A 144,179-nucleotide genomic window follows, 5' to 3' on the forward strand; every position below is an offset into this window, starting at 1 on the left:
TTCATGTGATTTTGAAAGCTTGCTGTAATAGCAACATTTTATTTTACTTCAGAAAGTGTATTGTTTCTGAAATAGTACTGTATTTCCTAATTGTTGGTTGTTCTATAGTGCTGCTGAATCAAAAGAACAACATTTATTGGCTCAAATCAGTTCAAAAAGCATAGTCAATGCAATCTAAGTATTTATTTGTGAGATACACGCTTGTGTTTGTCCTGTATGTATACCTGGAATATGATTATGTGCATTGATAACATTGAAGTGATTTTTCAGGTCAATCACGACCAAAACATCCCACCACCTGAACAGCTTCTTCCCCCATGCCGTGTCCCTTACCAACCGGTCACAATGATCTCCTCATTCATGGACTAGGCACTGTTTACTATTCATCCAAGGACGATGCACCCTGCACTTTCATAGAACTGCACATTACTCCCAGTGTGGTCATCTGCTGCAATAGCCCATGCGTGACAAGGATCGATGAGTTGTGACTTCCGAGATGCCATTCTGCACACCACTGTTGTACTGCACCATTATTTGTCTGTTTGTGGCCCGCCTGTTAGTTTGCACAATTCTTGCCAGTCTCCTTCGTCCTCACTCATCAACGAGCTGTTATCGTGCGCATGTTGATTTTGTCCCCCCACACCATACGCGATCAGGACACACTCTGAACCAACTATATTCATTTGGGGACAGGTCGAAAAGCATTAAACATTTATGGCAATTTAGCTAGCTAGCATGCTGTTGCTAGCTAATTTGTCCTGGGATATAAACATTGGGTTGTTATTTTACCTGAAATGCACAAGGTCCTCTACTCCGACAATTAATCCACAGATAAAAGGGTAAAAGTTTGTTTTCTAGTAATCTCTCCTTCAGACTTCTTCTTTGGACTTTATACTGTATGGCGGTTGGCAACCAACTTTAAGGTGCATTACCACAACCAACTGGACTGGAGTGTGGACCTCAGTTCACCTGTCAATCACCCACATGGGTGTATGCTCTTAAAAACCAACGAGGAGATGGCATGTGGGTATATGCTCCTAAAAAACAATGAGGAGATGGGAGAGGCAGGACTTGCAGCACATCAAGCGTCACAAATAGAACCAAGTTTTATTTTAACGCTTGGCTACACAGACGCTCGTTGACACCCGTGAGCAGTGTGGGTGCAATGATTGAATGACATTTATTTTGCAACGCTCGCGCACACAACGCATACGGTCTGATCAGCATGTAAGTCGCTTAGGTCACTTGTTTTGCCCATTGTAACGTTCAATCGAACAGTAACTGAATGCCTCGATGCCTGTCTGCTTGCTTTATATACTAGCAAGCCACAGCCATGTGACTCACTCTGTAGGAGCGATCCATTTTTGTGAACAGGCCGGTGAGTGTATATTTCCCCTATAGCATATCATCCTATAAATTGCTTTATTTATACATCTATACATGTACAATTCATAATGTAGCTTATAGTGTAGTCTGTAGTTTTTAGCGTGGTGTTCATTGTCTACATACTGTATGTGGATTGTGTAAATTCTGTGTCTATGTAGCTTGTCCGTATATTCTGTTTGTCTGTATATTCTGTTTATTGTGGCAGCACCATTTCACAGAGTCAAATTCCTGTACATGCTAATGTATTTGGCTAATAAAGGTGATTCTGATTTATCACTGAATAACCTGTAGATTTCTATATACATATTGCATTTTTAGGGATTCTGTGTAGTGTCATGTTAGTGTCTTTCATCACTTTATACTTACACCAGCTACTGCCTCTACCCGTCATAAGAAGCAATTCACTTGTCAACCTCATGGAGGAGACATTTACTAAATGTTAATTCATTGATTGTGCCCTTCTCATGGGATGCAGTTGCAACTTTTATCCAACAGAGGTCACCTGTTTGTTTACGCGCAACAAAACTACTATGTAGTTAGATACTTAGACAAATGTCACACAATGGTACAATAATCGACAATAAACCACATTGCAGACCACTAGAGTTGAGACATAAAACGTTCCTAGTCAAACATGGTACATATCAGTTATTATACATTATGTAATCTAAACAACGCAGGCATTTACAATTTTGTTACCTGATAAAATATATTGTCTTTCACAATTTTCATCTAGACCGTTAAAATTATAATTTTGGCTGGACAGTTGACGGAAAAAGATTATCCCTAATGTCATTGTATAACCCACAGTAAAGTATGTATGCACTGTAGATTAAGGGGCATAAAATACTGGAACACTTTCATCTTCCACATTTACTCTGCATCTTTATTTCCAATAGCATTATGCAGTCAAGATACTCGGATGACTGCTTTAATGAGATCCTTCCCCTTTTCACCAATTCCATTTCACCAATACTTTCCCCCCATTTCATTGACTCTAATCCCCGTTTTCTTCCCTTTCCCCTTCTTCCTCCATTATCTCCCATCTCTTGCTGTCCCTGAGGGACTCGGGTGGTGCTAGAGGATAGAGTGGCTCCTGTGTGAGTGTGTGCTGTTCAGGGCGAACAGGCCCTGTAATCCTGCAGGTTTATCAGCACAGCTGCCTCAGGTTCAGCCAGGAACCAGGACAGAGGGGGAGGAACAGGACGGGAAGCCCCCAAGTAAGGCAGACAAAACACAAGAGACTAGGGCCTCACTAACAGCTCCACCTTTTCGACAGGCCTACTCAACACCTAAACGCTTTGAAGAAACAGCTTAATCAACAGCCCCTATTTCCAGCAGGGGTGTCAAACATGCAGCCCCCAATCTGATTTATTGCGACCCCCATTTGTGCGCCTAACATATATGAATCAAAACAAATAAAAATCCAATCAGATGTTATTCGTCACATGCTTCGTAAACATGCTTCGACTAACAGTGAAATGATTACTTACGGATCCTTTTCCAACAATGCAGAGTTAAAGATAAAAAACTGAAAAAGTGACACGAGGAATAAATACACAGTGAATAACAAGTAAAAATAACATTGCTATAGACAGGGAGTACCAGTGCAGAGTTGATGTGCAGGAGTACAAGGTAAATTAAGGTACCTACAGTTGAAGTCGGAAGTTAACATTTAAACTCCGTTTTTCACAACTCCTGACATTTAATCCTAGTAAAAAGTCCCTGTCTTAGGTCAGTTAGGATCACCACTTCACTTTAAGAATGTGACATTTCAGAATAATAGTAGAGAGAATGATTTATTTCAGCTTTTCTTTCATCACATTCCCAGTGGGTCAGAAGTTTACATACACTCAATTAGTATTTGGTAGCATTGCCTTTAAATTGTTTAACATGGGTCAAACGTTTTGGGTAGCCTTCCCCAAGCTTCCACAATAAGTTGGGTGAATTTTGGCCCATTCCTCCTGACATAGCTGTTGTAACTGAGTCAGGATTGTAGACCTCCTTGCTCGCACACGCTTTTTAAGTTCTGCCCACACATTTTCTATAGGATTGAGTTCAGGGCTTTGCGATGGTCACTCCAATACCTTGACTTTTGTCCTTATGCCACTTTGCCACAACTTTGGAAGTATGCTTGGGGTCATTGTCCATTTTGGAAGACCCAATTTTGACCAAGCTTTAACTTCCTGACTTATGTCTTGAGATGTTGCTTCCATATATCCACATAATTTTCCTACCTCATTGATGCCATCTATTTTGTGAAGTGCAGCAGTCCCTCCTGCAGCAAAGCACCCCCACGCTTCACGGTTGGGATGGTGTTCTTCGGCTTGCAATCCTCCCCCTTTTTCCTCCAAACATAATGATGGTCATTATGGCCAAACAGTTCTATTTTTTGTTTCATCAGACCAGAGGACATTTCTCCAAAAAGTATGATCTTTGTCCCCATGTGCAGTTGCAAACCGTAGTCTGGCATTTTTATAGCAGTGGCTCCTTCCTTGCTGAGCGGCCTTTCAGGTTATGTCGATATAGGACTCGTTTTACTGTGGAGATAGATACTTTTGTACCTGTTTCCTCCAGCATCTTCACAAGGTCCTTGCTGTCGTTCTTGGATTGATATACACATTTCGCACCAAAGTACGTTCATCTCTAGGAGACAGAACGCGTCTCCTTCCTGAGCGGTATGACGGCTGCGTGGTCCCATGATGTTTATACTTGTGTACTATTGTTTATACAGATGAACGTGGTACCTTCAGGCATTTGGAAATTGCTCCCAAGGATGAACCAGATTGTGGAGGTCTACAATTTTTTTTGCTGAGGTCTTGGCTGATTTATTTTTATTTTCCCATGATGTCAAGCAAAGAGGCACTGAGTTTGAAGGTAGGCCGTGAAATCCATCCACAGGTACACCTCCAATTGACTCAAATGATGTAAATTAGCCTATCAGAAGCTTCTAAAGCCATGACATCATTTTATGGAATTTTCCAAGCTGTTTAAAAGCACAGTCAACTTAGTGTATGTAAACTTCTCACCCACTGGAATTGTGATACAGTGAATTATAAGTGAAATAATCTGTCTGTAAACAATTGTTGGAAAAATGACGTGTCATGCACAAAGTAGATGTCCTAACCGACTTGCCAAAACTATTGTTTGTTAACAAGAAATTTGTGGAGTTGTTGAAAAACTAGTTTGAATGACTAAGTGTATGTATACTTCCGACTTCAACTGTATGTACATATAGGTAGGGTTAAAGTGACTAGGCAATAGGATAGACAGTAGCAGCAGCGTATGTGGTGAGTGTGAAATTGTTTGTGTGTGTGAGTGTGAATGTGTGTGAGGCATCAGTATGCATGTGTGTGTGTGCTATGTGTGTGTATTGGTGTCAGTGTAACTATGTGTGAGCATAGTCACCAACCTCTAATGACTTGCGGTTGGGTGCCTTGCAGTTGCCGTGCCAAGCGGTGATGCAGCCAGTCAAGATGTGTTCAATGATGCAGCAGTATAACATTTTAAGGATCTGAAGGTCCACGCCAAATCTTTTCAGGCTCCTGAGAGGGAAGAGGCGTGGACCACGTTAATTCCTTAGTGATGTGGACACCGAGGAACTTGAAGCTCACGACCCACTCTCCTACAACCCCATCGATGTGGATGTGAGCTTTTTACGTATGTAAGCAGAGGTGTTTTTTACATTTTATTTCCTTAAACACTTGTCTGACTCTTCTGTTCGCGTTAATAAAAATGGCCTTTCAGCAAAACTGACTGACATGCCTGATTTACAGTAGCATCACATCTTTTGTGAGCTGACATTTTGGAAATTATAGGCCAGTTTAGACGACAGGGCATGGAAATGATGCAGAACCAGGACTGAAGGCACAGAACCACCAGGCTAAATATTCAACCAAGTTGGTTAACCTATTTCTGAATAATGGGATGATAAATATTATAAAAAGTAATATATTATTTCGCACTGATCCTGAGGAGAGCGTGCATTTTTCACACACAAATGCAACACCGCAGGGAGAGGAGTGAGGGAAGGCCTATGGATTCCCACATACAGTTGAAGTGGGAAGTTTACATACACTTAGGTTGAAGTCATTAAAACTCGTTTCTCAACCACTCCACAAATTTCTTGATAACAAACTATAGTTTTGGCAAGTCGGTTAGGACATCTACTTTGTGCATGACACGTCATTTTTCCAACAATTGTTTACAGACAGATTATTTCACTTATAATTCACTGTATCACAATTCCAGTGGGTGAGAAGTTTACATACACTAAGTTGACTGTGCGTTTAAACAGCTTGGAAAAATCCATAAAATGATGTCATGGCTTTAGAAGCTTCTGATAGGCTAATTGACATCATTTGAGTCAATTGGAGGTGTACCTGTGGATGTATTTCATGGCCTACCTTCAAACTCAGTGCCTCTTTGCTTGACATCATGGAAAAATTTAAATAAATCAGCCAAGACCTCAGCAAAAAAAGTTGTAGACCTCCACAAGTCTGGTTCATCCCTGGGAGCAATTTCCAAATGCCTGAAGGTACCACGTTCATCTGTACAAACAATAGTAAGCAAGTATAAACACCATGGGACCACGCAGCCGTCATACCGCTCAGGAAGGAGATGCGTTCTGTCTCCTAGAGATGAACGTACTTCGGTGCGAAAAGTGCAAATCAATCCCAGAACAACAGCAAAGGACCTTGTGAAGATGCTGGAGGAAACAGGTACAAAAGTATCTATATCCACAGTAAAACGAGTCCTATATCGACATAACCTGAAAGGCCACTCAGCAAGGAAGAAGCCACTGCTCCAAAACCGCCATAAAAACAGCCAGACTACGGTTTGCAACTGCACATGGGAACAAAGATCATACTTTTTGGAGAAATGTCCTCTGGTCTGATGAAACAAAAATAGAACTGTTTGGCCATAATTACCATAGTTATGTTTGGAGGAAAAAGGGGGAGGATTGCAAGCTGAAGAACACCATCCCAACCGTGAAGCATGGGGGTGCTTTGCTGCAGTGGGGACTGGTGCACTTCAGAAAATAGATGACATCAATGAGGTACGACAATTATGTGGATATATGGAAGCAACATCTCAAGACATAAGTCAGGAAGTTAAAGCTTGGTCAAATTTGGGTCTTCCAAAATGGACAATGACCCCAAGCATACTTCCAAAGTTGTGGCAAAGTGGCATAAGGACAAAAGTCAAGGTATTGGAGTGGCCATCGCAAAGCCCTGAGCTCAATCCTATAGAAAATGTGTGGGCAGAACTGAAAAAGCGTGTGCGAGCAAGGAGGTCTACAAACCTGACTCAATTACAACAGCTATGTCAGGAGGAATGGGCCAAAATTCACCCAACTTATTGTGGAATGCTTGTGGAAGGCTACCCAAAACGTTTGCCCCAAGTTAAACAATTTAAAGGCAATGCTACCAAATACTAATTGAGTGTATGTAAACTTCTGACCCACTGGGAATGTGATGAAAGAAAAGCTGAAATAAATCATTTTCTCTACTATTATTCTGAAATGTCACATTCTTAAAATAAAGTGGTGATCCTAACTGACCTAAAACAGGGAATTTTTACAAGGATTAAAAGTCAGGAATTGTGAAAAACTGAGTTTAAATGTATTTGGCTAAGGTGTATGTAAACTTCAGACTTCAACTGTATACACACACACACACCTCTTTCAAGGATGCACTAGCTCCAAGCTACCCCACGCCGTTGGAGCCATTCTGTAATAAAAGCTACTAATGAGAATAGAATCCCCCTTTACAATAATAACAAAAAAAGCATCCAGTTTCACCAGCCAACAGTAAATCCTTGGGCAGCGATGCTATAATCATGTAATAGACATGCCGTTTCAATGATTAAATAAAAAAGTATATCTATCTATCTCACACACACAGTGCCAGTCAAGAGTTAGGACACCTACTCATTCAAGGGTTAGTGTTCATTTGTACTATTTTCTACATTGTAGAACAATAGTGAAGACCACAAAACTATGAAATTACACATATGGAGTCATGTAGTAACCAGAAAAGTGCTAAACAAATCTAAATATATTTAATATTAGAGATTCTTCAAAAGTAGCCACCCTTTGCCTTGATGACAGTTTTGTACACTCTTGGTATTCTCTCAACCAGCTTCACGAGGTAGTCACCTGGAATTACTTTCAATTAACAGGTGTGCCTTGTTAAAAGCTAATTTGTGGAATTTCTTTCCTTCTTAATGCGTTTGAGACAATCAGTTGTGTTGTGAAAAGGTAGGGGTAGTATACAGAAGATAGCCCTATTCGGTAAAAGACCAAGTCCATATTACGGAAAGAACAGCTCAAATAAGAGAAATGACAGTCCATCATTACTTTAAGACATGGTCAGTCAATCTGGAGAATTAAGAACTTTGAAAGTTTCTTCCAAGTGTAGTCGCAAACTCTATGATGAAACTGGCTCTCATGAGCACTGCCACAGGAAAGGAAGACCCAGAGTTACCTCTGCAGCAGAGGACAAGTTCATTAGAGTTACCAGCCTCAGAAATGGGCAATTAACTGCACCTCAGACCGCAGCCCAAATAAATGCGTCACAGAGTTCAAGTAACAGACATATCTCAACATCAACTGTTCAGAGGAGACTGGGTGAAATCAGGCCTTCATGATCAAATTGCTGCAAAGAAACCACTATTAAAAAGGACACCAATAAAAGAAGAAGAGACTTGTTTGGTGCAAGAAACATAAAAAATGTCCTTTGAGTCGAAATTTGAGATTTTTGGTTCCAACCGCCGTGTCTTTGTGAGACGCAGAGTAGGTGAACGGATGCTCTCTGCATGTGTGGTTCCCAACGTTAAGCATGGAGGAGGGGGTGTGATGGTGCTTTGCTGGTGACACCGTCTGATTTATTTAGAATTCAAGGCACACTTAACCAGCATGGCTACCACAGCATTCTGCAGCGATACGCCATTTTTACATTTTACATTTTAGTCATTTAGCAGACGCTCTTATCCAGAGCGACTTACAAATTGGTGCATTCAACTTATAATATCCAGTGGAACAACCACTTTACAATAGTGCATCTAAATCTTTTAAGGGGGGGGTTAGAAGGATTACTTTATCCTATCCCAGGTATTCCTTGAAGAGGTGGGGTTTCAGGTGTCTCCGGAAGGTGGTGATTGACTCCGCTGTCCTGGCGTCGTGAGGGAGCTTGTTCCACCATTGGGGTGCCAGAGCAGCGAACAGTTTTGACTGGGCTGAGCGGGAACTGTGCTTCCTCAGAGGTAGGGAGGCGAGCAGGCCAGAGGTGGATGAACGGAGTGCCCTCGTTTGGGTGTAGGGCCTGATCAGAGCCTGAAGGTACGGAGGTGCCGTTCCCCTCACAGCTCCGTAGGCAAGCACCATGGTCTTGTAGCGGATGCGAGCTTCGACTGGAAGCCAGTGGAGAGAGCGGAGGAGCGGGGTGACGTGAGAGAACTTGGGAAGGTTGAACACCAGACGGGCTGCGGCGTTCTGGATGAGTTGTAGGGGTTTAATGGCACAGGCAGGGAGCCCAGCCAACAGCGAGTTGCAATAATCCAGACGGGAGATGACAAGTGCCTGGATTAGGACCTGCGCCGCTTCCTGTGTGAGGCAGGGTCGTACTCTGCGAATGTTGTAGAGCATGAACCTACAGGATCGGGTCACCGCCTTGATGTTGGTGGAGAACGACAGGGTGTTGTCCAGGGTCACGCCAAGGCTCTTAGCACTCTGGGAGGAGGACACAATGGAGTTGTCAACCGTGATGGCGAGATCATGGAACGGGCAGTCCTTCCCCGGGAGGAAGAGCAGCTCCGTCTTGCCGAGGTTCAGCTTGAGGTGGTGATCCGTCATCCACACTGATATGTCTGCCAGACATGCAGAGATGCGATTCGCCACCTGGTTGTCAGAAGGGGGAAAGGAGAAGATTAATTGTGTGTCATCTGCATAGCAATGATATGAGAGACCATGTGAGGATATGACAGAGCCAAGTGACTTGGTGTATAGCGAGAATAGGAGTGGGCCAAGAACAGAGCCCTGGGGGACACCAGTGGTGAGAGCACGTGGTGCGGAGACAGATTCACGCCACGCCACCTGGTAGGAGAGACCTGTCAGGTAGGACGCAATCCAAGCGTGCGCGGTGCCGGAGATGCCCAGCTCGGAGAGGGTGGAGAGGAGGATCTGATGGTTCACTGTATCAAAGGCAGCAGATTGGTCTAGAAGGATGAGAGCAGAGGAGAGAGAGTTAGCTTTAGCAGTGCGGAGAGCCTCCGTGACACAGAGAAGAGCAGTCTCAGTTGAATGCCCAGTCTTGAAACCTGACTGATTAGGATCAAGAAGGTCATTCTGAGAGAGATAGCAAGAGAGCTGGCCAAGGACGGCGCGTTCAAGAGTTTTGGAGAGAAAGGAAAGAAGGGATACTGGTCTGTAGTTGTTGACATCGGAGGGATCGAGTGTAGGTTTTTTCAGAAGGGGTGCAACTCTCGCTCTCTTGAAGACAGAAGGGACGTAGCCAGCGGTCAAGGATGAGTTGATGAGCGAGGTGAGGTAGGGGAGAAGGTCTCCGGAAATGGTCTGGAGAAGAGAGGAGGGGATAGGGTCAAGTGGGCAGGTTGTTGGGCGGCCGGCCGTCACAAGACGCGAGATTTCATCTGGAGAGAGAGGGGAGAAAGAGGTCAAAGCACAGGGTAGGGCAGTGTGAGCAGGACCAGCAGTGTCGTTTGACTTAGCAAACGAGGATCGGATGTCGTCAACCTTCTTTTCAAAATGGTTGACGAAGTCATCCGCAGAGAGGGAGGAGGGGAGGGGAGGGGGAGGAGGATTCAGGAGGGAGGAGAAGGTAGCAAAGAGCTTCCTAGGGTTAGAGGCAGATGCTTGGAGTTTAGAGTGGTAGAAAGTGGCTTTAGCAGCAGAGACAGAAGAGGAAAATGTAGAGAGGAGGGAGTGAAAGGATGCCAGGTCCGCAGGGAGGCGAGTTTTCCTCCATTTCCGCTCGGCTGCCCGGAGCCCTGTTCTGTGAGCTCGCAGTGAGTCGTCGAGCCACGGAGCAGGAGGGGAGGACCGAGCCGGCCTGGAGGATAGGGGACAGAGGAAATCAAAGGATGCAGAGAGGGAGGAGAGGAGGGTTGAGGAGGCAGAATCAGGACATAGGTTGGAGAAGGTTTGAGCAGAGGGAAGAGATGATAGGATGGAAGAGGAGAGAGTAGCGGGAGAGAGAGAGCGAAGGTTGGGACGGCGCAATACCATCCGAGTAGGGGGAGAGTGAGAAGTGTTGGATGAGAGCGAGAGGGAAAAGGATACAAGGTAGTGGTCGGAGACTTGGAGGGGAGTTGCAATGAGATTAGTGGAAGAACAGCATCTAGTAAAGATGAGGTCAAGCGTATTGCCTGCCTTGTGAGTAGGGGGGGAAGGTGAGAGGGTGAGGTCGAAAGAGGAGAGGAGTGGAAAGAAGGAGGCAGAGAGGAATGAGTCGAAGGTAGACGTGGGGAGGTTAAAGTCACCCAGAACTGTGAGAGGTGAGCCATCCTCAGGAAAGGAACTTATCAAGGCGTCAAGCTCATTGATGAACTCTCCATTGAACCTGGAGGGCGATAAATGATAAGGATGTTAAGCTTGAAAGGGCTGGTAACTGTGACAGCATGGAATTCAAATGAGGAGATAGACAGATGGGTCAGGGGAGAAAGAGAGAATGTCCACTTGGGAGAGATGAGGATTCCAGTGCCACCACCCCGCTGGCTCGATGCTCTAGGGGTATGCGAGAACACGTAGTCAGACGAGGAGAGAGCAGTAGGAGTAGCAGTGTTATCTGTGGTAATCCATGTTTCCGTCAGCGCCAGGAAGTCTAGGGACTGGAGGGTAGCATAGGCTGAGATGAACTCAGCCTTGTTGGCCGCAGACCGGCAGTTCCAGAGGCTGCCGGAGACCTGGAACTCCACGTGGGTCGTGCGCGCTGGGACCACCAGGTTAGAGTGGCAGCGGCCACGCGGTGTGGAGCGTTTGTATGGCCTGTGCAGAGGAGAGAGAACAGGGATAGACAGACACATAGTAGACAAGCTACAGAAGAGGCTACGCTAATGCAAATGAGATTGGAATGACAAGTGGACTACACGTCTCGAATGTTCAGGAAGTTAAGCTTACGTTGCAAAAATGTTATTGACTAAAATGATACAGTACTGCTGGCTGGTGGAGTAGGCTAGCTAGCAGTGGCTGCGTTGTTGACTTTGAACGTGTAGCTGGCTAGGTAACCTCGGTAGTTTCAGTACTACACCTTGTCATGATACAAAGCAACTTTGTAGCTAGCTAGCTAACATAACACTAATCAAGACGTTCCTTGTAGTGTATTTAGTTTCAACAATGCTGCTCGTCGGTAATAGTTGGCTGGGTTAGGAAAAATGGCGTCGCGGGGGACGGAAATAGCTGGCTAGCTAACCTCGATGGCTGGCTAGCTAACAATTATCAAGCTATGACAAAGACAACTAAGTAGCTAGCTAGGTAACACTGCACTAGTCAAATCGTTCCGTTGTAAAGTATTAGTATCTACAGCGCTGCTAGTCGGTAACGGTTGACTAGCTGGCAGTGGGTTAATGATGACTAGGTGTGTTGAGTAAGTCTGGCGCCGCGTCGCGGCTGGCTAGCTCACCTCGATAATACTCAAACTCAAACTACACAATTATCTTAGATACAGAGACAGCAAAGACAACTATGTAGCTGGCTAACTAACACTAACACCACACTAATCAAGTCGTTACGTTGTAATGTAATAGTTTCTGCGGTGCTGCTAGTCGGTAGAAGTTGGCTAGCTAACAGTGATGACTAGCTAGCTAGCAGCTAGCAGTGTTGACTACGTTAGGAGGACGAAGATAGCTAGCCTCGATAATTACTCAGTTACTATAAACTACACAATTATCTTTGATACAAAGACGGCTATGTAGCTAGCTAAGAAGAATTGCTCAGATCAAACAAATCAAGCCGTTGTAATGTAGCGAAGTGTAATATTACCTGTGGAGCGAAGCGTGGTGCGACTGCTCGCTCCAAACCGGAAGTACATCCCATCTGGTTTGCGCTTAGTGGGACTATCATTTGTTTTTCAAGAGGACAATGACCCAACACACTTCCAGGCTGTGTAAGGGCTATTTGACCAAGAAGGAGAGTGATGGAGTGCTGCATCAGATGACCTGGCCTCCACAATCACCCAACCTCAACCCAATTCAGATGGCTTGGGATGAGTTGGTTCGCAGAGTGAAGGAAAAGCAGCCAACAAGTGCTCAGCATATGTTGTAACTCCTTCAAGACTGTTAGAAAAGCATTCCAGGTGAAGCTGGTTGAGAGAATGCCAAGAGTGTGCAACGCTGTCATCAAGGCAAAGGGTGGCTACTTTCAAGAATCTCAAATATAAAATATTTTGATTTGCTACACTTCTTTGGTTACTACATGATTCCATATGTGTTATTTCATAGTTTATGTCTTCACTATTATTCTACGATGTAGAAAATAGTAAAAATAAAGAAAAACCCTTGAATGAGGAGGTGGGTCAAAACTTTTGACTGGTACAGTAAGGTAGTAAGTAAGGCAGTAAGTAAGGTAGTAGTCATAGTAGCATCTGTCAGTGATGGAACCTTAGTGGCCAGCTTCAGTCCAACAACCTCTTTCTATATGCAGTGGAAGCATAGTGCTGCCTAGCGATCTTCTTTCCTACTCTCGTCCATTCTGGATTACAGATGAAAGTGTTAAGGGTGTTGTGTGGATAAAGACATGTACAGAACATTGAGATCTAGTACGTGTTCAGAGATGTGAGCTGTTGTTAGCAGATAGGTCACAAAGCTGATTAGCCTCTGACCCTTGGGTCACTGTACTAAGCCTAGAGTATATTTAGAGGACCCAAAGAGGCTCAGAGAAACAGAATGTTTGTGTTGGATCTTTCTACAATCTCTCCCCCATGTTCTTTCTCTCGTAATAGATATGAAACGCACCCTAGCATAATTAAATAAACAGATTCAACTTCGGACCACTTGGAATTAACATTTTTGCTTCTTTGTATTTTCTGAATGCAGTTGAGTCTTACTGCTTTTTTTACCTGTAGTGTTTCAACTTGTGCACCTACAAACAAAAATAAAGTGCTGGGATTAGAAGAAAAAAAAATATTTATTTGACAATCTTAATTAAGAATAGGAGACTGGGTATGGGAGTCTAGGGCTATGCATGTACTCATGTAAATGTAGTCATTTCAACATGTTTGTAGAGTTAAATACCTGTTAAATATTGTAATTGCACTTCATAATCATTGAGTCAGTTATGTACATTGTCAACCAACAGAATCCTGACTGACTGGTTGAAAAGAAAAGTCATATTTGACAGTGCTGACATAAAGAGCTTCTTTATATAGCCATACTTCTCAGGCATCAGATAGACCACTACAAAGAAACATCTTATTTTCAGAAAGAAAACATTGACAGAAAAGCAGTGAATTATACTGTAAGAAAAGCCTGTTCTCCAGTGATCAGTAAGGGACACCTCTCCAGTGAACTCGACTCATTTGTAAACCAATGATCTACCATGGAATACTTCAATTTGATAGTCATGCCTTCAGTTTGAAAACACATTTCTCCTGTCTCCGGAAAACTATTGGAGGGACTCCTGTTGATTAAGGTAGTATTTTTGTGATTGATGACCTAAATGATGAATGTCAACCAAAGCCAAGAGCAAAATGTGAACAAATCAGAGAATCAAATGACACATCCCGTCCCCAATGTCCCAGTACTGTTTTGGGTAAAACATGGTAAGTCTGTCATCCCATCAAACATTAACGTGATGGCTAGCAGATCTCTTGCCTGTGACATGAGGCCTAGCAACAGCGTGGTAACAGACAGTCATAATTGTAGAGAAGACAACAAAAACAGAGGTCAATCATTATATAAAAGACATTATCCTCCATTAGCAGCCAACATAGGCACAACCAAACAAAAATACAAAAATATTCAAGATTAAGTTTCTTTTGAAAATAAAAACGGTTCCCTGACATTTCCCCATGTCTCAATCGACCCATTTTTGCCATTCTTACAGCAGTGCATTATAGTCAGTGACCTTTATTGGTCAGTTAAGTGTAAGGGTTCAATAAAAACAAGCTGACAGTCTGGAGGCCTGGAGTTGGGCCCTTGTATACCCTAAGTATATACCATTTTCCAGTTGTATTTTTTTTGCACTTTGTAAAGGTCATTAGGAGGAGTGCCTGCGCATCACCTTTTCACCTTACCTCAAATGACAACATTCTTAAATGGTTTAAAAATTAAACAGTGGACAGATGGAGAAAAAAAAACAAGCTTCAAAACACATTCTGAGGAACAAATGTGGCAGATGTGAACTGATTCTCTGATTGATCAACAAATCCTCCGTAATGAAAACATTAAGACGTCAAATAAGATGACCCTGCAGGTCAGTCATGATTATCATTACCCTTTTAAGGTTTACAACACTTGGTCAATTCCAAAGCACATAGCCCTGTACCAATACAACACACACGCTAAATGAAAAGGTACAGTACGTTTCTCATTCTGAGGTGGTCTCTTCAAAATTACACACCTGCATCCATGGAGTTCCTGTTTTACACAATATTTCAGTCTGAGTGCCCTGTGTGGACACATCCTGTCTTATCTGAACACAGGCAGCTGGACGTGGGTGTGCTGTAGGGTCTGGTCTAGTAGCCTTGGCATCCCCACCGCCTCGTAGCCCCGTCCCAGCATGCTCTCCTTGATGCAGGGCGGGTGGAGCTCACTGATCAGGCACTCCAGAGACTGCAGGCTGCTGCTCAGCACAGAAGCGTGGCACAGGCTGGTGCTGGGCAGCCCACAACAGAGGCCCAAGCTTTGGTCTGTGGCGTAGACCTGGGGGTGAGGATGGTGGTGAGGGTGGAGCTGGTGGTTGGGGTGATGGTTTGGGTGAGGGTGAGGGTGGGGTTGGGGTTGGGAGAGCCCCATGTCTCTGGCCCGGCCCATAGAGGAACCAGGCACCAGCTCCTGAGGGTTGTAACAGTCACTGTCCGGGGTGACCAGAACACTGTTCCAGGGAGGGGCGAAGTACTGGCCCACAGAGAACTCCCCATGCATAGCAGCACAGTTCAGAGGGGAGGAGCTAACCCGGTCCTGCCCAATCCCTGCTCCTGCCCCGTTAGTGCCTGCACTGAGGGGATGGCACCTATAGGAGAGCTGCGCTGAGCAGGCCAAAGGGAGACAGGTCTCTGGAGAGCGGCTGACTACGGCCCCTCCCCCGCTGCCCATCCGAGCATTGTTGTACATCCCTAGTGCCCCCTGTTGGTAGTGCTGCTGTTGTTGTTGGTGCTGCCACATGCTATAGTCCACTCTCTCCAGGTAGCCAGCCTGGGCCATGTCTGCGCTCTGGGTGGGCAGCACAGCCCCGGAGTATGCTAGGCTGCTCTGGGGCACCACTCCCCAGGTAAAGCCAGAGTCTGAGCAGGCCACAGCAGCCACAGCCTGGCGTGAGGGGCTTGGCTGGGCTTCTCCCCCGTGCTGCAGGGCCTGGCTGTGGGAGTGTCTGTTCATCTGCCTCAGCAGGCTCTGGACATCCAGGTCCGACTGAGAGGCCAGTGTCTGTCCTACTGGGGTGGGGATGACAGAGGCAGCAACAATGATATTAGAGGGAACAGCCATTTTGGGCCCGTCAGGAGGCTTGCAGGAGCCCATGTGGTAGCTCTTCTGTTGCCCGTGTCTGTTGTTACTGAGAGGGTTGTATGGTGCAGCTGCAGTTTGGGCGGGGGAATGTTTAGTCCTCTTGCCCTCAGAGTTTTTCAGCACGCCTTTGACGACGGAAACGGTGGCCTTTACAACACCCAGTAGGCCCTGGTAGCCTCCTGAGTAGGGACTGTAGTGCTGGGTGCATGTGGTGTCCAGGCCGTTGACAGTCCTGTTCAGCTGTTTGTGCTGCGGCACTCTGATGTTGGATGGGAAGATCTTGATGGACAGGGGGCTGCTGGCCGTCTTCTGGGCAAAGGCATCCAGCTCTGCAGGGGATGGATATCGAGGGCCATTCATGGAGGACAGCTCACCTGCAACACAAACAAAGAAAAAAATGGTTAGCCTATCCTTCCTTAAGATCTAGTTTACACAAAGTGCCTGGTTATAAAGTACAAGAGCAGGCTTGATGATACCTGCCAGCTGAGACTAAAATAAAGAAAATCAGTATATTAATTGACCTATCCATATAGGCCAAAACACTCCTTGTGATAAATATTCCAACAGATAAAGCGTGTCAGAACAGAGAACAATGTCCAAGGACCAAAGACAAGAGGAATAGCCCAATAAAAACACACTTATTGTAACTTCTCCTCCATTTCCCTTTCACACTCTCCAGTTTCACCTCCCTCCCTTTAGGAAGATGAACCGTTGACATCTGCATCTCTTTTAAACACATTATTGGGAGAGAGACACCTCCGGCACTGTTTGATCAGCGCTTTATGAAATAAATTCTGACTTATTTCAACCCAGAATTGGATTACCCTGGGAAATCAGGGAGAAGAGCAGGAGGGAGCCGGGTACAGAAGGAAAGCCAATTTTGTCGCACCGGCTCAAGTGGGATTCATTTGGTGACATTTGGCCATGAAACTAGCGTCTGATGTGCCGAGTTGAAAGCTGGAGTGGATGAGGCTGGATGTTAACCTGTTAGGGCTAGGGGGCAGTATTGACACGGCTGGATAAAAAACATACCCGATTTAATCTGGTTACCACTCCTACCCAGTAACTAGAATATGCATATACTTATTACATATGGATAGAAAACACCCTAAAGTTTCTAAAACTGTTTGAATGGTGTCTGTGAGTATAACAGAACTCAAATGGCAGGTCAAAACCTGAGAGATTCCTTTACAGGAAGTGGCCTGTCTGACCATTTCTTGAACTTCTTTTCCATCTCTATCTTTTACTAAGGATCTCTGCTCTAACGTGACACTTCCCACGTCGTCCATAGGCGCTCAGAGCCCGGGAAAAAACAGAATGTCGTCATTCCAGCCCCAGGCTGAAACACATTATCGCCTTTCTCAAGTGGCCGATCAAGGGACTCTGGGCTTATGCGCGTGACCCGACTGCCCCCGCCTTTGTGATTTTTTCCTCTGTTTGCCGAAAAGGAGATTCCCTGTCGGAATATTATCGCTTTTCTACGAGAAAAATGGCGTAAAAATTGATTTTAAACAGCGGTTGACATGCTTCGAAGTACGGTAATGGAATATTTAGAATTTTATTGTCACGAATTGCGCCATGCGCGCGACACTTCTTTACCATTTCGGATAGTGTCTGGAACGCACGAACAAAACGCCGCTATTCGGATATAACGATGGATTATTTTGGACCAAACCAACATTTGTTATTGAAGTAGCAGTCCTGGGTGTGCATTCTGACGAAGACAACAAAAGGTAATCAAACTTTTATAATAGTAAATATGATTATGGTGAGTGCTAAACTTGCCGGGTGTCTAAATAGCGAGCCCGTGATGCCTGGGCTATGTACTTAGAATATTGCAAAATGTGCTTTCACCAAAAAGCTATTTTAAAATCGGACATATCGAGTGCATAGAGGAGGTCTGTATCTATAATTCTTAAAATAATTGTTATGCTTTTTGTGAACGTTTATCGTGAGTAATTTAGTAAAATGTTAGCGAATTCCCCGGAAGTTTGCGGGGGGTATGCTAGTTCTGAACGTCACATGCTAATGTAAAAAGCTGGTTTTTGATATAAATATGAACTTGATTGAACAAAACATGCATGTATTGTATAACATAATGTCCTAGGGTTGTCATCTGATGAAGATCATCAAAGGTGAGTGCTGCATTTAGCTGTCTTCTGGGTTTTGGTGACATTATATGCTGGCTTGAAAAATGGGTGTCTGATTATTTCTGGCTTGGTACTCTGCTGACATAATCTAATGTTTTGCTTTCGTTGTAAAGCCTTTTTGAAATCGGACAGTGTGGTTAGATTAACGAGAGTCTTGTCTTTAAATAGCTGTAAAATAGTCATATGTTTGAGAAATTGAAGTAATAGGATTTTTAAGGTTTTGAAAATCGCGCCACAGGCATCAAGTGGCTGTTACGTTAGAGGTTAAGGAATGACCGCTGTACTGCGTGTTCCCCGTTTCTACTGTAGGCACGATCTAAACCCAATCCTAATGTTGTGGTTTCTCAAAGCCTGAAAGACAATATAAAATATGATGAGAAAAAATATATTTTTATTCCTTTTCATCTCACGATTACATCTTTAAAAATGTCATTGGTGAACAAGTTTTACCATGTAGCTCACATCCAACCATGTCTAATGAGACTTGAATATGAAGATAGTCATTGTGGCCAAAAATATTGGAACCCTTGCACTTTTTTCAAGTAACTCACAATTTTCCCTAACAATAAATTGAAATTGACCAAAGTATTTGGTCTCTACAATTCTTTATTTCACTGTTAATACTGATTCAGAACTTAATGTATCCATTTAAAATCAGAAAAGAAACAGAAATGGCAAACAAAATTGACACCCTAGACTTAATATTTGGTAGCACAGCCTTCGGTCAAAATAACTGCAATCAAGCACTTCCTATAGCCATCGATGAGCTTCCTGCACCTCTGTACTGCAGTTTGGCCCACTCCTCTTGTGTAAACTGCTCCAGTTCTCCCAGATTTGAAGGGTACCTACTACCAACTGCTGTTTACAGATCTCTCCACAAGTTTTTAATGCAATTCAGATATGGACTCATTGCTGGCCACTTCAGAACAGTCCAGCATTTTGTCTTGAACCATTCCTGGGTGCTTTTTGAAGTGTGTTTGGGGTCATTGTCCTGCTGATCAAACCTTCGACAGAGACCCAGTGCCAGAGGAAGCAAAGTAAACCCAAAACATCACTGAACCTCCGTGTTTGACTGTAGGGAAGGTGTTCTTTTCATTGAAGGCTTCATTTTGTTGTTTTCTGTAAACAGAGATTGTGCGCTTTACAAAACAATTTGGTCTCATCTGTCTACAGGACATTCATCCAGAAGGATTTTGCCATGTTCATGTGTGCTGTGGCAAATTTCAGTTAGGCCTTATTTCTCTCTGTCAGCAGTGGGGTCGTCTTGGGTCTCCTACCCTTTCATTGAGTTGGCGACGGATGGTGCGAGTTGAAACAGTCGCACCTTGTGTCTGAAAGTCAGCTTGAATCTGTGTGGCAGTTGATCGAGGTGCTTTCTCCACCATTCCAACAATCCTTCGCTGCAATCTTCCATCAAGTGCTCTCTTGCGGCCACGTCCAGGGAAGTTGGCTACACTGGCATGGGCCTTAACTTCTTGATAACATTACGTATGGTGGAAAAAGGAACATCTAGGTCTCTGGAGATAGACTTGTGTCCTTGAGATTGTAGCCATGCATGGGCAATCTTGTGTCTGATCTCATTTTCTCCATGCTCATTGCAGTACACACAGCGACACAAAAACAGGTGAATGAGTCCTTTTCTCTACTCAAACTGGTTGAATGCGATTTTTACATACATTCAATTCAAATCAAACTGTCACATGCGCCGAATACAACAAGTGTAGACCTTACTATGAAATGTTTACTTCCAAGCCCTTAACCAACAGTTTACCTCAAAAAGATTTAAGAAAATATTTACAAAATAAACTAAAGTAAATGACTTGGGTGACTGGAGTCTGACAATTTTATGGGCTTTCCTCTGACTGGATTGCAGGAAGCTTGGAAGTTTGTTGGTGATGTGGACACCAAGGAACTTGAAACTCTCGACCCGCTGTACTACAGCCCCGTCGATGTTAATGGGGACCTGTTCGGTCCGCTTTTTTCTGTATTCCACGATCAGCTCCTTTGTCTTGCTCACATTGAGGGATAGGTTGCCAGGTCTCTGACCTCCTCCTTATAGGCTGTCCCATCGTTGTCGGTGATCAGGCCTACCACTGTTGTGTCGTTAGCAAACTTAATGGTGTTGGAGTCGTGTTTGGCCACGCATTCATGGGTGAACAGGGAGTACATGAGGGGACTAAGTACACACCCCTGAGGGGCCCCAGTGTTGAGGATCAGCGTGGCAGACGTGTTGTTGCCTACCCTTACCAACAGGGGCAGCCGGTCAGGAAGTCCAGGATCTTGTTGCAGAGGGAGGTGTTTAGTCCCAGTGTCCTTAGCTTAGTGAAGAGCTTCGTGGGCACTATGGTGTTGAATGCTGAGCTGTAGTCAATGAACAGCATTCTCACATAGGTGTTCCTTTTGTCCAGGTGGGAAAGGGCAGTGTGGAGTGAGATTGAGATTGCGTCATCTGTGGATCTGTTGGGGCGGTATGCGAATTGGAGTGGGTCTAGGGTATCCGGGAGGATGCTGTTGATGTGAGCAATGACCAGCCTTTCAAAGCACTTCATGGCTACCGACGTGAGTGCTACGACGCGGTAATCATGGAGGCAAGTTACCTTCGCTTCCTTGGACACAGGGACTATGGTGGACTGCTTGAAACATGTAGGTATTACAGACTCAGTCAGTCAGTGAAGACACTTGCCAGTTGGTCGACGCATGCTTTGAGTACACGTCCTGTAATCCACCTGGCCCTACGGCTTTGTGAATGTTGACCTGTTTAAAAGGTCTTGCTCACATCGGCTACCGACAGCGTGATCACACAGTCATCCAGAAAAGCAGTTTTTCCCGTGCATGTGTCAGTGCTGCTTGCCTCGAAGCGAGCATAAAAGGCATTTAGCTCGTCTGGTAGGATCGCGTCACTGGGCAGCTCGCATCTGGGTTTCCCTTTGTAGTCCATAATAGTTTTCAAGCCCTGCCACATTCGACGAGCGTCAGAGCCGGTGTAATAGGATTCAATCTTAATTCTGTATTGACCCTATGCTTGTTTGATGGTTCGTCTGAGGGCATAGCAAGATTTCTTATAGGCGTCCAGATTAGTGTCCCGCTCCTTGAAAGCAGCAGCTCTAGCTTTTAGCTCGATGCGGATGTTGCCTGGAATCCATGGCTTCTGGTTGGGACATGTATGTACGGTCACTGTGGGGACGACATCGTCGTTGATGCACTTATTGATGAAGCCAATGACTGAGGCGGTATACGCCTCAATGCCATTGGATGAATCCCGGAACATATTCCAGTCTGTGCATCCACGTCATCTGACCACTTCCACATTGATCGAGTCACTGGTACTTCCTGCTTCAGTTTTTGATTTTAAGCAGGAATCAGGAGGATATAATTATGGTCAGATTTGCCAAATAGAGGGCGGGGGAGAGCTTTGAATGCATCTCTGTGTGGAGAACAGGTGGTCTAGAGTTTTTTTCTCTGGTTGCACGTGTCATGCAGGTAAGAATTTGGTAAAACTGATTTATGTTTGCCTGCATTAAAGTCCCCGGCCACTAGGAGCGCCGCTTCTGGGTGAGCATTTTCCTGTTTGCTTATGGCCTTATAGAGTTGGTTGAATGCGGTCTTAGTGCCAGCGTCGGTCTGTGGTGGTAAATAGACGGCTATGAATAATGTAGATGAGAACGCTTGGTAGAGCAATACCTCGAGACTTTAAAATTAGACATCGCGCACCAGCTGTTATTGACAAAAAAGACACATACCCCCACCCCTTGTCTTAGCAGACGTAGCTTCTCTGTTCTGCCGGTGCATTGAAAATCCCTTCAGCTCTATATTGTCTGTGTTGTCGTTCAGCCACAACTCGGTGAAACATAAGATATTACAGTTCTTAATGTCCCGTTGGTAGGATAATCGTAGGGCATACATTCTATTTTCCAATGATTGCATGTTAGCAAGTAGAATTGATGGCAGTGGGAGTTTACTCGCTCACCTATGGATTCTCAGAAGGCAGTCTGATCTGTGTCCTCTTTTCCTCCGTCTTTTCATCACGCAAATGACGGGGATGTGGGCCTGTTCCCGGGAGAACAGGATATCTTTCTCGTCGGACTTGTTAAAGGAAAAAGCTTCTTCCAGTTCGTGGTGAGTAATCCAGTTCTGATGTCCAGAAGTTATTTTCAGTCATAAGAGACATCAGTAAAGGAGAATCAGCAGCTTGAAATCATATTAATTATATATTAAATAATATTGTCCGGGCCATTTTAGGATTTCTTGTGGAATAAACATTTAGTAAATCATTCCGATTTTTTTTTTTTTTGGTCAACTGCAAACCAAAGACATGCATATGTGGACACCAAAATATACTGCTCAAAAAAATAAAGGGAACACTTAAACAACACATCCTAGATCTGAATGAAAGAAATAATCTTATTAAATACTTTTTTCTTTACATAGTTGAATGTGCTGACAACAAAATCACACAAAAATAATCAATGGAAATCCAATTTATCAACCCATGGAGGTCTGGATTTGGAGTCATACTCAAAATTAAAGTGGAAAACCACACTACAGGCTGATCCAACTTTGATGTAATGTCCTTAAAACAAGTCAAAATGAGGCTCAGTAGTGTGTGTGGCCTCCACGTGCCTGTATGACCTCCCTACAATGCCTGGGCATGCTCCTGATGAGGTGGCGGATGGTCTCCTGAGGGATCTCCTCCCAGACCTGGACTAAAGCATCCGCCAACTCCTGGACAGTCTGTGGTGCAACGTGGCGTTGGTGGATGGAGCGAGACATGATGTCCCAGATGTGCTCAATTGGATTCAGGTCTGGGGAACGGGCGGGCCAGTCCATAGCATCAATGCCTTCCTCTTGCAGGAACTGCTGACACACTCCAGCCACATGAGGTCTAGCATTGTCTTGCATTAGGAGGAACCCAGGGCCAACCGCACCAGCATATGGTCTCACAAGGGGTCTGAGGATCTCATCTCGGTACCTAATGGCAGTCAGGCTACCTCTGGCGAGCACATGGAGGGCTGTGCGGCCCCTCAAAGAAATGCCACCCCACACCATGACTGGTCCCCACCTGCAGAACCACTCCTTTATTGGGCTTGTCTTGCTAATTGCCTATAATTTCCACCTGTTGTCTATTCCATTTGCACAACAGCATGTGAAATTTATTGTCAATCAGTGTTGCTTCCTAACTGGACAGTTTGATTTCACAGAAGTGTGATTGACTTGGAGTTACATTGTGTTGTTTAAGTGTTCCCTTTATTTTTTGGAGCAGTGTACTTTAATTTCAACAGTTTTCTGAAAGAAATGGTGCATTATTTGAAAAAAGTAGAAGGGTGCCAATATTTTTGGCCACGAGTGTAGCTTTGAAATCATCCAAGGCTACCTACCTGTAAAGTAAGAAATTCAGCTGGTCTAAATCCTCTTACGGACCTGTATTGACTGGAGGTTAAACTGTGAGGAGAAGTCAGGGCACACTCCACAGGGTGCGCTATTGAATGGTGTACGGGAAAGCTGAGGGGACAAACCAAGATTGGATTTAAACACGATTATTCAGGCAATTTCATGGCTGCTTAACTCACAGCAACAAAGGACAGGCGGAAAAGGCACTCCATTTAAAAGCAATAAATCACCTGGCAGAAATTACCACCACCCCTCTGAACGACACTTTTATGGAATTCCTGACATGAAAAGCAAAAGTGCTGAAATTAACCTAGATTACTCTGTAGTCAGTGAAAATCACTGCCACAGCACACATAAGGAAGCGAGTGGCGACAAAGGGAGCAGAAAAAAAAATATATATACAAAAATCGAAACCAAAAAAACACTTCAAAACCCATTTGAAGAGACACTTCAGCCGTACAAGCAACACACCATCACAGTTTATATTGTGAAATATGGGGAGCGCTCAATTGTTGTTCCCGTTTGGAATTGATTTGGTAGTTCATTTCATTTCAGGCCCACAATGAGCCTCCAACTGTCAAAATGATTCAATCTACAAAATCTCATAAAGAAAATAAGTTGGGTGTTTAAAATGGAGGGAGGAGGAGAGGTGGAGTGTTTTATCCATCCAAGCATCTTCCAGTGGAGCCAAGGGAACAGCACCGCAGCAGTGCCAGCAGCAGCCAGGGTGAATTCCACAGAGAACTACAATACAGCAAAACACTAGTTATTTATGTATCACTATACACCAGTGGTATAGAAAACAAGGACATCTGGGAGTGTTAAAACGATGTCTACGCAACCTCTAGACAACCCTGTGATCCTGCATGACTATCAAGTATCTCAGTATGGAGAAAACAATTTGAAATGAGAAGTTACTGACTGAACTTGTCCAACATTAAATACAGATTTTGCAGAACAGGACCCTGCCTGGAATGAGTCAAGATTGAGCTGCCTTTAACTACCTTATGCTCAAAACAAGGCAAAAGAATGACCATTCGACAGCTATAAACTCTGTTTCAACTGAAAACACTAAACTGCTCTACATTAAAGACGCATTCAAGGTTTTGTATCATTTCAGCCAGTAGTTTTGAAAGTAGCGCTCATGAGCCAAAACTGGTCCCCCAATATTCTGTACAATTGTGTACAACTTCATACATTTTTTATGATGCGTTACATCCTGCAACAAATCAAATCCTGCAATTTGTATGATACGTTACGAATTCCAATACGTACCACGTTATGAATTTGTAAGTGCTTAAGATCTCGTTCAATTTCTAACTATAAACTGGGTGGTTATCTATTATAAACTGGGTGGTTTGAACCCTGAATGCTGATTGGTTGACAGCCGTGGTATATCAGTATTCCACGGGTATGACAAAACATTTATTTTTACTGCTCTAATTACATTGGTAACCAGTTTATAATAGCAATAAGGCACCTCGTGTGTTTGTGGTATATGGCCAATATACCATGGCTAAGGGCTGTGTCCAGGCACTCTGCTTTGCGCCTAACAGCAGCCCTTAGCCGTGGTATATATTGGCCATATAGCACACTCCCTCGGGCCTTCTTGCTTAATTATAGAAATCTCTTCAAGGCATCATCAGCATTTTTCATCAACGCACCAGCATCAAATCAACTAGCCTACCTGGTTAACTTCTTGGTGACAGGGGGCAGTATTTGGAAAATTCAGATGAATAACGTGTCCAAATTAAACTGCCTGCTACTCGGGCCCAGAAGGTAGGATATGCATATTATTAGTAGATTTGGATAGAAAACACTCTGAAGTTTCTAAAACTGTTTGAATGATGTCTGTGAGTATAACAGAACTCATATGGCAGGCAAAAACCTGAGAAAAAAATCCAACCAGGAAGTGGTTTGTAGTTTTTCAATTGATTGCCTTTCCAAACTACAGTGTCTGTGGGGTCATTTTGCACTTCCTAAGGCTTCCACTAGATGTCAACAGTCTTTAGAACCTTGTTTCATGCTTCTACTGTTACTGGGGAGAGAATAAGAGCTGTCTCAAGCCTGGGACCAACGAGTTGTTTACTGCGCAGTCACACAGGCGTGCCGTTCCTTCTTTTTCCTCTGTAATGAATACGCTATTGTCCGGTTGGAATATTATCGAAGATTTATGTTAAAAAGACCCTAAGGATTGATTGTAAACATCGTTTGACATGTTTCTACGAACGGTAATGGAACTATTTGACTTTTCGTCTCGGGTTTTGCGCTCGCGCATTATGCCTTTGGATTAGTGATCTGAACACGCGAACAAAACAGAGGTATTTCGACATAAATATGGAGTTTATCGAACAAAACAAACATTTCTTTTGGAAGTGGGAGTCCTGGGAGTGCATTCCGACAAAGATCAGCAAAGGTAAGTGAAGATTTATAATACTAATTCTGAGTTTTGTTGACTCCAGAACTTGGCGGGTAACTGTATAGCTTGCCTTGATGGCTGAGCTCTGTACTCAGAATATTGAACAATGTGCTTTCGCCGTAAAGCTATTTTGAAATCTGACACAGCGGTTGCATTAAGGAGAAGTGTATCTATAATTATTTCAATAACTGTTGTAAATTTGATCAACGTTTATGATGAGTATTTTTGTAAATTGATGTGCTCATTCACCGGTAGTTTTGGAGGCAATACATTTTCTGAACATCACGCGCCAATGTAAAATGGGGTTTTTGGATATAAATATGAACTTTATCGAGCAAAACATACATGTATTGTGTAACATTGAGTCCTGGGAGTGTCATCTGATGCAGATCATCAAAGGTTAGTGATTCATTTTAGCTGTATTTCTGGTTTTTGTGACGCCTCTCCTTGCTTGGAAAATGGCTGTGTGGTTTTTCTTGTTTAGGCGCCGTCCTAACATAATCTAATGTTATGCTTTCGCCGTAAAGCCTTTTTGAAATCGGACAATGTGGTTGGATTAACGAGAAGTGTATCTTTAAAATGGGATATAATAGTTGTATATGTTTGAGAAATATGAATTATGAGATTTTTATTGTTTTGAATTTGCCGCCCTGCTATTTCACTGGCTGTTGAATAGTGTGTCCCGCGGGTGGGACGCTAGCGTCCCACATGTCCCAGAGAGCTTAACCACTTCAGTCCAAGTTTGACCTAGCAGCCCTCCGCTCATTGGTTCATTTGAACCACCGTAACTATGCCTTTTGTGCCACTGCCAATGGTATTGAAATGATAGATGAGGGAATTATGAGCGTGGTGGGTTTGAAACCAGCAGAGGCCTGTGTGTTGACACATGAGCCCGTCACTGTGGGTGGCATGTCTTTGTGCCGCTGACAGGGCTGTAATCTGTGGACTTAAGGAGTGAGACATTCTTTGAAGATGAGTTAGCATTCGGTGTTTGTAGTGTTTATGGAACACCTAGCCAATCTTGAGGGCTCAGGGCAAAACATTGATGTTGTACCAAACAAGGGATGGGACCAATGGCACTCCGTGATTGCTTTTACAATATTTATCTCTCTGGTAATTGGATGAGAGATGATTCGGGGCAGAATAAATTACTCTGTGTGGTACTGTACTTCAGATTGTTTTATTTCACCTTTATTTAACTATGCAGCAGAATTGCCTCAGTATCCACTCAGTGTTTAGAGAGGACAGCCCTAAGTCAGTCTATCCCTCTCCATCCAAAAGGTGGGCACTAACCTGCAACTATAACCAAGGCAACAGTAAAGTAAAAAAAAACGAACTTAAAGCACAAGGACAATTTAGACAAAACAAATGCCTATGTCTCTATAAATGACTCGCTCTTTGAGAGAGCCTGGTTTACAAAGTGAGTGCACAGCAGTCTGACCTTTCCTTACAGCATTAACATTTATGGAAATCTGGGGGAATGAAAGCTGTGAATAACAAAATATTGGGCCTCTTAAGTCTGCAAAGAAAATGCCAGCTCACACCCCCCAGAATAGAAAAGCGACACACACCTTTGTGCCGTTCGGTATGGAGTGACAGAATGAGGTATTTAGCAGTCTGACCTTAAGCACTTAATCACCCAGAACACGCAAACTGCACAGTCTCCCAGCCCACTCTTTCTCAGCCGAGAGAGAGCGAATATGAGAGAGAGAGAGAAAGAGAATGAGAGAGGAGCAGAGGCAGAAAAAGCCCTCTCCACACGCAAAGCCCACACTAAATAGAACATCACTTCCTTAGCAGGTGACTCCATTAAGCTCATTTTCCCCCCTCTCACCTTTACCGGGGTGATTGAGGTGAGGCACTAGGGATTCAAATGTCCGTGAGGCCCCCCCATGGTCAGCCTTGAATGCACTAGCTGTGTGGTGGGTGTTGGGGCTTAGGGCTAGGAACAGAAACACTGCCTGTCGCATGCTTCCCAGTCGAAACAGTTAACGGGGCGGGATTCATCAAGTGTTTTCTGTCATTCAACGAGAGAGACGAGAGGGCCAGCAGTAGCTAGGCCCTACTGTCTGCAGTGCACTACTAGTTTTCATGGACATTTTGTTCACTTGAGAAGTACTGCACCAAACATCATAGCTTGATGTAAAATTTCATGACTAGACCGCCTCGCTAAAAAAGTACATTTATTTCAGATTTATTGATTGATCTATTTTGAGGAAGTGTTCAATAGGGACAAACAGTAACATTGGCGCTTTTTTCTTGTTTTTCAAGCGAAGGTCTTTAGGGAATATGAGAGAACAGACGTCCTCGTCGCCTAGCCGAGTTCTGCTTGGAGCCAACCGAACCCATGTATGCGGACGGCAACATGCTGGGTAACACTGGCACGCTTTCACAGGAAGTGCCTAATCCTGACTTCCTTTCTTCCACATGGGTGGGTGGAGGGTGAGGGGCAATCCTAAAATCTCAATTAACAATGTGGCTAATTAACCACAGGCACATTCTTGAAATCTAATGAACTATTTTCAGCAGCCTGATAACGAGTATCTGACACACACGGGGAGAAAGAGCGAGTGTGTGTGTAGGCCTAATATTTTTGAAGTTTAAAATATGTCTCAACCATAAAAACTGTCAAATGAGAAACAGATAGGTGAGGTGATGTACAGCGTTGAGTATTCTTCACCATGCCACAGTCTTTCGGGAACCCTTCACAGAATCCACCCCCATACAATCCCACAAGATGCTTTCAGTCGCGGTAAACTAGCTAATCCCCCCCATGGTCACGCTTAAAGCAATTCCCCGCAGATCAGAGTGGAGACCTCATTGTTTCAGAACTGTTTGAGTTAATCACTGATTAACTGGCAAAACAAGCCCCTGAGCCAGAGCTAAAAACAGAGTCCCTCTGCTTTTCTGGTCTCACACAAAACACCCAACAGAAGGAACCAAACAGAATTCCCGTTACCCCTCCCACTATTACAATAACCACTAATATAGGCCTGTGCTTGGTGGTGGTTAATCCTTGTGCAACGATCACAAAAATATCCTTAAATTAACCATCGACAAAATGAGAAAAACAGGGCAAGAAGCCCAAAGTCTAGGTTGAAAGAAAAGTCTTTGGTGTTAAATCCTTTTCTGATGAAAATGTTTGGTGCGATAAACATGCTGACTAATAGCTTCTCCTCACTGGGGACACGCCACACCAAGGCATTCAGTCATGGACATTCATTAGTGCTGTTCTCAGGATCACAAGCAAACACAAACATGCACTGCTAAACATCACATTACACACCCATGTTTCACTATGGCGATCCAAACATTTATATCAACACCACTATACAGTAACCGTATCAACCTGCCCCCTACACAACCAGACTGTCCTTGACAACTAGGCTAATTAACAACATTAAAAACCTAGGCCCCGGCATCGCCATGACAACCTCTTGTATGAGCACAGTTGGCCCTAATAGACCCACTTGTTAGGACCGATGTAATTAATTGACCACGCCTCCATTCAGCTGCTAGTGGCAAGTCGCTGTAATTGACTGCCCCTGTTGCTCAGGCAGAGCAAGACACCTGGCCTTGTATCGACTATCTGGACCTGCCTCACGTCCACCACAACACAGCTCCACATGGAGCCTTTACTTCCCCTTGGATGTGACCAAAGCATACAGTAACCGCTGTGAATGAAAATTAAGTCAGAACCCTCCTGCATGTATTCAACATCCATGAGTGGAGATCTAGGGCTCAGTTTGAATATTGTGGTAAAGCATTTGCATGGTGTCTCTAGCTGTGCACAGGTCGGTGCCCTTATAAAGCAGAGCCATTGAGATGCAGAGCCTGCAGCCCTCTTCATCTCTGTATCCATATGAACATGCATTAATATTAGTGGAGTCTGAGGAGGTCAGCTGGGTCTCTGGACTGAGGCCTCCTCACACAGATCTGGAGTGAAGAAAGCGAGAGAGCCACACACACAGGGGGGAGAGAGAAGTTAGAGAGAGTGGACAGAGCCGGTGTTCCAGCCCCTTCTGTGTTCAACACCACTGAGGATTCTATTCCTGAGCTCAGAATGAGAGAAATACACAGAATGAGAGATAAAGACCAAGCTGAATCACTGATGTGCGCCACACACACACACACACACACACACACACACAACACATAAACACATTGTACCCATTTACGTCCTCTCTTGCTTCCTCTCTCTCTAATCTCTTCACGAGGGGTGTTCGTTTGTGGAACAGAAGAACCTTGGGGGTGAATACTTAGTTATTTGTGCTTGAAGAGACTCAGGCGGATACCTCTTTACGAGAGAGTGTCACTCCCCATTTGTCTCTGCTCTGCTCGGCAGCACCGGAGAAAGCAGCGCAGCGCTCTAAAAGAACCCTCCGGAAGCACAGGCCGGCAGCGTGGGATAAAGCATTCCCGGCTCCGGTCTGCTGTTCAGGCCAAGTGCAGAGTACTCATTAGCTCATCACATAAACCCTCGCACTTAGTTCCACACACACACACTTTCTCATATTTAAAAGATGGGTTGGCATTGTCAGGGATTCCTCTGTGAAGCCGAACCACAGACATCCATTGGAACAGTCTATCTGTAAACTCTGAATCCTCTGAAAGCTATTCAACAAACATCTGTATGAGAACCACAAATCTTTCAACTGAAAATCCCAATGGGAAAAAACACAAAAACATTCTAGAGAAATCTTCTGGGTCTTGTCTAACCAGCATGCGCCAATCAGTAGAGCAGTTTGTTTCATATGGTTGTGTTTGAAATGTCAGGCTAGTGCTGGAGGGAAGGGGGGGATGGATGCTGCGCTACACACACATGAAGCTCCGGGAGGGTGTAATGGGTCCTGCAGGTAAACAGGATGAGGAAGGCGCTCGTGGTTCTGCCTGAGGCGAACCAGACTCTTCTGTTCCAGCATTTAGCAGACAAGTGCTCTACTGATTAGCAATTAATAATGGAGAGACAAAGGGGTGTTTCACCCCAGGAGAGAGATGGTGAGATGAGGGACATGAGGGTAGGGAACAGAGGATCCTAGTCTCCCAGAAAGCATTAGTGAAAGGTTTCAATGTGAAGGAAAGCTGGGGATAGACAGGATTTGTTTTCATGGCTAGTGAAGCTAGAGAAATACATTACAAATCCATCAGCTTGCATTTAGTCAGAATGTCTCCACACAATTACTCATCGGCCTTGGGGTTAATCACTCAGGCAATTTATGCATGTTCTATACCTGACTTACTGTATATCACAACAAAAAGCTAAACTCATGTTATTATGCCATCTACATGAGGATAGGCTTGGCTGATATGCGGTTTCCCATAAATTCATGTCATAAACTTCCACAGAAATCTGACAGCGCAATAAACATAAAACAGAGATGAAACATTCTCTGGATTTAATCATGGAAATATGATAACTAAACTCAGAATGCCCCATGCTGGTTTTATCAGCCGACAACTGCCACAACATAACCTCTCATTAAATGTGATAATAATGTGCACTGGCAAATAGGATAATAAATACATATTTTTAAATCTCTGTTTATGACATGGATAACATGGCTTGTAATCACTTATCTTCTGATTAACACAGCACATGCTTGAGCGAGCCTTTTCTGTGATCCAAGTTCAAAAGGATGGTCCTCTCTAGCGTATGAAGTTACATAGAGTTCTCCGACAGTGGCCATGACAACACGGTTTTATTTGACCATGTACGCATTGTCCAACACATATCAAAGTAGCAAAAAGCGACAGAAATAGAGAAAACCTGAATAATAAATTGCAAGCACTGCGTGTTTCGGGTATTTATGTGGTCAAATGGCTGCGCGAGCAACAATGTGTGAAAGGAGACGGCACATAATAAAAGGTACAGATTGTAAAATAGTTCATTAGAGAAAGGTTCTGGGCTCACTAGGAGAAGTTGTGGGGGGGGGGGGGGGGGTTGCATGGTAGTATGCCCTTTGCAGGACAATCATCATCATTATCAGCACAGAGCGGCCCAGACCACGTAACAGCATTCCATCGCTGATCAATGCCCTCATGAATTAAATTAGAGTGCAAGATGACTACCTGTGATAAGACCCACAGGATCCACACAGATCTGAGGGGGAGATATCAACCCTGTATGGTTCTCTTCAGCAGGCCAGTCAGCCACCCAGTCATCGGTAGATAAATAGGCCAAGGTGAACTCCCCCTCCCTCACCACAGCTCTTGTCTCTCCTACTCCATAACCCTGCAGGCAGAGGTCCACACCTCTACTGAGGCAGCACATAGATGAGGGGCATAAATAAAGCTAATCAACTTCATCAGATGAAGGCTGGGTGGAACTAACGGTTGCTGCAGGAGCCTGGTTTAACATTGTACTTCTCAGAACTTTGTAACAAGGGCATTCTATACCCTAACTACAGTTGTGTGTGTATAAGTGAAAAGCTCTTTCCCCCTAAAAATTGAATATATTTCTTTCTCTTTCGAATTCCACCAGTAACCCACCACACCGAGATACAAACACAGCACCACAAGTGAAACAAAGTTGGGGCTCTGTAGTGAAATGTAGAGTTAGTGGCTGTTGTCCTGTGCTGCTGAGAGCAGAGACATGGGGACTCACTTTTTCGCGTGCTGGGCTGCGGCTGCTGTGGGGGAGCATCCAGGATCTTGGGGGTGCAGACCAGGTGCTGAGATGAGAGGTTCTGCTGCCGTCTCTGTAGGCAGGCTAACATGGCTGCAGCTTTCTGGGGGTTCTACAGCCGCTTGGACCTCGGGGGAACCTGAGAGGGACAGGGAGAGAAAAACACCTCTGTTAGCTTTTGATCATGTATTAAATTACAAGCTGCTGGCGGTTGAACTGAATGCAAAACCCAAAACTGAAGTCAAAGCCCTGTAAGCAAACTCTTACCACGCTGATGGAGGTCTCCCCCTCAGGAGTTTCCCTGTGCTCTCCCTCCAGTATGCATGCTCTCTACTTTCCTTTTTAAAGCCTAAATTAAAATGTTTTAAACTGTTCCCACCTCAGGCCCATATTATCATAGTCAAACTCAGCAACCCCTTTGAACTGCGGACACTACATATCTAAGAATGTAAAATCACTTAACATCAAACCAACTTCCCCACTCCGCTTTAGACGCTAGGATGGCTCTTCGCTGTTCTCCATATTGCCCTGTCTGTTGCAATAACACAGTCCATTTACACGGTCTGCTGTTGCTGCCAGCTGCATCCTGTACCCGGTCAATAGCCCGGTCCTCAGAGACTCTAGAATTGCTCTATGAATTGATGGTGGTATTGATCATGAGCGAAAATCCAAAAGTAGCTTGTTCTCCCAAATGGCTTTGGCACACACACATAAAGGTGTGTTTGTGTATGAAGTGTTTCCCCCAGTATCTTTGATCGTAGTTATCATTCTGAACACCAGGCCTAAGTGGGGTACTATATTCTAGCCCCTATAGATACTATAGGTGCATAGGCCTACCTGCAACAACATCTGATTGTTCCGTACTATCATCTTTGTGTCAGCAAATCAAAATACTACTTTATATTCCCGGCCAAAATAAACTGCACCGCTGAAATTTCAATTGAAGTGAATGCCTTGCACACAGCTGTCTCAGAGAGGCTTCATTTCTTTATCCTCCCTCTCTTCCGCTTTTCTTCTACAGTTCTTTGGCTTATTGTTTTCATTTCTGCCTCAAGGGCCACAGGCCAGCTTAAGTGAGTCAGATGCAGGAGACAGAGCGCAGTGACTGGCTGCAGAAACAGAATTACCTCCACCTCAAAAGGGAGGAACAACGTGGCTTTCATTCTAGTCAGGTGCTTGAAGAGATCCACCCCACTCCTCTCCTCCTCCCCACTCCTCTCCTCCTCCCCACTCCTCTCCTCCTCCCCGGTCTGCCTCTCCTCTCATACTTTGACAGCCCCACTTCAAAACCACCCAGCACAGCCTCTCTCATGTGATCACACACAGCCGAAAAAATCTAAAAGCCTCTCTCGATGGTCGGACTTCATTTTGAAAAGAATACCAATTTCACAACAACCCTTCATTACCACGCATTTGTCAAAAGGAGGGCAGAGGAGAAAAGGCACAGAGCGAACGAAAAGGAATCTCGGGGGAAATGCCGTCACTGCTTTACCGGCGGAAACTAAGAGACGAGTATCAGAATACCTTCCATTAGGCTACTCCCCACATTTTCTCCTGGATAAAAATGCATCAAGAAAGGCATTATCATTCAGAGGCCACCACTTTATTTAAGCAGAAAACGAACATTCTTAGAGGGGAAAAAGGAAGCGAGAAAAGGAAATGGTCATGCATAACTGACAACATTTCTTTCATCCCATCAATATCTAAAAGTAAAATAAAGTGGTTGTGAGCCCTTCGACTAAAAGTGCTTTTGCATTCTCCATTAGACTGCCTCTAAAAGGACAGAGTGCACAGATCAAAGTGAGTTCAGGGAGCACCAGTTCTGTTGACAGCATCTGAGCTAAAGGGCTCATTCTATTGCCTGTCAGACATTTCCTCTGTCTCTTACTCGCTCAGTGATAAAGGTTCTCCTAACTTTAGCTGACAAAGTTAATGCATGACAAAGTAAATGTTTCATTGCAAACACATGCAGCACATTTTACAATTCAAGGCATCGTTTAAACCCAAGATATCTTGTGTTCATCATCCAGTCAACCACCTGTCAGCAAGATAACAACATCTCTACTCCAGCCTTATTACAGCTGTGACCCAATAGGGATTTGAAGCAGAAACATCATGGTCATGTATCCAATTCCCCACCTGCTAAGCCATACAGCTTACTTACTATAAACGGAGTGGCTTGAGCCCTGAATGCTGATTGGCTGACAGCCGTGGTATATTAGACCGCATACCACGGGTATGACAAAACTTTTATTTTTACTGCTCTAATTACATTGGTAACCAGTTTATAATAGTAATAAGGCACCTCGGGGGTTTATGGCATATGGCCAATATACCACAGCTAAAAAGGTCTGTATCCAGGCACTGCGTTGCGCATAAGAACAGCCCTTAGCCGTAGCATATTGGCCATATACCACACCTCCTCAGGCCCTAATGCTTAATTCAAAAGGTCTCAAACAAACTGCTGAACAGTTTTCCCTCAAATTAACACCAGCTAATATGTTCCCCAGCTCCTGACTCGACCTAAACCTCACTTAGATCTACTCAGCTCCTCCTCTTCTTCTTCTCCCAACCAATTGCCTGGGAGCTTTGTGCTCTAGTCTACAAGGTCTCCACGGCGATGGTTAATGAGAAAAGGAGAGTGGCAAGGACGGTAAATCCTTGCCACTTTGGGGTGACATCAGTGGCTCCGATAAGAGGCGTTATCAGGCGTGATGCGGTCCGCTGAGGGTCTGCCACAGAGATAAGGACCTCTGGCTCTGCACTCCATCTTTTGTCTCCCAAGGTTTCCCTGATAAGGATGTTTTGGCAGACAAAATGTCCGCTCCAACAATGATGGACTGAGAGCAAAATTTGTAGGGGGCCTGAGGGAATGGCATTGGAAAATAAAATGTCTAATTGTACAAACTATTGTCTTTTCCCTGGGCTCTTGAGGAACGGGATTGTGTGTGGGAAGATAACGAGGTCATTTGGAAGGAAGAAGGGCAGTGATGGGGGAGCTAGATGATGATGGCTGTTATAGTTTAAATGGACAGAGGTATGACATGATCCTCTTAAATTCTTACTGGATCCAGATGGCATCCCCCAGGGACATGCGGTCTATCCTTCAAAAAGAGTAGGATACCCTTGAGAGAGCAATTGATACGGCACATCAACCTGATATCTCATCTAGAAAGTGTGCTTCCATTTACTGAATCGTTTTGTTCAGGCTGAAAGTGAGAAAGGCCATCCTTCTGGCAGACAGTAGCTTTACAGCACATAGATGAGGCTGTGCTCTGCCTGACCTTCCAGTCTCTCCACTCCGCTCTGAGCAGCCTCAAGGGACTTGACTGGAGCAGAGTAACATTGCTCTGAGACCCTTCCTTTCAATAAACACAAAAACACACAGACAAAAAGACACTCGCTTCGCATACACCCCCCCCCCCAACCCCAATCCTCTCAGCTTGTCTTTGCAGTTCTCAGAATCCTCAGTTAATAATTAGATGATAATGAAAAAAGGTTTAGGCTGAGCAGTGTGAGCGCCCATTTCAGTCTAGTTGGATTAGTATGCTAATGTCCTTCCCTACCCACTGTCAAATCCCTGGCAGGCCAAAAAGCTAACACAGGAGGAACAGAACAAACTTCATACAGTAAGGTTGATTTACAGAAAAACAATTAGGCTAAGGGTACTTGAACTTTGCTTGACATTTTTTAAGTCTATAGACTGTGTGTAACCTCCTTACAGAGTCATCACTCTGAATAACAGAGCTATAACCTTTCAAAGAGCGGCCAGCCACCCCCAGGCTCTTCACAGCCTGAAAGCACCCGGTGTCTACAGGTTTACAGAACAGTAACGTTGGATAAGACTCAACATTAGTGATGCGGTCACAAGGACCTGCAAAACCACAGGTTCTGTATGGGGAGGAGAGTAAAATGGGGATGAAATGACTATTTTGGTCTCGGCTTTTAAAGCAATTTCCATCAATGACCTTCAATGCCTGACTGACAGCTTGCAGTCAAACCTAGACTATCCACTGCTCAAACAGTAGAATGTAGGCATTCACCATATAACAGGGCTATGGGTATTGGGGCATGGCTGACCGGTCGCCATAACACACACACAGAATCTCAAAGGGCTCCTCTAAATGAACGCTGGGTCCTGTCTGAGTGATGGAGCCAAGGAGACAGAGAAAGCAGAGTGTAGTCAGTCTGAAACAGACGGACAGCTACGGAAGCTGCCGGTTCATCTATGCACCTCACACATTTATGGGATTTATTACTCCCGGACCAGCCAATAAGAGCCATCCTGTTTCAAGTTAGCATAATGGGAATCAGAGCACAATATGAGAGACCCAGATTGTCTTTTTTCCCCTTTTCTTCCCTTTTCCACAAAAAAAGACAAGAGTTTGAACTGCAGGACATTCAAACAACCCAGGCCCACTGTGTAGAGCAGAGCAGGACATTCAAACAACCCAGGCCCACTGTGTAGAGCAGAGCAGGACATTCAAACAACCCAGGCTCCCTGTGTAGAGCAGAGCAGGACATTCAAACAACCCAGGCTCACTGTGTAGAGCAGAGCAGGACATTCAAACAACCCAGGCCCACTGTGTAGAGCAGAGCAGGACATTCAAACAACCCAGGCCCACTGTGTAGAGCAGAGCAGGACATTCAAACAACCCAGGCTCACTGTGTAGAGCAGAGCAGGACATTCAAACAACCCAGGCTCACTGTGTAGAGCAGAGCAGGACATTCAAACAACCCAGGCTCCCTGTGTAGAGCAGAGCAGGACATTCAAACAACCCAGGGCAGCTCTGCTCTACACAGTGAGCCTGCACAAGGCCTGAGGCCGACAACAAGGAGCCTCCTTTCCATTGAGATTAGCTCCTGTACAAAAGGTATTACAACAGTGTTAACAATCTGCCAAACCTTGCTTATTTCTATACAATGGATGCACTTGCTCAGAAATGTATGGAAAATAAATACAATGGGTGGATATAGGAATATCTTTGGAGAGACTGCTGGCAGATGCTTTTTGAGAGAACCATAAAACATTTGTGAGCAGGAGAGAATGAGTAGCTTGGACTCAGTGAAGTATTTATATTCTTTTAAACATTTCTTTAGACCTAGGCCTATACGCGAAACCAAAAATACAAATCTCCAACCAAAAATACAATTCTCTACTAGAATGGGGGAAAGAAATTAGACTACAGACACATTGACAGCTTGGGGGAAGTAGGTAACCTGAACACACAGTCCATGAAGGCCAATGGTAAAGCCCATGAACACATCCAGTGCTGTCAGTGCATCATTAATAGTTACCTGGTACAGAGCCTTGGGTTCACTCAACCCTGTCCTTGCACAGCTCACAGGTGCTAAGGTAAAAATCACCGCTCTTGCTTTGGGCATGGAGCCTGGCAATAGCAGAGGGAGCATAACCAGTAAACAGCACCTTCTCGATCCTCATCCCACACTGGCAGTGGATAACCCATGGGCATGCTGGATTACCTTTGGAAAACATAGGCCTAATGCAGTTAGTGAGGCACAGTGCACAGACAAATCTCTGCGTTGTCATACAGATGTTCCCCATTAAAATGCCTCATCCTGGGCTTTCTGCCCCACATCACTGAAGCTTTGTATTGGCTGCCTCAGAGAAGATCATTTAGCCAACAATACTCTTTATGACAATACGCCCGCTGTGTGCTCTGCTCTTATGTCATCATAATTTTTTTTTAAAATAATAAGAATTATTCATTGTGGACTACCGCCTATGCAGGGTTTGAATTGGATGGACTACCGCCTATGCAGGGTTTGAATTGGATGGACTACCGCCTATGCAGGGTTTGAATTGGATGGACTACCGCCTATGCAGGGTTTGAATTGGATGGACTACCGCCTATGCAGGGTTTGAATTGGATGGACTACCGCCTATGCAGGGTTTGAATTGGATTGTTTTAAGTTTCTGGGTTTCTCTTTCCTCCAACCATATCCTTCGTGTTGACATTGTTGGGAAACAAAACGGATTTCCAGTTCCATCTACTTATTTTATATTTTCCTCTTACCATTAATATCTTAGATGTGTTGCTGTTAATTTACCTCTAGAGACAAAATACAGTCCCTCTGTATTAAAGCTGAGGATTTGTGCTTCCCATAAAGTCTGCCCTTTCACCCTGGACAATTTCTGATAGGTTTTAATGGGTGTGGATGGGCTGAAGAATGGGAAGACAGAGGACTGCAAACTTAGATGCCTGGATCTAATAAAACAAATATTTTTTAAAAACCCTTAGGCTATCAGACCATAGCCCAACAACTAGAGCCGCAACAGATGGGTTTACAATATGAATCAACTTGAGAAATGGTCCATGCCTTACAAAGACATTCATATTATGCTGCGGGTGCTCAAGCTTTCTGACAGAAGAGGCTTTGACAAACAAAGTAAATCCCGAGTCACTGTAGCCTAAAAAAAAAAAGAATCTAGCTAGTGTGAACACACACACACTAAGAGCAATAACTATCTGATTTGATTAACAGATGCTTTGCGTCTATGATCCACCCACTGACTGCCAGTCTCACCTGCTGGGAGTGGAAACCCAGACAGATCAACGCAGGCAATAATCAAAAGGCCCATCAGTTTCTTCTCAAAACACAGTGACAGATGTTCTTCTGTCTCACTTTATAGATTAGCATGGTGGGTGAAGAATCTACAGAACCAGACTATACAACAGAAAGGGCAGACTTGTCAAAAGTAAAGAGTTAGACCCATCTCAACCAATCATTTGTTACGGTGCTCTACAAGTACGTTGGAGTTTATGCTCTCAATCTGGTCAAAAACAAATCCTTTAAACAAGCCTTTGTATCTCCTTAGGGTTTAATAATCCCTTTTCAATCATAATTGTAGCTGTTTGATTTGCTTGCTTATCCTCCAGAGACAAAGTGGCTGTTATGCCTGCCTGGTAAGATTTTGTCCACAAAGGAAAAATGGTCCTACAGTATAGCTTTGGCTACAGTGTCTTTCACTGCCAAACTCCTCCATACCCACCCACCAAGCCCTCCCCTCTTTTCCCGTCAGAGTAGGCAAGGCTGTTCATTATGCGGTTAAGGGTCACCGATTCCTTCAAGTCATTAAAATATGTTAATAAAACAGAAGTCATGAGAAAAGATTGGCAAAATGATCCCCGCAGGGTACTCATACGGGAGAGAACTCCTTTTCCATGCTTAATGATAAGCTCCAGTCCTCACAGAGCGGCATGGAAAAACCAAACTGTTCTGGGAGAAACAGGACTTTGGTCCCTGGACTAATCCAAAATGACCTATGCCTGCTGCCTTCCCGGTAAAGGGCAGATAACATTACTCCGAGTGCATTCAGGCAGCATGTGTATTCTGCACCATATTGTACAAAAAATAACAGGCTGTTTGAAATTGCAAACAGAGCAACAACCCCCATAATTCCCCCTCCCCAATGGCCAGATCCTCTAAGCTAGGGCCGGGACAATACCAGTATCACGATACTCGTTAGTATCGTGGCAATGAAACAAAAATGGAAGCGGATTTAACTTCTTTAAGAAAACAGCACTAATGTTGGGAACAAAAATGTGTAATCCCGATTCACATTTATTTTCCAAGCAATAGCACACAATATTTTACAACCAGACGGTTATTAAAGGACCAAAGAGTTAGATCTGCTTTGGGTTATTATTTTTGCCATTGATAAAACATTGCGATACTGCTATTGTCCCGGCCCTAATCTAAACACACAGTCTCTCTGCCCCTTCACAATATAAAAAGAAAAAAGACCAATTAAGCAGATTTAAAAAGATGGCAGCTAGCCCATATTTAAACACCACCTCCTTAGGAGATAAAAGGTGATTAATATGGATGCACGGGAGAAATTGCTTAGCAACCAAGCCATTTACAAGATCCCTGAAAGCGGAGCAGTGTGATTGGCCGTCCAGGCACTCTCCGAGGTCACTTTACCACCTCCATTGACTCTGTCTCACAAAAAGAGGAAGCAGGGCTGAAATCCAGTACAGATTGTTCAGTAAAAATAAAATTCCCAGTAAGCTAAAACAAACTATCTTGGTAATAATAGTTATACTTTTGTTTAGCACCATGACTAGTCCTAATAGTCTAGCTGTGTATTGAATAGGAAGCAAAAATGACTGCATAAAAGGGAAAGACTGGTTGAACATATCATTTGTATCTTACATTTCACCGGCACATGAGAGTGAGTGGGCCTGCGGAACACGGTAGGCAATATAGCCTCCTGCAGAGTAACAACGGGATATATATAGATATATACAGTGCCTTCAGAAAGTATTTAGACCCCTTGACTTTTTCCACAATTTCTTTAGTTACAGGCTTATTCTAAAATTGATTAAATTGCCCCCCCCCACCATCTATCTACACACCATGACAATGCAAAATGGTTTTCAAAATCGCTAATTTGTAAAAAATAAACAGAAATATCACATTTACAAAAGTATTCAGATCCTTTACTAAGTACTTTGTTGAAGCACCTATGGCAGTGATTACAGCCTGGAGTCATCTTGGGTATGACGCTATAAGCTTGGCACACCTGTATTTGGGGAGTATCTCCCATTCCTCTCTGCATATCTTCTCAAGCTCTGTTAGGTTGAATGGGGAGCGTTGCTGCACAACTATTTTCAGGTCTCTCCAGAGATGTTCGATCAGGTTCAAGTCCGGGCTCTGGCTGGGCCTCTCAAGGACATTCAGAGACCTGTCCCGAAGCCACTCCTGCGTTGTCTTGGCTGTGTGCTTAGGGTCGTTGTCGTGTTGGAAGGTGAACCTTCACCCCAGTCTGAGGTCCTGAGGGCTCTGGAGCAGGTTTTCATCAAGGATCTCTCTGTACTTTGCTCCATTCATCTTTCCCTTGATCCCGACTAGTCTCACAGTCCCTTCCGCTGAAAAACACACCCACAGCATGATGCTGCCACCACTATGCTTCACCATAGGGATGGTGCCAGGTTTCCTCCCAGACATGATGCTTGGCATTCAGACCAAAGAGTTGAATCTACAATCACCTATCCGGACCCGTTTTACTGCCGATGCAGAGCCCCACCGGGCCTTCACGACTGGAATTCCGACGTTATCTGCCCGAGGAAGTTATTCAACTGGCCCCTCCATCGCAACGTAACCTGAACGCCCATCTGCTAACTGCGGCCCGCTAATCGTTAGCTGTCTTGAGCATATCGGCTGCTATCTTCTTGGGCCACTATAACTATTTTGACAACTGGATTGGTCCCCTCTACCACACGGAACCCACTAATCTACCGACGGAAACACACAGGGTGGATTAAAACAGACCTCCATCTTCTGCTAGCTTGCTACCCATGGCTCGGCTAGCTGTCTGAATCGCCGTGACCCCAACCAACCTAACTACTCACTGGACCCTTATGATCACTCGGCTAAGCATGCCTCTCCTTAATGTCAATATGCCTCTCCTTAATGTCAATATGCCTTGTCCATTCAGTTCTGGTTAGTGTTTATTGGCTTATTTCACTGTAGAGCCTCTAGCCCTGCTCATTATACCTTATCCAACCCTTCAGTTCCACCACCCACACATGCGATGACATCACCTGGTTTCAATGATGTTTCTAGAGACAATATCTCTTTCATCATCACTCAATGCCTAGGTTTACCTCCACTGTATTCACATCCTACCATACCTTTGTCTGTACACTATACCTTGAATCTATTTTAATCGCCCCCCGAAACCTGCTCCTTTTACTCTCTGTTCCGGACGTCTTAGACGTCCAATTCTCATGGCTTTTAGCCGTACCCTTATCCTACTCCTCCTCTGGCGATGTAGAGGTGAATCCAGGCCCTTCGGTGCCTAGCTCCACTCCTATTCCCCAGGCGCTCTCTTTTGATGACTTCTGTAATCGTAAAAGCCATGGTTTCATGCATGTTAACATTAGAAGCCTCCTCCCTAAGTTTGTTTTATTCACGGCTTTAGCACACTCTGCCAACCCGGATGTCTTAGCCCTGTCTGAATCCTGGCTTAGGAAGACCACCAATAACTCTGAAATCTCCATCCCTAACTACAACATTTTCAGACAAGATAGAACGGCCAAAGGGGGTGGAGTTGCAATCTACTGCAGAGATAGCCTGCAGAGTTCTGTCCTACTATCCAGGTCTGCACCCAAACAATTTGAACTTCTACTTTTAAAAATCCACCTCTAAAAACAAGTCTCTCACCGTTGCCGCCTGCTATAGACCACCCTCTGCCCCCAGCTGTGCTCTGGATACCATATGTGAACTGATTGCCCCCCATCTATCTTCAGAGCTCGTGCTGCTAGGTGACCTAAACTGTGACATACTTAGCACCCCAGCCATCCTACAATCTAAGCTTGATGCCCTCAATCTCACACAAATGATCAATGAACCTACCAGGTACAACCCCAATGCCGTAAACACGGGCACCCTCATAGATATCATCCTAACCAACTTGCCCTCTAAATTCACCTCTGCTGTTTTCAACCAAGATCTCAGCGATCACTGCCTCCTTGCCTGCATCCGTAATGGGTCTGCGGTCAAACGACCTCCACTCATCACTATCAAACGCTCCCTGAAACACTTCAGCGAGCAGGCCTTTCTAATCGACCTGGCCCGGGTATCCTGGAAGGATATCGACCTCATCCCGTCAGTAGAGAATGCCTGGTTATTTTTTTTAAATGCCTTCCCAACCATCTTAAATAAGCATGCCCCATGCAAGAAATGTAGAACCAGGAACAGATATAGCCCTTGGTTCTCTCCAGACCTGACTGCCCTTAACCAACACAAAAACATCCTGTGGCGTTCTGCATTAGCATCGAACAGCCCCCGTGAAATGCAACTTTTTAGGGAAGTTAGAAATCAATATACACAGGCAGTTAGAAAAGCCAAGGCTAGCTTTTTCAAGCAGAAATTTGCTTCCTGCAACACAAACTCAAAAAAGTTCTGGGACACTGTAAAGTCCATGGAGAATAAGAGCACCTCCTCCCAGCTGCCCACTGCACTGAGGATAGGAAACTCTGTCACCACCGATAAATCCACTATAATTGAGAATTTCAATAAGCATTTTACTACGGCTGGCCATGCTTTCCACCTGGCCACCCCTACCCCGGTCAACAGCACTGCACCCCCCCACAGCAACTCGCCCAAGCCTTCCCCATTTCTCCTTCTCCCAAATCCAGTCAGCTGATGTTCTGAAAGAGCTGCAAAATCTGGACCCCCACAAATCAACCGGGCTAGACAATCTGGACCCTTTCTAAAATTATCTGCCGAAATTGTTGCAACCCCTATTACTAGCCTGTTCAACCTCTCTTTCGTGTCGTCTGAGATTCCCAGAGATTGGAAAGCAGCTGCGGTCATCCCCCTCTTCAAAGGGGGGGACACTCTTGACCCAAACTGCTACAGACCTATATCTATCCTACCCTGCCTTTCTAAGGTCTTCGAAAGCCAAGTTAACAAACAGATCACCGACCATTTTGAATCCCATCGTACCTTCTCCGCTATGCAATCTGGTTTCAGAGCTGGTCATGGGTGCACCTCAGCCACGCTCAAGGTCCTGAACGATATCTTAACTGCCATCGATAAGAAACAGTACTGTGCAGCCGTATTCATTGACCTGGCCAAGGCTTTCGACTCTGTCAATCACCACATCGGCAGACTCAACAGCCTTGGTTTCTCAAATGATTGCCTCGACTGGTTCACCAACTAATTCTCAAACAGAGTTCAGTGTGTCAAATCTGAGGTCCTGTTGTCCGGGCCTCTGGCAGTCTCTATGGGGGTGCCACAGGGTTCAATTCTTTGGCCGACTCTCTTCTCTGTATACATCAATGATGTCGCTCTTGCTCCTGGTGAGTCTCTGATCTACGCAGACGACACCATTCTGTATACTTCTGGCCCCTCTTTGGACACTGTGTTAACAACCCTCCAGACGAGCTTCAATGCCATACAACTCTCCTTCCGTGGCCTCTAACTGCTCTTAAATACAAGTAAAACTAAATGCATGCTCTTCAACCGATCGCTGCCTGCACCTGCCCGCCTGTCCAGCATCACTACTCTGGACGGTTCTGACTTAGAATATGTGGCCAACTATAAATACCTAGGTGTCTGGTTAGACTGTAAACTCTCCTTCCAGACTCACATCAAACATCTCCAATCCAAAGTTAAATCTAGAATTGGCTTCCTATTTCGCAACAAAGCATCCTTCACTCATGCTGCCAAACATACCCTCGTAAAACTGACCATCTTACCGATCCTCGACTTCGCCGATGTCATTTACAAAATAGCCTCCAACACCCTACTCAACAAATTGGATGCAGTCTATCACAGTGCCATCCGTTTCGTCACCAAAGCCCCATATACTACCCACCACTGCGACCTGTACGCTCTCATTGGCTGGCCCTCACTTCATACTCTTCGCCAAACCCACTGGCTCCAGGTCATCTTCAAGACCCTGCCAGGTAAAGTCCCGCCTTATCTCTGCTCGCTGGTCACCATAGCTGCACCCACCCGTAGCACGCGTTCCAGCAGGTATATCTCACTTGTCACCCCCAGAGCCAATTCCTCCTTTGGCAGCCTCTCCTTCCAGTTCTCTGCTGCCAATGACTGGAACGAACTACAAAAATCTCTGCAACTGGAAACACTTATTTTCCTCACTAGCTTTAAGCACCAGCTGTCAGAGCAGCTCACAGATCACTGCACCTGTACATAGCCCATCTATAAATAGCCCAAACAACTACCTCTTCCCCTACTGTATTTATTTATTTATTTAGCTCCTTTGCACCCCAGTATTTCTACTTTGCACACTCATCTACTGTCAAATCTACCATTCCAGTGTTTTAATTGCTATATTGTATTTACTTTGCCACCATGGCCTATTTATTGCTTTTACCTCCCTTATCTCACCTCATTTGCTCACATTTTAAATAGACTTATTTTTCAACTGTATGTTTGTTTTACTCCATGTGTAACTCTGTGTTGTTATATGTGTCGAACTGCTTTGCTTCATCTTGGCCAAGTCGCAGTTGTAAATGAGAACTTGTTCTCAACTTGCGTACCTGGTGAAATAAAAGGTGAAATGAATAAAATAAAATCTATTTTTTATAAAAATGTTCTAAACCTTACTAACAACAAAATATTAATCACATTTTGGCCAAGGGAGCCATGGAATAAGTTGAGTATGTAATTTTATTAATTTAATGAATTAGTTCTGGGAGGCTCACACGGGATATTGATATCCACAGTACTGCACCAATTCTTTGTTTTTAACATAAAATGCACTATAATTTAAGATTAAAACTGCAAAGTTCTCTTTCTGCCTCATGAATTAAAATATATATATATATATTATTAGACACCAAGAGGCGGGCCTTTGAAATGTTCCTTCCCAGGGCATGGGACCTGGTTCATCCAGCCATGCACTGCCAAAGTCATAGTAAAACTCCTTGTATGCTACTTTTCTCTCACTGTAATTGTGTTCTGATTATGAGGGGTTCCCTGATGGAGACCTGCATGGAGAGCAGAGGGGAACAGGCCAGAAGATGACAAATCCCCTCCCATCATGGATCAAGAGTCTGGAGATAATGTGCTGATGGGGTGTGAGAAGATCTGTGTAAAACCCCAGGGAGATGACTGTTTGTAATTCGACCCGATCTGTTAGCCTCTGATACACTAACTACAGACTGGCCAAGCCATAAAAAGCTTAGTGAAACGTTTCTCGGGTGAACACAAAGCACAAGCCAAGCCAATATCTAGAATGTCAATTAGAGCAGAGTATGTCGATGTATCAGTTTGGCTACAAGGCTACTCAGTCAATGTCTGGCATCCCCACTAGGCCTGGGTTATATCATTCCAGTATAATAAACACATCTAAGCATATTTTCCATCCTCCAACCCAAATGTTCCCCAAAATGAATGACGTTGTCTGTCAAAACCAACACAGACATTACAGGCAAAGCCAAAACAATTTGAGTATTTAGATTGACTTTAAGCTCCGTCATATATTAAACATGGAGCATTACACACTGAGTGACAGCTGAAATTAAGAAGCACAATATATAGACAAAAGTATGTGGACACCCCTTCAAATTTGTGGATTTGGCTATTTCAGCCACACCCGTTGCTGACAGGTGTATAACACAGCCATGCAATCTCCATAGACAAACATTGGCAGTAGAATGGTTTTACTGAAGAGCTCAGTGACTTCCAACGTGGAACCGTCAAAGGATGCCACCACTCCAACAAGTCAGTTCGTCAAATTCCTGCCCTGCTACAGTGCTGTTATTTGGAAGTGGAAACTTCTAGGAACAACAAAGGCTCAGCCGCAAAGTGGTAGGCCACACAAGCTCACAGAACAATGCATAGTGCCAACGGTAAAGTTTGGTGGAGGAGGAATAATGGTCTGGGGCTGTTTTTCATGGTTCAGGCTATGCCCCTTAGCTCCAGTGAAGGGAAATCTTAACACTACAGCATACAATGACATTATGGACCAGTGTTTCCTAACCCTGGTCCTCAAGTACCCCCAACAGTACACCGTTTCAGCACTTGACAAACACCTCAATCAACTCATTGAGGGCTTGATGATTCTTTTATTTAACTAGGCAAGTGAGGACGACGCTGGGCCAAATGTGCGCTGCCTTATGGGACTTCCAATCACGGCCAGATGTGATACAGCCTGGATTTGAACCAGGGACTGTAGTGACACCTCTTGCACTAAGATGCAGTGCCTTAGACCGCTGTGCCACTCAGGAGCTGTATGGATTTCGCTTTGTGCACAGAGGCATTGCCATGCTGAAACAGGAAAGGGCCTTCCCCAAACTGTTGCCACAAAGTTGTAAGCACAGAAACGTCTAGAATAGTGTTTCCCAAACCTGGCCCTCGAGTACCCCCGACAGTACACATTTTTATTGTAACCATGGACAACCACACCTGAGTTAACTTGGGCTCCTGAGTGGCGCAGTGGTCTAAGGCACTGCATCTCAGTGCTAGAGGCATCACTGCAGACCCTGGTTCGATCCCGGACTGTATCACAACCGGCCGTGATCGGGAGTCCCATTGGGCGGTGCACAATTGGCCCAGTGTCGTCCAAGTTAGGGAGGGTTTGGCCGGGGTAGGCCGTCATTGTGAAATAAGAATCTGTTCTTAACTGACTTGCCTAGTTAAATAAAGGTTACATTTTTCTTTTTAAATAATGTTTGTCAAGATCGGCCTGCACAGAGCTCTGACCTCAACTCCATCGAACACCTTTGGGATGAATTGGAACACCGACTGCGAACCAGGCTTAATCACTAATGCTCGTGGCTGAATGGAAGCAAGTCCCAGCAGCAATGTTCCAACATCTAGTGGAAAGCCTTCCCAGAAGAGTGGAGGCTGTTATAGCAGCAAAGGGAGGGACCAACTCCATATTAATGCACATGATTTTGGAATGAGATGTTCAACGAGCAGGTGTCCACATACTTTTGGTCATGTACTGTATTTAGCCACTGCTATTCAAAATGCAGATTTTACAGCATTATTAAAGTCAAACGGATTGAATGTCAACTGAAGATGTATGAATAAAGTAATTTTCATAGTGGGCATATGGGGGAGGGTTATTCAGAGCATTTTTCATTTAGTTTAATTACATTCTCTCAAAGGCCATAATGTTTATTTCAGGATTTTAATATATTCTGAGGCAATCCCATTATGATGTCAAATTATGTGAGTGGGCAGGAGTGAGAGCAGGTCCTCCCTGATGTTGTGTCAGATGCTTCATGTTATAATATTCATCCAGACAGAGGTCTTTCAGTTACTGAGGCATGGAATGAGTCCTCAGGACTATCATCATGTATATGGCCTGATGGGCTGATGAAGACTATCAATCAAAATTGTATTTACAAAGCCTGTTTACATCAGCAGATGTCACAAATTGCTTATACAGAAACCCAGCACAAAACCACAAAGAGCAAGCAGAAGACTACACTGAGAACACAGCAACTTCAATAAAATATTAATTTAGTTTTGTCATGGATATAAAAGTAAGATAAGTTGTTATTGCCATGATGTATCTCTTTTATAGGCCATGCTTAAACCACAGATGGGAAGAAGCTGTGACTTCCTGTCTCTCTAGCCAAAAAATGATCTGACACAGCCAGGAAAGTGTGCAGGATAGAATTGCAGTCTGTGCTATCCAGTTTCCCTGGGACGTTCCTACTCCTGCACTGAAGTTGACATTAAAAATTGTTGGGGGTTAGGGACGTCCCAAGGATCCCAGATAGCAAGGCGCATAATGTACATGGGCAAACTCTGCCTCTAGGTGCAACCTCCAAACTCTGCCTCTAGGTGCAATGATCCCTCCTCCGGCTTTGACAATAGACGTGGAAACTAAGCCTTTGGAGTCAGCTTTGAAGGGCCAATAACATACTTCAAAGCATTTCCTGTAACCACTGGGATTCTGACACATAAGTCCTCCTTTATTGCAGGCTGTATATCCGCCACAAAACCATTCTGCTCGCCTCAGACAAACAGAGGGGTACTTCTGAATGGAACTTCATGCCATAATATACCATTTTGGATCTTCCACGCAGTGTTTTGACTAGTTCCAAGTGCGCACAAAGATTGAAAACAGTTAGCCTAATACTCAACATATATTTTTTAAATACCTGAATATGCTTTAAAATGTTTCGGTCCTGCTGAAACAGGGCAGTAACGTCCTGTGTCCCAATCCAATAGATTGTATATTCTAGTATTATAGCTCACATCTGTCCCACAGTCTCTCGAACTAGGTTCAAACCTATATTAGTGTGGTCTACTGGTCTCATTGCGCACAAGGCATTGACGAAAGTATTACATTAATCCATCCTTATTTGATTCAACTGTAACAATCTAGGCTATATGAATGCACCACGTTTCATAAAAGGGGACCGATTGCACTCCATCCCCATAATTCAGAGCCACTTGGCGGCATTTACGTAAATCTACAAATCTCTACCATAGCCTAGGCTACTAAAATGAATGCACCTGCTGATGACCGCAAACAATGCATTTGGCCTACTAAACGGATTGTATAGCATGGCAAGATAGCCTATTAATGATAGCAAATGAGGCAAAGCAATGTATTGATCACCAGAATAGTACATAAAAACAATTTCTTACATACAGTGTTCAGTGTTATCATAAGGCTTGTTTATATTTGGCTCGATGTTCGCTCCCCTGCTCAGAAGGCGTATTTCCTTTGCCAAAGAGACGTCGCTGAAGTCCGATGAGACTGAGAATTATCGGTTTGAAAATATCCATGAAGAGAACCACTTTTAAAAAGTATTATTCGAAATGGCAAATGTCTTGATATTGAAAATGAAATCGTTTGTAGGTGTATTCATTCCAATTTTCCTCTAATGTATTCTTCTCCCCACAGCCGACCGAACTGAAATATGTCGAAATGCATGAGATGAATTCTCACGACTGAACAAAACGGGCATCCGACCAATCAATTAAGAGTATATTTGAATATTCCCACGGCTCGGCCAATCGTTTGAAACAGAAGGCGGTAACCACGGTGACGCCGCAAGCGTCTAGGTGAGCACGTTATTATTTCGCGGAAAAACTTAAAGGGGTAGTGCATGGCTCCTGTCGGTCTACAACAAAGGAGATGAAAAAAAATGTCATTCACTCATGGTTGTTCGATAAGTACTTGATCAAACACAAATTCAGCCTACATACATGGTCTCTGAAATAAACCGTGTTAACACCAATGTGTTAGGCGACCACAAAAAATGAAACATCCTCTAAATAAATGCTGCTGGCCTTGCTCAGTACACTTCAAAATGGCTTTAAAATAAATCAGAGATGAACTACCATTTGGATATCACAAAATTGGGGAGAAAAAAGGGGTAAAAGTACAAAAAATGTAAAATACATAAATTTGAGATAAAAATATGCAATTTAATGTAGGCACATAGTATTGTAATATATGTTGAATGGGATTCCTTAATGCACAGTAAGAGCTTAATCTAAACAGTTAGCTTCAAGTTTACACACCTGAATGGGAGTTGAAGTCAGGTGCAATCTGACAACCTTTCCATCACAAATTATAATTTCATCAGCAATATGCCCTTACAGCAGAGACCACTTTAATACAAAACACAGTCTCCATGGTAACTCTTGATAGCTGCTTGTTATAGCTTGTTGCTAGAAAATGATTACTTTCTGATGGTGCCAGGGACATGACCCCCCCCCCCCCTTTGTGTGTGTGTGTGTGCGTGTGAGTGTGCGTGTGCGTGTGTGTGTGTGTGTGAGAATGCTTGCAGGCGTGCATGTGTGTGTGCATGTGTTTGAACTTGACTGAAGTGAGCATCAGCTGAAAATGCACCATATAATAGGCCAATCATAAACAGATTGGATTGGATTGTTCGCAAGGTCATTGTGTTCAGCCCGAAGTGCATCAATCTTTTATACATTTCTTTTATCATACTCACCAAAAGTTTGAGCTCTGTATTCTTCGTCTGGTAGCCTATGTTGTGTATGTGGGTAGAGGGGTGGAAGGCTGCAAGGTTGTGTGATAACTATTATAATTGACTGGAACTGTCATGGCGATTCTCTTTGAAATGCCACTGGCACTAACCAAATAGCTTCTACAGTAACTGTAGTATGAACATTTTAGATTCTTCACGCTATATAGGGCTATACAGTATATATTGCAAACAGTACTGTTTTTCCAAAAATGCATTTGCAGGCTTCGCCTGGATGCCCTTGGCTTTCTTTATAATGATTTTTTTTTATCGCTTTGGTACTATTTTCACAAGTATGTGGTAAAATTTCACAACTCTTAGTACAAAGCTCAAAACAGATAATCAAATAGGCTGCTTTTTCAAAACTTTAATCACATTATCAATTGACTAAGTACAACACATAACATCACACAGTAACTGTTTCATCATATAAAGTAATTGCCTTTCACAATGCAATGGTGGATCTCTTCTCATTTGTTTAAATACATTTGACCATCACTTAATCGAACTTAATGGTTAATCACATAACTGTTTGGTAAACCTATAGATTTTAAACTAGTTTGTCTACTATAAATGGATTTTGAGAACTACAAAAATAAAATGTTGTTTGTAAAGTAGAAACATCTAAATGACCTGTATGATACATGATAACCATTCATAATGACTACTCGTTATTGCTAATTGATTTTACAAAGTGGTAACCACAACTGGTCACCATGTACAAGGGTGTGTGTGAATGTAACAGTGTAGGTTCCGTCCCTCTCTTCGCCCCAACCTGGGCTTGAACCAGGGACCCTTGCACACATCAACAACTGACACCCACAAAGCATCGTTACCCATCGCGCCACAAAAGCCGCGGCCCTTGCAACGCAAGGGGAACAACCACTTCAGGTCTCAGAGCGAGTGACGTCGCCGATTGAAACGCTATTAGCGCGCACCACCGCTAACTAACTAGCCATTTCACATCGGTTACATGAACACTTACAATTTCTTTCAATCTCCCCAGCAGGATAGGAGAGGAAGAAATCAAAGAGCTTGTGGACAAGGGGCCGTCAGAGAGGTGGGCATGGGCCCCATCAAAGAGGTCAGAGGTGGGCATGGGCCCCATCAAAGAGGTGGACATCAGAGAGGTAGGCAGATGAACAATGTGGGGGAAACATCTCCATGTGCGCAGCTATTTCTGAAGATGGTGTGGTAGGACATATGACATTACTTGGATCCTACAACTTTGCACATCTCATTGTGTTGAGCAGGCATGTGAAGGGGTCATTGTGTGGGACAATGTCATTGTGTGGGACAATGTCAGGTTCCACCCTGCAGAGGTGGTTCAGGCATGGTTTTGGGGCCATCCCCGATTTGTGACCCTATACCTGCCCCCATACACTCCTTTCCTCAACCATATTGAGGATTTTTTTTTGCATGGAGGTGGAAGGTTGAGGGAATAACAAGACTGTGCAAAACTGTCTTCAAGGCAAAGGGTGGCTACTTTGAAGAATCTAAAATCTAAAATATATTTTGATTTGTTTAACACTTCTTTTGGTTACTACTTGATTCCATGTGTGTTATTTCTACAATGTAGAAAATAGTCAACAAATTAAGAAAAACCCTTGAATGAGTAGGTGTGTCCAAACCTTTGACTGGTACTGTATGGGAATGTGTGTGTGTGTGCGTGTGTGTGTCCAGGCTAATGCTCCTGCGAGTGCAGCTGATAGTGTGCTCTGCTCTGAGGGGATGACCACTTCCACTGGCTTGCAGGTAAAACAGCATCACCCATCTCTGCCCTTAAGCTTTCTACCCCCTACAGCAGTCTAAGGCACTGCATCTCAGTGCTAGAGGCGTCACTACAGACCCTGGTTCGATTTCAGGCTGTATTACAACCGGCTGTGATTGGGAGTCCCATAGGGCAGCGCACAATTGGCCCAGTGTTGTTAGGGTTTGGCCGGGGTAGGCCGTCGTTGTAAATAAGAATTTGTTCTTAACTGACTTGCCTAGTTAAATAATAAAAATACCCCGCCATCCTGCATCTGTGACCTCATTTCCTATTTACTCAGACATGCAGAAACACCCTGTGACCACAGCATCGTTTCATTTGCAGTTGTTCAATTAGCCTTAAAACAGCCATGCCATTTTATCCATGTATTCAACATCACAGTTCACTCTGTAGCACACAGAGCCCTACTGTTCACCTCAGTGAATATTTCTAACAGTGTGAGCCAATAAACGTATTAGCCTATGAATAAAAAAATACAAACTTAAAATCTGAACTTTAATTGTGCCCTAAAGGAAATTAGACATCTGTATTCTTTAAGACAAAATTGGACACTTACCATGCATAGTGTCATATAATAACCACTCGAACGTACAGCGGCTTTTATGAAGAATATTGAATTATGTCTTGACAATACCCCTGAGTGCCATTCTTCAATATGAATAAGGGCTTTGAATGGTAAATGAGGTTACCATGCCAACCCCTTGTCTTATATGATATAAAATACATGGAGAAATGTTCTCCCAGTAACTGTTGTTGCTGCCAGCCTTAAACAATGCAAAACACACTAATTAATTCATAAATTAGCTAATCGATCAAAGGGAAATTACTTTCATCCCCTTGAGCTTGTGACAGCAGAATAATTTGGAAAGGGCCCCTCCGCATTTAGTCTATCAGGACTCCTTATGCATATGAATGTTTTACAGTAATACAGAACATTTTCTTCAGCTAAAAGATAATGATAATGTACTCATTCTTTTAGGCTTACTTAATTTGTGTTAAACCGTCTTTTGCAGTTCTTACTGATAGTACTGCAAGTTTCATTCATCAGTCATAGACAGGGAATAATACACCCTCATTGTAATATATTCTCAAAGTCTGAAATGGTTCAATAGAAAGACACCGAAAAAGACCCCCACACCAGCATGATGATAATGATAGAATTAGTGTATGACCAGCCTAATTAGAAATAGAAAATGTACTCTTAAGATAAGTTTTAAAATTACTTCGTGGAATCAATCCACAATGTGGTTATATTCCTCTAATTTCAGTTTCCTTTTTAAATTGATCTCCTCTATTTGATGTTTCATTAGAAAATAATGACTTTCAAAAGCAGAGTGTCTTTGATGAAGCAATTAACCACAACCAGGAAGAGAGAGCATTAAGTGAATTTCAACGGCAAAACTCAAAGGGCAGTCACTCATCTGAACGTGTTTCGCTATGTTTAAATTTAGATTAGATTACCATTCTCAAACAGTAATTTTGCAGGATGTTAATTCTCCCCTTTCACTCAAAAATATTCTGCAGCAGTACTGTATGTCAACATGTTTACAATATAGTATGTAAAATATATCCATGCTATATTGGCAAACTACAGTTATTCTTCCTAATGTACAGTAAATCATATGATTTTCTAGTCTCCCATGAAAAATGAAATTTTAGCATGAAGTGAAATTCTGTATAAAGAGATTGAGAAATTCAAATTGAGCTATAATTCTGTCAGACAAAAGGGGTTAAATGTTCCTCTAGCTAGCAAGATTTAACACACACACACACACACACACACACACACACACACACACACACACACACACACACACACACACACACACACACACACACACAGCTTAAATGCTTTATATAAACAGAACATTTTGTTTTCAATTAATGCTTGATGAAGCAGTGAAAAATCATCATCTTGATTATAATGTTGATGTTTAATCCCCCTAAAAGAGAAACAACAAGGAGAGAGATGGAGATTATTTTTAATCCAGGGAGCCGCTTAGCAAAAACAATAGCATGACCAAGGGGACACACCGAGGGATGCAAATATGGATACATTTTGTCTGCCAAATATAACAAAGAGAAACAACATGCGGAAGCTGTCTGTGCAATCTGTGAAATGCTTTTAGGGAATGGAGGAAAAATGAAATCTAGATTGAAAACCATCTATGTGATTACATTTACCCTGAAAGGCTGAGACAGATGTCTTCGACCTTATATTAATCAATACAAAACTATAAAGCATGATGATAATCTAATCACTGCATTACCATGTTAGCTCTCCACATTGGAAAACTGGTGTTACAAAAGCCAATATGAATATAGGCCAAACCAGGATCCAAATATGGCATTTTTGTAATTCTGGTTAATGTTCATGCTCAAATTATATTTGTTAGGCATTGTTTTCATATTTATTTAATACAGCAAACAACATCTGCTCAGTTTGAATGATCAACACTATATATTTTTAAACATTTTATTTAACCTTTATTTAACTAGGCAAGTCAGTTATGAACAAATTCTTATTTACAATGACGGCTTACCCCGGGCCAAACCCGGACGACGCTGAGCCAATTGTGTACCGCCCTATGGGACTCCCAAACATGGCCGGATGTGATGCAGCCTGGATATAACACTATAAAATATGTTCACAGACTGTTTAGACTCAGGTCTATTCACTAAAAGATACTCTCAACCAAGACCCCCTGTGCTTTCCCAACTCCCATATAGCTACATCCTATCTCAGTCATGCCATTTAGCTGCTGGTTGACTCTCTCACTGCTGAGGATGTCAGGCAGGCCCCCTCCCTCTACAGAGTGTCCTCATCAGAGCGGAATGAACCTGGCGCTGACACTAATAAAGAATACCATCTGTGCCTGGCAGGCGGAAGGAAAGAGGCGAGTGAACCAATGAACTTCTCTGTAGCATCTCCTCTCTCACCCCATGCCACTGGCTCCCCTGAGCTCTGTCATGATGAAAGGGGAAGAGTGGTGCAGGGGTAATTAAATTCCAGCAGGGGTCAGAGGCGACCCCGATAGCACTATCTGTAACAGGGTCAGCAGAGACATTATGACTGAGGTTCAGAAATGTCAAAGAGACTAATTGTGGAAAAACATTATCTTCAAATTGCTCCATCTCTCAGACGATCACATACAGTTCAACAATATGAGTACCGTACTCAACAGTACCTATGGGGAGGAAAATAGCCCCCTGGTCTCATGTAGTGGAGAGGTGAAGTTGTATTATCATACACTTTATCTCTGAGAGAAGGCTTATACAAATTATATAAACATTAAAAAAATTACTATATCTACATTTGTGTTCATTGTGCCTTTTTTCTTTTCTGTATTATTGAGAATCCACTTTCATCTTCAAATTGTACCTCCTGAGTGGCACAATGCTATAAGGCACTGCATGTCAGTGCTAGAGCTGTCACTACAGACACCCTGGTTTGAATCCAGACTGTATCACAACCAGCTGTGATTGGGAGTCCCATAGGCCGGTGCTCAGTTGGCCCAGCGTCGCCTGGGTTTGGCCGGTGTAGGCCGTCAGTTGAAAATAAGAATTTATTCTTAACTGACTTGCCTGGTTAAATAAAGGTCAAACAAAATTGGAATTATGATCCGATGCAATTCTTTGAAAATGTATTGACAAATATATTTATAACTAACCCCCTTCTGTCTGTGGCATTGCCACCTGCTGGTTTACATTGCCTCTCACAACCATACTTCACTTCACAACTAGTTTTACGAGATTATGCATCTCAAATACACCAAGGCTGGTTGACTGGAATGTGGACCGCCCAGTCTGGAAAAATAGATCAGCACTACAAGCACGAGTCTGAAGTAAGATATCAATTTAACTGATTACAAAATGTATTCAAGAACGTCTACAGGTCAATTTATTTAAGTTAAAGAAATGTTTGGCTCGTAATGTAATTTGGCTTTACAGCCACTATAAGAGACTGTCATCAACTGACATCATGACATTAGCTAGGGTGGCTAGTTAGGTAAAAGTTAGCTGTGGTAGCCTAACGTTAGCTACAATCGCAATGGAAATGTACACCTAGCAGCACTAACGTTAAGTGTATCAAAACCAATCGATTATGGGGCACAGGGGCAGCTATTGTGAGAACTGGGTCGGCCTAAGTATGTGTCGTAGCCTAAATAATTAATATTATACTATTTATTGATTATGTGAATGAAAATGCCATCGAGCTGCAAAGCACATTGAATTGAATGACGCCACACACACAGGGCGCATTCGATTATGCTGAGCCGCGAGGCACGGGTCTATGCCTGCAACACAAACTCAAAAAAGTTCTGGGACACTGTAAAGTCCATGGAAAATAAGAACACCTCCTCCCAGCTGCCCACTGCACTGAGGATAGGAAACTCTGTCACCACCGATAAATCCACTATAATTGAGAATTTCAATAAGCATTTTTCTACGGCTGGCCTTGCTTTCCACCTGGCTACCCCTACCGCGGTCAACAGCACTGCACCCCCCACAGCTACCCGCCCAGGCCTTCCCTATTTCTCCTTCTCCCAAATACAGTCAGCTGATGTTCTGAAAGAGCTGCAAAATCTGGACCCCTACAAATTAGCCGGGCTAGACAATCTGGACACTTTCTTTCTAAAATGATCTGCCGAAATTGTTGCAACCCCTATTACTAGCCTGCTCAACCTCTCTTTCGTGTCGTCTGAGATTCCCAAAGATTGGAAAGCAGCTGCGGTCATCCCCCTCTTCAAAGGGGGGGACACTCTTGACCCAAACTGCTACAGACCTATATCTATCCTACCCTGCCTTTCTAAGGTCTTCGAAAGCCAAGTCAACAAACAGATTACCGACCATTTCGAATCCCACCGCACCTTCTCCGCTATGCAATCTGGTTTCAGAGCTGGTCATGGGTGAACCTCAGCCACGCTCAAGGTCCTAAACGATATCGTAACCGCCATCGATAAGAAACAATACTGTGCTGCCGTATTCATTGACCTGGCCAAGGCTTTCGACTCTGTCAATCACCTCATCCTCATCGGCAGACTCAATAGCCTTGGTTTCTCAAATGATTGCCTCGCCTGGTTCACCAACTGCTTTTCCGATAGAGTTCAATGTGTCAAATTGGATGGCCTGTTGTCCGGGCCTCTGGCAGTCTCTATGGGGTTGCCACAGGGTTCAATTCTTGGGCCAACTCTTTTCTCTGTATACATCAATGATGTCACTCTTGCTGCTGGTGAGTCTCTGATCCACCTCTACGCAGACGACACCATTCTGTATACCTCTGGCCACTCTTTGGACACTGTGTTAACAACCCTCCAGACGAGCTTCAATGCCATACAACTCTCCTTCCGTGGCCTACAACTGCTCTTAAATACAAGGTAAACTAAATGCATGCTCTTCATCGCTGCCTGCACCAGCCCGCCCGTCCAGCATCACTACTCTGGATGGTTCTGACTTAGAATATGTGGATAACTACAAATACCTAGGTGTCTGGTTAGACTGTAAACTCTCCTTCCAGATTCACTTCAAACATCTCCAATCCAAAGTTAAATTGGCTTCCTATTTCACATCAAAGCATCCCTCACTCACGCTGCCAAACATACCCTCGTAAAACTGACCATCCTACCGATCCTCGACTTCGGTGATGTCATTTACAAAATAGCCTCCAACACCCTACTCAATAAATTGGATGCAATCTATCACAGTGCCATCCGTTTTGTCACCAAAGCCCCATATACTACCCACCACTGCGACCTGTACACTCTCGTTGGCTGGCCCTCGCTTCATACTCATCGCCAAACCCACTGGCTCCAGGTCATCTACTAGACCCTGCTAGGTAAAGTCCCCCCTTATCTCAGCTCACTGGTCACCATAGCAACACCCACCTGTAGCACGCGCTCCAGCAGGTATATCTCTCTGGTCACCCCCAAAGTCAATTCCTCCTTTGGCCGTCTCTCCTTCCAGTTCTCTGTTGCCAATGACTGGAACAAACTATAAAAATCTCTGAAACTGGAAACACTTATCTCCCTCACTAGCTTTAAGCACCAGCTGTCAGAGCAGCTCACAGATCACTGCACCTGTACATAGCCCATCTAGAATTTAGCCCAAATAACTACCTCTTCCCCTACTGTATTTATTTATTTATTTATTTTGCTCCTTTGCACCCCATTATTTCTATTTCTACTTTGCACTTTCTTCCACTACAAATCTACCATTCCAGTGTTTTACTTGCTATATTGTATTTACTTTGCCACCATGGCCTTTTTTGCCTTTACCTCCCTTATCTCACCTCATTTGCTCACATTGTATATAGACTTATTTTTCTACTGTATTATTTACTGTATGTTGTTTTACTCCATGTGTAACTCTGTGTTGTTGCATGTGTCGAACTGCTTTGCTTTATCTTGGCCAGGTCGCAATTGTAAATGAGAACTTGTTCTCAACTTGCCTACCTGGTTAATAAAGGCTTCCCAAATAATTAGACGAGGAAGTGTAAGCACAAACATAGCCTATTTAGCTAAGACAGAAATAAGATATTCTCCTCTCTTCTACTGTAGGTATGCAATTCAACATGTCTATTGTGAAACTTACTCCTCAGCCTGAAGTGTCTTGTGGCACCACTGGTAAGACTCTTCTAAGAGAGTGGTCACGTGTTCTAGCAAGGCAGAGGTCTGAGTTCGCTCCAGGTATTGGCTGAATCGTGAGGAAGTGGTATTCACTAAGCAAGCAGCATGATTTCCTTTACACTACCAACATTCATAAAAATATATATTTACTTTTTCATGTTTTCGAGGACACCCTGCAGTACCTGCATACATTGGCAAAAGGATTGTCTACAACGGAATGTACAGTACCAGTCAAATGTTGTCTACGTACCCCTAGGGAGCCGCGGACCCCTGGTTGAATACCCTGTTCCATATAAAAAAGATACATGCGTAGGCTACAATGATGTATAGTAGCTAAGTATGTTCTGTTGTAGACTATCGTTTTTCCAATTCATGCATATTGTGGTTGAATCACATCTTATTTGTAGCCTATGACACGATGTGTACCATTTTGTTTGACGTGGTTATCTACTGTTTTAAGCCCAGGAACAACAACTTAAAAGTGTAATTTCTGATGTGAATTAGTAGTATTTTTTCCCCGAAGATGTATGCGTGTCATTTGACTATATTCTTATGTAGTATGTAACATGACTTCTCTGGGTATGCCACATTTATTTATCCTAGGTACTGACAGAAACATGGAGGAAGTCATGAGCAGGCTGCAGACATTGAGTGCAGATCAACTACGGCAGGAGATTATCGGAGCAGGGCTGAAGTGTGGCCCCCTTACCCCCACTACAAGAGCCATCTTTGAGAGGAAGCTGGCCAGAGCCCTCCTGGAGAAGCAAGGAGGGGATGGAGGGGTGACTGATAGAGGTAGCTCCTCCAATACAGAGTCTAATGGACCCACAACGAACAGAGTAGAAACTGACCACAATCTGGGACTCAAATCACCAGCAGAGGAGGGTAAAGAGACAGAGGAATGGGATGAACCAGCACATCCCCTTGTTCACTATGGTGTATGTCCTCATTGGGAGGAGTCAGTGGTAGCTGATGGTAAGACCTATTTTTTGTACTATGAATAGTGCATGATAGATTGTCTGAGTTCAATGGCTCTATGTCCCCCCCCCCCCCCTCCGCTAGACAAAGTCCATGTATATGTGGACCGGAAGAAAGCTCTGAGAGCAATGATGACAATGAAAGGGTCCAGGTTTAAGCCCTTTTCAACACGAGAGGAAGCTGAGAAATTCTCAAAATGCATGAACGACATTAGCCCTTCAGTCAGCCAGGCGGGCCCCAGAGGGTGCTGGAAGCTGTAGTCCATATAGGTATGTCTGCTTCATAGCATAGCTGTATCTAATACAGAGCCACTATATAGATAGAGAGCTAGATGGATCATTCACCTCTTTTGTGTCATGTAAAATTAACAAGAAAAGTGTTTTTCGAGTGAGTTACTCACTCCACACTGATCAACATGCATACAACAACACTGTTGTCCTCCCAGGCAGCCCTATCGCAGGGGGAACTTCACCTGTGAACCTGGAGAGGGCCAATGATTTCCGTAGCCCCCGCACCCAAGACCTGACAGCCAAGCTGAGGAACGCTGTGGAGAAGGGGGACAAGGAAGCCTTCAGCAGGCTGGTCTGGGCCAACCCACGCTACCTCATCGGATCTGGAGACAACCCCACCATCGTCCATGTATGGTTCATATGACTCATGCATCTAACATCTCCATGAGAGCAGAAAGGTACTTCACATTATCTCACGTGGTCAAATAACTCACCCTCTTCATGTTTGTAGGAAGGGTGCCATTACAATGTCCTGCATGGGGCGGCCAAAGAGAACCAGTCTGGGATGGTCCAGCTCCTCCTGGACACCCTGGAGAGTCCAGACTTCATGAGACTCATGTATCCTGATGACCAGGAAGCCATGTTACACCAACGCATCCGCTACCTCAACACACCTGGCAAAGCAGTGAGAACTTATATGAACCGTATTTGTGTTATACACAGGTAGTCGGCACAATACACACATACATTGTAGTCTGTTAATTTGAGTTAAAGTGTGTAAATGTAGTAATACGATGTGCTGAATGTGTGTGATGTTTTTGCAGATCAATGAAACTCCTCTTCACTTTGCCTGTAAGTTTGGATGTCCAGACGTGGTCAACATGCTGTGTTGTCATCCTGGTTCTGACAAACAGCGGCAGAACAAGTACAACCAGAAGCCCTCTAGTGTAAGCTATGAAATACAGAATCGCTTTTTTTGCACTTAAACACTTAAGCATTCCATTTTTGCTCAGTAAGGTGTATTGTCCCATGAATTTCATGCCAGAAACTGAACACTTTAGAAGACTAAATAGTTGTATTACTGCTTTTACAGGTGATATGCGAGAGGAAAAACAAAACCCCTGTCATAAAAAAGAAAATCAAGGAATATTTGGAGGGTAAGTTTAAATGTTTGCCAATGCTGGCTATAACACCGTTTTGTGAGTGCAAATTCCAACTTGTGAACACATTGCTAACTTTTAACCTTGCTGACACTGAACGGCGCTATGTTCCCTTGCTGAGGGATACCAACAACAGCTTCCAGCCTGTGATTGGCTTGCCATGGTCTCCACGCCCATTGGAGGTGGATTTTAATTCGCTGGGATCTGCAGTGGTCGGGAGTCCCATAGAGCCAGTCATGACTGTGAAAGCTTTTGTGGGACCACTCAGTCCTTCTAAGGTAACAGCATCATTTGAAATCATATTCATTCTCAATAACTTGGAGTATTGGTATTACAATTTACCCCTAATGGTGAAGGTACATAAGGCTGTCAGAATTTAGATATGATTTCATTGTTTTAGCACGATCCACAGAGTTTTTAAACTATGGCGCATGACCATGCGTCAATAAATCAGCACAATCTACTTTTTGGTCTGCTGGAGTCTTTCAGCTGAATTTGGGATCATGCATACAATGTCAATTTTGATACAAAAAAAGAGTAAGGAAGAGTAATGTACAATATGGCGAACTTAGCTAACAAGGCTTTTGTGGTAAGTGCATGGATGCCGCCATCTTTATGCACCTCCACTATTCTATGTCTCTAAACGTTACAAGCCAGTAACTGTTTGTCTTCCAGGCAGATGAGTTCCACAGACTAAGGAGAACTCCACCCAGGGATTGAGCAGAGTATTTCCACTGTATTCTCAAATCTGACCCTGACCGGGGAGCAGAGCGTGTGGGGAGGTGAGTGAACAGAATAATAATAACGACAGTGGGCAAATTACCATGATTAGGATTAAACAAAACAGCATTTGGGTCCCAAAGGGAACAGACATAGTACAGTGGTATATTATCTGAGTGATCCCCATTGTCAGGGAGATTGCACATGACATGGGGCATCCTTGGGCAGAGTACTGGGACTTCCTGGATAGCTTCATTGACCTGTCTACAGAGGAGGGACTGAGGAGGTTGGAGGAGTATCTGGATAGGAAGGACCAGACTGAGCCTCCCCTAGAAAGATATGGGAAGACAGAGGGGACTGGTGCTGGATTTAAAACATCAACCCCCGCCAAAGGTAAGCACTTCCACAACAAACCTTAGAAACATGGATTGTATGTGATAACATCATATTATTAAATGCTTAAAATTATAGTGGGAAATCCCCCCAAAATAATCTACAATTCATCATGTGGTTGATGATGTCATTCCAGACGAGCAGAACCAGAGCCATGTCCTGATAAACAACATCCTGAATGACAGAAGGTCTCCATCAAAGGAGAAAAGTTCCCAGTCTCCTGTGTGTAACCTCCTGCCATAGTTTGAGAAATCTAGCCTAAAGGATGGCTCTGTCCAAGTGAAGGACCAGGAGGAGGTAAAGAGTGTTGAGGGCCGTCTGGCTCCCTCTGTACCCAGGAAAGAGGGCCTGGGCCTGGGGGATGACAGTTTCTGGAGGACCTGGGAGGGGAGCCAGGGGAAGAGGCAGGTGGAGGAGCTCTCCAACCCCAGCTCAGAGGAGTATCTGACAGCAGACGAGGGCTCAGACTCTGAGTGCCCAGGTAGTCCCAGAGATGGGCGAGACGGGAGAAGAGAAAGTAGAGGCTCAGGATCCTCTAGCGTATCTTACAAATCCACGAAAGGAGACGCTTCGAAAGAAACAATTCTGACAACCGACACCCCTACAAGACGAAGACAGGAACTGTTCATGGACGGGTAAGTCTATATTTACTGTAACAGTAAATTATATCAGTCAACCTGTCAAAATGATCTGCAGCATTTGTTTTGGTAACCCAAGGATGTGTTAACCAATGTTCTTTGAATCTTTCTTGCAGGGAATGTCCCACCAAGTTGGACAGTGAGGTCCTGCCTGCAATGAATAACATGGAGATTGACCCTGAGAGAAACCCCTGCATTACTAGGTGGAGGAACACCATTATGGCCTATCCCTCTTCACAGTGGCTAAGGTGAGTTAGATACCTATTCCGTTTCTTTATGCTGTGTCAACAGACTTGTACCTGTATTGTCTTCGATGCTCCAGGTGGTTCATTCTGCTGATGTTGTGTATTTCCAGCCGGCCAAGGCCGACAAGGAGGAAAAGCTTGACTGGGACACCAAACTGTTCTCCCAGCAGGCTCAGCTTTTGCAGCCCAGGCCCCCACACTCCTGCTCAGAGCTGTTACACCCAGACCATCCTCTGCAGGACTCTCTTCCGCTCCCCAAACTGACCCAGGGAAACCACAAGAAAACAGGATGTCACGTCCCAGGATCTGAAGGTGGTGTTGCACATACAAAAGGGAAAGTTGGCCAACATCCTGCACCACCACAGCAGGTCCATAGTCTAACAACTGACTTTATAACCCAGGCAATCCTTATTTTACCCTTGTGTTGGTTTCCATTTGTACAACTCTTTCGGCTGTTCTATGCAAGGCACTGCTCCACTTAACACTATTACCTTATCAACAGCACTAATGCTGCCTGCCTACATGCATGTCCTCAATGCAAGCATTCTCTTCTGGCGAATAGCATAGCTACAGATTACACTTTCAACTTGAAGTTACCTAATGGAGTGTACACTTTTCCCAGTGCCTATGTAATGTGTGTGTATACAAGATGCTTTATATATGAAATGTTCAAATAATGCTTTTATATTGTTAATCACTATTACCTTATTCCAGAGATACATTTGGAGAGTTTTAAATTGTTTTAATTTATACCTATACACAAGAACAATGATTATAACTCTATTCAGATAACCGTTTATTCATAAAATGTAATAAGCATGATCAAATAAATCAATTTACTAAGAACATATACTGTAAAGTACATTATTCCAAATGTTTTTCCATACAAAACTATAGTCAAAAGAATGATTCCCAATGTGGGCAAAACTATCTTATAGAGGAGAAATGTTTGCTTCAAATGATGTGGCAGCAGAAGGTCAGGTTACATGGGGTCAGCCAATAGTGGTGGAGTGTCTGGTGCGGGTGAGTTTTTCAGGAGGCATAAAGCCCGAGTCGCCCATCCTCAGTCCCACCCTGCCACTCGGTCTGATGGTGATCCAGGTGATGCTGCCGTTATTCAGGCCCAGACGCAGCCAACCTTCTGTGGGAAACTGCAGAGCCCTGGATCAACCAAGAGAAACCGTTCCATATTGTAAGAACATTTGCCCTCACAATCAATGCCTAAAGAAATGTCCCTATTAAAAACATTACCATAGGAAACCAGGACCTTGGACTAGATTATTAGAGACTGCTGAGCATCAACTAGTAGATTATACAGAGCATATCATCTTTGTTTTTCACACCTTTACAGTAATCAATTCATTTCTTGAATGTTCACCTCACTGAGGACAATCACTCACTATGCATTAGCTGAGCTATGCTTGTGAAAATCAATGCAACTCAATTCCTAGGAAGTTGTCGGTTGACGCGAGGCACTGACGTGCACACAAAGTAGCGAATAACATTTGTGTGGCAGACAATGATCTTACATCTGTCCTCTGTCTGCTTGTTGTCTGCACGGTGGATGTAGAGACGGAAGGCTACCTCGATCCGAGCTCCATCTTCATGATACTGCAGAAACCAAAGAACCACTACAGGGTGTAAGGGAAAGTTATGACAGATATCCAATTTTGCACAGTGCTTAACACAGATTGCTTTGAATCTCCAAAATAGATTGTATCTCACAAGAAAAAGGTGAAGTGTGTAATTGCATCTATCTCCGGGATTAAGCACAGCAATCACTCAACACAGTCAGGTTTCCAGGTGATAGGTGGCACAGGCTCAATAGGAACATTCTCTCTAAGCAGGTCACAGCTCACTTTATCCAACTTTAAGAGAGAGAAACAGACAAGTTCAATGGTTAGGACACTTCAGACTGGAGGCTTAGAATTACTTTTGAGTTTGAGGTTAGAATGAGTGGTGTCCTGTTGTCTCTGACCAGGGAGATACTTGCTGATGTTGCCGGTCTCTGTGACACGGGTCATGGAGTGGACCATGACATCATACTTCAATGCCAAGGCAGCCAATCGCTGAACAGTGTACTCAAATAATGTGTACAAGAATAATGTTTGAATGAAATTAGAGTTTAATGTTGAGATTCAGTACAAAAGGTTTGTGTTGTTAGCATCAGCTAGCCAGCCAACCCACCCGCCTTGTTGCTGCTGGTACACTAAAGTAGCATATGTGCTAGAAGATAACACAACCACAGTGATTTATCATCACTGTTTGATGTGGTATATCTAACCTGTGATATCTTGTCTGCATTTCATTTAGTTAGCTAGTCCCTACCATTACGAAGTATCAACTTGTTGGTTACATTTACGTCATTTAGCAGAAGCTCACTGGTCCCCCGTGGGAATAGAACCCACAACCCTGGCGTTGCAAACACCATGCTCTACCAACTGAGCCACACGGGACCATGATGACGTCTCCATCAGTAACCTAAAAAGGGAGTAGCTAACTTGCGTTGTTGTCGAGCATCAAACGGAAGAAACCATGGCCACGGTTCTGTTGGCTGGGATTGGAGAGGACACTTAACTGTCAATCATTCACAGAGCGATAATGACATCAATCACATCACTAGATTTCTTGTAATATTTTTGCAATCTTGACAAATCAAATCAAATTGTATTTGTCACATGCACTGAATACAACAGTTGAAGACCTTACAGTGAAATGCTTACTTACAAACCCTTAACCAACAATGCAGTTTTAAGAAAATCCACCCCCCCCCCAAAAAAAGTAAGACCTAAAAATAAAAAATAATTAAAGAGCAGCAGTAAATAACAATAGCGGGGCTATATACAGGGGGTACCAGTACAGAGTCAATGTGCGGAAGCACCGGTGTCAAGGTAATTGAGGTAATATGTACATGTAGGTAGGGTTATTCAAGTGACTATGCATAGATAATAACAGAGAGTAGCAGCAGCATAGAAGGGGGGGCAATGCAAATAGTCTGGGTAGCCATTTGATTAGCTGTTCAGGAGTCTTATGGCTTGGGGGTAGACGCTGTTTAGAAGCCTCTTGGATCTAGACTTGGCGCTTCAGTACCGCTTGCCGTCTGGTAGCAGAGAGAACAGTCTATGACTAGGGTGGCGGAGTCTTTGACAATTTTTGGGCTTTCTCCTGAGGGGAAATAGGTTTTGTCGTGCCCTCTTCACGACGGTCTTGGTGTGCTTAGATCATGTTACTTTGTTGGGGATGTGGACGCCAAGGAACTTGCAGCTCTCAACCCGCTGCACTACGGCCCCGTCGATGAGAATGGGGGCGTGCTCGGTCCTCCTTTTCCTGTAGTCCACAATCATCTATTTTGTCTTGATCACGTTGAGGGAGAGGTTGTTGTCCTTGCACCGCACGGTCAGGTCTCTGACCTCCTCCCTATAGGGTTAGGGTCTCGTCATTGTCGGAGATCAGGCCTACCACTGTTGTGTCATCAGCAAACTTAATGATGGTGTTGGAGTCGTGCCTGGCCATGCAGTCATGAGTGAACAGGGAGTACAGGAGGGGACTGAGCACTCACCCTGAGGGGCCCCTGTGTTGAGGATCAGCATGGTGGATGTGTTGTTACCTACCCTTACCACCCGGGGGCAGCCCGTCAGGAAGTCCAGGATCCAATTGCAGAGGGAGGTGTTAAGTCCCAGGGTACTTAGCTTATTCATGAGCTTTGAGGGCGCTATGGTGTTGAACGCTGACCTGTAGTCGATGAATAGCATGCTCACGTAGGTGTTAATTTTGTCCAGCTGGGAAAGGGCAGTGTGGAGTGCAGTAGAGATTGCATCATCTGTGGATCTGTTGGTGCTGTACGCAAATTGGAGTGGGTCTAGGGTTTCTGGGATAATGGTGTTGATGTGAGCCATGACCAGCCTTTCAAAGCATTTCATGACTACAGACGTGAGTGCTACGGGTCGGCAGTCATTTAGGCAGGTTACCTTAGTGTTCTTGGGCACAGGGACTATGGTAGTCTGCTTGACACATGTTGATCTCACTGATACGCTTGTCATCCAGCAGGAAAACAGACTCCTTCTCCTTGACAAATCAACAGTTTGACACATTCACAAACTGCACAGATACTACTAGTCTGTTTTCACTAGTCTATTTCATGTTCAGAAGGACTTTGTTTTCCTGCTGGATGACAAGCGTATCAGTGAGATCAGCATGGTGTCAGGATGCACCAAGAAGAAGACCCCCAAGCTTTTAGTGACCCTTTCAGTTCAACGCCATTTGATTTCATACTAACACGGCAGTAATTCTCATTCCCATGATTCATTTCCATTTGTAGGTGTCTGGCTTGTAGGATTGCTGGTCTCTGGAGAGATGTATCTATGGAGCAGGGACAAAGACTCCTTGAAGACCATGGCAGCAGTCCCAAAGTTGGAGCTAAGTGTCACTTTCTTGAAGATCCAATGGCAGGATGGCCAGTGTTTGGTGAGTCTACTGGGATAGACTTCTCAGGGTCAAAGGGTCAATACTTCCTCTCAAGCATTTATACTCCTATATACGTTTATTTTCATAATACAATCAAAGATCTGTGTTCTCACATTGCTCATCTGGAACATATTTGATTGTGATGTCTGTTTTTCCTGCAGTCCTGTGAGCTACAGTGTACGCTGGGTCACCAAGACACCCCATGTCCTGCCTCACCCCACCCTATCGCCCAGTGAGGTCCAGGGGGTACTGGTCCCAGCCTTCTCCCATGAGGGCCTGCTGTTAGCCAAAGTCCTGAACTGCGTCCCTTACACCTCCCCATGGTAAGAACATCTCAACACACACACACACACACACACACACACACACACACACACACACACACACACACACACACACACACACAACACACAACACACACACACACCTTACTATACTTGTGATGACTTTTTGGGGACCAGCAATTGATTCCCATTCAAAATCCTATTTTTCCTAACCCCTAAACCTATCCCTTACCCTAACATTAACCCCTAATTCTAACCCTAACCCCTTAGCCTAAAATAACCTTTTTACAAGTGAGGACCAGTAAAATGTTCTCACTTCACAGAATTTTAGTTGGTTTGCTATTCTTCTGATGACTTTTGGTACTCACAAGAATATTAAAAGGTGTACACACACACACACAATACAGGCCAGTGTGTTTATTTCTGTCTGTGTGTCCACTCACTCCAGCCCCAGGTGTTGGGTGCCTGGTGCCCCTGTGCCAGGAGGGTGTTGCCGGGCAGCAGCTGTCAGAAGTGTGGACGGTGGTCTATGCCCAGGACATGCTGCTGCAGGGGGGCTGCTGCCTGAGCCACTTTGCTGGCTTATCGACTGGGTGACTGGAAAACGGCAGCCTCCCTGGGCCTGGCCTACACCACCTACTCCACAGATCACTGCGACTTCATCGGGTCAGTGTGCGTTTGTTCGTACGTGTAAGAGTTTCTAGCTCATCAGTTCACCACTGAGACATGTATATGGATTGTGGATTGTGATGAATAGGTTAATGAGATTTTGTGAGTTTCTGATGGCTGTTTGTTGCCACTAAAGTCTCAGGTGGAGAGAACTACATCTCCCAGCAACCCTTTGAGCATCTTTCATGGTCAGCTGCAGTCTCTACTGGGCAGGAAGCCCGGGTCAGAGGAGACCCATGGAGATGAGGATAACTATGAAAGCTTCACAGGTGTGTTGTGCCTGACGGTGGGTTTTTTTGTCATCAGATCCTGAATGTGTCAGTCATGAATGGGGTAGATATGTTATCTCAGCCCCTGGGTGCTCTGCTGAACTCAGCCAAAGACCTGTCCTCCTGCCTTCCTGCTCTCGTGCCTATGGGCCTGTGCCTGCCTGCCCCTCCTCTCTGCTGCCCCCAGCCTGCACACAACACACAGGTGCTAAAGAGTATACCCACCCAACTGGGGGGGACTGAATCAATTGTCCACCACCATTCCAAACCTGAAATATAGAAATATCTAAAAACTGGAATTAAACCTGTAGGTGTCAATGCATACACTGGAAGGTCTTATACAGTTGAAGTCGAAAGTTTCCATGCACTTTGGTTGGAGTCATAAAAACTTGTTTTTTCAACCACTCCACAAATTTCTTGTTAACAAACTATAGTTTTGGCAAGTCGGTTAGGACATCTACTTTGTGCATGATACAAGTAATTTTTCCAACAATTGTTTACAGACAGATTATTTCACTTATAATTCACTGTATCACAATTCCAGTGGGTCAGAAGTTTACATACACTAAATTGACTGTGCCTTTAAACACCTTGGGAAATTCCAGAAAATGATGTCATGGCTTTAGAAGCTTCTGATAGGCTAATTGGCAAAATTCAAGTCAATTGGAGGTGTACCTGTAGATGTATTTCAAGGCCTACCTTCAAACTCAATGCCTCTGCTTGACATCATGGGAAAATCAAAAGAAATCAGCCAAGACCACAAGTCTGATTCATCCTTGGGAGCAATTTCCAAACATCTGAAGGTACCATGTTCATCTGTACAGACAATAGTACGCAAGTATAAACACCATGGGACCACGCAGCCATCATACCGCTCAGGAAGGAGACGCGTTCTGTCTCCTAAAGATGAACGTACTTTGGTGCGAAAAGTGCAAATCAATCCCAGAACAACAGCAAAGGACCTTGTGAAGATGCTGGAGGAAACAGGTACAAAAGTATCTATATCCACAGTAAAACAAGTCCTATATCGACATAACCTGAAAGGCCACTCAGCAAGGAAGAAGCCACTTCACCAAAACCGCCATAAAAATGCCAGACTATGGTTTTCAACTGCACATGGGACAAAGATCGTACTTTTTGGAGAAATGTCCTCTGGTCTGATGAAACAAAAATGTAACTGTTTGGCCATAATGACCATAGTTATGTTTGGAGGAAAAAGGGGGAGGCTTGCAAGCTGAAGAACACCATCCCAACCGTGAAACACGGGGGTGGCAACATCATGCTGTGGGGGTGCTTTGCTGCAGGAGGGACTGGTGCACTTCACAAAATAGATGGCATCTTGAGGTAGGAAGATTATGTGATAAATGGAAGCAACATCTCAAGACATCAGTCAGGAAGTTAAAGCTTGGTTGCAAATGGGTCTTCCAAATGGACAATGACCCCAAGCATACTTCTAAAGTTGTGGCAAAATGGCATAAGCACAACAAAGTCAAGGTATTGGAGTGGCCATCACAAAGCCCTGGCCTCAATCCCATAGAAAATTTGTGGGCTCAACTGAAAAAGCGTGTGCGAGCAAGGAGGCCTACAAACCTGATTCAGTTACACCAGCTCTATCAGGAGGAATGGGCCAAAATTCACCCAACTTATTGTGGGAAGCTTGTGGAAGGCTACCCGAAACGTTTGACCCAAGTCAAACAATTGAAAGGCAATGCTACCAAATACTAATTGAGTGTATGTGAACTTCTGGGAATATGATGAAAGAAATAAAATCTGAAATAAATCATTCTCTCTACTGTTATTCTGACATTTCACATTCTTAAAATAAAGTGGTGATCCTAACTGACCCAAGACAGGGAATTCTTACTAGGATTAAATGTCAGGAGTAGTGAAAAACTGAGTTTAAATGTATTAGGCTAAGGTGTATGTAAACTTCCGACTTCAACTGTATGTACAGTATGTGTTACCTGCTCAGAGCTATAGAGAAAACAATTACATCTCTATACTTAGGACCCGTCAGGGGTGTTAGGACAGCTGTTGAAGGGGACATACCGTCACAGGTTGTCAGGGGTCCTCCAGAAGGTGATGCTGCTCCTGAGATCTGCCAACTGGTACATCAGCCCCCTGCGACGCTCTCGACATCTCCTGCACAAGGTATTTAGGCCCTTTCTCCTACACAAGGTACTGTACCCTGCTATCTTGCTCCAGCCCTCTGTCCCATAGTTACCTTCAATTTTCTTGAGTGAAATTAGACTATTTGGAGTATTATGTTGAATCTTGTGGTGACTAACTTGGTTGTCGGTCTTTATATCAGTCAGAAGGACTCCCAGCAGCAGCAGTGTGTGGCCAAGGCCAAGGCTTTGATGAAGTTTGTGACCCGCAGTGGATTCTTCAGACTGGACCCAATGGGGATGGAACTCTGGACTCGGTCACTATACAAACTATTAGTAAGAGAGTTTCTATGTTTGTCACACCATTGGACTACATTCATCCATAGAAGCATAGCCTAATTCAGAGCCTTTTTCCTCCAGTCTGCTGCAGGGAGCTGTCTGGCCTGTGCTGGATGCTGCATGTCAGAGACCAGTTCTCAATGTCTTGCAGGAAGTATCAGGCTGCAAGGAACCGTGGGAGAGATCCCCAGGTACAACACAATGTTTTTTTGGACTGTGTATGTTGTATATTATCTTGTTCAGCCTGGAGTGTGTGTTTGTGTTATCCTCTGTCATTTACAGTATAGTCAGTTAACAACCTGCTTATGCATATTTCATCCTGTAGGTCCCAGCAGATGATGGTGAGGTGAAAGCAGCCTATGAGGAGGCTCTCCACTGGGCCTGTCGTTAAATGTGGAAGACACATTTCAGTTGAATGCTTTCAGTTGTACATATGACTAGGTATCCCCCTTTCCCTTTTCCTCCTGAGCTTGGTCTCTGAACTACCCCTGGTAAACCTGACCAGCAGTCACCTCATTCACATGTATTCACAGACATTCCTATTCAGTTACTTGTGTTTTTCCAGGTCCTACACAGGAGAGGTACAGATTAGTGATATCATGTCTCTTTTCCCAGGCTGTTGTCTTCCTCCAGGTGGCAGAGACTGATGCAGGTCTTCACTGAAGAGGAGGAGGAGTCAGTCAGGGTCCCTCTGAGATGGAAGTACAACTCACTGCCGCAGAGACTAAGGCACTGCACTATCCCAGGTAGCTACTGTCTACTACTATCTCTGCTCTTCACCTTCCTGCCCAGCCTTAAGTAAAGGCTAATATTAATGTTTCTTACTGATTTTCATTCTCTCAATGACATTCTCTTTCTTTCTCTCTTCTAGCCTCAGGACAGAATGGCGCGGAGATGATTCAGGAGCGGCTCAGACAGAGGAAGAAGGACCTGAGGCACCTGGCCCACCTGGAGCTCTACCTGTGGGAGAGGGAGGAGGAGGAGAGGGGTAGGAGGGCAGGGGGCTGTAGCCCTGGTAGAGAGGTGGGGACCAGTCTGAGTAACCGCACCCTGACGGACTGTGGGCGCCCCCTGCTGTACAGCGATGAAGACACAGCCGAGAACACGGCTGAGAACTGAGGCTCTCTCTCCTAACCTGTACAGCAGGCCTCATAACAGGTAGAGAGGCTTAGACATTAGCTTTACCTTGATCTGATTCATATCTTCCAGAAATATTTCTCAGCTAATCCTCAGAATTTACAGTGTCAACCCTTTTTGTTTTCAGCAGAAGCAAGAGTGTGATGTTGCAAGACCGAGCAGACAAGCCTGGAAAAAAACAAGTACTGGTGGGTGAGAGCATCCAAGAGGAGGTCCAGAGCCACCCGGGTCCAGCCCAGGACCCTGCAGTGGGGGAGGACAGCCCCTCCCTGACCCTCCTGTGGTAGTGACCTGGGAGTTTGAGCTGGAGGATAAGGAGTACCTGCGTTTCCTGGAGCTATTCCTCAGCTAAGTGGCGGAGAAGGATGGCCCTGACCCAGACTGGCTTTGACCCTCCCCTGCTGAAGGGCTTCTGTAGCCACTCCCTCACCTTCGATGATCTCACCACCCTTTGCCGCCGCCAGAGAGACGGATGCCACGCCCCCATGTTCAGAGCTGGACACTGCTACAAGCCAGTCTGTCTTCATTACCATCCCTGAACCACCCCCTTGGTTTCTCCACAGCGAGCCCACCAACTCCCAGACCAGGCATGTCTGCCAGTGCCCTGCCCCTCCCTGGGCTCAGGATGCAGTCCAGTCCAGCCCAGCTCCAGAACCCACACCTCAGAGGCCTCCTCAGCTTGGAGCCTTTCCCCAGTCAGAACTCTGTTCCCTGGGAGCAGCCATCAGAGTGCTGGACGTTTGGGCCCCAGGCCTCCATGGAGGCTGTGGAGCTGTAGCTGGAGTCCAAGCTGGAGGCCCAGTTCCCCGGGCTTGGCAGGCTGCTGGATGGTGCTCATCCCCAACATCTCTGTCCACATCAAGAGTCTCCACCGAACACTGAGCCCACAAGACCAGGTGGTCTCTGACAATCAGGCCATTCCTGTATGGTTCTAGTCACTAAGTGTGCCTGTCATGTTTCTTCCCCAGGCATTAACACTAGCAGATTTGCAGTGCTCGGAGAGAGAAGAGGACATCAGCTCACAGTGAGTTCTGGGTGTTGGAAACCCAAACAAAATGTCACTGATTTATTATTTATGAACATACTCATGTTCTCATTTAGGTTTTGACACCAGAGCCAAAAGCAATCATGGCTGGTTGGTTGAGGTGAGTTGGTAGGCTAGTGTTACTATGGTGATAGAAGCTATGGTATGGTATGACAGACACGGTGGATTCTAACCAAGGCAGCCAGTTACTAGAGGGGTTGTTTTCTGTCCTTGCTCTTTGGAATAGTATGTTTACACAATGTTTTTGTTTACACAAATGTTTCTGTGTGTTTTAGAGAGGAGGTAGAGAATATGCTGTCTCATGGCTCCCTGAGAAGACCATCAGATATAACTGTAGAAGGGACAAGAGATATGTAAGCAAGCGTAAACAAAAATAGGGGGATTTATATTGCTTTGTATTCCTTTTGATCCATATTATAACATTGCAGGAATACTTTGGTTCACTTACCTTAAAAATGGCATTTAAAACATTCCCATGGTCTGTTTTCTCCTCTTCAGACCTCCCAGTGAGGGTCCAGGATCTGACTCCCCTCTCCACACCAGCTTCCAACCCCTCCCCATGGCATGGCCTCAGGCGGGTGCTCAGACAGCACACTCTGCCCCTAATGGAGGACTGCCCCAGAGGAGCACCAATACTACCTGCCCAGACAGACCGTCAGACAGCTGCTGCAGGACCAGCTATTTATACTGGTGCAGATAAGTATGAACATCAGACGAGACAGAGGAAAAGGAATAAGGAAATGTATGTAGCTAAGCACTATTTAATGTTTGATTTGTGTTTCTCTCTTCAGTTGCAGCAGATCAACTTCATGTGTCTGATGCAGGTGGTTGGATCTTTGTTTGTCAACCTCCCACAGAACAACAAACTCCTGCCTGCTCCCTACAGCTCAGGACTGAAGCTGCTTCAGTTGCACCCTCCCCTGCTGTCCCTCCGGCAGCATGGAAACACGACCCCTGTACATGAGGCCTGGGGACCCCCGTCTGAGAAATCCAGCACTACTGTGCCCCCCCACCTGAACCCCAGAGGAGGAGGAGGAGGGCAAAAAGAGTCCACCGCTCCACCATCACACCACAGTATGTCCACCAGGAGCACAAAGCTCCAGAGGCCAGGGTGGAGAGGTCCAGAGGGGCGGAGCCCCCCCCCCCCCCCGCAGACCTCCCACTGTCCACGGCCTCCCTCTCTTCCGCTTCCACCCTGACCCCCACCACCTTCCCTCGCATACCCCTCCCACACTTCCCCCAGAACCCTGACTGTCACCCCAGCAGCCATGGACCACAACCCCAGACTACAGCTACTACAGATAGACCCAGACCCTCCTAGGATGATGTTGCCCCATGCCGGCCCTCGTGCCTCATCTCATCCCTCTGGAGGAGCTAATGGACTGTGTTGCAGGAAGACGAGTGGATACATGGACACCGAACCCTGCCCTTGCAACACCCTCCACCAGCACCTCTTCTGCCTCATGCTGGAGTTGGAGAGAAGAGAGGTTGAGGAGAGTGGGAGAGAAAGCAGAGGTCACATTTAGACCAGAGGACTCCATCATACCCCAGCAAGAGAGCAATGAGGATGAGCCTGAACAGCCTGTTCTTGGGGAGGGCTTTGTCTTTCCTCTTGGGACCTTTGACTTCTCCATGTTGACTGGTCAGGGATTGGTGGACAAGGCTCTGTCTACTGCAGCTGAGCTCCATGCCTTTGCCGCCACACAGAAAAGACCTGTGAGACCTGAGAGACACGATGCCTGCACCAACACAGACCCAGCTTCTCCTCACTCAGATAAAGCCATTTCTGCCCAACCTGCTGTCACTATTGCTGTTTCTGGACCTGCTGCTCTTCCTCCTGAATTGTTCCTGAATCTGCGGTTCCCTAGAGACCCTCCTGTCCAGCAAACAGAGACACAAGGGGAGACCCAATTAGAGAGGAACATGGTGAGAGGACTATAATGGCAAAATCTAATGGAACATGTTCAATACACCGGTACAGATTATTTATCCTGTTTCATGCGTTTAATCATTATTTAATGGTCATATCTCTCTCTCTCCCTGACTCTCAGGATGTGCAGGGTCGTCAGTGTATAAATGTGATAGATCTGGAGGATGGGGCCCTGATACAGGAGTTGCCATCATGCCTCTGCGGTGCGGGACCGGGACATCAACCACTCTCAGCCCTCTCCCCCCTCCTCTGCACAACTCCACCTGCTAGCAGCCTCTGTCACCAACTCAGCCCCTCCGGAACTCACTGCAGACACCAGAGCAGAGGATGACCTACCCCAAGCTCAGCCAGGTAGTCTGAGTCAATATCATCCATTCACTCTGCCAAAACAACAATAGAGTTGTAGCTACGTTTCTCCATATACAGTATTGTCTGTCCGTAATATGTCCTCCGTCTCCTCCAGGTAACTCTATAGCGTCCCCTCCACCTGCCCACCCTGAGCCCAGTGGACACCCAGTGAGTCTCAGCCTGCTGCAGGGGAGGAGAGCCCCAGGCTGCCCGCCTCAACAGGTAACAACCTGCACAGTGAATAGCCCTGAACCTGATGCTCTACTGGTTGAAATAACCCCCTAGCACTGTGACTGGCAGTGATGTGTTGTGATTGACAGCAGGCTGGACCAGCAGCAGGGCGGGACAGAGGGGGATGCGAGTGGATGGAGGAGGGTGGAGAGGGGACGCAAACCCTGTCGCGCTGGTGAGATTGGCTTCTGACTCATATTTATATTCTGTTCTTTTAGGGCCTTTGCTCAGGTTGTCACCATTTCTCTCTACAGAAACCAACTTCCAAAGATATACATAAACATCAATAAGAAAAACAAGGAAGAGAAAGACAAGATCTCGCAAGTTTAAACATTTAACTTTACTTGTGCATGTGACAACTTTCATTGAACGGACTATCTCATGGGACAAGAGATGTGCAGGGGTCACAAGGGAAGGATCACAACAAAGGAAACTCATTGATGTGCCTTTATGCTGTTATATTACTTGAAAGTGGCTCAACTGTTCATGGGAGCATGTGGAAGGAAGTCAGTACTGTGTGTGTCATGACTTCTCTTGGTACTAGAGAATCAGCATCATTGTATTATCAGTACTTGGTGCTTTCAAGACAACTGTGTACGTTTTTTTTGCGTAGAGATTCCCATTGGTTGATTCTGATGATGCATTCAAAGTCTGTAATTCAGAGCTCATCTTTCTACAATGAGTCAAGTGAAATTTCTGAGTTCTGCGTTGTCTCTAGCATCAGCATCATTCCACATCTTTGTAGTGTATTGATTGAATTTGTCATGTCTGTTTTTGGAGATCCTGTGTGTGTGTGTGTGTGTGTGTGTGTGTGTATATGACATTTTTTGTTTAAAATACCTGTATATTTTTGCATGAACATTCAACGGTTTTTCTTTATTTTTACTATTTTCTACATTGTAGAATAATAGTGAAGACACAAACTATAAAACAACACATGGAATCATGTAGTAACCAAATAGTGTTAAATACATCTAAATATATTTGAGATTCTTCAAATAGCCACCCTTTGCCTTGACAGCTTTGCACACTCTTGACATTCTCTCAGCCAGCTTCACTTGGACTGCTTATTCAACAGGCTTGAAGGAGTTCCCACATATTCTGAGCACTTGTTGGCTGCTTTTCCTTCACTCTGAGGTCTGACTCATCCCAAACCATCTCAATTTGGTTGAGGTCGGGGGATTGTGGAGGCCAGGTCATCTGATGCAGCACTACCATCACTCTCTTTCTTGTTCAAATAGCCCTTACACAGCGTGGAGGTGTGTTGGGTCATTGTCCTGTTGAAAAACAAATGATAGTCTCACTAAGCCCAAACCAAATGGGATGGCGTATCGCTGTGGTAGCCATGTTGGTTAAGTGTACCTTGAATTCTAAATAAATCAGTGTCACCTGCAAAGCACCGCCATAACATAACACCTCCTCCTCCATACTTTACGGTTGGAAATACACATGCGGAGATCATCCGTTCACCCACACTGCGTCTCACAAGGACATGGCGGTTGAAACCAAAAATCTCCAATTTGGACCCCAGACCGAAGGACACATTTCCACCTTTCTAATGTCCATTGCTCATGTTTCTTGGCCCAAGCAAGTCTCTTCTTCTTATTGGTGTCCTTTACTAGTGGTTTCTTTGCAGCAATTCAACCATGAAGGCCTGATTCACGCAGTCTCCCTGAACAGTTTATGTTGAGATGTGTCTGTTACTTGAACTCTGTGAAGTATTTATTTGGGCTGCAATCTGAGGTGCAGTTAACTCTAATGAACTTATCCTCTGCAGCAGAGGTAACTCTGGGTCTTCCTTTCCTGTGGCAGTCCTCATGAGAGCTAGTTTCATCATAGCGACCAATGGTGGAAAAAGTACCAAGTTGTCATACTTAAGTAAAGGTATCATAATTGAAAATGACTGAAGTGAAAGTTAAGCAAACCAGCACCATATATATATATATTTTTTAATTTACGGATAGCCAGGGGCACACTCCAACCCTCAGACATAGTTTACAAACAAAGCATGTGTTTAGTGAGTATGCCAGATCAGAGTCAGTAGGGATGACCAGGGATGTTCTCTTGATAAGTGTGAATTAGACAATTTTCCTGTCCTGCTAAGTATTCAAAATGTAACGACTACTTTTGGGTGTCAAGGAAAATGTATGGAGTGTAAAATACATACTTTTCTTTAATGTAGTGAAGTAAAATTATAAAGTTGTAAAAAGTAAAGTACTGATACCTAAAGAATACCTAAAGAAAGTAATACCTAAAGAAAGTAAGTAGTACTTTCATGTATTTATACTTAAGTACATTACGTCACTGAAATCAACAACAAATTCACCATACATTTATTTTAAAAGGTGAATACAGAATTTTCATACCAGCCTTTCTCGCTTCCCTCCAGGAAAGAAAGCCTGCACTTTTGACCTGGATGCCATCTTTTGAGCAGACCCAAAGAATGTCAAGAGAGGAGTCAGGAGAAGAGTCAGCAAGTATTAGGTTTGTGACAAATAGCTAAGTGCCTTTTTACTCAGTTTTAGGATAGCTCCAAACAGAGAGACAGCTCCCTCACCCAGGTAACACACACAATCCATCCTAACTGACCAATTACTTTTACATGCTCTGAGTTAAAATAACTGGGTGGGAGGTTCATTCAAATGCACTGGATTTTGTATTTAATGGATCCCCATTAGCTGTTGCTAAGGCAACAGCTACTCTTCCTGGGGTCTGCGCAAAACATAAAACGTGACATAATACAGAACATTAAAAACAAGAACAGCTCAAGGACAGAACTACATACATTTAAGAACCAAGTGTTGTTATTACCAGTATGTGTGATTGGCTGGATTATTATAACCCATGGGACTCTATCACCCACTACCAAGCAGGAAGAAGGAGAGCGGCGGCATCAGTCACTCGGACTCCGAGCTCATCGGCCCCTCAGTTCCCCAACATCTGACTGGTCAGGAGGAGGATGCTGACTTGGTGGGTCCACCACTACCACCAGGGTACAGAGAAAGTACAGCAGACGATGATGAGGATATGCAGATGACAAAGATGATGTAAGTCTGTTTGTTTCTATTTTGAACAAAAGGAAATGACTAAACGTTTTACATTAGATTTCCTTGAGTTTAAAAAACTTCCACTCCCATACTGTTGCTAAACTACTTCTTAAGTACATACATTTACATAAGCAGGCCAAGTATATTCATACTGATGATCTTCACACGTTTCAGTCTGCAACACTGAACATTCTACAGTCATAAAAGCAGCATCATTATTTTAGTGTTGTGTTCTTACTACATTATACCACCAGAGGGTAGCACAGTCTTTTAATTTTTTACCTTTATTTGACTATGACATCCAAACCTGGGCCAATTGTGCACCGCCCCTTTTTTTTACTAGGCAAGTCAGTTAATAACAAATTCTTATTTTCAATGATGGTCTAGGAACAGTGGGTTAACTGCCTTGTTCAGGGGCAGAACGACAGATTTTTACCTTGCCAGCCTAGGGATTCGATTTTGAAACCTTCCGGTTACTAGTCCAACGCTCTAACCACTAGGCTACCTGCCACCCTATGGGACTCCCAATCATGGCCAGTTGTGATACAGCCTGGAATCGAACCAGGGTCTGTAGTGACGCCTCTAGCACTGAGATGCAGTGCCTTAGACCACTGCGCCACTTGGGAGCAAAGTCTTAGCATTGCCTGAGACAAGCTTTATTGTTCCATTTTACACAATGGTCTTGAGTCGACCCAGTGCAATCTAGGTTTACTGGTTCTTCACAATGAATCATGGGGAGCAAGAGTTGGCTTTCTCACACCAAGCTCCTGATAAAACCATAATAAAAAGCCATCGTTTTAAAGTATGTAGGCCACCGAAAGGCACCGACCAGACACTTGGCCACATGGTTTTCTCCTTAAAAAAGCATTCTCTCTCATCTCCTCCTCTCACTCTCTGAGTAGTAAATGTCTCTTTGCTGTGTGTGCGATATGGGTGATGTAGCCCATAGTGTTGTCACGATAACAGTATCACTATACCAGGAAGCAAAGAAAAATTAACAGTACTAATGTTGGAAAAAAACAGCCTTATATTGTCACCCAGAGTCACATTTGTGTCTTTTCCAAGCTATATCACACAATATTGTACCAAAATTGGTTTAAAAGAATATAATCTGCTTCGTGTTTTCTTTTTTGCCAAGGAAAATCTGTTATCGTGACAACACTAATAGCCTAGACACCTAGCGTTCTCAGGGCAGGTGTGATTTGATGGTGGCCTGTGACAGGTAATAACACAGCCCTCAGGCCAAACCTAGACCTCCCATTGGGTGCAGGTGTACCTAGTGGGCACTGCTTTGGTAGAAAACCAGCCTGTAATTTTACCTTTATTTAACTAGGCAAGTCAGTTAAGAACAAATTCTTAATTTCAATGACGGCCTAGGAACAGTGGGTTAACTGCCTTGTTCAGAACAACAGATTTTTATCTTGTCAGCTCAGGGATTCAATCTTGCAACATTTCAGTTACTAGTCCAACACTCTAACCACTAGGCTACTTGCCGCCCCAGGTAACCTAACATATCACACAGCCCACTAAAGCTGAAATATCGTGTTTGACAGAGTGCCAGGCAGCCCACTCCACCACCAACCACCACCACACATGTATGACAGTCAACTTCTTCTCTCTCAGAATCCAGTGAAAAAGATTCCAGACAATCATGAGATCACTCTGCAGCATGGCTCCAAAAACAGTAATATTTCCCTACTTTCCTCCCTTTTAAACCCCCTCTATATTTATTAACTGCCAACGGCTGAGCTGGAGCGAGCTTTCCCTGAAATGTATTAGCAGAACTATACGCCATATTTAGCCTGATTACAGAGCCATCCATTAGCCTTTGCGGTCACTGACACACTGGGCCATATTTGGAGAGCCGTGCAAAGCCCACTGTTCCTCCCTTCATGGCCTGCAGGGCTCACACTAATGTTAGGGTCTTCTCCTCAACGAGGAACCTTGATTGGTTCACTGTTGACTCTTTCTCTAAAGGAAATCCAGTGAGTGATTCCTGCACTGTGTTCAAGTCCCTGGAGATAGGAAACCACTTTATTTAACAATGGTCCCCATCCCTGAGCTTATTGCTTCCCACACGAAAATGTCTCTGGCCCCTCTACCCCCTGCTGTGTTAATGCGGTTTGATATTGACCTGAATTGCTATCTGCACTTTGGGAGAGTAGTTATGTGCGTGCTCCGTGTTGTATGCGTGTGCAGCTTAGTGGGTAACAGTTCAGCAAACAGATTGGTATTGTGAAGGGGTTGCTGGTGTAGCTATATACCAATCTTTGGGCTCATTTGAACCCTCCACTCTCCTTTTGTTGATGGAAAGAAGAAACCCAACTATGTCTAGTGCAGCCAAGGCTCAGTGTGTTCCATTCTCCTGCCCAGCCTGATGGGCTTTTCATTGTGTTGAGTCTGAGGGACTGGACAGAGGGAGACCTAGACCTAGACATCTCCACTTTCTGTCTGTATAATAGCAGTTTACATTGTTTGTGAGATTAGACATATAACTATAATCTGAGTTTTGATTTTCGGAAGTTGCTTTCATTTAATTTAGCTCATCTAATTTGTAAACATTTCAACTGTATTAAATAGTAACTTTTTTCATTTCCACCAAAAAATGTACAACCTTCAAAATAAACTAATTTCTTCTCTTTCTTGTGCTGTAAGTGTCGAGACGATGCGTTAAATCCCAGACGAAGCTTTAGCGTTCTTATAGATGCAACAGAAAAACAATGTATTCCTTTGAGCCCATTTCAGCCATTACCGGGGTGTGTTTGAGTGGTCATTACAAACATTTCCACAATTATAACATTAACAGGAAAAAAACGACAGGCACAAGCAAGAGTATGAAAGAGTCGCAGAGGTAAAATGAAAGCAATCAATCCAGCAATATTTAAGTGACAAGTGGATTTTGCATCCCTCAAACACAGGAAATAGATGGTTGAAAAAGAAGATCTTCAGGGGGGCGGGGCATGTGCACTGCATCTCTCTATGATGTGTGTTGTCACGGTTCCTGTTTTAAAACTGCTTCAGGATTTAAAGCTGTTATTTATATAAAACGTTACTGGATTTTTGCAACCCTACACAGGAATGAAGTAAAAAGCTTTGCCTTTGTCATCCTCTCACTTTGTGTCCCCTCTCAGGGACCAGATCAGGTCCCTACAATACAGCATCCCCGGTGATGTCATCCTGGTGGTCTCTGGGAATGCCCAGGCCAAGGTGTTGGACTGAGACGGGTTCCCGGTCATAGTGTCCCAAGGGAGACCAGTACATTGTGGACATGGCTAACACCAAGGTATGCTCTCATCTCCTACTCTCAAATATGTGCTCCCTCTGTAGCTGAGCACTGTAGTTTTGAGATCCACAAAGTGGGTGCGGAAGAGTTGATCATTTTATTGCTATCTGTAAATAAGGACAAACCCCTTGTTACCGACAACCTGGATGGTAAATTGCTGAGGTTGGTAGCGGAATACATTGTGACTCCTGTTTGCCACATCTTCAATTTAAGCCTAGAAGACAGTGTGCCCTCAGACATGGAGGGAGGCAAAGGTCATTCCGCTACCCAAACAGCCAACCAATCAGCCTGTTACAAGTGCTTAGCAAACTTTTGGAAAAAAATTGTGTTTGATCAAATACAAAGTTATTTTACAGAAAACAAATCAACAACAGACTTTCAGCATGCTTATAGGGAAGGGCTGTCAACATGCTCGGCATTGACACAAATGACTGATGATTGGCTTTAACCTGTTGGGTCTAGGGGGCAGCATTTGCACGTCTGGATAAAAAGAATATACCCGATTTAATCTGGTTACTAATCCTACCCAGTAACTAGAATATGCATATACTTATTATATATGGATAGAAAACACTCTAAAGTTTCTAAAACTGTTTGAATGGTGTCTGTGAGTATAACAGAACTCATTTGGCAGGCAAAACCCTGAGACATTTTCTGACAGGAAGTGGATACCTGATGTGTTGTATTGACTTTAAACCTATCCCATTGAAAAACACAGGGGCTTAGGAATATTTGGGCACTTCCTATTGCTTCCACTAGATGTCACCAGCCTTTACAAAGTGTTTTGAGTCTTCTGGAGGGAGATCTGACCGAACAAGAGCCATGGAACGATGATGTCCCATTAGACACCTGGCGCGCGAGTTCATGTTGGGTACCCTCGTTCCAATACGTTATAAAAGAGTATGCATTCGTCCACCTTGAATATTATTCATGTTCTGGTTAAAAAAGGCCCTAATGATTTATGCTATACAACGTTTGACATGTTTGAACGAACGGAAATATATTTTTTCCCCTCGTTCATGACGAGAAGTCCGGCTGGCTTACATCATGTGCTAACGAGACGGAGATTTTTGGACATAAATGATGAGCTTTTTTGAACAAAACTACATTCGTTATGGACCTGTGATACCTGGAAGTGACATCTGATGAAGAGAATCAAAGGTAATGGATTATTTACATAGTATTTTCGATTTTAGATCTCCCCAACATGACGTCTAGTCTGTATCGCAACGCGTATTTTTCTGGGCGCAGTTCTCAGATTATTGCAAAGTGTGATTTCCCAGTAAGGTTATTTTTAAATCTGGCAAGTTGATTGAGTTCAAGAGATGTAAATCTATAATTCTTTAAATGACAATATAATATTTTACCAATGTTTTCTAATTTTAATTATTTAATTTGTGACGCTGACTTGACTGCCGGTTATTGGAGGGAAACGATTTCCTCAACATCAATGCCATAGTAAAACGCTGTTTTTGGATATAAATATGAACTTGATAGAACTAAAAATGCATGCATTGTCTAACATAATGTCCTAGGAGTGTCATCTGATGGAGATTGTAAAAGGTTAGTGCATCATTTTAGCTGGTTTTATGGTTTTGGTGACCCTGTCTTTGACTTGACAAAACATTACACACAACTCTTGTAAATGTACTGTCCTAACATACTCTAAATTTATGCTTTCGCCGTAAAACCTTTTTGAAATCGTAAAACGTGGTTAGATTAAGGAGATGTTTATCTTTCAAATGGTGTAAAATAGTTGTATTTTTGAAAAATTTTAATTTTGACATTTATTTGGATTCAAATTTGCCGCTCTTGAAATGCACCTGCTGTTGATGGAGTGCACCACGGGTGGCACGCTAGCGTCCCACCTAGCCCCAAGAGGTTAAGAAATTGATAGTAAGAAGACTGTGGGAGCTGTTTTGCTAGACTTCAGTGTAGCTTTTGATGTCATTGATCATAACCTATTGCTGAAAAAAACATAGGTGTTATGGATTTGTATCCTCTACCTTATTATGGATAGCGCATTACCTATCTAATAGAACAGTGTTTTCGTTATTGGAAGCCTCTCATGCAAATTCAGTTGAGTGTGGTGTACCGCAGGGCAGCCGGCTATGGCCATTACTGCTTTCTGTTTTTACAAGTGACCTTCCACTGACCTTGAATAAAGCCTGTGTGTCTATGTATCCTGACGACTCAACAGTATACACATCGGCTGCAACACTAAAATAAATAACTGAGACACTTAACATAGAGCGCCCGTCAGTTTTAGAATGGGTAACTAGCAATAGGCTGGTGCTAAATATCTCAGAAAATGAAAAGCATAATTTTGGGGACAAATCATTCGCTCAACACTAAACCTTGTTTAGGTCTATTATTGAATAATATGGCTATTGAACAAGTTGAGACTAAACTGCTGGGTGTAACCTGAGATAGCAAACTTTCATAGTTAAAACATATAGACTCAATAGTTGCTAAAATGGGAAGAGGCCTGTCCATGATAGGGCGTTGCTCTGCCTTCTTGACATCTCAGTCAACCAGACAGGTCGTACAGGCCTTAGTTTTGTCGCACCTGGACAACTGCTTAGCTGTGTGGTCATGTGCGGAAAATAAGGACATAGGTTAATTGCAGTTGGTGCAGAACAAGCAGCACGTATCGCACTTAGATGTACACGGAGGGAAAGTGTCAGTAACATGAGATTGACTGCATCACTATTGGTGGCAGGTAACCTAGTGGTTAGAGCATTGGGCCTGTAACTCAGAGTTGCTGGTTCGAAACCCCAAGCTGACAAGGCTCTGCCGGTGTGCCCTTAGGCAAGGCACTTAACCCTAATTGCTCCTGTAACATGCTGACCAGACTGCTCGCGTGTGTCCGCTATCACGTGCATGTTGATTTTGCCCACCCACACCAGACGTGGTCAGGACACGTAGGTTGAAATATCAAAACAAATTCTGAACCAACTATATTAATTTGGGGACAGGTCAAATAGCAAACATTTATGGCAATTTATCTAGTCATCTTGCTGTTGCTAGCTAATTTGTCCTGGGATATAAACATTGGTTTGTTATTTTACCTGAAATGCACAAGGTTCTCTACTCCGACAATTAATTTCTATAATCTCTCCTCCTTCAGGCTTCTTCTTTGGATTTTATACGGTGGTTGGCAACCCACTTTAAGGTGCATTACCACCACCAACTGGACTGGAGTGTGGACCTCAGTTCATCTTTCAATCACCCACGTGGGTATATGCTCCAAAAAAACTATGAGGAGATGGGAGAGGGGGGACTTGCAGCGTCACAAATAGGAGCAAGTTCTATTTTAGCGCCTGGCTACGCAGATGCTCGTGAGCAGTGTGGGTGCAATGATTGAATAACATGTATGTGTACATTTATTTTGCAGCGGGCGGTGTGGTTATCGTGTAAGTCGCTCTGGATAAGAGTGTCTGCTAAATGACTCAAATGTAAATGTGTTGAAGGTACTGAACTGTTTGTTCAAGTTGGCACACAGTTTGGACACTCATCGGTACAACACAAGACATGCAACCAGAGGTCTCTTCACAATCCCCACAATCCCTAGCAATGAAAACAATTATAAAAAAACAGATAAAAGAACACCTTACTGCACAAAGGGGACAGTGAAGAGAGACAGCCATTTTATGTCTTGTATTGTAATTTGCATTGTACTATGTATTCAACCTAGATATTGTGTGTATGTACTGATATGTAGGCTATGTTTGATGTTTTAAATTGATGTATTTCAGTCCTTGTTCTGTACTATGCATTATGTCATGTTTCATGTGGATCCCAGGAAGATGAGCTGATACTTTTGCAGAGGCTAATGGGGATCCTAATAAATACCAAAAACTGAGAAGGGAAGATCAAAATCCATCAGATGCCCCCTATCTGTGGCCACTGAAGCAAGCTTTTGGGGACTAGGCCTAGCTTTGTATCAGTGATGACTCCTGCACTGTGCTCTCTCAGGGTAGTACTGCAGCTGCAGGTTAGTTTGTTTATGGGGGTAATGATGTATACTGTACTTACAGCTGGGAGAGGGTGAGAACAATCACAACTAGTTCATCACGTGGTGACCGACCACTGACCAGGGTTGCGTTCATTCAATACATCTAGGGTGAACTGTTTTGCTGCTTAAAAGGCCATTATTGACTGTCCATTTGCAGAGCATGTTCTGCATGGTGGCTGGTCAATAACCATCCCGGGTAGCTGCAATGCCACTTGCTTACCTAATGAGAATGATGTGGTAGAGATGACTTCCCCAGTAGGAGAACTGTGTTATGTTGACTGTAGCTGGGTGTCTCTCTACATTCCTGTGGATCCCTGCTCCATTGGGGCTGTAACTGGCAGCAGGCTTCTGGTTAGTGAAGATCTGCAGTGGACAGTTAAAGGTGACCCAGCTAATGTCCAAAACAAATTTTCTCACATCACTACATCACCACCACACGCGCACTAGTCTCGCTCTTTCTCCCTCACTCTCTTCTGTGCTCCGTCACTCGCACAACACCTACCAATACTTTTCTGCTGTCTCTCACACTGTACACACACACACACACACACACACACACACAATCTAAAGCAGAGGAGAGAACTTTAGACATCTCTGGCGTTGTGTTGTGTGACAAAACGACACATTTTAGATTGGCCTTTATTTGCTCCCAGCAAAAGGTGCACCTGTGTAATGACCATGCTGTTTAATCAGCTTCTATCTTGCCAAAGGAGAAATGCTCACTAACAGGGGTGTGAACAAATTTGTGCACACAAATTGGGAGAAATAAGATTTTTGTACGTATGGAACATTTCTGGGGTCTTTTATTTCAGCTCATGAAAAATGGGACCAAGACTTTACATGTTGCTTTGATATTTTTGTTCACTATATAAATTGTGCTTTCCTGTATTATACTTATGCAAAAAAATATATTATATTCATATATGCTTGGATGTCGAAAACTAGATAGAAAGTATGTAGAAATGATATTTTCAAATAACTGCCCCTTTTCTGGCCTGCAAATTGCTTTTGACTAACAAATCTGTCCTGAAAAAATCAGTGCTGCCCTCGAGCCAATTTTGAAATCCTGCTGTGGCCCTCGAGCCAACACTACTGTCTACCCCTGCTCTAGGCCCACGTTTGTTTTTTGGAGATTGTGGAGAAGGACCAGAGGCTGGCTAGGCACAGTTATCTCAGGCTGCTATGCAAGGCTTCTGTCTGTAAAGCTGTCCAGTTGTGTTTTGAGTTTGATCTGTTTATGTCCAGATTCCTGTGTGGTACTGGTAACTGGGTATAATAACTATTTTAATGCCTCCCAGTCCCTTCCTCTGACTGCTAAGAGCATTGGTCTATTGGCCTCATGTTATGGGCAATTATGAAGTGCTTTGAAAGGCTGGTCATGACACACATCAACACCATCCCAGACACCCTAGACCCACTCCAATACGCGTACCGCCCCAACAGATCCACAGAGGACGCAATCTCAATTGCACTTCATACTGCCCTCTCCCACCTGGACAAGAGGGTATACAACTATGTGATAATGCTGTTCATAGACTACAGTTTAGCATTCAACACCATAGTCCCCGCCAAGCTCATCACCAAGCTCATCACCAAGGGACCCTGGGATTGAACACATCCCTCTGAAACTGGATCCTGGACTTTCTGACGGGCTGTCGCCAGGTACTGATAGGCAACATCACCTACACCACACTGACCCTCAACGCGGGGGCCCCTCAGGGGTGTGTGCTGTCCCCTCCTGTACTCCCTGTTCACTCACGAGTGGGTGGCCACACACGACTCCTAACTCCAAGTGTACTGACGGTACAACGGTGGTGGGCCTGATCACCGACGGCGATGAGTCAACCTACAGGGAGGAGGTCAGAGACTTAGCAGTGTGGTGCCAGGACAACAACCTCCCCTCAACGTCAGTAAGACCAAGGAGCTGATCATGGACTATAGGAGAAAGAGGGGAGAGCGCGTCCACATCGACGGGGCTGTTGTGCAGCGGGTCGAGAGCTTCAAGTTCTTTGGCGTCCACATCACATTACGACCTAATATGGTCCACACACACTCACAGAGTCATGAAGAGGGCACAGCAGGCAATGCCTTTCCCCCCCAGAGGCTGAAAATATTTGGCATGGGCCCTCATCCTCCAAAAGTTCTACAGCTGCACCTTCGAGAGCATCTTGACTGCACAGCGCTACAGAGGGTGGTGTGAACAGCCCAATACATCACTGGAGCCGAACTCCCTGCCATCCAGGACCTCTATATGAGGTGGTGTCAGAGGAAGGCCTGAAAAATGGCCAAATACTCCAGCCACCCAAGCCATAGACTGTTCACTCTGCTACCGTCCGGCAAACAAATCAATTCAAATTGGTCACATAAACGTGATTAGCAGATGTTATTGCGGGTGTAGCGAAATTCTTGTGCTTCTAGCTCCGACATTGTAGTAATATCTAACAAGTAATATCTAACAAATTACACAACATATACCCAATACACACATCTAAGTAGGAATGAATTAAGACTATATACATTTGGACGAATGACGTCAGAGCGGAACGGACTAATATACAGTAGAATAGTATAGAATACAGTATATACATATGAGATGAGTAATGCCAGATATGTAAACATTATTAAGTGAATGAGATACCGTAGAATAGTATAGAAAACAGTATATACATATGAGATGAGTAATGCAAGATGTGTAAACATTATTAAGTGAATGAGATACCGTAGAATAGTATAGAAAACAGTATATGTCACGTCCTGACCAGCAGAGGGCGTAATTGTGTTAGTCTTGGTCAGGATGTGGCAGGTGGTTTGTGTTTGTTAAATGTTGTGTGGGTGATTGGACTCCCAATTGAAGGCAGGTGTGTTGAGTTGCCTTTGATTGGGAGTCCTATATAGGAGTGTGTGTTTTTCTTTGGGGTTGTGGGTAGTTGTTTGTGATCACTGCTTGTTTAGCCTGTCACACTGTTGCCGTCGTGAGTATTGTTTTGTTGGTTTTCATGTGGATGCTCTACTTGTTTCTCATCAATAAACATGAGTATCCACATTCCCGCTGCGCCTTGGTCCATTCCTAACGACGGTTGTTACGATATACATATGAGATGAGTAATCCAAGATGTGTAAACATTATTAAGTGAATGCGATACCGTAGAATAGTATAGAAAACAGTATATACATATGAGATGAGTAATGCCAGATATGTAAACATTATTAAAGTGACTAGTGTTCCATTTCTTAAAGTGGCTCTAACCAGAATATAAAGAGGAGTGGGAGGCCCTGGTGCACAACTAAGCAAGAGGACAAGTACATTAGAGTGTCTAGTTTGAGAAGTAGACGCCTCACAAATCCTCAACTGGCAGCTTCATTAAATAGTACCCGAAAAACACCAGTGACTCTGGGATACTGGCCTTCTAGGCAGAGTTGCAATATAAAAAGCCATATCACAGACTGGCTAATAGAAGGCCAGCATCCTGGAGTCGCCTTTTCACTGTTAACGTTGAGACTGGTGTTTTGCAAATGCGAAAATGGAGGAAAACTCGCCTCCCTGCGGACCTGGCATCCTTTCACTCCCTCCTCTCTACATTCTCCTCTTCTGTCTCTGCTGCTAAAGCCACTTTCTACCACTCTAAATTCCAAGCATCTGCCTCTAACCCTAGGAAGCTCTTTGCTACCTTCTCCTCCCTCCTGAATCCTCCTCCCCCCCCCCCCCTCCTCCCTCTCTGCGGATGACTTCGTCAACCATTTTGAAAAGAAGGTTGATGATATCCGATCCTCGTTTGCTAAGTCAAACGACACCGCTGGTCCTGCTCACACTGCCCTACCCTGTGCTTTGACCTCTTTCTCCCCTCGCTCTCCAGATGAAATCTCGCGTCTTGTGACGGCCGGCCGCCCAACAACCTGCCCACTTGACCCTATCCCCTCCTCTCTTCTCCAGACCATTTCCGGAGACCTTCTCCCCTACCTCACCTCGCTCATCAACTCATCCTTGACCGCTGGCTACGTCCCTTCCGTCTTCAAGAGAGCGAGAGTTGCACCCCTTCTGAAAAAACCTACACTCGATCCCTCCGATGTCTCCAACGACAGACCAGTATCCCTTCTTTCATGTCTCTCCAAAACTCTTGAACGTGCCGTCCTTGGCCAGCTCTCCTGCTATCTCTCTCAGAATGACCTTCTTGATCCTAATCAGTCAGGTTTCAAGACTGGGCATTCAACTGAGACTGCTCTTCTCTGTGTCACGGAGGCTCTCCGCACTGCTAAAGCTAACTCTCTCTCCTCTGCTCTCATCCTTCTAGACCTATCTGCTGCCTTTGATACTGTGAACCATCAGATCCTCCTCTCCACCCTCTCCGAGTTGGGCATCTCCGGCGCGGCCCACGCTTGGGTTGCGTCCTACCTGACAGGTCGCTCCTACCAGGTGGCGTGGCGAGAATCTGTCTCCGCACCATGCGCTCTCACCACTGGTGTCCCCCAGGGCTCTGTTCTAGGCCCTCTCCTATTCTCGCTATACACCAAGTCACTTGGCTCTGTCATATCCTCACATGGTCTCTCCTATCATTGCTATGCAGACGACACACAATTAATCTTCTCCTTTCCCCCTTCTGATAACCAGGCGGCGAATCGCATCTCTGCATGTCTGTCAGACATATCAGTGTGGATGACGGATCACCAGCTCAAGCTGAACCTCGGCAAGACGGAGCTGCTCTTCCTCCCGGGGAAGGACTGCCTGTTCCATGATCTCGCCATCACGGTTGACAACTCCCTTGTGTCCTCCTCCCAGAGTGCTAAGAACCTTGGCGTGATCCTGGACAACACCCTGTCGTTCTCCACTAACATCAAGGCGGTGACCCGATCCTGTAGGTTCATGCTCTACAACATTCGCAGAGTACGACCCTGCCTCACACAGGAAGCGGCGCAGGTCCTACCGGCACTTGTCATCTCCCGTCTGGATTACTGCAACTCGCTGTTGGCTGGGCTCCCTGCCTGTGCCATTAAACCCCTACAACTCATCCAGAACGCCGCAGCCCGTCTGGTGTTCAACCTTCCCAAGTTCTCTCACGTCACCCCGCTCCTCCGCTCTCTCCACTGGCTTCCAGTTGAAGCTCGCATCCGCTACAAGACCATGGTGATTGCCTACGGAGCTGTGAAGGGAACGGCACCTCCATACCTTCAGGCTCTGATCAGGCCCTACACCCAAACAAGGGCACTGCGTTCATCCACCTCTGGCCTGCTCGCCTCCCTACCTCTGAGGAAGCACAGTTCCCGCTCAGCCCAGTCAAAACTGTTCGCTGCTCTGGCACCCCAATGGTGGAACAAGCTCCCTCACGACGCCAGGACAGCGGAGTCAATCACCACCTTCCGGAGACACCTGAAACCCCACCTCTTTAAGGAATACCTAGGATAGGATAAAGTAATCCTTCTAACCCCCCCCCCCCCCCCCCCCCCCCTTAAAAGATTTAGATGCACTATTGTAAAGTGGTTGTTCCACTGGATATCATAAGGTGAATGCACCAATTTGTAAGTCGCTCTGGATAAGAGCGTCTGCTAAATGACTTAAATGTAAATGTAAATGTAAATAGCTCCACATTGATCTGGTACTGATACTCCCTGTATATAGCTCCACATTGATCTGGTACTGATACTCCCTGTAGATAGCTCCACATTGATCTGGTACTGATACTCCCTGTAGATAGCTCCACATTGATCTGGTACTGATACTCCCTGTATATAGCTCCACATTGATCTGGTACTTATACTCCCTGTATATAGCTCCACATTGATCTGGTACTGATACTCCCTGTAGATAGCTCCACATTGATCTGGTACTGATACTCCCTGTAGATAGCTCCACATTGATCTGGTACTTATACTCCCTGTATATAGCTCCACAGTGATCTGGTACTGGTACTCCCTGTATATAGCTCCACATTGATCTGGTACTGATACTCCCTGTATATAGATCCACATTGATCTGGTACTGATACTCCCTGTGTATAGCTCTATTCGTGTGCATTTTTTATTCCTGTGTTACTATTTTATTTAAAAATGTTTAAACCACATTGTTGGGAAGGGCTATTTTGAATTTATTGCTATTATCAGGTTCTAGTAAATGACTGCTATCTGTATATCTGTGTCACAGTTTTACGTAATTTCCTATTATTTCAGGGTCACACTGCCATGCTGAACAGCGGCTGCTGGCACCCCAAGATAAAGGATGAGTTTATGACCTACTCCAATGATGTGTGTGTGTGTGTGTGTGTGTGTGTGTGTGTGTGTGTGTGTGCGGGCTCGTGCTCATGCGTGTTTGTCTCTGAATCTGAGTGAACATAGACCACTACAGCTGGAGGGCTCAGCTCTCTGAGAGCTGGGTTGAGTGTGATAATTGGTTTAAAAAAGGCAGTGATCATTTGAATAAGAGTCTCACTGGTCTCTCTGAATGGCATCGTGCAACTCATGCCCACTTGGTCAATGATCCTCCTAAAAGCAGGATTATGTGGATCAGGACCCCCACCTGAGAAGACGACACTAAATGATTCTTACAGGGAATAAATTAGTCAGAAAATCTCACCCACTCCTTAGCCCCCCCAACATTTAAGGACAGTAATGCCTATATGTGCACCAGAGTCTTTGTTTGAGCTGGGGTACAGTGGCTTATCCAGGATCAGCTACAGCATTGTAACATAAGATATCCCTTAAAGGCTCATTTTCATTGAGATCACCCGGGCATCAATATGGCCCTCTGAAGTCTCATTTCCATTTCAACAATTACTAGTAGGGCTCTGACTATACTAGTATTGCAATATTTTTTACATGGCTAAAATGAAAACAACTCTTTGGTCCTTTAATAACCGTCTGTATGTAAAATATTGTCTGCTATAAATAAATGTGTTTCTGGATGACAACATAATGTTTGCTTCCAACATTAGGGCTGTTTCCCTAAAGAAGTTTAATCCGCTTTGTGTTTAGTTTCCTTGCCACAATACTAACGAGTATCGCGATACTGGTATAGTCCCGGCCCTAGTTACTTGGAAGTGTACGTTTGAGCTTCCAAAAACAACTCTCTGGGTGCTGGTTTATCAACGCTTCCCCTTCATCTCAATTATCACCAGCAGGGAGTCCCCTAGGCTAAACTATCCTTCTGGGAGCCTTCGTCTGGCATTTCATTTTTTTTTGTTTTTTTTGCCATTTAGCAGACACTCTATCCAGGAACAATTGGGGTTAAGTGCATTGCTCAAGGGCACATCTACATTATTTTCACCTGGTCAACTCAGGGATTTCAACCAGCAACTTTTCATTTACAATCCCCAATGTTCTTAACCATTAGGCTACCTGCCACTCACCTCTCTCACTGTCCTCGCCTCTCTCACAATGTGGAGTCCCCTCTGTATCTTTCATTAGGGAAATCTCATGTTTTCAGAATACAATGGTGATACGATACAGAATGATCCATGTAAACCATATCCATCAGTTTCACGAGCCCTCTGTTTGTTATGTTGTCCTCCAACCTATTGGTTCTCCCGTAGAACTTATCTCAGGGGCTGTTGTGTTTCCATGTTTAGGGCTGGGGACCATGTGTGTGTTTCTTTAAATATGTGTATGTGTGAGACGGAGAAAGAGAACCTCAGTGTTGAGTCTAAGTGAGTGTGACAGGCTGCGGTGCAGAAACCCAACACCTCAATCATTCCTGAAAACAAGGCTGTTGAGGGCTCGGGCCGGTGTTTACCACTGCCTACCTCTGCTCACTGCAGCTCTCCCTCCCAGATATGGCGGGGGCTTACTGGTTTATTTATCTTTACTTTATGTTCTTAAAATCTTCCCATGGCACGTTAGCACTGGGTGTTGGTGGCCCAGGTCTGGCAGTGGACAGGGAGCTGTTTGCAGCAGCGACCAGCTGTAAATGTGAAGGGTCCCCAGTGGGAGGGTCTGGAGGGGGTCATTTCAGTTCTCCGGGACCAGGAGAGGAGGTGAATGCCCAATGTGGCCTGCTGTCGGGAGGAGGTCCCTCCTCTCTCTGAGTCTCTTCCTCTCTGCCCCTCTCCCCTCTGTCTCCCTCAATCACATGTCTCACTCTGGGGACTTGGAAGAGTATCGGGGCGGATGTTTTGAAAGGGGATGTTTGGTACTTTCTAGTACTACCTTGTGAGGTACTCTGTTCAGTAACTGAGGTCAGAACTGCAAGGGACTGAATGAAGCATATTGTTGTGTTAGTTGCAATGATTTGCTGCTGACGGACGGATGGGCAAATCAGTATTATGAAGTTGTTCCTCTTATTTGGTATACTCAGTGTAGAAAAGATTATTTGGTTGTCACATGCTGTAGATTCATCTTCTTCCTCTTCCCATAGCCTGTATCTGTCCTCTTTAAGTGTCTTTAAACTATCCCTTCCCGACATGTTTCTTTCAGAGGTATGTGTCAAGAGATGTAGTATCCTGATAAAGAAGCATTGTGGAGTTTTGTTTTGGGGTCGCTGCAGATTCTGTCTTGGATGCTGTTGGGGTGTAGAGAGTCTTCCGTGTGAGTCTGATTTGCCGTTGACACGTTCAATTGGTAAGCACTGAGCAGCAGTTAGAGTTGTACTGTGTTGACGCTTTCATCATTCTCTTATTTGAGATTCAGTTTGCATTCATGCCAAAATGCATTCTAGCTAAATGCAGTAAATAATTACTCATATTTAATGCTTAGGGCCCAATTACCTGCTAAGTGCAGAGTTATCTGCTAATTATCTGCTGAAAGAACACCTGTTTGAAAGCCTTATGGAGAATATGTTTCAGGCCAAAGAGAATGCCCCCAGAAAGTGTAAAGAGTCTATTCCTCTGTGGGAGTATTCCTAGCCAAGATTAAGCTATGGGTTTTACTAAGTCAGACATTTTTTCATACAGGGTAATGGGGATGTAGGCTCACACTCAATAACCCGAAACGCTGTGAGGAATGTTTTTCTGGATGCCAGGGATTCCCTACATGCTGGTCTTGGCTGTAGGACTGGGATGTAGACTAAGACTGGCCCCAGAGAGCAGCATGTGTGCTGGAGGTCCATCCACCTGTCTGCTGTTTTTATCCTATAGTACACCCCACCATGCCATGCATATGATCTAAACAATTTTGAAGAATCAGTATTGTAAAGGGTGTTAAGGTCTCTCACACTGTAGGCCTAAGTGTTTTGTGTCCTGTCTCGCTGTAAACTGACACTCCCCCTGCTCTTGAGATCATCTCTTAGTTGTTAATTTCTGGCATACCATGCTTGTCAACTGAGTATTTCTCCCATTTTTCTATATGTAACCCTAAGCTCTCAGCCCAAATCATGGAGCCTGGAGATTCTTTTTGGAGGGCTTGAGCTGGATCACAGGTCTATTTAGTATGATCTCCATGGCGATAGGTCAGATTGCGGCGGAGGGGATGACTGCCGTTACGGGCTCCTAACCACTTGTGTGTGTTGTGTTTTTTCGCATTATTTGTAACTTCTTTTGCACATAATATTTCTGCCAATATTTCTGTCTCTTATGACCGAAAAGAGTTTCTGGATATGGGAACAGTGATTGCTCACTTTGAAATGGACAAATACTTTTTCTTTAATGAGTCGGACGCAAAGGTTTTAGTGCTGCTCCAGGAACAGGCCCAAATCCCCATCATTCACATCAAATCAAATGTATTTATATAGCCCTTCTTACATCAGCTGATATCTCAAAGTGCTGTACAGAAACCCAGCCTAAAACCCCAAACAGCAAGCAATGCAGGTGTAGAAGCACGGTGGCTAGGAAAAACTCTCTAGAAAGGCCAAAACCTAGGAAGAAACCTAGAGAGGAACCAGGCTATGAGGGGTGGCCAGTCCTCTTCTGGCTGTGCCGGGTGGAGATTATAACAGCACATGGCCTAGATGTTCAAATGTTTATAGATAACCAGCATTGTCAAATAATAATATTCATAGTAGTTGTCGAGGGTGCAACAAGTCAGCAACACAAGAGTAAGTGTCAGTTGGCTTTTTCATAGCCGATCTTTGAGAGTATCTCTACCGCTCCTGCTGTCTCTAGAGAGTTGAAAACAGCAGGTCTGGGACAGGTAGCACGTCCGGTGAATAGGTCAGGGTTCCAGCAGGTCTGGGACAACAGGTCTGGGACAGGTAGCACGTCCGGTGAACAGGTCAGGGTTCCATAGCTGCAGGCAGAACAGTTGGAACTGGAGCTGCAGCACGGCCAGGTGAACTGGGGACAGCAAGGAGTCATCAAGCCAGGTAGTCCTGAGGCATGGTCCTAGGGCTCAGGTCCTCCAAGAGAGAGAAAGAAAGAAGGAGAAAGAGAGAATTAGAGAGAGCATATTTAAATTCACACAGGACACCGGAAAAGACAAGAGAAATACTCCAGATGTGACAGACTGACCCTAGCCCCCCGACACATAAACTACTGCAGCATAAATACTGGAGGCTGAGACAGGAGGGGTCAGGAGACACTGTGGCCCCATCCGATGAAACCCCCGGACAGGGCCAAACAGGTAGGATATAACCCCACCCACTTTGCCACATGAAGAGGAGACGCCAATACAGGGGACGCAGATCCGGGTGCCTTGTGAGAATTTGTTGGCGAGTGGGTAACCCACCTCTACCATCTGTCCTATTGGCCAACGCGCAATAAATTGGAGAATAAATTGGATGAGCTCCATTCGAGACTATCCTACCAACCGGACATTTAAAAATGTAATATCTTATGTTTTACAGAGTTGTGGCTGAACGACATGGAAAATATACAGTTGGTTAGGTTTTCAGTTTATCGTCAAGACAGAACAGCTACCGCCGGTAAGACGAGGGGGTTATGGTCTGTGTCTATTTGTCAATTTACAGCCTTCTTCCATTTAAGATGATGGAGGCCACTGTTCTTGTACCTTCAATGCAGCAGATTTTTTTGTTGTTGTACCCATCCCCTGATCTGTGCCTCGGCAAAATCCTCTATGGACAATTCCTTTGACCTCATGGCCTGCTTTTTGCTCTGGCATGCGCTGTCAACTGCGGGACCTTATATTGACCGATGTGTGCCTTTCCAATTCATGTCCAATCAATTGAATTTACCACAGGTGGATTCAATCAAGTTGAAGAAACATCTCAAGGATGATCAATCGAAACAGGATGCACCTGAGCTCAATTTCGAGTCTCATAGCAAAGGGTCTGAATACTTATATAAATGTGATATAAAAATATAAACATTTAAAATAACCAGTTTTCGCTTCGTCATTATGGGGTATTGTGTGTAGATGGAGATTATTGTTATTTTTGTATTTAGAATAAGGCTGTAATGTGGAAAACGTTGAGGGGTCTGAATACCTTCGAATGCACTGTACCTACATGTTTCAATCAGACCACTATAGTCCCTGTGCCCAAGAACACCAAGGTAACCTGCCTAAATGACTGTCGACCCGTAGCACTCACGTCTGTAGTCATGAAATGCTTTAAAAGGCTGGTCATGGCTCACCTCAACACCATCATCCCAGAAACCCTAGACCCACTCCAATTCGCATACCACCCCAACAGATCCACAGATGATGCAATCTCTATTGCGCTCTACACTGCCCATCCAGACAAAAGAACACCTACGTGAGAATGCTATTCATTGACTACAGCTCAGCCTTCAACACCATAGTGCCCATGAAGCTCATCACTAAGCTATGGACCCTAGAACTAAACACCTCCCTCTGCAACTAGATCCTGGACTTACTGACGGGCTGCCCCCAGGTGGTAAGGGTAGGCAACAACACATCTGCCACGCTGATCCTCAACACAGGGGCCCCTCAGCGGTGCATGCTTAGTCCGCTCCTGTACTCCCTGTTCACCCACGACTGCGTGGCCAATCACGACTCCAACACCATCATTAAGTTTGCTGACGACACTGATCACTGACAATGACGAGACAGCCTATAGGGAGGAGGTCAGAAACCTGGCAGTGTGTTCGTTGGACAACATCCTCTCCCTCAACGTGATCAAGGCAAAGGTGCTGATCGTGGACTCCAGGAAAAGGAGGACCCGAGCACGCCCCCATTCACATTGACGAGGTTGTAGTGGAGCGGGTCGAGAGTTTCATTTCCTTGGTGTCCACATCACCAACAAACTAACATGGTCCAAACACACCAAGACAGTCGAGAAGAGGGGATGGCAATACCTATTCACCTTCGGGAGACTGAAAATATTTGGCATGGGTCCTCAGATCCTCAAAAAGTTCTACAGCTGCACCATCAAGAGCATCCTGACTGGTTGCATCAGCTCCTGTATGGCAACTGCTCAGCATCCTATCGCAAGGCGCTACAGAGGGTAGTGCGTATGTCCCAGTACATCACTGGGTCCAAGCTTCCTACCATCCAGGACCTATATACCGAGCGGTGTCTGAGGACGGCCCTAGTCATAGACTGTTCTCTGTGCTATAGCACGGCAAGTGGTACCAGAGCGGTAAAATTAGGTCCAAAAGGCTCTTTAACAGCTTTTACCCCCAAGCCATAAGAATGCTGAACAGTTAATTAAATGGCTACTGGGACTTTTTACCCCCCTCCCTCTCTGTTTATTATCACTGCATAGTCACTTTACCCCTACCTATAAGTACATATCACCTCGACCCACACACCTTGACTTGGTACCAGTACCCTCTGTATATAGCCTCATTATTGTTTACATTTTTTTATTTAACCCTTATTTTACCAGATAAGTTGACTGAACACATTATCATTTACAGCAACAACCTGGGGAATAGTTATAGGGGAGAGGAGGGGGATGAATGAGCCAATTGTAAGCTGGGGATGATTAGGTGACCCTGATGATTTGAGGGCCAGATTGGGAATTTAGCCAGGACACCAGGGTTAACACACCTACTCTTACGGTAAGTGCCATGGGATCTTTAGTGACCACAGAGAGTCAGGACACCTGTTTAACATCCCATCCGAAAGACAGCACCCTACACAGGGCAATGTCCCCAATCACTGCCCTGGGGCATTGAGATATTTTTTGTAGACCAGAGGAAAGGGTGCCTCTTACTGGCCCTTCATCATCACATCCAGCAGCATCTGGTCTCCCATCCAGGGACCAACCCTGCTTAGCTTCAGAAGCAAGCCAGCAGTGGGATGCAGCGTGGGATGCTGCTGTTTATAGTGTTTTTCCTTTAGTTTTAGTAAATATCTTGACTCTTGTTTTTCGTAAAACTGCACTGTTGGTGAAGGGCTTGTAAGTCAACATTTCATGGTAATATCTACACCTGTTGTATTCGGCGCATGTGACAAATAAAACTGAGTGAGGACAGACTGACGTCCCAGGGGTCGGAGAGAACATGTCTCTGCCTCTCGGGGTGTTGAGACACTGGAACACACCAGGTTCATCCACAGTCCAGTGCGTCTCTCACACCACGTCTCCCGGTGCTCTGCCTGCCTTACAGAGCTAGTGTTCCATGTCCTGCTGCCCTGGAACGTACTACACAAAACAAACCAGATACTTTCAAGTACTGTTGTTGACCTGACTGCTGTCTCACAGCACCGGATGGATTGGATGTTGAACTGATAGCAGTGTCTTCTGTTACCTCAATCTGCTGTTATGGTCAGGCTACTCCTGGCTATTGGAGTGAAACGATCATTTCATAGTCATTTTCTCCTGTTCTTACTTAACTTTTTAACCAATCAACCTGTTTGATTAGGCTTCAATCAAGAGCTACAGTAATTTGGGCTTTGGATGCCACTGCCTTACTTATTGAGGTTAGTGATGATATATTAAACCAAGTTGGCCATATTGATAAGCTTTATCTCACTATTGAGGTGGATTTATATCCAGTGTATACAGACACACACACACACACACACACACACACACACACACACACACACACACACACACACACACACACACACACACACACACACACACACACCACAAGAATAGCATAACAATATTCTGGATATTATATTATGTATACAGTACTATGTTCGTGCACTAAGTAGGCTATATATATAAGTCAACGTCTTATCAGTTGACGGCCTCACCTGGATGTCTGGTTGAACCTACTGTGTTCTTCTCTTGACTGCTCTCTTGACTGCTCCACTTCCTCTTTGACAACCAGCAGTGGCGTTACCCCTGTTTGGACTTTCTCCCTGTTACTTTCCCCTCCTTATCTTTTACATCCCCTGAGATGGAGCAGCTTCCATCTTCCTCTATAATCCCCATTAGTAATAACAGAACCTCAGCGGGCCCCACAGCCTGGCCCCATCCCTTATAACACAGCCTGACACACACAGGCCACAGCGCTTTGATCAGCCTCTCCTTTCTTCGTCTCCTGCTTATCCCTCCATCTGGGGAGCTGTCCCAGACTCCCAGCCACCCTCCCTGACTGTCCCACTGGTAGCATCTGAATGCAGGGAGGAGGTGGGGAGAGGTGGAGGCCTGGGAGTGATGCCTTACCCCTGGATTGATGTGTGAACAGCTGTGTTACCTCGTAAACCACACGCATGACTGAGCCTGTATGGCTCTCGTCTTTTATCACATTCACCCCTCTGGGTCTTTAAGCGCTCACACAGAAGAAGGAGAGTGCTGATTGAGGGGAAAACAGGCTTGTTGGGGAAGGGAAATAAAGGGTTGAGTGGTATTTTGTGTTTGTTGATTATACTGTACATGAATGTTTTGTCACCTCATTGAATAGAATTGAGTTGCGACTTGTGAGATGGTTGCCAAGTTGTTCATCCATCACACAGGAACGTAGCACCCTTCTAAAGAGGGCAAGGTTAGAGGTTCACAAAAGGAATTCATTAGAAGAAACATGAGGTGCAGCTCCTAAATATCTTGAATGCCCCTTTAAGCCTGTAGTTTACAACCAGTGGCTTTTGCATTACTTTTCTGCCATTACTTGAATCCCTACAACTTCCCAACTAATTTGGGGTAGAGCATGCCGACCACACGCGCCTTCCTTCCCAGCCTTGCTTTCCTAGCTGCTGAGATGTGTGAGAGACCCACGGTCGGACCAGCCGTGGTGGGGTGACAGTGGCCTCTCTGCTCCTGCCCCGGTCAGCCATCAGGGCCATGTTTTAGAAAGAGGCCTGCTGAGATGAATTGAATTCCTGGTGTTGTGTGCGGCTCCATTAAAGGTTCTGTTGTCTTTAGTGTCCGGACAGACGCCTAGGCTCCTATGTAAACACAATAGAGATGTCTGTGAGAGAGCAGGTGGAACAATCTGTCACCCTGCACACTCCTGTCACATAGGACACGTATGCAATGCAATGCATACACACACACACACACACACACACACACACACACACACACACACACACACACACACACACACACACACACACACACACACACACACACACACACACCATGACACACACACACACACACACACACACACACACACACACACACACACACACACACACACACACACACACACACACACACACACACACACACACACACACACCATGACACACACACGCACATATACAAATTTGCAGCACACACTAAACATGGTCAGTGTTTTGTTTCTAGAACAAGGATCAGCCTGAAAGCACTTTGTGCTAGCAGTATTGTTAAACCCTTGTAAAACTGTAAGGTTTATTACATTTCTGCCAATACTCTCTGATGGTCCGTCTTTGGCTGGCATCTGTGTCACCATGTCAAATGTATCTAACCACAGTTGAGTGAGTTTCTGACTGTTGTAGTGTGTAGCAAGCCGTGGAGGAATCCATGCCTGGCTGTTAGTAGCAGCTCTGTCAGTCTGCGTGTTTATGCTCCTCTCCCGACCCCGTGACCCTCAAGGTCAGGCCTGTTGAAGCAGGCAGTGGGTTAGAGAGACATGCCACACCTACTGTGTCCAAGTAGGTGTGTGTTTGGGTCAGAGAGACATACATGGACAAGGCCGGTCTGCTAGGCTGACACATGGCAGCAGGCGCCTCTAGTGTTTGCCCCCTACCACTCATGTTTGAGCTAGTTGGCCTCCACTGACCTCCTATCCTTCTCCGTCCCCCTCCTTACTGTCCCCTCTGTCTCTCCTCTCTACTCCATATCTCTCTTTAGTTTCTCTCATCCTGTCCTTTCACTTATCTTCCACCCTCTCCCCCCACCTCTTGACTATCTCCTTCGCCTCTTGAAAGGGCTGAAGTACTGAGCCTAGGTGCTAAGTGAAGGTTCTAATGTTGAGTGAGGTGGAACCTAGCTCTTTAGGACATCCTTAGGATGGGAAACCAACTGTGTTGATGTTAAAGCAACACTTAGAACTGACTCAACAATACATCATACAAATCAAAGTTTATTGGTTGGTTGTGTACAGTTAGCATATGTTACAGCAGTTGCAGCTACATGTGTGTTACTACTGTAGCTCCTAACAATGCAGTGACATGTGTGTTACTACTGTTCCTTCTAACAATGCAGTGAAATGTGTTACTACTGTTCCTCCTAACAATGCAGTGAAATGTATGTTACTACTGTTCCTCCTAACAATGCAGTGAAATGTGTGTTACTACTGTTCCTCCTAACAATGCAGTGAAATGTGTTACTACTGTTCCTCCTAACAATGCAGTGAAATGTGTTACTACTGTTCCTCCTGACAATGCAGCCAAATGTGTGTTACTACTGTTCCTCCTGACAATGCAGTGAAATGTGTGTTACTACTGTTACTCCTGACAATGCAGTGAAATGTGTGTTACTACTGTTCCTCCTAACAATGCAGTGAAATGTGTTACTACTGTTCCTCCTAACAATGCAGTGAAATGTGTTACTACTGTTCCTCCTGACAATGCAGTGAAATGTGTGGTTACTACTGTAGCCCCTGACAATGCAGTGAAATGTCAAACAGGTACACAAATAATCAATCAAAAACCTTTTTTAAAAACCCTGAAAGAACAAGAAATCAAGAAATGTCTGAACAAATCCAATTGACAATCAATAGCACTGGAACGGTAATCCAAATGTATCTACACAGGATGAATTTACACTATATATACAGGGAATGATATGTGCAGCAGTAGATACAGTAGGTTAGAGTGAGCTATGTCAAGAATCCAGTATATAAATAAATATGTGGTGTGTACAGCCACCTCAGCTGTGTTTGTGTACAAGTCTGTGTTGGGAAATATGTGTTTTGAATACTTCCCTGCCTGCCCATCCTGCCCAGTCAGTCTGCAGCATGGGTCAGTAATGTGTTACGCAGATGTAGGGAAGAAAATCGGGATTTCATAGAGGCTTCAGACATGCCTGTCAGGCTGATCTAGTGTTCTGTCTCTCTGCTCTCTTACATAACCTCTCACCCTTCAACACACATCTGACTGATATGATATGGAGGGGCTCGGGAGACCAGGGAACATCTATACGATGGGACTTAATGGGTGAGAGGAAGTGGGGAGTTGTAATAGGAGAGCTTTTAGAATACTTGGTTGAAAATGAAATGATGGTATGTTGTATGATGGCGTGTTGCTAATGAATTTGATGAATTTCTAGTAGGGGGTACAGGGCTTGACATTCACTTTTTTTGCCACTTGTCCTTAGGACAAGTAGGACTGATTTTAGTTTTTTACTTGTCCAGAAGATCAAGTCACTGTAACACCATTTTTACATCATTGTATTACGAAAGAAACCACTTTACAAAATGAAATGTATTACTCTCTGTTGATAGAATGAGACAAAATGTAGGCTACACTCTGCCTATTGGCTTTTTTGCCTATTGGCTTTTTTGCATATTCAAGCCTATCTCAAAATACAGCACTGATCCTTTTAAGGCTCTCCTGGAGGATGGTTCACCACCCTTGGTAACCTGTAAAATATTTCAACATTACAACCAAATACTTTTTATGCCTTAATAAAGTAATTCCTCCAGGGCTCGAAATTTGGGGCATCCTGTCATCCCTGGGCCGATTTAAAAATATGCATATGGTTAAAAACAGACTGGGACAGTTCCGGGTCAACAGATCACAAATTCATACAACCAGTGCACATAAAACATTTTTTTAAGGAAATTGCAATAGATCAGACTGTTTAGCTTAATGTTGATAGTTGTATTTCTTCATATTGTAAGCTCAGCAATGTACACATTGTTGTTGGCTACTCGCGAATGTTCCAAAATGTATTTATAGGGAACACACCATTCTTAAAAGCGCACCGCATGGGCAAGCGGTTTCATATGATGGAGATGAAAATATCAATTTGAAATTAAGAAGGGGGAGATCTAAAGATGCAACACTAGCATGGGCTACTAATATGACTAGGATTCTTCCTTTTGGCTGCTGGACAATGAAATAAAGCTGATTTTGAAAAAGTGTTTATAAAATAATTCCCTCAACATTTTGATTGTCGTATTTTGGCTAGGCTACTTTGAAACAAGGTAAGACATGCTTCATAAAATGTCATAAAACATCCAGGTTTTAAACAATTAAGTTTATGGTAAAATAGTTACACAATACTGTCCGCCTCTGCTCAGAGGTGAGTGATGTTGCTGTGTGCAACGGGCACTGGGCACATTCTAATTAGAATTATAACAAAGTTTTATTTTGAGGCTTAAAGTCAAAGCAAAGAGGCTTTGTGGATTGAATTGCAGTATGTATTTAGTTTGAGAATTTATACATGAGCTAGCAACATTTGACAAACTGGTTTCATCTGGATAAACAAAAAGCGGTTATTTAGCAACCAGATAACATTTACATTTACATTTAAGTCATTTAGCAGACGCTCTTATCCAGAGCGACTTACAAATTGGTGCATTCACCTTATAATATCCAGTGGAACAACCACTTACAATAGTGCATCTAAATCTTTTAAGGGGGGGGGGGGGGGGGGGGTTAGAAGGATAACTTTATCCTATCCCAGGTATTCCTTGAAGAGGTGGGGTTTCAGGTGTCTCCGGAAGGTGGTGATTGACTCCGCTGTCCTGGCGTCGTGAGGGAGCTTGTTCCACCATTGGGGTGCCAGAGCAGCGAACAGTTTTGACTGGGCTGAGCGGGAACTGTGCTTCCTCAGAGGTAGGGAGGCGAGCAGGCCAGAGGTGGATGAACGCAGTGCCCTTGTTTGGGTGTAGGGCCTGATCAGAGCCTGAAGGTATGGAGGTGCCGTTCCCCTCACAGCTCCGTAGGCAAGCACCATGGTCTTGTAGCGGATGCGAGCTTCAACTGGAAGCCAGTGGAGAGAGCGGAGGAGCGGGGTGACGTGAGAGAACTTGGGAAGGTTGAACACCAGACGGGCTGCGGCGTTCTGGATGAGTTGTAGGGGTTTAATGGCACAGGCAGGGAGCCCAGCCAACAGCGAGTTGCAGTAATCCAGGCGGGAGATGACAAGTGCCTGGATTAGGACCTGCGCCGCTTCCTGTGTGAGGGAGGGTCGTACTCTGCGAATGTTGTAGAGCATGAACCTACAGGATCGGGTCACCGCCTTGATGTTAGTGGAGAACGACAGGGTGTTGTCCAGGGTCACTCCAATGTTCTTAGCACTCTGGGAGGAGGACACAAGGGAGTTGTCAACCGTGATGGCGAGATCATGGAACGGGCAGTCCTTCCCCGGGAGGAAGAGCAGCTCCGTCTTGCCGAGGTTCAGCTTGAGGTGGTGATCCGTCATCCACACTGATATGTCTGCCAGACATGCAGAGATGCGATTCGCCACCTGGTTGTCAGAAGGGGGAAAGGAGAAGATTAATTGTGTGTCGTCTGCATAGCAATGATAGGAGAGACCATGTGAGGATATGACAGAGCCAAGAGACTTGGTGTATAGCGAGAATAGGAGAGGGCCTAGAACAGAGCCCTGGGGGACACCAGTGGTGAGAGCACGTGGTGCGGAGCCAGATTCTCGCCACGCCACCTGGTAGGAGCGACCTGTCAGGTAGGACGCAATCCAAGCGTGGGCCGCGCCGGAGATGCCCAGCTCGGAGAGGGTGGAGAGGAGGATCTGATGGTTCACAGTATCAAAGGCAGCAGATAGGTCTAGAAGGATGAGAGCAGAGGAGAGAGAGTTATCTTTAGCAGTGCGGAGAGCCTCCGTGACACAGAGAAGAGCAGTCTCAGTTGAATGCCCAGTCTTGAAACCTGACTGATTAGGATCAAGAAGGTCATTCTGAGAGAGATAGCAAGAGAGCTGGCCAAGGACGGCACGTTCAAGAGTTTTGGAGAGAAAAGAAAGAAGGGATACTGGTCTGTAGTTGTTGACATCGGAGGGATCGAGTGTAGGTTTTTTCAGAAGGGGTGCAACTCTCGCTCTCTTGAAGACGGAAGGGACGTAGCCAGCGGTCAAGGATGAGTTGATGAGCGAGGTGAGGTAGGGGAGAAGGTCTCCGGAAATGGTCTGGAGAAGAGAGGAGGGGATAGGGTCAAGTGGGCAGGTTGTTGGGCGGCCGGCCGTCACAAGACGCGAGATTTCATCTGGAGAGAGAGGGGAGAATGAGGTCAAAGCACAGGGTAGGGCAGTGTGAGCAGGACCAGCGGTGTCGTTTGACTTAGCAAACGAGGATCGGATGTCGTTAACCTTCTTTTCAAAATGGTTGACGAAGTCATCCGCAGAGAGGGAGGATGGGGGGGAGGGGGAGGAGGATTCAGGAGGGAGGAGAAGGTAGCAAAGAGCTTCCTAGGGTTAGAGGCAGATGCTTGGAATTTAGAGTGGTAGAAGGTGGCTTTAGCAGCAGAGACAGAAGAGGAAAATGTAGAGAGGAGGGAGTGAAAGGATGCCAGGTCTGCAGGGAGGCGAGTTTTCCTCCATTTCCGCTCGGCTGCCCGGAGCCCTGTTCTGTGAGCTCGCAGTGAGTCTTCGAGCCACGGAGCAGGAGGGGAGGACCGAGCCGGCCTGGAGGATAGGGGACAGAGAAAATCAAAGGATGCAGAGAGGGAGGAGAGGAGGGTTGAGGAGGCAGAATCAGGAGATAGGTTGGAGAAGGTTTGAGCAGAGGGAAGAGAAGATAGGATGGAAGAGGAGAGAGTAGCGGGAGAGAGAGAGCAAAGGTTGGGATGGCGCAATACCATCCGAGTAGGGGCAGAGTGAGAAGTGTTGGATGAGAGCGAGAGGGAAAAGGATACAAGGTAGTGGTCAGAGACTTGTAGGGGAGTTGCAATGAGATTAGTGGAAGAACAGCATCTAGTAAAGATGAGGTCAAGCGTATTGCCTGCCTTGTGAGTAGGGGGGGAAGGTGAGAGGGTGAGGTCAAAAGAGGAGAGGAGTGGAAAGAAGGAGGCAGAGAGGAATGAGTCAAAGGTAGACGTGGGGAGGTTAAAGTCACCAAGAACTGTGAGAGGTGAGCCATCCTCAGGAAAGGAACTTATCAAGGCGTCAATCTCATTGATGAACTCTCCAAGGGAACCTGGAGGGCGATAAATGATAAGGATGTTAAGCTTGAAAGGGCTGGTAACTGTGACAGCATGGAATTCAAATGAGGAGATAGACAGATGGGTCAGGGGAGAAAGAGAGAATGTCCACTTGGGAGAGATGAGGATTCCAGTGCCACCACCCCGCTGGCTCGATGCTCTAGGGGTATGCGAGAACACGTGGGCAGACGAGGAGAGAGCAGTAGGAGTAGCAGTGTTATCTGTGGAAATCCATGTTTCCGTCAGCGCCAGGAAGTCTAGGGACTGGAGGGTAGCATAGGCTGAGATGAACTCAGCCTTGTTGGCTGCAGACCGGCAGTTCCAGAGGCTGCCGGAGACCTGGAACTCCACGTGGGTCGTGCGCGCTGGGACCACCAGGTTAGAGTGGCAGCGGCCACGCGGTGTGGAGCGTTTGTATGGCCTGTGCAGAGGGGAGAGAACAGGGATAGACAGACACATAGTTGACAAGCTACAGAAGAGGCTACGCTAATGCAAAGGAGATTGGAATGACAAGTGGACTACACGTCTCGAATGTTCGGAAAGTTAAGCTTACGTTGCAAAAATCTTATTGACTAAAATGACGAAAATGATACAGTACTGCTGGCTGGTGGAGTAGGCTAGCTAGCAGTGGCTGCGTTGTTGACTTTGAACGTGTAGCTGGCTAGGTAACCTCGATAGTTTCAGTACTACACCTTGTCATGATACAAAAGCAACTTTGTAGCTAGCTAACATAACACTAGTCAAGACGTTCCTTTGTAATGTATTTAGTTTCTACAATGCTGCTCGTCGGTAATAGTTGGCTGGGTTTGGAAAAATGCCGTCGCGGGGGATGGAAATAGCTGGCTAGCTAACCTCAATAATTACTAAACTACACAATTATCAAGCTATGACAAAGACAACTATGTAGCTAGCTAGCTAACACTGCACTAGTCAAATCGTTCCGTTGTAAAGTATTAGTATCTACAGCGCTGCTAGTCGGTAACGGTTGGCTAGCTAGCAGTGGGTTAATGATGACTAGGTGTGTTGACTAAGTCTGGCGTCGCGTCGCGACTGGCTAGCTAGCCTCGATAATTACTCTAACTACACAATTATCTTAGATGCAAAGACAGCAAAGATAACTATGTAGCTGGCTAACTAACACTACACTAATCAAGTTGTTCCGTTGTAATGTAATAGTTTCTACAGTGCTGCTAGTCGGTAGAAGTTAGCTGGTTGGCTAGCTAGCAGTGTTGACTAGCTAGCTAGCAGTGATGACTACGTTAGGAGGACAAAGATAGCTAACCTCGATAATTACTCTAATTACTCTAAACTACACGATTATCTTTGATACAAAGACGGCTATGTAGCTAGCTAAGAAAAATTGCTCAGATCAAACAAATCAAACCGTTGTAATGTAATGAAGTGTAATATTACCTGTGGAGCGAAGCGTAGTGCGACTGCTCGCTCCAAACCGGAAGTGTTCTGTGGAGAGAGAAAAAGGATAGAGTTCCAATATTTGGATAATTGTTGTGATTAGAGGATAGATATGAGGGTTATCTATTAGAAGATGGCATAAAAGCCAGTCTTGTTGACAAGGAGTGAAATGTTAGTTAAAGAGACTGGTACTCAGGCTAGAATGTCTCTACTGTAACCAAGAAGCTTGATCTTGACATCTTGGCACAAGTTAGCAGGGGGTGGCCCCAACCAGGGCCTAAAATGAACACTTGCCAAATGCGGGTATATACAAATATTATATATATATATATATATATATATATATATATATATATATATATATATATATATATATATATATATATATATATATATATATTTAAAAAAAGTTATTTGCCCATTTGGACAACTTAAATCTATAATTTCTTGTCAGATTTTTTATATTTTTTACTTGTCCCAGAGAAAAGGGCAAGCGTTAATGTCGAGCCCTGGGATGTGATACACAGAGGTCAGGCTTAGATACACAACATGACCAAAAGTATGTGGGCACCTGCTAGTCGAACATCTCATTCCAAAATCATGGGTGTTAATATGGAGTTGGTCCCCCCTTTGCTGCTATAACAGCCTCCACTCTTCTGTGAATGCTTTCCACTAGATGTTGGAATATTGCTGCGGGGACTTGTTTCCATTCAGCCACGAGCATTAGTGAGGTCGGGCACTGATGTTGGGTGATTAGGCCTGGCACACAATCGGCGTGCCAATTCATCCCAAAGGTGTTTGATGGGGTTGAGGTTAGGGCTCTTGACAAACCATTCTGTATGGACCTCACTTTGTGCACGGTGGCTTTGTTATGCTGAAACAGGAAAGGGCCTTCCCCTAAACTGTTGCTACAAAGTTGGAAGCACAGAATTGTCTAGAATGTCATTGTATGCTGCATCGTTAAGATTTCCCTTTACTGGAACTAAGGGGCCTAGCCCGAACCGTGAAAAACAGCCCCAGACCTTTATTCCTCCTCCACCAAACTTTACAGTTGGCACTATGCATTCGGGCAGGTAGCGTTCTCCTGGAATCCTCCAAACCCAGATTTGTCCATCAGACAGCCAGATGGTGAAGCGTAATTCATCACTCCAGAGAACGTGTTTCCACTGCTCCAGAGTCCAATGGCGACGAGCTTTACACCACTCCAGTGTTGCAACCAAGGAAAGACGATTTTTATGTGCTTCAGCACTCTGCGGTTCTGTTCTGTGAGCTTGTGTGGCCTACCACTTCGCAGCTGAGCCGTTGTTGCTAATAGACGTTTCCACTTCACAGCATTTACAGTTGACCGGGGCAGCTCTAGCAGGGCAGAAATTTGACAAACTGACTTGTTGGAAAGATGGCATCCTATGACAGTGCCACGGTGAAAGTGACTGAGCTCTTCAGTAAGGTCATTCTATTGCCAATATTTGTCTATGGAGATTGCTTGGCTGAGTGCTCTATTTTATACACCTGTCAGTAATGGGTGTGGCTGAAATAGCTGAATCCACTAATTTGAAGGGGTGTTCACATACTTTTGTATATATAGTGTGTTGATGAAGAGTCTGTGTGTTTGTTAATAATTAACCCCTCCCCTCTCTCACTGTGTTCTCAGTATTGTTGCACATGGGGCCTGAGCTCTAACAAGAAGCACAAAATGTGCTTCAAACCCCGCTCTCTGCAGGGGAAAAAAGTCACGCCCACCTGTTGCACCTACTGTAGAGCCAAGATGGGAAGCTGGTGGCAGCCGGCTGACAGGACAGAACCATCCAGATCTGGGACCAGAACCTCAACATGAGTCTCGCTTTCTCGCTCGCACACTCACACACTGACTCACACTCTCTCTCTTACACACGCACACGCACACACGCACACAAACCACTTCAACGCCGTCTGACACAAACAAACACACACACACACACACACACACACACACACACACACACACACAACCTCAACATTGTCTCACACTGGCGCACACAGTGTGGTTAGTCACACATAGAGGACTGGGAGGAGAAGAACAGGATGTGAGCTGGGTGGTAAAATCTGACTGGACCTCGTAATGGTGTCAGAGTCAAAAGGTCACCAACACTAAACAGGACCCAGCAGTAAATAAAGTGCTGTTTGTGTTTGGTAAATAGCCTTATTTTAAATCATCCTATCTGTTTTTTCCATCTGTCTTGTATCTGGTGTGATACAGAAGAAGGACTGTGTGGTAAATGGATGGATAGGTCTTTACCAATTACGTATATAAACCCTGGATTTCTGATGCTATGTATTGGTTATTGAGAGGCTTTGAATACACCAGTCGGCCATATTGGCACTCCCAAGTAGGAGTAGTCCTCCATAGGAATGAATGGAATTTTACAAGGTCAAAATAAAATGTATTTAAGTATTTTTGATGTTGTAGTGGTGAAAGTAACAGTACTCTCTAAAAAATATATACTTTAAGGAAAATGTTTCTATTTTATTTTTATATATTTTTTGATTTAGGTCACATAATATCATTTAAAAGCATGCATTAAAGTATCTGTAATAGAATATACATGTCAAAAACGAATGTATACAGTAATACATACAGTACCCATCAAAAGTTGACACACCTACTCATTCCAGGGTTTTTCTTTTTTCACTATTTTCTACATTGTAGAACAATAATGAAGACATCAAAACTATGAAATAACACATATGGAATCATGTAGTAACCAAAAAAGGGTTAAACAAATCAAAATACATGTTATATTTGAGTTTCTTCTAAGTAGTGACCCTTTGCTTTGATGACAGCTTTGCACACTCAAGGCATTCTCTCAACCAGTTTCACCTGGAATGCTTTTCCAACAGTTTTGAAGGAGTTCCCACATATGCTGAGCACTTGTTGGCTGCTTTCCTTCACTCTGTGGTCGAACTCATCCCAAACCATCTCAATTGGGTTGAGGTCTGGGGATTGTGTTGAGGTCTAGTGATTGTGGAGGCCAGGTCATCTGATGCAGCACTCCATCACTCTCCTTCTTGGTCAAATAGCCTGGAAGTGTGTTGGGTCATTGTCCTGTTGAAAAACAAATGATAGTCCCACTAAGCGCAAACCAGATGGGATGGCGTATTGCTGCAGAATGCTGTTAAGTGTGCCTTGAATTCTAAATAAATCGCAGACTGTGTCACCAGCAAATCACCCCCACACCATCACACCTCCTTCTCCATGCTTCACGGTGGGAACCACACATTCTTAGATCATCTGTTCACTGACTCTGTGTCTCAAAAAGACATGGCAGTTGGAAACAAAAATCTCAAGAATCTCACTCATCAGACCAAATGACAGATTTCCACCGGTCTAACATCCATTGCTCGTGTTTCTTGGCACAAGCAAGGCTCTTCTTCTTATTGGTGTCCTTTAGTAGCGGTTTCTTTGCAGCAATTCGACCATGAAGGCCTGATTCACGCAGTCTCCTCTGAACAGTTGATGTTGAGATGTGTCTGTTACTTGAACTCTGTGAAGCATTTATTTAGGCTGCAATTTCTGAGGCTGGTAACTCTAACAAACTTATCCTCTGCATCAGAGGTGACTCTGGGTCTTCCTTTCCTGTCACGGTCCTCATGAGAGCTAGTTTCATCATAGTGCTTGATGGTTTCTGCGGCTGCACTTGAAGAAAGTTCTTGAAATTTTCCGGATTGACTGACCTTCATGTCTTAAAGTAATGATGGACTGTTGTTTCTCTTTGCTTATTTGAGCTGTTCTTTCCATAATATGGACCCGCTATTTTACCAAAATAGGGCTATCTTCTGTATACCCACCCTTACCTTGTCACAACACAACTGATTGTCTCAAACGCATTAAAGAAATAAATTCCACAAATTAACTTTTAACAAGGCACACCTGTTAATTGAAATGAATTCCAGGTGACTACCTCATAAAACTGGTTGAGAGAATGCCAAGAGTGTGCAAAGCTGTCTACTTGTTAGCCGACCATCTTTTGTTTTTGGTCACTGGGGGGGATAACCATTTACATAGATATAACCCACCCAGAAGAATATAGGGGATAAATGCTGGTCTAGGTTAAAGCGGAGGTGTGCTGCTTTAAAGATGTACTATGCAGAAATCGCTTCGCCATTCCCTGGTTGCTAAAATTCGAATAGTTCGCTTAATTTCAGTTTGTGACAAAACAAGCAAGTATAGTGTAGAGAATCATTGTACCATTTAAACCGCTGTGAAATATGTTTTCCATGACCAAAAATATTGTATTTTCAGCTATTTGAAGCTGTTTTTCAAAACTGAAACTAAAAGACTCAAAAACTAAATTGAAAAACAGGAAGCATAGACGTAGCACACATAGAATCAATATACCACTTAGACTTGCATTCAATGAGAATGACAGAACTAGAACAAACATTTCTATGTTAATTTTGTCAGGTCGCCCAAAAAGTTACATATTGCAGCTTTAAGTTAAAGGGGAGGTATATACTGTAGTTGTGTAAAGGGAGATGTCCTATTGTTGCTACACCTGGGGAGAAATCTTAGAGTGAAAATGTCAGATTTGAGGGTTCGGCTAATGTTGTGAACAGCTTGTGAGCGAGAACTGTGAATTACTAGCTAGGTTTTCTCTCCAACACACACAGTAAATCAATTCCTAGCTTAGTAGACTTGTTATACAACTCTATTTGGGTGGCTCTAGACTTTAGCGTAATGTTATTCATGGTGAGCTGGAATATTTTGAGTGCATGTAAACAGCACAACAACAGAAGAGTAACATTTCCCACCTGGGGTTTGAGCCACAGAAATAGCCTGGATGTTTTGGTCAACAGTCCAGTCCAACTAGACGATCCTGCGGTCTGACTTAATACCCTGTACTGTAGTACAGAATATAGGCTTGGCTCCATACACTAACCCTCATCCTAACTCTAGCCTCGGGAAAAATAGCAAGTATGTAACAGTCTTCTTTGTAGTGGGGTGTGATGATGGAGTGGGCAGACATGGATGTTGCTGGGAGGCCTAATCACATCTACTCTCTTCTGTACTTTTCCACTATTACTTAATTATGCAATTAGGTAATCAAAGTGTACATTCCATCTCTCTGATCCCGACTGCATGGTTAATTGTGTATTTTGGCTCCTGGGAAGCATTCTCAACATTCGCCTGGCTGTTCAGTTTTTCTCTGAAAATATGTGATAAAGCCTCACAGTAAGGGCTGTGGCGGTCATGAAGTTTTATCAGCTGGTTATTTTCATGCAAATGACTGCCGGTCTCACGGTAATTGTGCGTTAATTAACATAAACATGTTTAGCTTCTCCACGTATACAAGCTGCTGATGCTCGCCTTTGGAACAGCTACATTTAAAGTCTAATAAATGAATTTAATATACCGTAAATTCCGGACTATAAGCCGCAACTTTTTTCCCAGCTTTGAACCTCGCGGCTTAAACAATGACGTATATATAGATTTTTCTCGCTTTCAATTTTTTTTCTTAAAAAAAACATTCTGTGACGTGCTCAGTTTTTTGGCGGCATGAAGCTTTCATTAGACCAATGAAATTGCCGAACGGGTTAAGGTCAAACAACTTTTTTGTTTACTGTTTAGATTAAATCGAGCACTCTCAAACTTCCCATCATTCTGATTACGGTAGTCATTTTGTCACCCTCATCATGGCAAAGACACGGAGAAATGCATATGATGCAGCTTTCAAGTTGAAGGCGATTGATCTGGCTGTTGGAAAAGGAAATAGAGCTGCTGCACGGGAGCTTGGTCTTAATGAGTCGATGATAAGACGTTGGAAACAGCAGCGTGAGGAATTGACTCAGTGCAAAAAGACAACTAAAGCTTACTGCTAATTTTTTATTTTTTGTGACAAGCCGTGTTTCGTTAAAGCCTATTTATTTTTGTTACAAGCCGTGTTTCGTTAAAGTGCGGCTTATTTATGTTCAAAATAATATATATTTTTTAATTCAGTGGGTGCGGCTTATATTCAGGTGCGCTTAATAGTCCGGAAATTACGGTACACCATCACAATAAGTACATCTTTTATTTTAGGCAGGTTTAAAGAAACATCATATGAAGAAAATGTATTTCAGAAGAACCGACTATGAGTCTGCCTACTGTATTGAAATGAAGGAGGCAGGGAGTACGGCTCGAACCCTCAACATTCTGGCCTGAAGCCCAGTCGATATCTGAGCTTATAAACCAGGGTCACTACACAACTCCCTTCTTTCAGAAGAGCGCGTCCTTTGCGCTAAACCTCACAGGACACCGTTTTATAGGAACGCGCTCACCGGCCAAGGATTGTTGTGGATGTGAGGTCCGATCACTTCCGACACCAATGTAATGAAACAGGCAGGGAGCGCGGTTTGAACGCTCAACCTTCTGGGCTGAAACGCAGCACACCATCGACTGTGCCAAGGAGTTCCATAAAAGCATGCTTGAGTGGCAGAGTCGATATCCGCACTTATAAACAAGGGTCGCTATAGTATGCTATCTGGCTATGCACCATGCCATAGACTGTAGGCTAGTTCATTTAGCTGACAAGATAAGCTTATAAATCCTGTGCCATTATGTTATATTATGATTTTATTGTAAGAATAATATATTTGAATAAAATGTAAAGCATATTTTTCCCATTCTGGATCGAGTGAGCATATTCATCAGGAAGTGTATAGGGGATATTGTTCCAACCATGTCGATTAAAACCTATCCAAACCAAAAAACGTGGCTAGATTGCGGCATTCGTGCAAAACTGAAAGCGTGAACCACTGCATTTAACCAGTACAAAGACAAAGTTGAGTCGTAATTCAATGGCTCAGACACAATATTTATGTGGTAAGGATTCCAGACAATCACAGATTATAATGTGAAAACCAGTCATGTCGCGGACACCAACGTCTTGCTACCAGACAAGCTAAACACCTTGCTTCAAGGGAAACTGTGCTGCCAAGGTCACTCCCGAGGACTGTGCGCTCACGTTCTTCATGGCCGATGTGAGGTAAGACATTTAAGCGTGTTAACCCTCGCAAGGCTGCCGGCCCAGACGGCATCCCTAGCCGCATCCTCAGAGCATGCACAGGCCAGCTGGCTGGAGGGTTTACAAACATATTCAATCTCTCTCTATCCCAGTCTGCTGTCCCCACTTGCTTCAAGATGTCCGCTATTGTTCCTGTAGCCAAGAAAGCAAAGGTAACTGAACAAAATGACTATCGCCCCATAGCACTCACTTCTGTATTCATGAAGGGCTTTAAAGAGGCTAGTTAAGGAACATATCCCCTCAACCTTACCTGACACCCTAGACCCACTGCAATTTGCATACCATCCCAATAGATCCACGGATGACACCATCGCACTGCCCTATCCCATCTGGACAAGAGGAATACCTATGTAAGAATGCTGTTCATTGACTACAGCTCAGCCTTCAACACCATATTTTTTACACAAGCATTTTGCTACACCCGCAATAACATCTACTGACTATGTGTTTGCAACCAATAAAATGTTGATTTATGTTGAGCATAAAAGTGATCATTTGAAAACAGGTCCTATACACAAGATTTAGTTATTTGGCAAATTTAGTTGTGAATAATACAAACCTTAGAATGTCTTAGAAATCAAAACAAACAGTGCCTTCGGCAAGTATTCAGACCCCTTTGTCACGACTTCCGCCGAAGTCGGCCCTCTCCTTGTTCGGGCGGCGCTCTTCGCTCGGAGTCACCGGTCCTCTAGCCATCATCGATCCACTTTTCATTTTCCATGTGTTTTGTCTTGTTTTTCCTCACACCTGGTTTCAATTCCCTCAATCACTTGTTGTGTATTTAACCCTCTGTTCCCCCCATGTCTTTGTCTGGGATTGTTTATCGTAAGTGCTTGTGCACGTGTTGATTGGTGCGCGACTGGGTTTTGTACCCATATCTTGTTATTTTTATGCCGTTGGTTTTGCTATTAAACTGCTCCGGCTATTACCAAGTTCTGCTCTCCTGCGTCTGACTTCCCTGCCACCGGTTACACACCCCTTACAGAATCCCAGACCAACTATATGGAGTCAGCAGGAGCAGGTGCCCCTGGAATAGGGGTGGAGAAGCGCGTCCAGGAGCATGCGGCGATGCTCCACCATCTCGGCGCTGCCATGGACCGCATTGTCCAAACTATGGACCGCTGGGAGAGACAGCGAGTTCCTCCAGCGCCTCCACCAGCACAACCAGGGTCTCCACTACTCGCCCACCCTTCACCCGGTGCCAGTGGGATTCGTCTCGCCCTTCCCCGGGAGTATGACGGGACGGCTGCACGCTGCCAGGGTTTCCTATTACAGCTCGACCTCTACCTGGCAACCGTCCACCCGGCTCCTTCAGGTCGTGAGAATGTGTCCGCCCTCGTCTCGTGCCTCTCTGGGAAAGCCTTGGAGTGGGCCAACGCCATGTGGGGAGAAGGAGATGCAGTGCTGGACCATTTCAAGTATTTCACCCGCCGCTTCCAGGCAGTCTTCGACCATCCACCTGAGGGTAGAGCGGCGGGTGAACGTCTCTTCCATCTGAGGCAGGGGACGAGGAGCGCCCAGGAGTTCGCCATGGATTTTCGGACCCTGGCCGCCGGCGCGGGATGGAACAATAGGGCCCTGATCGACCACTATCGCTGCAGTTTGCGCGAGGACGTCCGTCGGGAGTTGGCCTGCAGGGACACCACCCTCACTTTCAACCAGCTGGTGGACCTGGCCATTCGGCTGGATAACCTGCTGGCCACCTTCGGATGTCCAGATCAGGTTCTATCGGTTCCATCCCCCAGCACCGCCGCTCCGGTACCCATGGAGCTGGGAGGTGCTGTGCGTAGGGAGACTGGAGGAGGTTCTGGCTCATGCACCATCTGTGGCCGCAGAGGTCACACTGCCGGTCGGTGCCGGGTTGGTTCCTTTGGGGATCGAGGCAGCAGGCAGGGCACTCTGGCGTCATCCCAGGTGAGCCGGCACCCTTCTCACCCAGAGCCCTAAGTTGCACACATGTTTTTGTATTTTCTTTCCCTGAGTTTTCCCCGTATTCCCAGCGTAAGGCACTGGGCCATTAGGGTCAGGGTTGATTAGGGAGGCCACCACTCCTCTGGGTATGGTGACGCAGGGGGGTCACAAGGAGAGAATTAGTCTCTTCCTCATTGACTCTCCTGCGTTTCCCGTGGTGCTAGGCCTACCCTGGCTTGTTATGACCCCACTGTTTCTTGGCAACGGAGGGCTCTCACGGGGTGGTCGCGAGAGTGCTCTGGGAGGTGTTTAGTGGAAAGTCCAGACCAGGTCTCCACCGTGCGCATTCCCCCCGAATATGCCGATTTGGCTCTCGCCTTCTCCAAAAAGAAGGCGACTCAATTACCACCCCATCGACGGGGCGATTGTACGATAAATCTCCTGGTAGACGCTGCACTTCCCAGGAGTCATGTGTATCCCCTCTCACAGGCGGAGACGGCGGCTATGGAAACATATGTCCCTGCGTCAGGGGTACATTCGGTCCTCCACTTCACCACCCTCCTCGAGTTTCTTTTTTGTGAAGAAGGAGGAGGGAGGTCTGCGCCCGTGTATTGACTACCGAGGCCTAAATCAGATCACGGTGAGGTACAGTTACCCGCTACCTCTTATCGCCATGGCGATTGAGTCAATGCACGGGCCGCGCTTCTTCACCAAACTAGATCTCAGGAGTGCTTACAACCTGGTGCATGTCTGGGAGGGAGACGAGTGGAAGACGGCGTTCAGTATGACCTATAGCATTATGAGTACCTCGTTATGCCGTACGGGTTGATGAATGCTCCATCAGTCTTCCAAGCCTTTGTAGACGAGATTTTCAGGGACCTGCATGGGCAGGGTTTAGTGGTGTATATTGATGACATTCTGATATACTCCGCTGCATGCGACGCTGCATGTGTCCCTGGTGCGCAGGGTGCTTTGTCGACTGTTGGAGCATGACCTATACGTCAAGGCTGAGAAATGCCTGTTCTTCCAGCAGTCTGTCTCCTTCCTAGGGTACCGCATTTCCACTTCGGGGGTGGAGATGGAGAGTGACCGCATTTCAGCCGTGCGTAATTGGCCGACTCCCACCACGGTAAAGGAGGTGCAGCGGTTCCTAGGGTTTGCCAATTACTACCAGAGGTTTATCCAGGGTTTTGGTCAGGTAGCGGCTCCCATTACCTCACTGCTGAAGGGGGGCCCAGTACGTTTGCAGTGGTCGGCTGAGGCGGACAAGGCTTTTGGTCACCTGAGGGCTCTGTTTACCTCGGCTCCCGTGCTGGCCCATCCAGATCCCTCTTTCGCATTCATAGTGGAGGTGGACGCGTCCGAGGCTGGGATAGGAGCCGTGCTCTCTCAGCGCTCGGGTACGCCACCAAAGCTCCGCCCCTGTGACTTCTTCTCGAAGAAGCTCAGCCCGGCGGAGCGAAACTGTGACATGGGGGACTGGGAGCTGTTGGCTGTCATCAAGGCTCTGAAGGCGTAGAGACATTGGCTTGAGGGGTCTAAACACCCTTTTCTCATCTGGACTGACCACCGCAATCTGGTGTACATTCGGGCAGCGAGGAGAACTCTCGCCAGGCAAGGTGGGCCATGTTTTTCACCCGTTTAGTTTTTTCCCTTTCCTACAGACCAGGTTCCCAAAATGTGAAAGCAGACATACTGTTCCGACTGTATGACACAGAGGAGCGGCCCATGGATCCCACTCCCATACTCCCGGCATCCTGCCTGGTGGCGCTGGTAGTGTGGGAGCTGGATGCGGACATTGAGCGGACGTTACGTGCAGAGCCCGCTCCCCTCCAGTGTCCCGCTGGGCGTCTGTACATTCTGTCTGCTGTCTGTGACCGGTTGATCTATTGGGCCCACATGTTTCCCTCCTCTGGTCATCCTGGGATCGGTCGGACGGTGCCCTGTTTGGTTGGGAAGTACTGGTGGTCTACCATGGCCAAGGACGTGAGGGTTTATGTTTCATCCTGCTCGGTGTGCGCCCAGTCTAAGGCTCCTAGGCACCTGCCCAGAGGGAAGCTACATCTCTTACCCGTTCCACAGTGGCCTTGGTCGCACCTGTCGGTGGATTTTCTTACCGACCTCCCCCCTCACAGGGAAACACCACGATCCTGGTCGTTGTGGATCGGTTCTCTAAGTCCTGCCGTCTCCTCCCTCTGCCCAGTCTCCCTACGGCCCTACAGACTGTGGAGGCGTTGTTTACGCACGTCTTCCGGCACTACGGGGTGCCTGAGGATATAATGTCTGATCGAGGTTCCCAGTTCACTTCGAGGGTCTGGAAGGCGTTCATGGAACGTCTGGGGGTCTCGATCAGCCTTACCTCAGGGTTTCATCCCGAGAGTAATGGGCAGGTGGAGAGAGTGAACCAGGATGTGGGGAGGTTTCTGCGGTCGTATTGCCAGGATCGGCCGGGGGAGTGGGCAGCGTTCGTGCCCTGGGCCGAGATGGCTCAGAACTCGCTCCGCCACTCCTCCACTAACCTCTCCCCCTTCCAGTGTGTACTGGGGTACCAGCCGGTTCTGGCGCCTTGGCATCAGAGTCAGACCGAGTCTCCTGTGGACGACTGGTTCAGGCGCACGGAGGAGACATTGGACGCCGCCCATGTTCACCTTCAGCGGGCCGTGCTGTGCCAGAAAGCCAGCGCAGATCGTCACCGCAGTGAGGCCCCGGTGTTCGCACCGGGGGACCGGGTCTGGCTCTCGACCCAGAACCTGCCCCTCCGCCTGCCCTGCCGGAAGCTGGGTCCGCGGTTTGTGGGGCCATTTGAAGTCCTGAGGAGAGTGAGCAAGGTTTGTTATAGGTTACAGCTTCCCCCTGATTACCGTATTAACCCCTCATTCCATGTGTCTCTCCTCAGGTCGGTGGTGGTTGGCCCGCTCCAGGAGTCTGAGGTGCGGTAGGTTCCTCCGCCACCTCTGGACATCGAGGGGGCCCCGGTGTACTCAGTTCGCTCTATCCTGGATTTGAGGCGTCGGGCGAGGGGCCTTCAGTACCTTGTGGAATTGGAGGGGTACGGTACGGAGGAGAGGTGCTGGGTTCCGGTGGAGGACGTGTTGGACCCTTCAATGCTGTGGGAGTTCCACCGTCTCCGTCCGGATCGCCCTGCGCCTCGCCCTCCGGGTCGTCCCCGAGGCCGGCGTTGGCGCGCTGCTGGAGCTGCACGTCAAGGGGGGGGTACTGTCACAACTTCCGCCGAGGTCGGGTCCTCTCCTTGTTCGGTCGGCGCTCGGCGTCACCGGTCTTCTAGCCATCATCGATCCACTTTTCATTTTCCATGTGTTTTGTCTTGTTTTTCCTCACACCTGGTTTCAATTCCCTCAATCACTTGTTGTGTATTTAACCCTCTGTTCCCCCCATGTCTTTGTCTGGGATTATGTATTGGAAGTGTGTCTAGAGTGATACTGTTTTGATGATGAGTGTTTGTGATTTTCAATTGCATTTGCGTTGATGTCAGTGATTAGAGGGTCAATAAAGCATTGAGTTCCAGGCCGTTAGCGACCTGATGGTCGTTAGCGAGTTGGGTACTTCCGCTGTGTTTACCAACGCTTGTCCAGAGTGTATAAGAAGAGTTTGCCATGACTCTGCGGTCATGTGGAATTTGACTGCGGTCATGACTCATGACTTCCAGTGTGGTGGTAATATGGTCACCGCAAAGCCCTACTCATAGCATTCAGCACTTGAATATGAGTCGATCTGCTTGAGTCTAGTTGTTCTCATGGAGTAGAGTTTCCTGTCTGGTTACAGAGTACGGACTGAGGAGAAACAGGCCTTGTCTGCTGGCTCAGTCACATCTTCACTTCTCCTCTTCCCAGACTCTCCAAGCTCTGCCCTGCTCAGCCGTCTTCCCATGATCCTCCCTGCCTGGGGGATTTTGCGGCCAGTGGGTGACACATCTCTGGTCAGTGTCGTGGTGGTGGGAGGAAATTACACGCCACAGTTTCCTGTGGAGGGATCAGTGGATAGAGCAGGTTTGGCAGTCTATCACTCACTTCCTCACTCACAGCTGTCACAGACAGACCTGACTATCCAAGTGGGAGGGGGTGGGGGGGTCTCAAGACCTAGCAAAACCATCTCTTTAAGCTTGAGGTGTCAGAACATCAGGACATCACTCGTTTGATTTCCTCCTAGTTATGGCCATTTCTGCTGTGCTTATTGGCAAGTTTCACAAGTCTTATTTTCCCAACAGAGTAGGCTATTCACAAAGTACTCTAGTATCCAAGGCTGGACTCAAACTGTCATTTTGTCTTTTTTTGTCTTTTTATTTTCCCATGTTAGCTTTTGTTTGTTTTTTTTCCCCTCCCTCCTATTTACGATTAACAAACAAAATCAGGTCAACATTAATCCAAATTTCAATGATGATTACCGTCATTCAGACTTGTCTGCCTTGCTAACAGACACTGTACATCTGGAGAGTTGTAATTGCTTGAAAGAATGTTAGGAGATAATACAGAGCATATCGTCGTGTCTGATAACCTCATCTCCAAAACAGGACTTTTCAGGGAAAAAAACACATTTTCCTATTTTCCTACAGGTCCCCTGTGGGAATCAAACCCACAGCACTGCAAGCTCCATACTCTACCAACTGAGACACAAGAGGATCACCACACGGGATCATGAAACTTCAGAAGCTATTTTGAATACATGTTATTGGTTCTAGAGTCATGAAATGTTCACAGTACATTTAGGGGAGTTACTGCTTTCAATAAATGTAAAAAAGAAATGAAAATATGCAAAAATGTAGTTACAAGGATTTCATCAGACAGCGACAATATGGGGTTTCCCTTACCCCTCCACCAGCTCCCTCCATCCCTCCCTTTCTCTGAGGACCTTTCTGTAGACAGGGTTGAGTAGCTCTGAATGTGTTAATAGTAGTGTGTGTGTGATGTGACAGTTATTTAGTGCTAGGGGAGGTATGTGAGACCGTGACAGGCAGGCCTGATATCCACAGGCTCTCTGTGCAGTGAGTCAGAACAGGTAGGAGTAGGGCTCAGACATATTACTGTTTTGAGGTTAAAACCTCCTATATACACACTTTTTCAAAGTATTTATTTTTATTATAACGATCCCCATGAACCTTTGATTATACTGTATCTATAGCAGTCATGCTTTTAGTTTCACATTTGGTCACTACTAGTAGACATGCATGCGTGTTTACGAGACCAAGAGATTTTCTCACTCCGTCTGTGACTTGAGTGATACTACAGAGTTTTCTGTAGCTTGATTCCTGTCCTGTCAGCAGCCCTAGCAGAGCCCAGAGCCTTGCCCCGCCTGCTGCATGGCTGTAACAGCAGGCTCAGAGAGATTGAGTAAAAGCTCTTTAATTTATTACTGTTCCTTCTCCTTGACTAAATATTTACCCAGCATCCCATAGCAGCTTACAATAACACTATGTGTTCCCTGGCCACTGCTGCCTGGGCTGGAGGGGCAAGTTTTCACTGGATGCCCCATGACATGGGCTGTGTCCTTTGCCCTGTGCCATATGCACTGCTACAGGCTTGAAAGAGCCCTAGCCCTGGGACATGCCCAGGACATGTTTGTGATTTTTAAATGGAGGAACCCAGAAAACGTTATTACGTTATGACGAAATATAATCAATTCACTTGTTTCACTCTCATTGATTTAGACCCTCTTCCCAGCTAAGAACGAGACACCCTACCAACCCATCACTGGTGGTATTCTCCACTCTGAAGAGGTTAGGACAAGGGTGGGCAATCATTTTGGCTCGAGGGCCACATCAGGATTTTAAGAATACAGGGGAGGGCCACAAATATTGTTTTTTGGAACTATTGTTTTTTTTTAATCTGCAACCTCCCGCAGACCAGATTGAATGGGCTCGCTGGCCAGATCCGTCCCTCGGGCCGTATGTTGCCCACCCCTGGGTTAGGAACAAGTCCATCTCTTGCCATATCACTACTATTACTCATGGGCAGAAAATGTCGACAGACAATATCAATTATCCAGCCGACCTTGATCTAGTTATTTAGACTAAAGAAGGATTATTGAGGATGACAGATCAGGCTCTTGAACCCATTACGTGGGGTTGATTAATCATAAAATGGGACTCAAGGAGGTCTCTCAGCCTTACTGGGTAGGCAGTGATTGCGTGGCTTGTTCTCCGAGCTGCTCTTACTCTATTTTGGCCAAAATTACCCAGTTTCATGTCCAGGGTTGCGAGATAATGTCCCATTGGTACTTGAGGGTGCTGCTAGGAATGGGTGACGTTCGGGTGAAAACGCTGCTCTGCTGTGCTGGCCTCAGTTCCAGAACATTACCACAGAAACGTAAGGAATGTTATGTCGTCATTGTTCTCCTCGTAGCACTCCAGACTACAAAGTGCGTCCACTCAAGGTGTGGTTTCCATGAACCTTTGCAACTTTACGATCAAGTCAGGAGATGATTAGGGTAATACAGAGACGTCACGCAATGTTCTGCACACCTTATTAATAAGGAGGCACATACACTATTTGTGATATTCATATTTTCAAGCCATAGTGTTCATATGAATTGTGACTGAATTAAGTAACATTTGGTGATAAGCCACCAACTTGTTTTTATTCTAATCACACACTGTATCCCTGCCTGTGTAAATGGACCAGAGCTGGCCAACATATCATTTGCAGTCACCGGCCTAATGGGACCTCAACGCAGCAGCAATGTGACTCTGCACAGTGTCACTGTAAACCAGTTAATCCCTAAGCCATAAAAGATGGTGCCGGGGAGATTGGCTAGGAACTGCCTACAGACTTCTAAAACACAGGCCCTATGAAAATGTTTAGAGGAGAAGCCCAGGCCCTAACAGCCTGCTAGAGCAGTTACTCAGCTTGCTTTACGAGTCCATCTTCAGCGAACCCTTTGGAGTGTGAACATACTGCCCCAGCTGGGCCTAGCTGGCTAATTGCAACCTGCCTCCTACAGACCCAGACCCAATACCACAGCCTCTATCACAGCTGGGACTGGGAGACTAGTCGCCAGCAAGTTAGGGAACTGGGAGATTTGCCTTGTGGAAATGGAATGCCACAGACAGCCTGCAATATGGTTCTTAACCAGTTTCTCCATCCTACAGTGAATAGGTTTTATTCCCTGCATTTTGGCTGAGGTTTAATGACTCAGAGAAAGGTGTTGGAGATAAGATAGAGGAAAGGAGCTGTGAAACACTGGCAGGAATGTGACACACACACACACACACACACACACACACACACACACACACACACACACACACACACACACACACACACACACACACACACACACACACACACACACACACACACACACACACACAGAGGGAGAGAAAGTATCAGTTGTTTATTTCCATGAAGGATCAGAGCAGCTGTTCGGGGCTGGAGTTGGGCCACTTGATCCTCGGAACACAGCAATTCATAGCCTGATCTGACTGTACAGAGGTCATCACACAGTGGTTCAGGTGTGTGTATTAGTCTGTGGGTGTGTTGGGTGTGTGTGTGTGTGTTGGGTGTAATATAAATAGAACTTTACTAGGATAATAAAGTCAGGAATAGTTGTGCTTGGGGTAGATCTTTATCAGACCCTTTCGAGGATGAAACCTAACCCTAACTCTGAGCCTGGTCATGCACCACAACCCCCCTCCCCCAATTGAAAATGTGTGAAATCTCCATTGATGTCCCAGGGATCAGCATTATAAGCTCTGAGCCCTTTAATCTGTTTTTGTCCATGCATGTATGATAGTGTGGGTTTTTGCGAGGTTGCTTTTGTGTGTGAGGGACTGGAGGCTCTTCCTCTATACTGAGGAAGAGCCTCCAGCCTCATAACCAGGTGCAGAACAGGAAGCTAGGCTTAACACGGGAAACAAACCAACATGGAGTCTGCTGCCATCCAACATCAGGAAATGACCACATAAAACCTTGAAACCTGCACACCTTTAAGAATGTATTCAGGAAAACCCTTTATATGATTGTAATAAGTAACACAATTGCATTATGTGATTTGTTGGCACAATGATGGTTGATTTACCATCACTTACCATGAATGACTTAGGTAGAATAGCTAAGTCAGTGTGATTTATTGGTCACTGTTAGGAAGGTTCTTTCCCAAGGGCTCTACAGTGCAAACATTTTACTGGCATATGGGCCAAAACATTTTGCTGTGAAACCTGGAATTTTTATTTAGGAGCACCAGTGCGCCTAGAAAAACGAAGAATTCTAGCTTTAATATATTTTTTCAACTTAGCCGCGCACGTGCTCCTTATATAAAAAAAAAAAAGGTCTGCGTAGAGCCGCCAATGGGTGAAATCAGAAGAATTTGGTGCTCTGCATACAGCAAACAGGATTCGCAAATTTCAGAAGAGCTTTTCCTGGTGGTTGAAAACTTGACTGTCACGAAGGCACTATCTTTGGTTTTTCTTCATTCCTCTTCATCTCTCAGCTACTCTCGATCTCCCTCTTCCCCTCTCTCTCTGTCTCTCCCTCTCACCTTTCACTTTCCCCTCCTGATGATGGGGTGCAGAAAAAGGGCTGAAATATGTCATGTCAACAGTAATCAAATCTCCCTGTAATCAAAGCTTACCTCATGCCTGTATTTTGGGCTGGGAGAAAAAAGACCCCACTTCCCAAAGCTCAAGTAGAGGTCACATTGCTCAGTTTAGCAAAAGTAAGAACTGATTGTTATTGCTTGATTTTCAAGAATATTTAGGAGCTCTTAAATTAGATAATTTGACCCAAATATGAACTTAGTTCTTGGTTGTCACATTTATCACAGTTAGAAAAGTGAATTTACTTCTTGTGGTATGCAAAATGTATTATTTGTAGGTTAAGAGAGTTACCAGATGTTGTCTTAGTTTTAATCTCAACACAGAGAGAAATTACAATTTGCCAGTTTTTCATTTAACATTGTGAACTTTTGAACATGAAAAACAAATCACTGTGTCCAATAAACAAGTTCAAAGAAAATGGATTAAGCAATATGAGGGGAAGTATTATAATGCTAAAATAAAATTAAGTTAGAAAAATGTGCAAAGGCCAAGTGGTAGAGAGGACTGGAAATAAACGGAGAGAGAGAGACGTTGAGGGATAAACAGTCTGGATACGTGTGTGTGTGTTATCTCAGGCTGAAGGTACAGTGCATTCGGGAAGTATTCAGAACCTTTTGATTTCTTACACATTTTGTTATGTTACATCCTTATTCTAAAATGGATTAAATAAAAAAAAATTGCATCATTAATCTACACACAATACCCCATAATAAAAAAGTGAAAACAGGTTTTTTGAAATATTTGCAAATTTATTAAAAATAAAAAACAGATACCTTATTTACAGAAGTATTCATACCCTTTACTATGAGACTCGAAATTTAGCTCAGGTGCATCCTGTTTCCATTGATCATCCTTCCATTGATTGGAGTCCACCTGTGGTAAATTCAATTGATTTGACATGATTTGGAAAGGCACACACCTGTCTATTTAAGATCCCACAGTTGACAGTGCATGTCAGAGCAAAAACCAAGCCACAAGGTCGGAGGAATTGTCCGAGCGTTCCGAGGCACAGATATGGGGAAGGGGAAGAGTACCAAAAAATATCTGCTGCATTGAAGGTCCCCAAGAACACAGTGGCCTCCATCATTCTTAAATGGAAGAAGTTAAGAACCACCAAAACTCTTCCTAGAGCTGGCCGCCTAGCCAAACTGAGCAATCGGGGGAGAAGGGCCTTCATCAGGGAGGTGACCAAGAACACAATGGTCACTCTGACAGAGCTCCAGAGTTCCTCTGTGGAAATGGGAGAACCTTCCAGAAGGACAACCATCTCTACAGCACTCCACCAATCAGGCCTTCATGGTAGAGTGGCCGGATGGAAGCCACTCCTCAGTAAAAGGCACATGACAGCCCACTGTCATCAGTTTGCCAAAAGGCACCTAAAAGACTCAGACCATGAGAAACATTCTCTGGTCTGATAAAATCAAGGTTGAATTCTTTGGCCTGAATGCCAAGCGTCACGTCTGGTGGAAACCTGACACCATCCCTAAGGTGAAGCATGGTGGTGGCAGCATCATGCTGTGGGTATGTTTTTCAGTGGCAAGGACTGGGAGACTAGTCAGGATCGAGGGAAAGATGAATGGAGAAAAGTACAGGGAGATCCTTGATGAAAACCTGCTCCAGAGCGCTCAGGACCTCAGACTGGGGCAAAGGTTGGGGCAAAGGTTCACCTTCTAACAGGACAATGACCCTAAGCACACAGCCAAGACAACGCAGGAGTCTCTGAATGAGTGACCCAGCTAGAGCTTGGACTTGAACCCGATCAAACATCGCTAGCGAGACCTGAAAATAGATGTGCAGCGAAGAATGGGAGAAACTCCCCAAATACAGGTGTGACAAGCTTGTAGCGTCATACCCAAAAATAATCAAGGCTGTAATCGCTGCCAAAGGTACTTCAGCAAAGTACTGAGTAAAGTGTCTGAATACTAATGTAAATGTAATATTTTTTATTTTTTATACATTTGCAAACATTTCTAAGAACCTGTTTTTACTTTGTCATTAATGGGTATTGTGTATTGATTGAGGGGGGGAAAACAATTCAATACATTTTAGAATAAGGCTGTAACGTAAAACAAAATGTGGAAAAATTCTAGGGGTCTGAATACTTTCCGAATGCACTGTATATCGCTATCAGCGTTATCGCTCGGTTCCAGCTTAATAACGTCCCTCCACTTAGTATGGAAGTGCTTACGGCCCTGTTTCATCTCTATCATCAGTACACCACCACTTGTTCCACTCCTCTCTTTTCCTGGCAATATTATTATTTTGTTTTCTTGCTCTCGGTCTTATCTTTTCCCTCCCTTTATCCCTCCATCTCAAATACCTTCTCTCGCTGACTGAAAGTCCCTTGTTGCTATATTTGACCATTTATTTATTTGGTTATTGTTTAGAATTGATGAATGTTTACATACATAAATACTGGTTGTCTATGTTTGAGTGATGGGAAGTCCTTTACCTCTGTGTTAAAAGCTGTCTGTTTGTGATTTATCTTGGTAGTCTGGTTGTACTCAGCACAGGTAAAGCCAAGGTATGCTGGCCAGAGCTCACTGCCAAGTCACACAGGAATGAAGCAGGTAGAGGGCAGAGGCAGATATGTCTTTATATCATAGAATAGAGAACCCTCATCACTATCATTCCAGTCTGGTTATCTTCAGTTTCAAATTTAACCTCACTACTAGCTGGGCTGTACAGATGTTCATCTCTAGAGTTTTTTTCTCATGCACTTTCTGAGCAGCTTTGTTTTTTTGTGCTGAGCAGCATAAGGTTATAACTCTCTGTGCCATTCCATGCTGAAGGCACATTGGGGCAATGCCAACAGTACAGACCTGTGGGCCTTGGCACACACAGCCACTCTACCACCACAGGAGCTGCTGCACTGTAACAAACTGAGTAAGCAGTAAGCACAGAGGAACCATATTTGATGGCAGGGAGGCCATCTTGGAAACACCTTCAGGCAGGCTGACTGGACATTGTTAGGGAGCTGAGATGAATGTTGGTGGCCACTAGCTTTTATCTCAAACTTTACCATAACCCCATCGAGACTCCTAAAGAGAGATGGCGCTGGAGGGAATAGCGGCCGTTTTCTTTCCTCGATGCTCTTAACTTTTTTGTACATAATGTTTCCGTGGATAAGCCGCCTCTACCCTCCGTTCTATTGGCGAACGTGCAATCACTTGAGAATAAACTGGACGAGCACCTGTTCGAGACTTTCCTATCAACTAGTTTTTCTATATATCAGCAGGACAGAACGGCAGCTATGAGTAAACTCAGGGGAGGGGGCATGTGCCTTTTTGTTAAGAACAGCTTGTGCGTGATCTCTAATATTAAGGAAGTCCAGAGGTTCTGCTCCCTAAGTTAGAATACCTCATGATCAGCTGTAGACCATACTATTTACAGAGACAGTTTTGAAAAAAAACGGTCTATTTACCACCACAAACTGATGCTGGCATAAAGACAAGCTGTACAAGGCCATAAGCAAACAAGAAAAGGCTCATCCAGCGGCGGTGCTCCTAGTGGCCGGTGATTTTAATGCAGGAAAGCTGAAATCTGTTTTATCTCATTTCTACCAGCATGTCAACTGGGCAACTAGAGGCGAACAAACTCTAGATCACCTTTACTCCACATACAGAGATGCATACAAAGCTCGCCCTGTGGGGCGAATATGTTCCGGGATTCATCTGATGGCATTGAGGAGTTTCCCACATCTGTCACCAGCTTCATTAATAAGAACACTTACGATGTTGTCCCCACAGTGACCGTACGTACATATCCCAACCAGAAGCCATGGATTACAAGCAATGTCCGCACTGAGCTAAAGGATAGAGCTGCTGCTTTCAAGGAGCGGGACACTATTCCGGACGCATATAAGAAATCCCGCTACTCCTTGCAATAAACCAGCAAACAGGCAAAGTATCAATACAGGACCAAGATCGAATCCTTCTATACTGGCTATGACGCTAGTCAGATGTGGCAAGGCTTGCAAAATATCACAGATTACAAAGAGAAACCCAGACGCAAGCTGTCCAGTCACGTGATCTTACCAGATGAGCTAAATACCTTCTATGCTCAATTCGAGGCAAGCAACACTGAACCATGCATGATAGCACCAGCTGTTCCGGACAACTGTGTTATGCCACTCTCCGCAGCCGATGTGATTAAGACCTTTTTAAACAGGTTAACATTCACAAGGCTGCAGAGCCAGATGGAATACCAGGACGCATAATCAGAGCATGCACTGTCCAGCTGGCATGTGTCTTCACTGACATTTCCAACATCTCCCTGACCCAGTCTGTAATACCAACATTTTTCAAGCAGACCACCATAGTCCCTGTGCCCAAGAACACCAAGGAAAACTGTCTAAATGACTATCAACCCGTAGCACTCATATCTGTAGCCGCCATCATTCCAGACACCCTGGATCCACTCCAATTCCCATACTGCCACAACAGATCCACAGATGACAGAATCTATTGCACTCCACACTGCCCTTTAACCTGCGTGAGAATGCTGTTCATTGAGTCCAAGCTCATCACTAAACTAAGGACCCTGGGATTAAACACCTCCCTCTGCAACTGGATCATGAACTTCCTGACGGACCGCCCCCCAGGTGGTGAGGGTAGGCAACAACACATCCGCCACACTGACCCTCAGCACGAGGGCCCCTCAGTGGTTCGTGCTTAGTCCCCTCCTGTACTTCCTGTTCGCCCAGGACTGCGTAGCCGCGCACGACTCCAACACAATCATTAAGCTTACCAATGACATAACGATGGTAGGCCTGATCACCGACAACGATGAGACAGCCTACAGGGAGGAGGTCAGAGACCTGGCAGTGTGATGCCAGGGAAACAACCTCTCCCTCAATGTCAGCAAGACAAATGGAGCTGATAGTGGACTACAGGAAATGGAGGGCCGAGCACACCCCCATTCACATTGACGGGGCTGAAGTTGAGAGGGGTCTAGAGCTTAACCTGATATGGATAGGGGGCAGTATTTTCACAGCCAGATGAAAAAACGTACCCGATTTAAACTGGTTACTACTCTTGCCCAGAAACGAGAATATGCATATAATTAGTAGATTTGGATAGAAAACACTCTGAAGTTTCTAAAACTCTTTGAATGGTGTCTTGTGAGTACAACAGAACTCATATGGCAAGCAAAAACCTGAGAAGAAGTTAACCAGGAAGTGTAGGATCTGAGAAATGTAGGTCTTCTTTCTAGTCCCTTTCGAAACTACAGTATCTGTGCTGTTACGTGACACTTTCTAAGGCTTCCATTGGCTGTCTAAAGCCTTCAGAAAGTGGATTGAGCCTTCTCCTGTCTCTGGGCAGAGTATAGGAGCTCAGTTACTGAGTGGTCTGCCTGAGGACAAAGAGATTGGATATGCGCATTCCCGAGAGCACGCTGTTTTTCTTTTCCTCCTTGAATGAATACACTATTGTCCGGTTGGAATATTATCGCAATTTTACGTTAAAAATACCATAAAAATTGATTTTAAACGGTGTTTGACATGCTTCTAAGTACGGTAATGGAACATTTTGACTTTTTGTGTCTCGAATTGCGCTCGCGCGTTACCCTTTGGATAGTGACCTGAACACACGAGCAAAACGGAGGTATTTGGACATAACTATGGATTATTTTGAACAAAAACAACATTTCTTGTGGAAGTAGCAGTCCTGGGAGTGCATTCTGACGAAGATCAGCAAAGGTAATACAATATTTCTAATACTAATTCTGAGTTTAGGTTGCCCCGAACTTGGTGGGTGTCTGAATAGCTCACCGTGATGGCGAGCTATGTACTCAAAATATTGAAGAATGTTCTTTCGCCGAAAAGCTATTTTAAAATCTGACACAGCGATTGCATAAAGGAGTACTGTATCTATAATTCTTAAAATGATTATGTATTTTGTCAACGTTTATGATGAGTATTTCTGTAAATTCACCGGAAGTTTTCGGTGGGAATACATTTTCTGAACATCACGCGCCAATGTAAAAAGCTGTTTTTGGATATAAATATGAGCTTTATTGAACAAAACATACATGTATTGTATAACATCATGTCCTAGGAGTGTCATCTGATGAAGATCATCAAAGGTTAGTGCTTCATTTAGCTGTGTTTTGGGTTTTATTGATATATATGCTTGCTTGGAAAATGGCTGTGTGGTTATTTTGGTCTATGTACTCTCCTAACATAATCTAATGTTTTTCTTTCGCTGTAAAGCCTTTTTGAAATCGGACAACGTGGTTTCGATTCAGGAGAGGTTTATCTTTGAAATGGTGTAAAATAGTCGTATGTTTGAAAAATTGAAATTATTGGATTTTTGAGGTTTTGTATTTCACGCCATGCGATCCCATTGGCTGTTGGCTAGGGAACGCCTAGCGGAATGCCTAGATGTAAGAGGTTTTAAAGAGCTTAATCAAATGGCTACCCGGACTATTTGCATTGACACCCTGACTCTACCCATACCCTCACGCATAATACACTGACACTCCAACACACACACACACACACACACACACACACACACACACACACACACACACACACACACACACACACACACACACACACACACACACACACACACACACACACACACACACACACACACACACACACACACCACCTGCATATTGACGCCACACACACACACACACTTTCACATACTTCACATACGCTGCTGCTACTCTGCACAGAGACTCGGTACATTTATTACTTGTATGTAGCCTCATTATTTTGTGTTACCATTTATTTTATTTTATTATTTGCCATTTTTTATTTATTTGTTTTACCCTGCATTGTTGGGAAAGGGCTTGTAAGTAAGCATTTCACTGTAAAGTCTTCACCAGTTGTATTCGGCGCATGCGACAAATGAAATTTGGTTTTATATCCTTTTACACTACGTGATCTATAAATGTAAAGTGAAGTTCTGCATTGGTGTTTTTAACCTGTTGAGGACAACAGCCAATGGCATCGCACGGCGTGAAATACAAAACCAACTAAAATACCACAATTCAATTTTCTCAAACAATCAACTATTTTACACCATTTTAAAGATAAGACTCTCGTTAATCTAACCACATTGTCCGATTTCAAAAAGGCTTTACAGCGAAAGCAAAACATTAGATTATGTCAGGAGAGTACCCAGCCAAAAATAGTCACACAGCCATTTTCAAAGCAAGCATATATGTCTCAAAAACCCAAACCACAGCTAAATGCAGCACTAACCTTTGATGATCTTCATCACATGACACTCCTAGTACATTATGTTATACAATACATGCATTGTTTTGTTCAATGAAGTTCATATTTATATCAAAAAACAGCTTTTTACATTAGCATGTGATGTTCAGAACTAGCATACCCACCGAAAACTTCCGGTGAATGTACTAAATGAATGTACTACTCATGATAAACGTTGACAAAATACATAACAATTATTTGAAGAATTATAGATACAGAACTCCTTTATGCAATCGCTATGTCCGATTTGAAAATAGATTTTCGGCGAAAGCACATTTTGCAATATTCTGAGTACATAGCTCGGCCATCAAGGCTAGCTATTCAGACCCGCCAACGTCGGGCAGCATAAACTCAGAATTACTATTAGAAAAATTGGATTACCTTTGCTGTTCTTCGTCAGAATGCACTCCCAGGACTTCTACTTCAACAGCAAATGTTGTTTTGGTTCCAAATAATCCATAGTTATATCCAAATACCTCTGTTTTGTTCGTGCGTTCAGGTCACTATCCGAAGGGTAACGCGCGAGCGCATTTCGTGACAAAAAAAATCAAAATATTCCATTACCGTACATAGAAGCATGCCAAACGCTGTTTAAAATCAATTTTTATGCTATTTTTCTCATAAAATAGCAATAATATTCAAACCAGGCAACGTTGTATTCATTCAAAGAGAGAAAGAAAAAAATGGCGAGTTCTCGTGACCGTGCATCTCCAGTCTCACTGTCCCCAGGCTGACCACTTACAAACTCTGCTCCTATACTTTGCCCAGAGACAGCAGACACCCCATTCCACTTTCTAGCCGCTTTAGAGAGCCAATGGAAGCCTTAGAAAGTGTCACGTAACAGCACAGATGCTGTAATTTCGATAGAGATGCAACAGAAGGACAACAAATTGTCAGACAGGGCACTTCCTGCATGGAATCTTCTCAGGTTTTGGCCTGCCATATGAGTTTTGTTATACTCACAGACACCATTCAAACAGTTTTAGAAACTTTAGAGTGTTGTCTATCCAAATCTACTAATTATATGCATATTCCAGTTTCTGGGCAGGAGTAGTAACCAGATTAAATCGGGTACTTTTTTTTATCCGGCCGTGAAAATACTGCCCTCTATCCCAAAGAAGTTAACCTGTGAGTGAGTCTTAGCCCGCATTAGCACTGTCAGGCAATTTAGCAGATGCTTTTTTCATGCAGTCATGCGTGAATAGTACATTTTACAAATGAGTGGTCCCGGGAATCGAACCCGCTATCCATGGTCTACCAACTGAGCTAAAGAGGACCACCATAGTGGCACGTGTTGATCATGTCAACCATATTGTCATTTAGGTATTGTTAGGTCAGTGGACATATGACGCTCCTGACACATTGGCTACAGTGTTATTGATATTATTATGACTGACCCCAGTCACATGTAAAATCTATTAACTTGTAAGCTTTCCAACCTACCCAGGCCTAAATGTCCTAAATGCGTTAGGACAAAGTGGTTTGTCTGCAATGTAATGTGGTGTGGGACTTCTGGCTTGAGTTATGGCAACTGTAGTGTGTTTCGAATTTGAATTGAGAAAAACAAAGACTAGTAGTCAGGCAGCTCAGCTTGCCAAGGTAAACCCCCGGAGTCTAAAATCAAACAAATGTGTGTACTGTATGTGTCCTGTCTGCAAAGGTTGGAGGATTTCATACAGAATGGAGGTATTGAGGGTATAGTGTTTTAGGATGAAATGGAAACCGTATGTTGTCTTGAAGATATGGAGCATGAAAATGGCTTCATGTTACTGGAGTGGAGTTCAACATCCGTTTGTGAAAGAAAACCTCTAGCAAAGTGTTTAGAAGTTCACTAAGGATGGTTGACAGTCTAGGGAGCATGCATTTCCTACCTCAGTCACTGAGACAATGTCCTGGGATGTTCACTCTGATACAATGTCTGTGAATGTTGGGTCGCCTTCACTTGTCATACCTTTGACCTCTATCCTCTTCCATCCCCAGGTCAACACCAATTTCCACTGTCGCCAGGCCCACGCCCCAGGAATAGACACTTCCTGTCTTACCTTCTCCTACGACGGTACAACACTGGCATCTCGAGGAGGTGAGATCTATCAGCCTGCCTCACTGCCTATGCTTTCCTGATTCATTCCTACTACAGTACACCACCAATCTAACATGAACATCAGCATTGCCTGACTGTGCATTCAACAGCACTGTACTGTAGCTCTTTGCCTGTGTGTATATACAATGGAGCGAGTCCCTCTTCTCCAGCCCTGACTCAGCGCTTTCAGGGAAGCTGTAATGTCTGAACACGCATCCTACATTCTCTGTTGTTTCAGCGGGGAAAGAGCTAATCTTTTTCCCCAAGTGCAAATAAAGACTGCCAGTCTGTCATCATCAGCAAAGCTGTCCAGCACACATTCTATACACAGAAGCAGAGGGGTTCCCCTGGAGTCTTAATGAGTGTTCTGTTATAGCCGTATGTCCCTCTAAGCTGGACTGTCTGCTTGGCCCACCAAGCCTCAGACTTCGATATGCCTGTGAGGACTCTCTCATCGTGGTGCCAGTGTTCTTAAACCATTATAGTTCCAGGAAGGTCACTGTTGAGTTAAGAACACTGTACCAGAATTACCAGGCCATGTGACCTATAGTATGTAACACAGGAGAGAGTTGTACTTCAGACCACCATTAAATAATTACAATAACTCTTGAATAACTCCCATGTCAGGTGATGACACTCTGAAGATCTGGGACATCCCTAATTTCAAGAAACCTCTTCCAGCTTAGACAATGGTTCCGGCGCCGACAGAGATGGCCGCCTCGCATCGCGTTCCTAGGAAACTATGCAGTATTATGTTTTTTTATGTGTTATTTCTTACATTGTTACCCCAGGAAATATTAGGTTTTATTACATACAGTCGGGAGGAACTATTGGATATAAGAGCAACGTCAACTCACCAACATTACGACCAGGAATACGACTGTCCCGAAGCGGATCCTCTGTTTGGTCCACCACCCAGGACAATAGATTGGATCCCAGCCGGCGACCCAAAACAACGGCGCCTCAGAAGGGGCAGACGGAGCGGTCTTCTGGTCAGGCTCCATAGACGGGCACATCGCGCACCGCTCCCGAGCATACTACTCGCCAATGTCCAGTCTCTTGTCAACAAGGTAGACGAAATCCGAGCAAGGTTGCCTTCCAGAGGGACATCAGAGATTGTAACGTTCTTTGTTTCACGGAAACATGGCTCACTCGGGATACGTTATCAGAGTCAGTACAGCCACCCGGCTTCTTCACGCATCGTGCCGACAGAAACAAAACTCTCTCTGGTAAGAAGAAGGGCGGGGGTGTATGCCTTATGATTAACGAGACGTGGTGTGATCATAACAGCATACAGTAACTCAAGTCCTTTTGTTCACCTGACCTAGAATTACTTACAATAAAATGCCAAATGCATTATCTACCAAGAGAATTCTCCTCGATCATAATCACAGTCGTGTATATCCCGCCCCAATCAGACACATCGACGGCCCTGAAAGAACTACATTTGACTCTATGTAAACTGGAAACCACATATCCTGAGGCTGCATTTATTGTAGCTGGGTATTTTAACAAGGCTGTTCAACGCTGGTCCGAACAATCGGATTCCGCGCTTCAAGATTGCTTCGATCACGTGGACTGGGATATGTTCCGAATAGCGTCGGACAATAACATTGATGAATACGCTAATTCGGTGAGCGAGTTTAGTAGGAAGTGCATCGGTGATGTTGTACCCACAACGTCTATTAAAACATTCCCCAACCAGAAACTGTGGATTGATGTCAGCATTCGCGCAAAACTCAAAGTGCGAACCACTGCTTTTAATCAGGGCAAGGTGACCAGAAACATGACCGAATACAAACAGTGTAGCTATTCCTCCGCAAGGCAATCAAACAAGCTAAGTGTCAGTATAGAGACAAAGTAGAGTTGCAATTCAACGGCTCAGACACGAGAAGTATGTGGCAGGATCTACAGTCAATCACGGACTACAAAAGGAAAACCAGCCCCGTCGCGGACCACGATGTCTTGCTTCCAGACAAACTAAACAACTTCTTTGCTCGCTTTGAGGACAACACAGTCTCACTGACACGGCCCGCTACCAAAACCTTCCCTGCGGCTCTCCTTCACTGCAGCCAACATGAGTAAAACATTTAAATGTGTTAACCCTCGCAAGGCTGCCGGCCCAGACGGCATCCCCAGCCGTGTCCTCAGAGCATGAGCAGACTAGCTGGCTGGTGTGTTTACGGACATATTCAATCAATCCTTATCCCAGTCTGCTGTTTCCACATGCATCAAGAGGGCCACCATTGTTCCTGTTCCCAAGAAAGCGAAGGTAACTGAGCTAAATGACTATCGCCCCGTAGCACTCACTTCCGTCATCATGAAGTGCTTTGAGAGACTAGTCATGGACCATATCACCTCCACCCTACCTGACACCCTAGACCCACTCCAATTTGCTTACCACCCCAATAGGTCCACAGACGACGCAATCGCAATCACACTGCACACTGCTCTAACCCATCTGGACAAGAGGAATACCTATGTAAGAATGCTGTTCATCGACTACAGCTCAGCTTTTAACACCATAGTACCTTCCAAACTCGTCATTAAGCTCAAGACCCTGGGTCTCGACCCCGCCCTGTGCAACTCGGTCATGGACTTCCTGGCAGGCCGCCCCCAGGTGGAGAGGGTAGGTACAACATCTCCACCCCACTGATCCTCAACACTGGGGCCCCACAAGGGTGCGTTCTCAGCCCTACCTTGTACTCCTTGTTCACCCATGACTGCGTGGCCATGCATGCCTCCAACTCAATCATCAAGTTTGCAGACGACACTAGAGTGGTAGGCTTGATTACCAACAACGATGAGACGGCCTACAGGGAGGAGATGAGGGCCCTCGGAGTGTGGTGTCAGGAAAATAACCTCACACTCAATGTCAACAAAACAAAGGAGATGATCGTGGACTTCTGGAAACAGCAGAGGGAGCAGCCCCCTATTCACATCGACGGGACAATAGTAGAGAAGGTGGAAAGTTTTAAGTTCCTCGGCATACACATCACGGACAAACGGACATTTTTTCACTCACACAGACAGCATGGTGAAGAAGGCGCAGCAGCACCACTTCAACCTCAGGAGGCTGAAGAAATTCGGCTTGTCACCAAAAACACTCACAAACTTTTAGATGCACAATCGAGAGCATCCTGTCGGGCTGCATCACCGCCTGGTACGGCAACGGCTCTGCCAACAACCGTAAGGCTCTCCAGAGGGTAGTGAGGTCTGCACAACGCATCACCGAGGGCAAACTACCTACCCTCCAGGACACCTACACCACCCGATGTCACAGGAAGGCCAAAAAGATCATCAAGGACAACAACCACCCGAGCCACTGCCTGTTTACCCCGCTATCATCCAGAAGGCAAGGTCAGTACAGGTGCATCAAAGCGGGGACCGAGAGACTGAAAAACATCTTCTATCTCAAGGCCATCAGACTGTTAAACAGCCATCACTAACATTGAGTGGCTGCTGCCAACATACTGACTCATCTCTAGCCACTTTAATAATGAAAAATGTATGTAATAAATGTATCACTAGCCACTTTAAACAATGCCACTTTATATAATGTTTACATACCCTACATTACTCATCTCACATGTACAGTGAGGTAAAAAAGTATTTGATCCCCTGCTGATTTTGTACGTTTGCCCACTGACAAAGAAATTATCAGTCTATAATTTTAATGGTAGGTTTATTTGAACAGTGAGAGACAGAATAACAACAACAAAAATCCAGAAAAAAGCATGTAAAAAATGTTATAAAATGATTTGCATTTTAATGAGGGAAATAAGTATTTGACCCCTCTGCAAAACATGACTTAGTACTTGGTGGCAAAACCCTTGTTGGCAATCACAGAGGTCAGACGTTTCTTGTAGTTGGCCACCAAGTTTGCACACATCTCAGGAGGGATTTTGTCCCACTCCTCTTTGCAGATCTTCTCCAAGTCAATAAGGTTTCGAGGCTGACGTTTGGCAACTCGAACCTTCAGCTCCCTCCACAGATTTTCTATGGGATTAAGGTCTGGAGACTGGCTAGGCCACTCCAGGACCTTAATGTGCTTCTTCTTGAGCCACTCCTTTGTTGCCTTGGCTGTGTGTTTTGGGTCATTGTCATGCTGGAATACCCATCCACGACCCATTTTCAATGCCCTGGCTGAGGGAAGGAGGTTCTCACCCAAGATTTGACGGTACATGGCCCCGTCCATTGTCCCTTTGCTGTGGTGAAGTTGTCCTGTCCCCTTAGCAGAAAAACACCCCCAAAGCATAATGTTTCCACCTCCATGTTTGACGGTGGGGATGGTGTTCTTGGGGTCATAGGCAGCATTCCTCCTCCTCCAAACACGGCAAGTTGAGTTGATGCCAAAGAGCTCCATTTTGGTCTCATCTGACCATAACACTTTCACCCAGTTGTCCTTTGACTCATTCAGATGTTCATTGGCAAACTTCAGACGGGCTTGTATATGTGCTTTCTTGAGCAGGGGGACCTTGCGGGCGTTGCTGGATTTCAATCCTTCACAGCGTAGTGTGTTACCAATTGTTTTCTTGGTGACTATGGTCCCATCTGCCTTGAGATCATTGACAAGATCCTCCCGTGTAGTTCTGGGCTGATTCCTCACCGTTCTCATGATCATTGCAACTCCACGAGGTGAGATCTTGCATGGAGCCCTAGGCCAAGGGAGATTGACAGTTTTTTTTTTGTTTCTTGTTGTCACCTTCTCACCAAGCTGCTTGGCGATGGTCTTGTAGCCCATTCCAGCCATTTGTAGGTCTACAATCTTGTCCCTGACATCCTTGGAAAGCTCTTTGGTCTTGGCCATGGTGGAGAGTTTGGAATCTGATTGATTGATTGCTTCTGTGGACAGGTGTCTTTTATACAGGTAACACGCTGAGATTAGGAGCACTCCCTTTAAGAGTGTGCTCCTAATCTCAGCTCATTACCTGTATAGAAGACACATTGGAGCCAGAAATCTTTCTGATTGAGAGGGGGCCAAATACTTATTTCCCTCATTAAAATGCAAATCAATTTATAACATTTTTGACATACGTTTTTCCGTATTGTTTTGTTTGTTATTCTGTCTCTCACTGTTCAAATTAACCTACCATTAAAATTATAGACTGATAATTTCTTTGTCAGTGGGCAAACGTACAAAATCAGCAGGGGATCAAATACTTTTTTCCCTCAGTGTATATACTGTACTCTGTACCATCTACTGCATCTTGCTTATGCCGTTCGGCCATCGCTCATTCATATATTTTTAGGTACATATTCTTATTCATTCCTTTATACCTGTGTGTATAAGGTAGTTGTGAAATTGTTAGGTTAGATTACTTGTTAGATATTACTGCATGGTCAGAACTAGAAGCACAAGCATTTCGCTACACTCGCATTAACATCTGCTTACCATGTGTATGTGACAAATAAAATTTGATTTGATTTAGATTTTGAGTATGGCTACAGGGCTTTCCACCTTCTTCCCCATGTGAGTACTACTGTCATTATTCCCTTGACATTAATCATTGGTGATTTTAACACCCTTTATGGGATTTCTTGTGATTACTTCAATGTAACTGGTTGGCACACTACCTACATGTGCAGGGTACAGTTACTGAAGACAACTGTATGACATTACGTTTTGTGCAAACGTGCTTGTCTAGTATCAGCTGGCTGAACTGTGGTGTGTGACTGTGTGATGCCCACCCACAGGACAGACTGTTTTTTCAGCCCTGATGACAAGCTGCTGGTGATGGGGACGTCGGTGAAAAACGACGAGGGCAATAGGAAGCTGGTGTTCTTCGACAGAGCCTCTTTCCAGAAGGTGTATGAGATAGATGTCACCAACATGGTGAGTAACATCCTTTAACTTTGACTGCAACACTAATAATAACTGACCAGAATGGCTACATCGTATCCTAAAGTTTCATTTAAATGTATTGGTTCACAAACATAAACAACCATGGACATAGATAATCAAACATTATTTGGTTGAAGGGACAACATTAATTTGTGTACATTGCAACAGATGCAGTATTGAGGACTTACCTAGAAAGATCCTAGAATTTAATTTCCTCTCAGGATTTGTGGTTTGTCCTTGTGTTCCATCCTAAAACTCTCCTACATCAGTCTAAGCTCTCATTTGGGCAGGAAAGAAGTCTTGTCTGTTTAGATTAAGAGGTTTAAGGTAGTTTCTTTAATCTCCCATTTAACCAGAGCTGAATTATCCCCAGCAGGGATTAGCGCTACAGTACAGACAGTACTGTGACTATACAGGCAGGAGAGGAGAGTTGGCCTGGGGAATACTGGATGCTGCTAAACTCAATTAGTATGGTCTAATACTGTAGGTACTGCTGTACTCAATTAGTAAGGTCTGATACTGTAGGTACTGCTGTACTCAATTAGTAAGGTCTGATACTGTAGATACTTTTGTACTCAATTAATAAGGTCTGTTACTGTAGATACTGCTGTACTCAATAAGGTCTGATACTGTAGATATTGCTGTACTCAATTAATAAGGTCTGATCCTGTAGATACAGTTGTACTCAATTAGTAAGGTCTGATACTGTAGATACTGCTGTACTCATTTAGTAAGGTCTGATACTGTAGGTACTGCTGTACTCAATTAGTAAGGTCTGATACTGTAGGTACTGCTGTACTCAATTAATAAGGTCTGATACTGTAGATACTGCTGTATTCAATAAGGTCTGATACTGTAGATACTGCTGTACTCAATTAGTAAGGTCTGATACTGTAGATACTGCTGTACTCAATTAGTAAGGTCTGATACTTTAGATACTGCTGTACTCAATAAGGTCTGATACTGTAGATACTGCTGTACTCAATTAGTAAGGTCTGATACTGTAGATACTGCTGTACTCAATTAATAAGGTCTGATACTGTAGATACTGCTGTACTCAATTAGTAAGGTCTGATACTGTAGATACTGCTGTAGTCAATTAGTAAGGTCTGATACTGTAGATACTGCTGTATTCAATAAGGTCTGATACTGTAGATACTGCTGTACTCAATAAGGTCTGATACTGTAGATACTGCTGTACTCAATTAATAAGGTCTGATACTGTAGGTACTGCTGTACTTAATTAGTAAGGTCTGATACTGTAGATACTGCTGTACTCAATTAGTAAGGTCTGATACTGTAGATACTGCTGTACTCAATTAGTAAGGTCTGATACTGTAGATACTGCTGTACTCAATAAGGTCTGATACTGTAGATACTGCTAAACGCTAAACATAATTACTCAGGCCAGAGGGGTATATTACACAGACCAGTACACACAATGCAACAGAACCAGTAGCCACCAGAGGGGCATTCTACAAAGTAGGATCAATGAGTTAGCCAGCTAACTTGCCTAAATATTCTGAAATAACATTCTTTTTTGGAAAGATGAGCTTGAAATGGGCATGCTCTAATTGACTCAACAACCAAAACACATCTAAGTTTAGCGTTTTTAAATGATGCAGAAAATCAATAGTTATTTCAAATCAAATCAAATGTTATTTGTCACTTGCGCCGAATACAACAGGTCACCTTACCGTGAAATGCTTACTAGGTGAATGTTAGCTAAGCATCCTCGCACTTCAATAAATAAAGTTAAGAAAATATTTGCTAAATAAACTAAAG

The 144,179-nt window shown here is 44.7% G+C and overlaps 3 protein-coding genes and 1 long non-coding RNA gene across 5 annotated transcripts; 1 reads left to right on the top strand and 3 right to left on the bottom strand.

Moving 5' to 3' along the window:
* Positions 1-13,509: 13,509 nt before the first annotated feature.
* On the bottom strand, positions 13,510-50,077 carry LOC106568249 (protein FAM222A). Of its 2 annotated transcripts, none has more exons than XM_045692424.2 (3): positions 49,769-50,077; positions 32,630-32,789; positions 13,510-16,442 (listed from the first exon to the last, which is right to left on the bottom strand). In XM_045692424.2, exons 2-3 carry the CDS (start codon positions 32,739-32,741, stop codon positions 15,031-15,033), a joined length of 1,524 nt encoding a protein of 507 aa, XP_045548380.1. In that variant the 5' UTR covers positions 32,742-32,789; positions 49,769-50,077; the 3' UTR covers positions 13,510-15,030. The 2 variants fall into 2 exon arrangements, with proteins under 2 accessions (XP_045548380.1, XP_013993895.2); XM_014138420.3 differs by having other exon boundaries at positions 49,773-50,075.
* A 10,057-nt stretch (positions 50,078-60,134) lies between these two features.
* On the top strand, positions 60,135-64,145 carry LOC106568248 (ankyrin repeat and LEM domain-containing protein 2-like). Its single transcript, XM_014138419.1, is given in 13 exon segments — positions 60,135-60,492; positions 60,580-60,748; positions 60,945-61,134; positions 61,237-61,410; positions 61,550-61,672; positions 61,819-61,881; positions 61,981-62,163; positions 62,561-62,667; positions 62,799-62,998; positions 63,135-63,186; positions 63,337-63,633; positions 63,753-63,884; positions 63,992-64,145. Coding segments are annotated over 13 exon segments (2,202 nt in total).
* A 728-nt stretch (positions 64,146-64,873) lies between these two features.
* On the bottom strand, positions 64,874-66,355 carry LOC106568247 (serine/threonine-protein phosphatase PGAM5, mitochondrial-like). Its single transcript, XM_014138418.3, has 5 exons — positions 66,320-66,355; positions 65,860-65,962; positions 65,669-65,751; positions 65,362-65,492; positions 64,874-65,042 (listed from the first exon to the last, which is right to left on the bottom strand). Exons 1-5 carry the CDS (start codon positions 66,353-66,355, stop codon positions 64,874-64,876), a joined length of 522 nt encoding a protein of 173 aa, XP_013993893.3.
* A 30,240-nt stretch (positions 66,356-96,595) lies between these two features.
* LOC145860084 (uncharacterized) lies at positions 96,596-101,480 on the bottom strand. Its single transcript, XR_014380186.1, has 2 exons — positions 101,040-101,480; positions 96,596-97,305 (listed from the first exon to the last, which is right to left on the bottom strand). It is a non-coding gene; the product is annotated as an uncharacterized LOC145860084 (long non-coding RNA).
* Between the last annotated feature and the right edge of the window lie 42,699 nt (positions 101,481-144,179).

Source organism: Salmo salar, chromosome 13, assembly GCF_965601325.2.
Source record: "Salmo salar chromosome 13, fSalSal1, whole genome shotgun sequence".
Lineage (NCBI taxonomy): Eukaryota > Metazoa > Chordata > Actinopteri > Salmoniformes > Salmonidae > Salmo > Salmo salar.

What these genes read in the sequence shown, in the direction of transcription:
- LOC106568249 (XM_045692424.2), bottom strand. Translation starts at nt 32,741, where the DNA reads ATGTTAGCCTGCCTACAGAGACGGCAGCAGAACCTCTCATCTCAGCAC. An exon ending in GCAGCCCAGCACGCGAAAAA is followed by an intron (nt 16,443 to 32,629) that starts GTGAGTCCCCAT and finishes TTTGTGTTGCAG; the next exon opens with GTGAGCTGTCCTCCATGAAT.
- LOC106568247 (XM_014138418.3), bottom strand. Translation starts at nt 66,355, where the DNA reads ATGGAGACGTCATCATGGTCCCGTGTGGCTCAGTTG. An exon ending in TCACCTGGAAACCTGACTGT is followed by an intron (nt 65,493 to 65,668) that starts GTTGAGTGATTG and finishes TGGTTTCTGCAG; the next exon opens with TATCATGAAGATGGAGCTCG. An exon ending in ATTCGCTACTTTGTGTGCAC is followed by an intron (nt 65,043 to 65,361) that starts GTCAGTGCCTCG and finishes TGGTTGATCCAG; the next exon opens with GGCTCTGCAGTTTCCCACAG.